Source organism: Schistocerca nitens, chromosome 7 (assembly GCF_023898315.1).
Source record: "Schistocerca nitens isolate TAMUIC-IGC-003100 chromosome 7, iqSchNite1.1, whole genome shotgun sequence".
Taxonomy (NCBI): Eukaryota; Metazoa; Arthropoda; class Insecta; order Orthoptera; family Acrididae; genus Schistocerca; species Schistocerca nitens.
The window spans coordinates 37791543-37935721 of record NC_064620.1 but is presented as its reverse complement, the minus strand read 5'-3'; positions in this window follow the sequence as shown (position 1 = coordinate 37935721).

The following is a 144179-nucleotide window of genomic DNA, read 5'->3' as shown; positions in this document are numbered from 1 at the left end:
TGAAACTCCAGATATGCACTTCGAGGAAAAATGGTAGAAGAATATACGACAACGCAGGAACTTATATTTTGGAATATATAATCGACGTTTCGCCAAATAATATCTTGTTTGTGACTCCCGTGAATCTGCTGGTCGTAAATGTCTGTTACACAGTGTTGTTGCTTCAAGGAGTAGTAGTCATTAGATTTGTTAACCTTCAAATATTAACTGTAAACAAACGCACAGTGTTACAGACAGATGATCTTGATGGGGGAAGAACAGATACATCTTCGGATTTTCAAATCTTTTGTAATCGGTTTTATCTATTAGAATCGGAGTTGTTACTCTTTTTGAAAGAAATAGAAAGGAATAACGACCTATGATGTGACCTAAGGCGGGAAGGAACAGTAGATAATTAACTGTGGCTATGACATACACGTATGATAACAGAAGACAGGCCGAAAGGGGCACTGAATTACCGGAAACACTGGAACTGGAAGACCGAGAAAGAAGTACACTGATGCTGGAACAGGCGACGTGTCTAATCCGTACTGAAGAAGATGAAGAAGAAACAACAATTAACGCGATATTGATATATACGAGGGTCGTTCAGTAAGTAATGCCCCACCTATTTTCAAAAAGCCATAAATATACACAGACAAACGTCCTTTTTGGTGCTTCACATTTGATGTTTGTTTTGGGCGCCGGTGAAGTTCCGAACCGTTCTGCCAGATGGCAGAGCCGTAGTACAGCTTCAAAATGGCGTCTAATACGACTCACTTTACAAGCAGCGTGCTGTTCTTGAATTCTTATCTGCAGAAAAAGAAACCGTGGTGAACATCCATAAACGTTTGTGTGCAGCGTATGGCATTGCTGCAGTTGGTAGGAATACAGTTGGGCGATGCACAAGGAAAGTTACAGCGCCAGGAAATATAGAAACAGAGCTCCATGATCAGTCACGCTCGGGACGTCCTGTCACAGCCACTGCTCGAGTCATGTTGAATCGTGCGGATGCCATTATTCGTGCCGACCGGCACATCGCAACCTGACAACTGGCTCTACAGTTGTCGGCCAGTATTGTAAGTGCGCCTACAATGATCGAGACTCTTGGATATTCAAAGAGGTTCTCACGATGAGTTCCACGAATGGTCACAGCGCACCACAAGATTCAAAGAAAGACCAGTTCATATGAATTGTTGGAGAGTTTAGAGACCGACGGAGAGGCCTTTCTGTCACGGATCGTTTTGGGGACGGAAGCTGGGTGCACCACTGTGCGCCGGAAAGAAAAAGGCAGTCCATGGAGTGGCATTGTCCTCATTCACCACAAAAGCAGAAATTCAAGATAACCCCCTCTGCTGTAAAAGTCATGGTGACAGTCTTCTGGGATTGTGATGGCGTCATTCTCGTAGATGTGACGCCAAGAGGGTCAATCATCAATTCAGAGGCATTTGTGAAGGCTGAATAAACTCAAGAACCGTTTCCGACGTGTTCGATAGGACACGAATCCAGCAGAAATCTTGCTCCAACACGATAATGCGCGCCCACACACACGTCTGAGAAACCGGGAACATATCGCCAAATTGGGTTGGACATCTTTACCCATCCACCTTACAGTCCTGACCTGGCACACTTGGACTTCCATTTCTTTCGGCCGCTTACAGATTCTCTACGGGGAACAAACTTTGAAGATTACGAGAGTGTCAGTCATGCAGTGAAAACATGGCTACGCCTAATGACAAGAGCTTTTACCAGCAGGGAATACATGCTCTTCCACAACGCCGGCGTACGGCCGTAGGACGTGATAGAGACTACGTAGAAAAACAGGACATGGACAAGACATATCGATGTATATTGTCACCAAATTCTGTCTCTTAAAAATAAATATGCTCTGAGAAAAAAATGTGGAGTGTAACTTATTGAACGACCCTCGTACTTGTAAGAACTATGCGGCTATTCAGTCAGCAGTCATGTGACTGTGACGCAGACAAACAACAGCAAAAAAAAAAAAAAAAATTGGCTCTAAGTACTATGGGACTTAACATCTGAGGTCATCAGTCCCCTAGACTTAGAACTACTTAAACCTAACTAACCTAAGAACATCACACACAGCCAGACCCGAGGCAGGACTCGAACCTACGACCGTAGCAGTCGCATGGTTCCGGACTGAAGCGCCTAGAACCGCTCGACCACAGCGGACGGCAAACGAGAGCATGCGGCACGAACGCTATATCGCCGCAGCTCACCGGAAGTTTCGTATTTGAGAAATTCTCGATGTGTTTGAGACGGCAAGGGTTGTCTCCCACGCCTAATGTCAAGCGGTTTTTTGTTGTCAGCCGGCAACGCAAAAATTGTTTCATCTATGTACACTGATTTCACATGTCTTATTTTATAACTTAAAAATAATGTTTCACCAGGTAGGTCATGACATTTCACTCAATAGACGCCTCCTTCTGGCGTCCTAGAAACTAAATTCCTATTAAGTATTCAGCAAAAAGAACTAATTATAATTTTAATGTAAAGCATGTTCATTGTAAGTATCTGAAGTAACACATGACGAATAATGCGGAAGCCATGTGAATACGATCGTTGTAGTGTCTACCAAGTGATTTGTCAGCTATAATTATTCTCTTAATATCGTAAAACTTTAAATAATTATTGCTGTTGCAAGACCTGGTCAATACGTAAACTGGACTTGTCAGTCTCAGTGTGTGTTTTATGTAATTATGTTCATAAAAGATGCTAGTATAGTCAAGAAACCAACACAGACAAAGAATCAAGCATCACGAAGTACATGGCATAGGCTGTGTCTTCGCGTCTGAACTGTCAAGAAAGCAGAATCCTAATGTGAAGTGAAAGCAGTGAATACAAGAGCCTAGCGACAAACACGTATTTTGAAAAGATGTCACGCAGTGCAGCTTGCGAATTCTACCATCGTTTGTGATCTTAAGCTTTTCCAGCGTATTATGATGATTTCGAATTATTCTCGGCTTTTCAGCCGGATTGCGTCGTCCGAATCGTGCGATGTTTGGGTAACCTGGCAACAAGTCAGCTAGCCGAAATATCTGCTTGTGTACCACGCCTTTATGTTTAACATGATATAGATGGTAGGGATGAGGGCGGGGGTTATGAAGTGAATCTTGGGAGCCAAATCACGGCGAGTCTTAAAATAATCACAGCTCTGTGACAAGGGGATGATGTTTCAGCAAATTTGTTCAAGCTGGTCCTTTCAGTAAGAATTTCAGAGGGATCAAGGAGAAGGTGAGGAAGTCGCGCATTTACCGCCAGTGCGGTCACGTTGTCCAGATCTAAGGAAGAAGTGATGCGGATGAGCGACAGCGTGGAGGCGGTAGTGAGCAAGATACGAGGTGCGGCTAGAAAAAAACCGGACTGATGCTGGAAAAAACATTTATTTACAATTATTTACAATTTCATGTTATCTCCTTCAATGTACTCTCCTCCTCGGTCTCTACACCGCTCCATACGAATTTTCCACTGTTCATAGCAGTGCTGCAGATCATTTTCGGTAAGTCCATACATTACTTCCGTCGCTTTTTCTTTTACTGCTTCAGCAGTCTCAAATCTAGTTCCTTTCAAAGCTGACTTGACTTTAGGGAAAAGAAAAAAGTCACAGGGGGCCAAATCAGGTGAGTAGGGTGGATGATCTAAGATGGGAATGTTGTGTTTTGCCAAAAACGTCTTCACTGACAACGCACTGTGAGCTGGGGCATTGTCTTGGTGAAGGATCCAGGACTTTTTTCTCCACAAATCGTTCCGTTTTCTCCGTACTCGCTCACGTAGGGTAGCCAGGACGCTAATGTAGTAATGCTGATTCACTGTTTGTCCCTCTGGTACCCAATCAATGTGCACAATCCCTTTGATGTCAAAAAAAAAAAAAACAATCATCATTGCCTTGAATTTCGATTTTGACATTCGTGCTTTTTTTTGTCGTGGAGAACCAGGAGTTTTCCAATGCATCGATTGGCGTTTAGTTTCGGGATCGTAAGTAAAAAACCACGATTCATCGCAAGTAATAACATTTTGTAAGAAGGTGGGATCACTTTCAATGTTTTCCAGGATGTCAGAACAAATCATTCTTCGGCGTTCCTTCTGTTCAATTGTGAGACACTTTGGAACCATTTTTGAACACACTTTGTTCATGTTGAAACTTTCATGAAGAATCTGCCTAACACTTTCCTTGTCAACTCCTGTTAACTCAGACACTGCTCTGATTGTTAAACGGCGATCTTGTCGAACAAGTTTACCGATTTTTTCAATGTTTGCATCAGTTTTTGCTGACAATGGTCTGCCAGTGCGAGTATCATCACTGGTGTCTTCGCGGCCATCTTTAAATCGTTTAAACCACTCAAACACTTGTGTTCGCGATAAACAATCATCGCCGTACACTTGTTGTAACATTACAAACGTTTCACTTGCAGATTTTCCTAGTTTGAAACAAAATTTGATGTTAACACGCTGTTCTTTCTGTACACTCAACATTTTCCGACGCACAGACAAAACGTCAACTACTTAAAACAGACGGCACGGGCAGACTGAGTGCAGGAGGCAGATGAAACTCGAGCAGTAGGCGGAGCGAGAGTCACGTGACAGGCCACGCGACTTTCAGCCTTATTGCATTCGTTTTATTGTTTCACCAGTACTAGTCCGGTTTTTTTCTAGCCACACCTCGTAAGTCTACTTGTCGATGAATCGAAGAACAAGTATCTAATGATGAGCAGTACTCCCGCCTATTCAAGTGACATTCCAGCAAGTGGTAGTCTGAACCCGAACCTAAAAAGGTTCAAATGGCTCTAAGCACTATGGGACTCAACTGCTGAGGTCATCAGTCCCCTAGAACTTACAACTACTTAAACCTAACTAACCTAAGGACATCACACACATCCATGCCCGAGGCAGGATTCGAACCTGCGACCGTAGCGGTCACGCGGTTCCAGACTGTAGCGCCTAGAACCGCTCGGCCACTCCGGCCCTCCGAACCTAAAAAGGATTTCATACTTTTAAATATGTGTGGGTAATCCTTATAGAGGATGTATCGTGTGAGGCAGGAATGAATGTGAGGATCCTAGCCAGAAAGCTGATCGTATTTCAGTCTGTCAGGTTTTTAAACCATTTAGATTCTCAAGGAATTTCGTACTTCAGCTGTACGAAACGTTGGTCCAACTCGTAGAGCTGCTTGGTCGCGGTACGTGGAGTGTCCAGAAGAAAGAATAAAATTATCTTTTCGTTTTGGAGTGCGAAATCTGATGGGACACCAATGATTCGGTATACGATGAGACTACTCGGGAATGCAGAAACCGGCATAATTATTGGCTGGGCTTGTAATGTTGCTTCGATGGATACACATTGACGATCTCTGAAATTTACGTATTTTGTTTCTTGATGAAGAACACCAGAGAGAGATGGAGAGATGGAATCCATGAGGACTTGCTGCAGATCGGCATAGAGGGTTACTGGCGGCAATAAGCAGGAAATTGTATCTAGTGGAAGAGTTCTTTGTAGCTGCACGCGGCCCTCTAGGACTGATCGCTTAAAGTACAGTAAGTAAGGGGGCACCTAAAGCGATTATCATGAGATAAGTAATAAGTGACTAGAAATGAATATTTCAACGATACGAGATGCCAAACGAACATTGCACGTGAGTCACGTGGTTGTGGAATGATCGTGTGTTTCATTGCAAGCAACTGTCGGCCGAAATGACGTTTGTGGCTCTACCTTGAAAAAATAATACATGGTCTCATGGGAGATGAAGACGGTGGAATTTAGCTCCGTTTACTGTTTATGGCTGGTTGTCAAACATGGGGCAGTACTCATTATAGGAGACAGTGCATATGCGTTAGATGTATGGTGTAGTACACATGCATTCCTTGTACAATGCAGGTCGACAGAGTGCTCCGAAAACGGAATGAGTGTCCAGAGAAAAGTTTTACAGCAGATGTCACCTTAACTGGAAGACACTTATCAGTGTCGCCGAAAGCTTACGAGAACCTGGACAATGTTCCTGGACTCGCATTCGGGAGGACGACGGTTCAATCCCGCGTCCGGCCATCCTGGTTTAGGTTTTCCGTGATTTCCCTAAATCGCTCCAGGCAAATTCCGGGATGGTTCCTTTCAAAGGGCACGGCCGACTTCCTTCCCCGTCCTTTCCTAATCCGATGAGACCGATGACCTCGCTGTCTGGTCTCCTTCCCCAAACCAACCAACTAACCAATGTTCCTGACGAAGTATTATTTGCGAGTGGAATTTGAAGAGCTGGTGTTGGAACGGTGTTGCTTCGGAAAGGAATAATAATAATAATAATAATAATAATAATAATAATAATGGCACATTAGCGTGGACATCGTGGCGACAAAAATTTCCTGAAGTGATTGCCGTATGGACCCCTACTTCTCTGTTGTTGCAGGCCCTGTGAGAAATAACTCTCCACTCGCTAGTACCCTATCAGTTGACAGTTCCAGTATCCGTACCTAAGTTGAAATATACATGTAAATTGTACATTATTATGGCATATAGTTTACAAAGAGGAAAGCAGAATCACCTTTCAGGATTGCAGACTTATATTACAGCCCCATCTTCTGGTACATAGAATGTCCACATGAGTAAACTAAAAGAGGTTAATATAGTAATTCTCTGGAACATGGCATGTATTACCAGGCCAGATGTAAAACCTCTCGAAGAACAGAGTAATAGTGCATGCTTGGGGGATGTCACTAACTTGCTTCCGCATAAAGCGAGATACCCGGAATCTCACACACGGTACTGCATACAAGCTTGTCTAGAACCCTACCAACCACACACCAATGTTAAAAACTTGATATCCTTTTTCTGCAAAATAAAATGTTATTAATCATGAACTTCTATTGAATGTTACACTACACTTCAAAGTGACACAGATACATGACACTACTTTTTAACATAATCACGAAGTCTCTGAAAACGACGGCATGTTGAGCCAATCGTTGATTTCCTCAACGGTAGAAATCTGCTTCTCGGTCACGGAGCCATTCGAGAACCGCTGTATGAACGTCCCGATCTTTGGAAAGTCTGTGACTGCTGCGGATCTGTTTCTCACTGCCTGGACATCACCGGTAGCTGGTGTTGTCGACGGCCTTCCTACCCAATCAGCGTCACCCACGTCTGTGCGGTGTGAGGCAAATTTGTGGCTCCACTTCACTACTGTTGGACGCGGCACTGACCATTCGGTCCATATATCACCTGCATTACTCGTTGACTCTGTGTGCAATTTAGACGTTTCGCTCACAAGAATCATACTGTCTCGCGTTCTTCGGTTTTGGAGTGTATTCCAGTTGCTGCGGCAACTCACTCGGAGAATGGTATACGTCTGTTAACCGCTGCCTGGAAATATTGCGAACTTCCGGTAAACTGCGCTGCCGCATTCTTATCAACACTGAGCAATATGGCCAGGCTCTGACTGTGCTAAGACTAAAAGCTTTGAATATTCACTACAAACACGAAAATCACTTTCAGACATGCTACTGGGAATTTAACGACAGTGTTGAAGTAGCAGTAATGAGACGAATACACTAATATTATTCTCGAATTTATAAAGTAAATGTTAACGAAGTTATTAGAATTAATATGTAAAATTGTTTGTGAAACCATTAACAATTGCTACAGACTCGTGCACAAAATACAGCTGAATAGGTTTTGACGCAAGATATGAAATGGCAAAGTTCATCTTATTGCTGAACAAATACACAAATAGTTGTAAATAAATTATTTAGTATCTTGGAGAAGACCGCGAAAACGGAGAGTTCTCCAGGGACACGTTATCGATTAGTATCAGCATGAATGAATTGTTCTGTTATCACAATGTTGTTGTTGTTGTTGTGGTCTTCAGTCCTGAGACTGGTTTGATGCAGCTCTCCATGCTACTCTATCCTGTGCAAGCTTCTTCATCTCCCAGTGCCTACTGCAACCTACATCCTTCTGAATCTGCTTAGTGTATTCATCTCTTGGTCTCCCTTAACGATTTTTACCCTCCGCGCTGCCCTCCAATACTAAATTGGTGATCCCTTGATGCCTCGGAACATGTCCTACCAACCGATCCCTTCTAGTCAAGTTGTGCCACAAACTCCTCTTCTCCCCAATCCTATTCAAGACCTCCTCATTAGTTATGTGATCTACCCATCTAATCTTCAGCATTCTTCTGTAGCACCACCTTTCGAAAGCTTTTATTCTCTTCTTGTCTAAACTATTTATCGTCCACGTTTCACTTCCATATATGGCTACACTCCATGCAAATACATTCAGAAACGACTTCCTGACACCTAAATCTATAATCGATGTTAACAAATTTCTCTTCTTCAGAAACGATTTCCTTGCCATTGCCAGTCTACATTTTATATCCTCTCTACTTCGACCACCATCAGTTATTTTGATCCCCAAATACTACTTTAAGTGTCTCGTTTCCTAATCTAATTCCCTCAGCATCACCCGACTTAATTCGATTACATTCCATTATCCTCGTTTTGCTTTTGTTGATGTTCATCTTATATCCTCGTTTCAAGACACTATCCATTCCGTTCAACTGCTCTTCTAAGTCCTTTGCTGTCTCTGACAGAATTACAATGTCATCGGCGAACCTCTAAGTTTTTATTTCTTCTCCATGGATTTTAATACCTACTCCGAATTTTTCTTTTGTAGGCTACAACCCTGTCTCACTCCCTTCCCAACAACTGCTTCCCTTTCATGTCCCTCGACTCTTATAACTGCCATCTGGTTTCTGTACAAATTGTAAGTAGCCTTTCGCTCCCTGTATTTTACCCCTGCCACCTTCAGAATTTGAAAGAGAGTATTCCAGTCAACATTGTCAAAAGCTTACTCTTAGTCTACAAATGCTACAGACGTAGGTTTGCCTTTCCTTTATCTATTTTCTAAGATAAGTCGTATGCTGAGTATTGCCTCACGTGTTCCAATATTTCTACGGAATCCAAACTGATCTTCCCCGAGTTCGGCTTCTACCAGTTTTTCCATTCGTCTGTAAAGAATACGCGTTAGTATTTTGCATCCGTGACTTATTAAACTGATAGTTCGGTAATTTTCACATCTGTCAGCACCTGCTTTCTTTGGTATTGGAATTATTATATTCTTCTTGAAGCCTGAGGGTATTTCGCCTGTCTCATACATCTTGCTCAGCAGATGGTAGAGTTTTGTCATGACTGGCTCTCCCAAGGCCGTCAGTTGTTCTAATGGAATGTTGTCTACTCCCGGGGCCTTGTTTCGACTCAGGTCTTTCAATGCGCTGTCGAACTCTTCACGCAGTATCGTATCTCCCATTCCATCTTCATCTACATCCTCTTCCATTTCCATAATATTGTTCTCAAGTACATCGCCCTTGTGTAGACCTTCTATATACTCCTTCCACCTTTCTGCTTTCCCTTCTTTGCTTAGAACTGGGTTTCCATCTGAGCTCTTGATATTCATACAAGTGGTTCTCTTTTCTCCAAAGATCTCTTTAATTTTCCTGTAGGCAGTATCTATCTTACCCCTTGTGAGATAAGCGTCTTCATCCTTACATTTGTTCTCTAGCCATCCCTGCCTAGCCATTTTACACTTCCTGTAGATCTCATTTTTGAGATGTTTGTATTCCATTTTGACTACTCCATTTACTGCATTTTTATTTTTTCTCCTTTCATCAAATAAATTCAATATTTCTTCTGTTACACAATGTGTTTAAGTTTATTTGTCGAGAATTTACTAAGTTAATGTTCGTAATGCAGCAGCAACTCGGTTAGACGTGAACCTGAATGGCTTTCGCCGTACCGTAACGATGTATAAAGTCTGAATAAAAGTTCGTCGTTCTGCGATGTTTAGCAGGTAAAGACATATTATTAGACTGATAATTATCTAAATTTATATGCAAGGTATGTTTGAAATGTAATGGCTGTAAAAATGCAATCATATGATTGTTGGTATAGATGTAAGATGATCACCTGACTTTGGCTGTTGTTCACGTGACAAAGTTTTTAAACATGCGGCAGAGCACGTTTCGGTATCTTTTGATGTTGATGGGTAGGGTTGTTTGATTACGTCTGAGCGACGGCGAGCTGCATGAGTTTAAGTGTTGGGACTTAAAAAAATATATGAATAGTGTGTACTAGTATAATTAGTGACTGAACTTTAGCCCTGATCAACTGGTTAACGTATATAGTCTTGAATGAACTTCTTGAATTTTAGGAATTCAATTCCCTTTAACTGATTTGGTGCACTGCACAGAGTCTTCGGTTTACATTCGTTAGCGCCTGCGAACGCTCTGCCTCACCGTTTAAGTCAATCAGTTGATTTCTTGTCGCTTTACTCTGTTAGAATATCAGCCTGTTCAGGGCCACCATTCGAAGTAGCTTTGTAACTGATCCGAATAAAAGTAAATTGTAGGTGCGAAGGGGAGAAAGGAAAGGGGATTACTGGCGATTATAAGTAAATTGAAGGTGCGAAGGGGAGAGGGTAGAAAGGAAAGGGAAGGGATTACTGGCGTCAACTGCATCGGGACATTACGCGGAATTAGTGTCAGCGAGTGAAAATATGTACCGGACTGGGATTCGAACCCGGGATCTCCTGCTTACTAGGCAGATGCGTTAAGCACTGCATCACACGGGACACAGTGCAACTGCGCGCATTGTCTCCACACGCCTCATGGGCGGCCCACACTCGCACCGAGGGCCACCTACCTGGAGTCCCTGTCCATTTCCTCCAGGGCTGCTATTCTGAGATTCCAGGAGCAGGTTGGGCGTACTTCTACATCCGCACTGAAGAAGGTGGACCCATTGCCCATCTTGGAGAATCAGTTATATGAATGCGTGACACCACACATTTATACGATCTGAGTAAACTGAAAGTGAATTTAAACCAGTGGTTAGGCTCCATCATGAGGGATCATTTTTCGATATTCCGTTTATCTATTAGTCCATTCACCACCTTACGTTCTTATATAAAATCTTCACTGAGTGTCTCTTCTAAATTAATGTATCTCATGAAAGATCTATTTTTCCATAGAGCGATTCAAAAGTCACATCCCATAGGACAAATAGGTTGAGCCAGATTTCCACCGACAAACTTTCAGACGCGACAGTATGGATCAAAAGGAGAAATAATGAGCTCTGAAATTCATACCGTAAGGACAATGAACACTTCATCTTGAGTATTCTGAAACAAATGTCTTCTATTGCGAGCTCTTTGCTTTCCACATTTTGAGAGGTGGTAGTCTAGATCAAAACACAGAAAAAAAGAATCCGGTGCCTATGGCTCTGAAGTGCATACGAACAAGTGCTCATAGCTCTTAAGGTACGTGTTTTAGAGGCCATGCTTACTGCACTCCTTTATCGTTTTGATCCATACTATTCCCTCTGAAAGTTTGTCGGTAGAGTTCTGGTTCACCCTATTTCTTCTATGGGGCATTACTTTTGAATCCCCCTGTATAACGGCTCTAAGGAACAGGGTGTGAGCGTACCCTAATTCACTCATGAACCATATACAAGTTTAAGATAGTGTACTCGGTCTCTGGTGGTCAGGTAGCAACAAATAGATTGATAATTTATCGCCATTTTATTTGTTACTAGCCCAAAAACAGCTGCACGATGAGATGTATGCTTAATTTTGAAAGTCCCCTCGTGCCAATGTGATTATCGTTATTATTTCCTCCCGAAGAATAGCGATTCGTGGTAGCGATACGACCGAGTGGTAGACGCGTAGGAACAGGACACGTACGGAGTACGGCTAAACTTTTAATCTACCGTCTTAGCCGTTTGTGCTGACGCCACCGTTCGACGGATGGCGCTGTCGTATGGTATTCAGCTGGCTCGATTTCTTAAAATCGCTTGATAAGCTCGCTGTACTACAGCAGCATTCGTTATAGGTAAGTATCTAGTGCAGTCGACGAAAGAAGAGATTAATCTGACGGAGTTCCGAGTGCTGCAGTGCGGGCTGTATACTTGTAGCATACTGAAACACTGTACAACTGGTTAGCCAAAACAATATTACCACTGCCCACCATGACACGGTAGCAAAAGTATGAAAGCAAAGCAGACACGGACGGGGTCAGGGAATCATCCTAGCGAAGATACGGGCTGCAAATGAGGGAATCCATTGCGATAAGCGACTCTGACAAAGGGCAGATTATTATTACGCAGAGCCTGTGAACGAGTATCTTAAAAACGGCGAAGCTAGTATAATGTTCACGTGCTACTGCTGTGAGCATCTACGGAAAGAGGTAGGACAGTGAAACTGACACTAGGCGCTGAATGGTTGGGCGTTTACGACTCTACACAGAACGTTGGGTTCGGAAGCTTGTCTGCTCTGTAAAGTAGGATAGATTCTCTGTGGCATCTCTGTCGGAAGAGCACAATGCTGGTGCACACACAAGTACTACGGAGCACACCGGTCATCGTAAATTGTTGAACATGGAGCTCCGCAGCAAAACCACCCCTACCTGTTCAGTTGACTCAACGATATCGCCAATTACGATTGCAGTGGGCACGGGACCATCAGGATTCGACCGTCGAGCAATCGAAACGTGTCGCCTCTTCGAATGAATCACATTGTTGCTACGATAAGTCGATGGTTGTCTCCACAAACGCCGTAATCGAGGTGAACGGCGGCTCGAAACGTACAGCGCGCCACGGACACGGTTGGTGGGAGCAGTACTATGCTGTCGGAGACATTCTACTGAGCTTGCACCCGACCTGTGAAGACACGCTGACAGCTGTGAGCCACCTGTTTCCCTATGCTGTCGGAGACATTCTCCTGAGCTTGCATGCGACCTGTGAAGACACGCGGACAGTTGTGAGCCACCTGTTTCCCTATGCTGTCGGAGTCATTCTCCTGAGCTTGCACCCGACCTGTGAAGACACGCGGACAGCTGTGAGCCACCTGTTTCCCTATGCTGTCGGAGACATTCTCCTGAGCTTGCATGCGACCTGTGAAGACACGCTGACAGCTGTGAGCCACCTGTTTCCCTATGCTGTCGGAGTCATTCTCCTGAGCTTGCACCCGACCTGTGAAGACACGCTGACAGCTGTGAGCCACCTGTTTCCCTATGCTGTCGGAGACATTCTCCTGAGCTTGCACCCGACCTGTGAAGACACGCGGACAGCTGTGAGCCACCTGTTTCCCTATGCTGTCGGAGACATTCTCCTGAGCTTGCATGCGACCTGTGAAGACACGCTGACATCTGTGAGCCACCTGTTTCCCTATGCTGTCGGAGACATTCTCCTGAGCCGGCCCAAGTGGCCGCGCAGTTCTGGCGCTGCAGTCTGGAACCGCGAGACCGCTACGGTCGCAGGTTCGAATCCTGCCTCGGGCATGGATGTATGTGATGTCCTTAGGTTAGTTAGGTTTAACTAGTTCTAAGTTCTAGGGGACTAATGACCTCAGCAGTTGAGTCCCATAGTGCTCAGAGCCATTTGAACCATTTGAACATTCTCCGAGCTTGCACGCGACCTGTGAAGACACGCGGACAGCTGTGAGCCACCTGTTTCCCTATGCTGTCGGAGACATTCTCCTGAGCTTGCATGCGACCTGTGAAGACACGCTGACATCTGTGAGCCACCTGTTTCCCTATGCTGTCGGAGACATTCTCCTGAGCTTGCATGCGACCTGTGAAGACACGCTGACAGCTGTGAGCCACCTGTTTCCCTATGCCGTCGGAGACATTCTCCTGAGCTTGCACCCGACCTCTGAAGACACGCTGACAGCTGTGAGCCACCTGTTTCCCTATGCTGTCGGAGTCATTCTCCTGAGCTTGCACCCGACCTGTGAAGACACACTGACAGCTGTGAGCCACCTGTTTCCCTATGCTGTCGGAGACATTCTCCTGAGCTTGCACCCGACCTGTGAAGACACGCTGACATCTGTGAGCCACCTGTTTCCCTATGCTGTCGGAGTCATTCTCCTGAGCTTGCACCCGACCTGTGAAGACACGCTGACAGCTGTGAGCCACCTGTTTCCCTATGCTGTCGGAGACATTCTCCTGAGCTTGCACCCGACCTGTGAAGACACGCTGACATCTGTGAGCCACCTGTTTCCCTATGCTGTCGGAGACATTCTCCTGAGCTTGCACCCGACCTGTGAAGACACGCTGACAGCTGTGAGCCACCTGTTTCCCTATGCTGTCGGAGTCATTCTCCTGAGCTTGCACCCGACCTGTGAAGACACGCTGGCAGCTGTGAGCTACCTGTTTCCCTTCATGCTTGATGTCTTCCCCGACGGCGTTGTCGTCTTTCACCAGTATAACTGTCCATGTTTCGGAGCCAGAACCGTGCTACAGTGGTTTGAGGAGCATCATAATAAACTCATGCTGATGTCTCGGCGACCAAATTTGCCTGATGTAGATGTCGCTATCGGGGGCCATCTCTACGTGCACAAATCAGCGGCCCGTTATTCAGGCGAATTACACGAACTTCGCGTAGATATCTATGTCACATGCCTCCATAAACCTATTAACAAACTGTCAGATCCATAACACGCAGAATCAGTGACGTATTTCGTTCCAAGGACGGACAAACAAGCTATTGAGCAGGTGGCCCGAATATTGTAGCCCATATACAGGGTGGTCCATTGATCGTGACCAGGCCAAATATCTCACGAAATAAGCGTCAAACGAAAAAACTCCAAAAACCCAAACTTGTCTAGCTTGAAGGGGGAAACCAGATGACGCTATGGTTGGCCCGCTAGATGGCGCTGCCATAGGTCAAACGGATATCAACTGCGTTTTTTTAAAATAGGAATCCCCATTTTTTTATTACATATTCGTGCAGTACGTAAAGAAATATGAATGTTTTAGTTGGACCACTTTTTTCGCTTTGTGATAGATGCCGCCGTAATAGTCACAGACGTATAAGTACGTGGTATCACGTAACATTACGCCAGTGCGGACTGTATTTGCTTCGTGATACATTACCCGTGTTAAAATGGACCGTTTACCAATTACGGAAAATGTCGATATCGTGTTGATGTATGGCTATTGTGATCAAAATGCCCAACGGGCGTGTGCTATGTATGCTGCTCGGTATCCTAGACGACATCATCCAAGTGTCCGGACCGTTCGCCGGATAGTTACGTTATTTAAGGAAACAGGAAGTGTTCAGCCACATGTGAAACGTAATCACGACCTGCAACAAATGATGCCCAAGTAGGTGTTTCAGCTGCTGGCGCGGCTAATCCGCACATCAGTAGCAGTACATCAACATCGATTGCACCCGTACCATATTTCTATGCACCAGGAATTGCATGGCGATAACTTTGAACGTCGTATACAGTTCTGCCACTGGGCACAAGAGAAATTACGGGACGATGACAGATTTTTTGGAAACGTTCTATTTAGCGACGAAGCGTCATTCACGAATAGTGGTAACGTAAACCGGCATAATATGCACTATTGGGCAACGGAAAATCCACGATGGCTGCGACAAGTGGAACATCAGCGACCTTGGAGGGTTAATGTATGGTGCGGCGTTATGGGAGGATGGATAACTGGCCCGCATTTGATCGATGGCAATCTAAATGGTGCAATGTATGCTGATTTACTACGTAATGTTCTATAGATGTTACTACAAGATGTTTCACTGCATGACAGAATGGCGATGTACTTCCAACATGATGGATGTCCGGCACATAGCTCGCGTGTGGTTGAAGCGGTATTGAATAGCATATTTCATGACAGGTGGATTGGTCGTCGAAGCACCATACCATGGCCCGCACGTTCACCGGATCTGACGTCCCCGGATTTCTTTCTGTGGGGAAAGTTGAAGGATATTTGCTATCGTGATCCACAGACAACGCCTGACAACATGCGTGAGCTCATTGTCAAGGCATGTGCGAACATTACGGAAGGCGAACTACTCGCTGTTGAGAGGAATGTCGTTACACCTATTGCCAAATGCATTGAGGTTGACGGACATCATTTTGTGCATTTATTGCATTAATGTGGTATTTACAGGCAATCACGCTGTAACAACATGAGTTCTCAGAAATGATAAGTTCACAAAGGTACATGTATCACATTGGAACAACCGAAATAAAATGTTCAAACGTACCTACGTTGTGTATTTTAATTTTAAAAACCAACCTGTTACCAACTGTTTGTCTAAAACTGCGAGCCATATGTTTGTGACTATTACAGCACCATCTATCACAAATCGGAGAAAGTGGTCCAACTAAAACATTCACATTTCTTTACGTACTACACGAATATGTAATAAAAAATTGGGGTTCCTATTTAAAAAAAAACCCAGTTGATATCCGTTTGACCTATGGCAGTGCCATCTAGCGGGCCAACCATAGCGCCATCTGGTTTCCCCCTTCAGACTAGACAAGTTTCGTTCTTTGAAGTTTTTCCGTTTGACGCTTGTTTCGTGAGATATTTGGCCCGGTCACGTATAATGGACCACCAAGTATTGATTAATCAGTGCGCTCGCGGAGTATTCTGAGAAAATAATAGTTCCACTTTCTGTCAGCAGGTGAAAATATGGCGCTGAAAGTAGTCTGCATGTGGTATGGGAGCAGGAAAAGGGGAGAAACAATCAAACAAATGATAACGGTGGTTCTGGCTCATTTATTAGGACTTGGTCACAAGTTACAACATGTGGGCCCTACTGTCTCCCAACTCAGCAACATGCTGCATGCGTAACACGGCAAGGTCGACAGTTAATCGCAGTATATCCGTTGTAATCAGAGCAGTATGTCGTCGTATACTATCCTTCACATCAGGAAGAGCCCGGATACATACTTGACAGACACGATCTTTCAGATATCCCAACAACCAGAACGGACACTTGGATTTTGGTCGGAGGTTCTGGTACACAACTTGAAACCGCCTAGAGATGAAGCGGTCGTTACCGAATGTTTCTCGAAGCAAATCTTTCACTTGCCAAGCGACATGTGGTGTCGCCCCGTCTTGCATGAAAATAGTGGAGTGGCCACAATTGCGTTCTTGCAGAATCCTTGTAACGTGCAGAGGTCACTGTAAACCTAACATGCGTGCGAGGTTTCATCTCCTTGAGGATAAACGGACTGAAATGAAGCAGCTTGTGAAACCACACCACACAGTCACATAAAGTGCAGTAGATGTTCCTGCTCAACACGTGGTGGAGCGGAGCCCCACATGCGACACTTCTGTGTACCAGCGGCACCCTGTAGAGCAAAATGTGCCTCGTCAGACCAAGGAATATTCCCAGGCTACATCTAATTAGTTTTCATGCAATCCAAAATACGAAGGATAAAAGTCACGGCTGTAAAATACTAATGCGAAATCCTTACAGACGAATGGCATAACTGGTAGAAGCCGCACTCGGGGAAGATGAGTTTGGATTCCGTAGAAATATTGGAACACGTGAGGCAATTCTGACCTAACGACTTATCTTAGAAGCTACATTAAGGAAAGGCAAACCTACGTTTCTAGCAATTGGAGACTTAGGGAAAGCTTTTGACAATGTTCACTGAAACACTCCCTTTCAAATTCTGAAGGTGGGAGGGGTAAAATACAGGGAGCGAAAGGCTATTTACAGTTTGTATAGAAACCAGGTAGCAGTTATAAGAGTCGAGGGGCATGAAAGGGAAGCAGTGGTTGGGAAGGGAGTGAGACAGGGTTGTAGCCCCTCCCCGATGTTATTCAATCTGTATATTGAGCAAGCAGTAAAGGAAACAAAAGAAAAATTTGGTGTAGGTATTAAAATCCATGGAAAAGAAATAAAAACTTTGAGGTTCGCCGATGACATTGTAATTATGTCAGAGACAGCAAAGGACTTGTAAGAGCAGTTGAACGGAATGGACAGTGTCTTGAAAGGAGGATATAAGACGAACATCAACAAAAGCAAAACTAGGATAATGGAATGTAGTCGAATTAAGTCGGGTGATGCTGAGGGAATTAGATGAGGAAATGAGACACTTGAAGCAGTAAAGGAGTTTTGCTATTTGGGGAACAAAATAACTGATGATGGCCGCAGTAGAGAGGATATAAAATGTAGACTGGCAATGGGAAGGAAAGAATTTATGAAGAAGAGAAATTTGTTAACATCGAGTATAGATTTAAGTGTCAGGAAGTCGTTTCTGAAAGTATTTGTATGGAGTGTAGCCATATATGGAAGTGAAACATGGACGATAACCAGTTTGGACAAGAAGAGAATAGAAGCTTTCGAAATGTGGTGCTACAGAAGAATGCTGAAGATTAGATGTGTAGATCACATAACTAATGAGGAGGTCATGAATAGGATTGGGGAGAAGAGGAGTTTGTGGCACAACTTGACTAGAAGGGATCGGTTGGTAGGACATGTTCCGAGGAATCAAGGGATCACCAATTTAGTATTGGAGGGCAGCGTGGAGGGTAAAAATCGTGGAGGGAGACCAAGAGATGAATACACCAAGTAGATTCAGAAGGATGTAGGTTGCAGTAGGTACTGGGAGATGAAGAAGCTTGCACAGGATAGAGTAGCATGGAGAGCTGCATCAAACCAGTCTCAGGACTGAAGACACCAACAAACAACGTCACTGCGTTGTGGCCTATCGTGGGGCTTTGTTTGGTGCACATTCTGTATCGTATAGGGGTACCAGTACAAAATCCGCCTCAAAATTTTGTGAAATGTTGATCGGGGGAGAGGTTATTCCCGTGACAGAACTCGATGACTGGTTGTAGGATTTGAAGCATGTGCTGCACATTCGACTGTAGCTACAGAAACATCATCAACAACTGTCGTGGGAACGGCCACCTGCATCTCCCTGTTGAGTGATGTAATTCACCTGCTTCTTGGAATTTCTTGATTGTATTCTTTAGCCAAGTTATTGACATGGTGGCTCTTCACAGCCCTTTCTGTCTGCGATATTCCGCAACGCAGCACTGCTATTGCTAGTATTCTGATAAAACAACTTTACCAGCAGAGCACGGTCTTTCTTTCCAATAGCCTTTGAGTTTGTTACGGGTAGGGGAAACTTCAACCTTCTTAACCGTTTACATCAGCTGTCATTTCACAAGCAAATCAAGAAGCGTCGCTAAGCACGATACAGCATAGTGACAGTAAAACAGGAAACATTGCATATTCTGACTGCTTACAGCGCCATATTTTCTCCTGGTGGCAGGAAGTAGAACTACTCGTTTTACTTTTTTCAGCGTACCTCAAGAACGTACCGATTAATGAACACACATACAATATTTCAGCGTTCTGCGATGTATGCAGCCCGCTCTACAGCACTCAGAAAACCGTGAGTTTGATTATAGCCACTCGGTACTTACATTCTGAGAGTTCAGTAGCATGAATGGACGATTCTGTAGCTTACGCAGTGAGACTATCAGTCGTCTCTATAAGGTTTAGATTTTGACAAAATTTGTAATCACTTTATGTAAAACAAGAACCTAGATTTTCATTCCCATCCAATAACTCAGTGTATCAAAGTATCAGTGTACATTATTTTCAGCGTAACAGATTTGCAACGTACCTACAAATCCTCAGTCGTGAAGCCCTGCGCTACCCGTTTACGAAAAGCGCTACTAACGGCAGCCAATAGAATCTTCCTATCAGCTGGCAAAGGCTCGCACCCCTCACCACAACACCGGTTGGAGAATCACTCAGACAGAGTGGGTCCCACCGCACAGAAAGCGTTCAGCTTTGGCCGGGCCGCCAATTCGACGGACGGAACTGCCCCGCTTTACTTTAACGTCTCCTTTCAAAGCCCGGGAAGAGGCTGCAGAGACTGCGTTACGCCGTCTACTGCTGTAGCCGACACACTTCAGTTTCAGAGAATTGCGGCAGCACGGACAGTCGTCGATTCGTTAAGGAATAACGGGACGTGTTATCTGTTCACTTGTGATATCTTTTCTGAAGACCGATCAGCTCTATGTCGAACTCAGCGTTGTATCCCCAGATTGCTCAGTTAGTTCATGAGATCCAGAAAGTGCATTTCAGGTTTTGATAACGTGTTGAACTAGTGATTACGCTAGTCTTCGTCCCCAAAAAATAAATTTTCTTTCTTTTTCACTTCTCATCTACATCTACGTGATTACTCTGCTATTCACAATAAATTGCCTGGCAGAGGGTTCAATGAACCACCCTCAAGCTATCTCTCTACCGTTCCACTCTCGAAAGGCACGCGGGAAAAAGGAGCACTGAAATTTTTCTGTGCGGGCTATGATTTCTCTTATTTTATCGTGATGATCATTTCTCCCTATGTGGGTGGGTGCGAACATAATGTTTTCGCAATCGGAGGAGAAAACTGGTGATTGAAATTTAATAAGAAGATCCCGTCGCAACGAAAAACGCCTTTGTTTTAATTATTGCCACTCCAATTCACGTATCATGTCTGTGACACTATCTCCCCTAGTTCGCGATGATACAAAACGAGCTGTTCTTCTTTGTACTTTTTCGATGTCATCCGTCAGTCCCACCTGATGCGGATCCCACACCACACAGCAATACTCCAGAGTAGGGCGGACGAGCGTGGTGTAAGCTGTCTCTTTAGCAGACCTGTTGCACCTTCTAAGTGTTCAGCCAATGAATCGCAGTCTTTGGTTTGCTCTGCCCACAATATTATCTATGTGATCGTTCCAATTTAGGTTATTTGTAAATGTAATCCCTAAGTATTTACCTGAATTTACAGCCCTCAGATTTGTGTGACTTATGGCGTAATCGAAATTTAGCTGATTTCTTTTAGTACTCATGTTGAATAACTTCACACTTTTCTTTATTCAGGGTCAATTGCCACTTCTTGCACCATACAGATATCTTATATAAATCATTTTGCAAGTCGTTTTGATCATCTGGTGACTTTACAAAGCGGTAAATGACAGCATCATCTGCAAACAATCTAAGACGGCTATTCAGATTGTCTCCTTTGTCGTTAATATAGATCAGGAACAATAGAGGGCCTATAACACTTCCTTGGGGAATGCCGGATATTACTTCTGTTTTACTCCATGACTTTCCATCTATTACTAAGAACTGTGACCTTTCTGACAGGAAATCACGAATCCAGTCGCACAACTGAGACAATACTCCGTAGGCATGCAGTTTGGTTAGAAGACGCTTGTGAGGAACGGTGTGGAAAGCCTTCTGGAAATCTAAATATATGGAATCAATTTCACATACCCTGACGATAACACTTACTTCTTCATGAGTATAGCTAGCTAGCTCTGTTTCACAAGAACGAATTTTCTGAATCCCTGCTGACTATGTGTCAATAAATCGTTTTCTTCGACGTAATTCACAATGTTCGAACACAGTTTATGTTCCAAAACCCTACTGCAAATCAACGTTTTTGATATGGGCCTGTAATTCAGCGGATTACTGCTACTTCCCTGATTGGGTATTGGTGTGACTTGATCAATTTTCCAGTCTTTAGGTACGGATCTTTCTGTGAGCGGGTGGTAGTATATAATTGCTAAATATGGAGCTATTTTATCAGCATACTCTGAGAGCAACCTGACTGGTGTACAATCTGGACCGGAGGACTTGGCCTTATTAAGTGATTTAAGCTGCCTTGTTACACTGAGGATATCTACTTCTATGTTTCTCATCTTGGCAGTTATCCTTGATTCAAGAATGCTGGCATATTTATTTATGACCAGACTATTAATTATATTCATTGTAAATGATCTGAATGTGACCAAACGTGTATAAAATTTCTTTTACTTAAATATTGTTGTAGTGTGTTAGTTTAGTGCGGAAAGTTGTCAAGCTCAGTCAAATCATCTATGTAGAACTTAAGAACGATATACTTTTGGTGGACATGTCCTTTATCTAATGGACAGGTAAGCAATGGTAAGGTATACTTTTCCAGTGGTGCACTGAAGGGAGCGATTATGGGCACTTTATGTAGAGTTCTTGAAGAAGAGAGACATGCCGGTGGTACTGTATGGTATTTGAACGTGTAGGTGATCGATTCCGGGAACTTCAATTCTCTAACTTCTTCCAGTTGCGTTATGGAAATGAGAATAGATAGAGTGTATTTCTACTTGTTATCTCACTCGTGTTAATTTGTAAATCATCATATTGAACTCTGAATTATTTTGAGCTGGTGAATATTTCATGTATTTTGATCATGCATTGGACTTAGTTTTCGCGCATGTTGGAAGGATATATAGCTTGAGGATTCTGCAACGTTACGCCTCTGATAAGGATATTTTCTGCCTGCATTTTAAATGGATATCGTAGAACCATTTCCCATTTATTTGATATATTCTTCCATGAATAAACGTTATCCTAAAAAATTCTCTTTTGTCTAAATCAGTTGCAGGCGTTAGAATAGAAAAGTTTTCATTAAATTATTCATTTATCTTCTAATATTCCGGTTTATTTTATTAATTAGCAAGTCTAGGCAATGGATAGACTATTGGACTGCAGTATCACATTTACGGATTATTATTTGCAGCGAGTTAGATGCTGAGGTCCGCAGCTCGTGGTCGTGCGGTAGCGTTCTCGCTTCCCGAGCCCGGGTTCCCGGGTTCGATTCCCGGCGGGGTCAGGGATTTTCTCTGCCTCGTGATGACTGGGCGTTGTGTGATGTCCTTAGGTTAGTTAGGTTCTAGGGGACTGATGACCATAGATGTTAAGTCCCATAGTGCTCAGAGACATTTGAACCATTTAGGTGCTGAGCATGAAACCAGGCGCGTGCACCTCGACGCTATGATCAAATCGTGTTATTCTTTTTATACCGAGCCGTGCATAGCCCAGCTACCAAAGGTGCGAATAACATCAGGTAAAATCGCAACTGGGTTGCTCGTGTGGAATGCTGTTTAGAGAGCAACTACTCAGCAGAATAACCGTTCGGCAACGTCGAAACTACCAGCTCTGCGATTCTTTCTTTCATCTACTCTTTTAACTACATTTCTTAGAAACGTATCGTGTATTATGTGTGCCAAAGTACTGTCTGCCTTCGATTAATTACGTTTTTTGTTGGGTGTATTATCTCTTTGACACGATACAGAACGTCTGGGATTGCTTCCTTCATCAATTCTTTCGATCTTCAAAAGTCATCTAATAGTTTAATTTCTGTTTTCCCCTTAGTCCTTGTTTCACACCCGTAAACAGCTTTGCTCCACACGTTGTTTTTATGAATCTTTTGCTGGTCTCAAGTTTTTACTTTTATCTTATAGCATCGACTGAATGGTGTGGATAGTGCCGTTAAAAGCCCTTGGAAGAATTTAAGCGTGAGAAACAATTCCTTTAAAACATTGTTTGTTGTCTTGTTGGAAGTTAGGCGTGTAACGGTTTCAGATGAGTGTTCGAGAATGCAGTAATGCACAATCCTACACTAGAGTTTTTGAAGAACGTCGAGCTTGACTAAATGTTAACAATAGTTGACATACCAATTCATTAAAAAGGTGAGAATTATACTAAGAAATACAGCAACCAGCCTCTTTTTTATGCATTGTTATTTATGCCAATACGGGTTTCGTGCTTTCATCCATGTTCAGCTGGCGTTATACGTATTTGAATCTTCAGTAAGTACATCGTTAAAACATCGCCAGCACTTTGAATGCTGCAGTTGCCCTGTGCAGAATTAAAAATTCTGTTTAGCTACTACGTTTCACGAGTTATAAATTTACGATATATTGTTGGTTAGGTGTACTTACTTTGTACTCCGGTTGTTGTTATTCCGAGTTTCGCGTAATCGGAATAACAAGCAGAGGAGAAAGTAAGTACACCTAACCAGTAACAAATCGTCTAATATACAACTCACGAATTGTAGTATCTTAACAGAATCGTTAATTTTTCACTGGCCACTGAGTTTCAACTGGGGCTCGTGGTGCAATGTCTGGTGACCAGAAATTTAACACCACAGTCAGAGGCCAAATACTGGCGGTGAAAATTTCTTGCGTCTCCAGATTCGAAATTTCGTGTGTTAGTTTTCTTATTATTAGCTTCATGTGATCGTTCCACATTAAATCGCTCTCTATGTGTAGTCCGAGATATATAACGGATTTGACTGATTCCAGTGATTGTACGGACATCTTGTAGTTATACAGGGTCGTCAGAAACAGTCTGAAAATCGTGTAAGGATGTTGGAGGGAAAGCCTTGCTGAGAAATAAATGTTTACAATACTCGATACGTTGCACCGTTTCCAAATTAATTAGCAGTAAAGTTAGCCAAGCAGGTAACTGGGCGCGCAAATTCAATCTGTCCGCTAGACGATATCGCCAATCGTGTTGTTCATTTGGTTCCCTTAAACCGAAAAAGAGAGCATACAAAAATTGGACGTGTGATAGCAGTAAGGATCGAACCCTAGCCAAAGGATAACCAGTCTCTTGCGCTGTAGTCTACGCTAAGAGAACAACTGACGCTAATTGTATCTGGCGGGGTTGCTTGAATTTGCGTGCGCAACGGCCTGGTTGCCTCATTTCAGTGCTAAATAATTCGTAAACGGTGCAATGTACTGAATTTTTTTCTTAACAATCATTTCTCAGCACAATATACCCTGCAACACCTAAGCATTTCAGACTGTTTCTGAGCACTCCATGTAGGGATGGGTTATTCCGCGTATTTATGAACAACACGCTAAATTTATTTATGTTGAGGGTTAAATGTCAGTTCTTACACTAAGTGTCGATCCTCTGCAAGTCTCCCTGCATTTTTTTTAGAATTTGTCTGATAATGAATATAGCTAATTCCAAATTTCCTGTTTTCACATAGTTCCTGAAGTTCGCAAACAGCATCAGGCTTTACATGAAGCCGACCTGACTCAAGTTTCCCCTGTGGACGTCTACAGTGCAGCTCTTGGGACGCTATTAAAAGAATACTTTATGTTAAAAAATGCAGCATTGCATAGTATGTTACTTTAACTCAGGAGTATGAACGAAGAAGCTTGTGGGCAGCTGTAAAATCCCTAATGTGATGGACTCAAAATTCCAACGATAGCTCGTCCCGACAGGTACTTAATATCCGCTGTTAACTACTTTACCGAGGCGTAACACAATGGTGGGAGCACGCATGCTGAATTCACACGGGGGTCTTTCCGTTGAATTTCTACGACCCGGAGTAGCTGCAAATGTAAGCCAATAAAGTCAGGCAGAAGCGCGAGGCGAATTACCGCAACAATGGCCGCGTAGGGAAGCACCAGGGACGACTTTCCACCAATTGAGGCCGAAATTTAATTTGCCCCCTGGTCCGGGAAACGCCCCTGGCTGGCGGGAGAGATAGGCAACCGTGCGAGGCACGTAGGCGCCTCCGGCCGGCCGGAAATGGGAGATGGAAAAGGCACACAGAGAGAAAGCGGCGCTGCGGACCGGCGATACGACACGTGTCAGCCGGTGCGTGTGAGGTCTCCACTATGAAAGCGAACGTGCTCGCGGCTCAAGCACTGCCCTCCCTGTTTAAAAGCCGACACCGTGGAAAGGTTTTCACAAACATGCTACAGTTAAAAACGGAAGGAAGCTTAGGGATGAACCTCCGCTCGACGACGAGGCTTCTTGTGTTCAAGCTAGGGCTTGGGACAGATCTTCACGTCAAGGAGTAGGCCCATCGCTTGTTTCGATCTCAGTCTATCCAACTCCTCAGTGGGGTTCTGCGATCTGGTTTGTTTTGTAGTTTGTGGTCAATACTTATTTACTAGTAAAAAAGAATAATCTTCCTCATGTTCTGCAAAATGGTCCATAATATTAAAAAGTGCCGCGCGGGGTAGCCGCTCGGTCTCAGGCGCCTTGTCACGGTTCGAGCGGCTGCCCCCCGTTGGAGGTTCGAGTCCTCCCTCGGGCATGGGTGTGTGTGTTGTCCATAGCGTAAGTTAGTTTAAGTCAGAATAAGTAGTGTGTAGGCTTAGGGACCGATGACCTCTGCAGTTTGTTTCCATAAGACCTTACCACAAGTTTCCAAGTTTTTATTAGCAATTGAAACAACTGAAAGAAAGTCAGTCCTCGGTCACTATTTTTAACAAATTAACCTGGTTTCGACACTGCAAGGAGTGTCTTCCTCAGAATTTAAATCAAAGAATGGTCTATATTCTATAACACGGTCACAGAATTATGACTAAAAACGTATGATAGAGTACAAGTACAGAATCGTCGTGAAAGACTGGCAGTACTTATATGTCATTTACAAAATAATAAATATGCCAAAAGGGCATTAGTCACAAAGATATTTAAGATAAAGAAAACTGTGATGGCGAGCCACTAAGGGCTGCTCGTTACTTGCGTGGTGCAGGTTGCAAAACGGAGTGGAGTGGAGTACGTTTTGCAACCTGCACCACAAGATTTTTATTAGCAAGTGATTGCCTTTTAATACCAGGTGGTTATAATTAAACTTTCCGTATTTAACACGTTATAACATGGAAACTAATTACCATACGGGGGCCAAACATGGTAGCATTAATGTTAAGGGCAGAGGAAAGAGGAATAATGCAGAATCAGATCAAATGAAACATTTTTAATGTGCTACTACGATACATTCATACCATTGCATACCGGTATTACTACTGCTACAAAAGAGGGGTGAATATGGCGCCTATCAGCGTCTAGAAGAGTCTGAAAGCGCAGCATAGCATTCTGAACAGCAGAACCAAGCATGCCCCTAGGTATGCTGGCTACCTCTCTTGATATGCTGTTCTTCAGATCAGCACACGTGTGAATATTCCGCTGGTAAACCCTGTCCTTCAGGTAGCCCCACAACCAGACATCACAGTGAGTGAGATCAGGGGATCGTGCTGGCCAAGCATTTGGAAACTATTGGCTGATAATTCGATCGTTTCATGTATTAAGGAGAAGCGTTTGAACTTCAAGAGAGATTTGCGGTGGGGCCCCGTCTTGCATGAAAGCTGTTAAGTGCAGTATGTACAGGGTGTTTCAAATATGACCGGTATATTTGAAACGGCAATAAAAACTAAACGAGCAGCGATAGAATTTCGAAATTACAGTAGTTACAATTTTCAACAACAGATGCCGCTGCAAGTGATGTGAAAGATATAGAAGACAACGCAGTCTGTGGGTGCGCCATTCTGTACGTCATCTTTCTGCTGTAAGCGTGTGCTGTTCACAACGTGCAAGTGTGCTGTAGACAACATGATTTATTCATTAGAACAGAGGATTTTTCTGGTGTTGGAATTCCACCGCCTAGAACACAGTGTTGTTGCAACAAGACGAAGTTTTCAACGGAGGTTTAATGTAACCAAAGGACCGAAAAGCGATACAATAAAGGATCTGTTTGAAAAATTTCAACGGACTGGGAACGTGACGGATGAACGTGCTGGAAAGGTAGGGCGACCGCGTACGGCAACCACAGAGGGCAACGCGCAGCTAGTGCAGCAGGTGATCCGACAGCGGCCTCGGGTTTCCGTTCACCGTGTTGCAGCTGCGGTCCAAATGACGCCAACGTCCACGTATCGTCTCATACGCCAGAGTTTACACCTCTATCCATACAAAATTCAAACGCGGCAACCCCTCAGCGCCGCTACCATTGCTGCACGAGAGACATTCGCTAACGATATAGTGTACAGGATTGATGACGGCGATATGCATGTGGGCAGCATTTGGTTTACTGACGAAGCTTATTTTTACCTGGACGGCTTCGTCAATAAACAGAACTGGCGCATATGGGGAACCGAAAAGTCCCATGTTGCAGTCCCATCGTCCCTGCATCCTCAAAAAGTACTGGTCTGGGCCGCCATTTCTTCCAAAGGAATCATTGGCCCATGTTTCAGATCCGAAACGATTACTGCATCACGCTATCTGGACATTCTTCGTGAATTTGTGGCGGTACAAACTGCCTTAGACGACACTGCGAACACCTCGTGGTTTATGCAAGATGGTGCCCGGCCACATCGCACGGCCGACGTCTTTAATTTCCTGAATGAATATTTCGATGATCGTGTGATTGCTTTGGGCTATCCGAAACATACAGGAGGCGGCGTGGATTGGCCTCCCTATTCGCCAGACATGAACCCCTGTGACTTCTTTCTGTGGGGACACTTGAAAGACCAGGTGTACCGCCAGAATCCAGAAACAATTCAACAGCTGAAGCAGTACATCTCATCTGCATGTGAAGCCATTCCGCCAGACACGTTGTCAAAGGTTTCGGGTAATTTCATTCAGAGACTACGCCATATTATTGCTACGCATGGTGGATATGTGGAAAATATCGTACTATAGAGTTTCCCAGACCGCAGCGCCATCTGTTGTTGAAAATTGTAACTACTGTAATTTCGAAAGTTTGTCTGCCTGAAAATGTACTGTTGTCCCAAGCATATTGCAACAAACGGTGTATTTCTATCGCTGCTCGTTTAGTTTTTATTGCCGTTTCAAATATACCGGTCATTTTTGAAACACCCTGTATCTCTCCTGTAGGGCGGGTATGACATGCTGGCGAAGCATATTGCAGTAACGCTGGCCAGTCAGATTGTTCATCTTTGGTCCTTCATCACCAACCTGTTCGAAAAAGAATGGGCCAATGATGAACGTAGCCCTGAAGCCGCACCATACGGTGACACGTTCACCACACAGACGAACTTCATGCACACTGACTGGTGGTGAAGAGCCCCACAATCGGCAGTTTATCAGAGAAAAATGAGCTTCGTCTGTCCACAGGGTGGTCCAGGGCCAGCCCTCGTAAACTTCAATCCTTGCGAGAAAGTGGAGAGTGAAGTCAATAGATCGTTGTGCCTCCTATGGTGCAAGTTGCTGTACGACATGAATCTTGTACGGATATAATTTGAGAATGATTCGAAGCACCCTCCGTACAGTGGACCACTGGATGTTCAACTGTCGTGAAACAGAACGCGCACTGCCTGACGATCGCGAATTGCGCGCAGCTTTGTCTGCCATAGCAACAGCGATTTCATCAATCACCTGTGGTGCAACCGGTCGTTGGCCTCGTCCCGGAGCGACGCCTAGTTCACCAGTTGATTCGAACTTCTTCGTCATGCTCCACACAGCAGGTGGAGAAAAAGAATCTTCCTGTAATCCTTTCAGCTGACGATATTCTCGAAGTGCAGCTGCTGGTAATAGGGCTCCACGAATAATGCCATGCTCCTTTTATCCAAACTCATGGTGACACGTCAACAAGTGCACTGCGACTAGCAGGTGTGTGAGACTATGGCCACGATGACTGATCACGGCACCTGGTGGCCATAGCTGGAACTGGATGGTGGCGATGTGATGCATGAAAATCATGCACACCATAATCTGCACATTAATGCTACCAAGTTTGGTAATCGTACAGTAGTTAATTTCTGTGTTATAATGTGTTAAATGGGGAAATTTAATTATAACCACCCGGTATTACAATGCCAACATTTATTTTGTTCCTATAACGTCTGTTTCGATGGGCCCATAACATGCGTTACGTCATTGAATTACGTATTAAGTGTTTTCCGTTTTGTGCTGTACACTGTGTTTATTATCTCGTTATTTACATACCACGAATATCCTGCTGGCAGTTTTCAAGTAATTCTGCAACATATAATATACAATGTTTTTTGTAAAAAAATTATAGAAATATGAGTTTGGTGGCTTACGTATGTTTTGATATATACTGAACATTATTATTCGTCACAATATAGTGTCTTGGAACGTATGTTGGCATCGTTCCTTAAATACCATGCTGCTGAAGTGATCTTAATGTATTGTGTGCACTTCCTATTTGGACTCACATTTACGTTCGTTTGACAACTCAGTCCGTTCAAATAACACATATATGTTTACAATGAATTTACAATTCATATTAGTGGAACTTATGTCAGAATAGCTACGTAGGGTAATTCAGCCACACCTACCTATGGGTTTTATGCAACCTGCAGCACCTTCAAATACCACATGCAAGACTTTGATATTCTCTTGCTCGCTGGGAGACGTTTTCGCTGAATGCCACAGTTTTCGATTTATTCGAGAAAAAACGAGCTTGAAGGAAACATTTTTACGTTTTTCTTGAACAGTTAGTAAACTATAGCCTCTAGCGAAAACATAACCCAGTGCAAAATTTGACTATATTAAATTTAGTACTTGGAGATCCAGTTAATTTTTTCTGTAGGACTAATACTTTATACAAAGTGAGCGAGAGAATATGAAAATCTCACTCATGGTTTTTGAAGGTGTTGCGGTTTGCATAAAGCCCATAGGGGCAGTGAAGCCACCTGTTTTATGAAGACTGTGTTATTCTACGGTGCAGAGATATAATTTGTTTTGAGAACTAATCACAAGCAATATGTAGAAAACTTTATAGACTTCCTAAGAGAGAAAGATAGTTTTCAGCGCTTCATGATGCCAAGTAATAAATAAAAAATTATGGGATTCCCAACAAAAATTATACCTTTACACAGTGCATGACACCATAGAATATTGCAATCATTCTATATAGATACGATTACTGAAATTCTGTGAATACAAATCGTAAATTCATTGTTAAAGTATATGTGTCACTGGAATGGATTGTGGTGTCAAACGACGATAAGTGCAAATAAAAATGTGCACAGAATACTTAAAGATATGACAAACTTCAACAACGCGAAAACTGAGAAACAATCTCAGCAGACACTCCAACACATTATATTCTGACACATAAAAGCGTAATTATGTAGCAAAATAGACGTAAGCCATCAAAGTTATATTTTGATAAATTTATGCAAACGAACTCATTATTGTATACTGTAGGATTACTTGAAAATGGGAAACTGCCGAAACGAGACTCACTGTATGTAAATAACGAGCTAATAAAATCAACGCGCGGCAGAAAACGGGAAAATACTTAATATGTCACTCAGCAATTTTGTTAGTCTTATTTCTAGCATCCTATCTGAATAAATTCTCAGCTGAGCTCTTCGTAGGGAGGGCACAGCATGTTATCTTGGCTGGAAAGTCATTTAAGGAATTAGAAGTAGCTTCAGGTGTGACCCATGCAAGTGTTCAGAGACTCTCGTTGCTCATGTTGTATATTAATGCCCTTGCAGACAATATTGATATAATTTTAGACGTTTTGCGGGTGATGCATTTATCTATAATGATAAACTCTCTAATAAAAATGGTTACACAAGTATACAGTAAGGTCATAATAAGATTACACTAACTATAGCACGCACAGGGGTATTTCAGCAATCATTCTTCCCATGACCCATACACAACTGGGAAGTCGACCTACCACGTGGTACCATCTGTCACGATGTGGAAGGTCTTCTTGTGGGAAGATTACTGAAGAAGACCAACCACAGAAAAAAAGGAGGGATTTTAATATGGAAACACATGTTGGTTTTGTGGACTACGAGATAGATTAGGCTGAATCTACCAATTTTTGTAGTGAATTTTAGAAATACGAGCGGCCCCCATGCACTTAATCAAATTATAATATCTGTATTGATGATATTGTTAGACAGTGTAAAACCAAGGTCAATTGAGACATTAAGATAGGAACAAATAATTGGATTAACACAATAATGCTCATTGACGACCAAATAATTTTACAAGAGTGCTAGTACAATCTGGAAATGGCAGTACATTGACCACATCAGATATGAAACGACCACGATTTGTATATTTCTCACATATTAAGGTGATGGGTTTTAAAGGAGAAAATCCTGTACGTTGCAAAATAGTGGTAAAAGATCATGTTTTAGAACAATTTTTTCATTTTAACTTCTTAGCTTGCGACGTAAGCTACCAGTGATGTGTAAGTGAGCGATTTGTGCACAGGGTAGTATTAGTTTTAAAGTTTCTAATTAAACGTAGTAAAATTGTTAAGAAATGATAAAATGTTAGTAGATTTATGATGTCGAGCGAGTTTTCACGAAAAGCATGTTTTCTGGTGGTAACGTGGACACAGTGCTTGAAATGTCGAGCTGATCGTTTTGCCTAGGCGATAAATCAGTTTTTACTTGCTATCCTGTTTGTGAAAGTATCGATTCCACTGGAGAGTGCGTTCAGTGCTTGATCTATGGGGATTGGGAAGTTGTATGATTATTGGTAACTAAACTACAGTCGTGTTTCGACAGCTATTGCCCTTCAGCACTAACGATAACGTGGGACCGACGCATGTTCCGGCGCATTACGTGGCCAAGGGCGTCACAAATTTTCGCAGAGGCGGCTGGACTGTGAATGATCTAAACTTCGACGTCAGAAAACCGATCACGTGCTCTGTTTGTGCTAGTGAAATGCTACAATGTGGCGAAAGCAAAAGGCGCTACCAAATGAGCGCAAAAACGCTAAAACGTTTTGAAAAGATGGGGCTGACGCGGGAGTTTATTTAAATTTATGTATTTATTTGGCAATTAATTAATGTGCTATAATTTCATAATTTGTGTTACATTTTGATAATTGAAGCTGATAATATGACATATTCTAGGAAGTATATGCTGTTTCATACACCATCATGAATTTATTTACACTATTGTGCTGACAAACAAGGAGTATATCCTATCTATTATGTTTAGCACGTGTTTATTATGTTGTGTAAGTATGTCAAGTTTGGTGAGACTTAACGAGCCAAATCAACAAGCCAATGTGCTACATTAAGTGGAGGTGTGTAACGTTAAGCGCATTTAGGTGAGCTAGTCGGCCACCCGACAAGAAGAGAATAGAAGCTTTCGAAATGTGGTGCTACAGAAGAACGCTGAAGATTAGATGGGTAGATCACAAAACTAATGAGGAAGTATTGAATAGGATTGGGGAGAAGAGTAGTTCGTGGCACAACTTGACCAGAAGAAGGGATCGGTTGGTAGGACATGTTCTGAGGCATCATGGGATCACCAATTTAGTATTGGAGGGCAGCGTGGAGGGTAAAAATCGTAGAGGGAGACCAAGAGATGAATACACTAAGCAGATTCAGAAGGATGTAGGTTGCAGTAGTTACTGGGAGATAAAGAAGCTTGCACAGGATAGAGTAGCATGGAGAGCTGCATCAAACCAGTCTCAGGACTGAAGACCACAAGAACAACAACAGTCGGCCACCCAGCACTGCTGCGAGATAAGGCGTATTTGATGTAGGGCTTAACGCTTCTGGGCCCGGGGCTGAGTACGAGCTGCAGCGGTTTGCTCCGTGCCAGCCAGCGATGAGGCAAGGAGCACGTGGCTGGAGACCGGAAAAACCTGTGTTGGGAATCTGGACGATGCGTAGATTGCTTAAGGGGGACGTTTATGCTCCCAGAAATGGAAGGTTTTGAGACAAACTGTAAGACGGCTTCTTACATTTACAATCAAATATTAATGCAAATCGGAATACCTCTGTGATCTCAGAACAATGAGGCATATCCAGTACCACAACAATATTTCAACATCTTTAAAATTAAAGAAGTTAACATTTCATAGTGAATAAACATTTTCATAATGACCCTCTAAATCGACAACTTTTAATCACTTCATGCTCTGGAAACTACATACCTGTATCTATTTTATTTTTTGATATATTACCTTTTTATATGTTTTTATTATCCAAATGTTTGTCAGAATATCGTATTCCCACATTTACACAACAAGTGAACTCAGCACGAAACCTTATATCTTGCCATATATGTGCTTTTATTTAATGAACACTTTACTGTTTTGCCAGTAAATTCAAAAGAGAACCAATAGATGCTTCTGTCACGAAGGTATGAATACTTGCTTAAATCATATATTAATCCAAATCATATATTAATGCAAATCTGAATACCTTTGCGATCTCAGAACAATGAGGCATATTCAGTACCACAACAATATTTCAACATCTTTAAAATTGAAGAAGTTAATATTTCACAGTGAATAAACATTTTCATAATGACCCTCTGAATCAACAACTTTTAGTCACTTCATACTGTGAAAGCTACATACCTGTATCTATTTTATTTTTTGATTTATTACGTTTTTATTATCCAAATGTTTGTCAGAATATCGTACTCTCCACATTTACACAACAAATGAACTCAGCATGAAACCTTATATTTTGCCATACTGGTACTTGGATTTTTATTTAATGAACAGTTTACTGTTTTGCCAGTAAATTCAGAAGAGAACCAAAAGATGCTTCTGTCAATAAGGTATCAATACTTATTTAAATAATAAATAACGTCAATCTTATGTCATTTATCGTGAGCGCTCCTGCACAAGAATACTGGCTTATTTATATACGGACAAACTTTTATTTGTAATTACTGTAAATTATCTGAGTGTGACAGAATGTTTATAACATTTATTTACCTAAATATTGTTGTAATATATTAGTTTAGTGCGGGAAAGTGATCATGATGAATGAAATCACGTCTGTAGAGCTTAAGAGCGACTTATCTTTGATGGGGACGGCCTTCAGCCAATGGAGAAGTGGACGGTAATGGAAGACTACCAGAGTTAACTGGAGACTGGGAAATTTTGAGTGAAGAGTCAAGGGAGCGGTTTGGGAGCCTTCATGTCAGGTTATTGAAGAAGGAAGTCCCGCCTGCAGAAATATTCATGATGCGCTCCTATTGGTGACTGATTCTGGGCAGTAAACCGCTGCCGGCATACTTTAACTTCCGGAGGGACTTTATACTGCGAGAGGTCTGAACGTGCTCCACAGTAGGACTCTAAATTTATCGCTTCAGTTACGGAACTGAGGACAGACGGATTGTTATTCTTCTGTGTATCGCTTGTGTAAATTGTAAATCATCTTGTTGAACTCTGAAAAAAATGTGTGTGAAATCTTATGGGACTTAACTACTAAGGTCATCAGTCCCTAAGGTTACGCACTACTTAACCTAAATTATCCTAAGGACTAACACACACACCCATGCCCGAGGGAGGACTCGAACCTCCGCCGGGACCAGCTGCACAGTCTATGACTGCAGCGTCGTGTATTCGTCATCGCCATACTGGCTTATCACCCGGCGTGACGGTGTGGGGTGCCATTCATTACACGTCTCGGCCACCTCTTGTTCGAATTGATGGAACTTTGAACAGTGGACGAAACATTTGAGATGTGTTGCGATCCGTGGCTCTGCCCCTTATTCGATCCCTGCGAAACCCTACATTTCAGCAGGATAATGCACGACCGCATGTTTCAGGTCCTGTATGGGCCTCTCTGGATACAGAAAATGTTCGACTGCTGCCCTGGCAAGCACATTCTCCAGATCTCTCACCAACTGAAAACGTCTGGTCAATGGTGGCCGAGCAACTGGCTTGTCACAATACGCCAGTCACTACTCTTCATGAACTGTGGTATCGTGATGTAGCTGCATGGGCAGCTGTACCTGTACACGCCATCCAAGCTCTGTTTGACTCAATGCTCAGGCGTATCAAGGCCGTTATTACGGCCAGAGGTGGTTTTTCTGGGTACTGATTTCTCAGGATCTATGCACCCAAATTGCGTGAAAATGTAATCACATGTCAGTTCTAGTATAATATATTTGTCCAATGAATATCTTTTATCATCTGCATTTCTTCTTGGTGTAGCAATTTTAATGGCCAGTAGTGTAAATGGCGTCGGATGTTAGCGTGAATGTGTCACTCGCTGATGAAAAACGCCGTACCATCTGCAAACTGTGCAATTTGTACCCCTGCGACACTTGCCACGTCCGGAGTTAGTTCTACATCTCAAGGTTTCATGCAACTAGTATGTGCAAATATTCACGACACCCCTGAATCGCCTGACGGAGAGTATCGAGTTTCTTCTTCACAGTGCAAGCTGGTTAATGTTGTAGCAGAGCTCAGTTCCAACTCTGCAACTGGAACATTCCTATACCGTGACGTCATGGGAACTCTGACTGTGTGTGATGTGCCTTCCGTGAAGTGCGTGGTTCTTCAAACTGCCACGTGAGTCGCTGCGTACCCGGCCGTGCGCTCGGTCGACAGCGGTCGTAAATGTCAGCCGCCGAGGCTCGATGCGAAGCGCCCATCCGAAACACGGAAACTCGCCGATTTGCTGTCCGTGCTGCCGTTAATCAGCGCGTGGCGAGCTCTGCCCGGGCGGTAGCACGGCCGCAATTAGTAAACAGCCGTCGAAATGACTGCCAGCTGTAATCAGGCACAAATTACACCCAGCAGTCCGCAAATGTGTAGCGGGGGACCGAGTCACAGCAGCGGATAAACAAGCCCGGTGTATGCCGGGTCCCTCTGCCACGTCGTCCAATAAGCACCTAAATACTGCCTCACATTTCTGTGAGAACAGTTTGACGCTCCGCATCTTGCCCTCCACGTCTCACGGATACCGGGAAACCCTCTCTTCTTTTTCCGGTTGGAATTCTAATAATGACCTCTTAGCATAAGCATATGCACTGAGTTTCCGTCATGGAACACATTACAGAGCGACTGTACCTAACAGTTGCTACTTAGTAGCTGCTCGGCCTAACAGCCTCCAATACGAGCAAACCATTTGCGACTTTGCTTGATATTGCTCATACCTTAGGTACTTCGAGTGTCCGTGGCTCTGTTTGGCAAGAATAGCTCGATGTAGTCGTAGAGTAGAGCTGTGCACATCTGCTTCCATGCCCCATAGCTAATTCCCTCCATATAATAACATGTAGCTGTGATCCCGTTATCAAATAGTCTATGCATTGCATAGAACTGCGAATTAATAAATTACACATAAATACAAAGTAAAAGTTGAATGAATAATTTAATAACAAGGGTTCAATTCTAACGTCCGTAAATTCTAACGTCAGGGAATTATGCTGAGTAATGTTCAAAAAACGACATCTCAAATAAAGAAGAAGTGGTACTACGATATTCAGTTAAAATACAGACTGAAAATACGCTTATCAAATGCATTAACGTTACGTTGAGAACGTTATGAGAGTGGCAACAAAATCCCCATACTAAATAGTCATCAAAGATACGAGAAAACGAAGTCCATTTCGTAATCACAGTACACAAAATATTCACCAGCTCAGAGTTCAACTCTAGGGCGCTGCAGTCATGGACTGTGCGGCTGGTCCCGGCGGAGGTTCGAGTCCTCCCTCGGGCATGGGTGTGTGTGTTAGTCCTTAGGATAATTTAGGTTAAGTAGTGCGTAACCTTAGGGACTGATGACCTTAGCAGTTAAGTCCCATAAGATTTCACACACATTTTTTTCAGAGTTCAACAAGATGATTTACAATTTACACAAGCGATACACAGAAGAATAACAATCCGTCTGTCCTCAGTTCCGTAACTGAAGCGATAAATTTAGAGTCCTACTGTGGAGCACGTTCAGACCTCTCGCAGTATAAAGTCCCTCCGGAAGTTAAAGTATGCCGGCAGCGGTTTACTGCCCAGAATCAGTCACCAATAGGAGCGCATCATGAATATTTCTGCAGGCGGGACTTCCTTCTTCAATAACCTGACATGAAGGCTCCCAAACCGCTCCCTTGACTCTTCACTCAAAATTTCCCAGTCTCCAGTTAACTCTGGTAGTCTTCCATTACCGTCCACTTCTCCATTGGCTGAAGGCCGTCCCCATCAAAGATAAGTCGCTCTTAAGCTCTACAGACGTGATTTCATTCATCATGACCACTTTCCCGCACTAAACTAATATATTACAACAATATTTAGGTAAATAAATGTTATAAACATTCTGTCACACTCAGATAATTTACAGTAATTACAAATAAAAGTTTGTCCGTATATAAATAAGCCAGTATTCTTGTGCAGGAGCGCTCACGATAAATGACATAAGATTGACGTTATTTATTATTTAAATAAGTATTGATACCTTATTGGTAATTACCTTAGCACTTAAGCCCCATAAGATTTCACACACATTTGAACATTGACGAATGCACGCTTCCAATGTGCGTTCACCGCGATGTCGTCAAACACGGATGCGACCATCATGATGCTGTAAACAGAACCTGGATTCATCTGAAAAAAATGACGTTTTGCCATTTGCGCACCCAGATTCGTCATTGAGTTAACAATCGCAGGCGCTCCTGTCTGTGATGTAGCGTCAAGGGTAACCGCAGCCATGGTCTCCGAGCTGATAGTCCATGCTGCTGCAAACGTCGTCGAACTGTTCGGGCAGATGGCTGTTGTCTTGCAAACGTCCCCATCTGGTTAGTTAGGGATCGAGACGTGGCTGCACGAACCTTTACAGCCATGCGGATAAGATGCCTGTCATCTCGACTGCCAGTCATACGAGGCCGTTGGGCTGTAGCACGGCGTTCCGTATTACCCTCCTGAACCCACCAATTCCATATTGTGCTAACAGTCATTGGATCTTAACCAACGCGAGCAATAACGTCGCGATACGATAAACTGCAATCGCGATAGGCTACAATACGACCTTTATCAAAGTTGGAAACGTCATGGTACGCATTTCTCCTACTTACACGAGGCATCCCAACAACGTTTCACCAGGCAACGCCGGTCAACTGCTGTTTGTGTATGAGAAATCGGTTGGAAACTTTCCTCATGTCAGCACGTTGTAGGTGTCGCCACCGGCGCCAACCTTGTGTGAATGCTCTGAAAAGCTAATCATTTGCCTATCACAGCATCTTCTTCCTGTTGGTTAAATTTCGCGTCTGTAGCACGTCATCTTCGTGGTGCAGCAATTTTAATGGCCAATAGTGTATATCAACTCATGCTACGGCCGTTAGATGAGAGACCAACAATGTGCAACTAAATCCCCCCAAGACGATTCCCATCTGCTTCAGCGAGAAACGTCCCTCGATGCCTACTAACTTGAGACTGAATGGGCGGCATATCCCCTGGGGGTCACTTCGGACAAACACTTCTTTCTCCATATACATACTGACTTTCTCAGGAACAAATCTTTTGGTATGGCCAAGGAACTGCTCCCTTTTTTCAAGAGTATCGATGTCAGTACCACAGCACAGCTTCAGTTATATAAGGCGACATTTCTCTTTAAGATACTGTATGGCAGTAGTTCGTAAACGGGCGACGACCCTGCACAACAAAATAGACACTTTGGTAACTCGGTGTACTGCATAAGAACTCCGGGCAAGACCATACCGCCCCCCCCCCCCCCCCGTGACATCGTAATGAGGTGAGACGTTACTTGTTACAATGACACCCTCACCCATTCCATCAACTGGCGATATCTTACGAACCGGTAAACAGGCCCTCAGAAGTTGACCTCAAAAGTTTATTTACACTAAAACTAATCCACCTTGATATCTGGATCGTCGTCCACGATGGCACTACGAATTACAGAATGTAAAAAAAGAAAGAAAAGACTAACTTCCATTATCACTTCGCATTCTGTCTCTCCGATATCTTTTCTGTCCTTCATTTTGAGTATTTCCTATTCCGTACAGCCTATTTACATAAAGGTATCTCTGTACCAGCCCCTGCACCGACGTTCGAGTACTTCGAGACATATCAAAGAACGGCCCCTCTTCTTCCCTACCAGCACCTGGAACTCGTTACAGCGATATACTCTGCAGAGGCTACTACCCCGCGCCGTGAAAAACTTCCACAATCCTATCTTCCCTAAACCACCGATAGGAACCTACTCCCACCGCCTCGTCAGCAACACCTCAGGTTTTAGCAGCCTCTTTAAGTGCATCCCGTCTCAACACATCAATAGCCACCTACAGCCCCTGCCTACAAACCAGAGTAGCTTCTGCCACAATTTCTCATCAGATTACTATCTCCTGTACAATCCATCTACTACAACAGTAGCGTCCTCAGTTATTTGCTTGACGTATTCCAATCTCTGTCTTCCTCTACAGTTTTTGCCCTCTACAGCTCCCTCTAGTACCATGGAAGTCATTCCCTCATGGCTTAGCAGATGTCCTATCATCCTGTCCCTTCTCCTTATCAGTGTTTTCCATATATTCCTTTCCTCTCCGATTCTGCGTAGAACCTCCTCATTCCTTACCTTATCTGTCCACCTAATTTTCAACATTCGTCTATAGCACCACATCTCAAATGCTTCGATTCTCTTCTGTTCCGGTTTTCCCACAGTCCATGTTTCACTACCATACAATGCTGTACTCCAGACGTACATCCTCAGAAATTTCTTCCTCAAATTAAGGCCGGTATTTGATATTAGTAGACTTCTCTTGGCCAGAAATGCTTTTTTTGCCATAGCGAGTCTGCTTTTGATGTCCTCCTTGCTCCGTCCGTCATTGGTTATTTTACTGCCTAGGTAGCAGAATTCCTTAACTTCATTGACTTCGTGACCATCAATCCTGATGTTAAGTTTCTCGCTGTTCTCATTTCTACAACTTCTCATTACCTTCGTCTTTCTCCGATTTACTCTCAAACCATACTGTGTACTCATTAGACTGTTCATTCCGTTCAGCAGATCATTTAATTCTTCTTCACTTTCACTCAGAATAGCAATGTCATCAGCGAATCGTATCATTGGTATCCTTTCACCTTGTATTTTAATTCCACTCCTGAACCTTTCTTTTATTTCCATCATTGCTTCCTCGATCTACAGATTGAAGAGTAGGGGCGAAAGGCTACAGCCTTGTCTTACACCCTTCTCAATACGAGCACTTCGTTCTTGATCGTCCACTCTTATTATTCCCTCTTGGTTGTTGTACATATTCTATATGACCCGTCTCTCCCTATAGCTTACCCCTACTTTTTTCAGAATCTCGAACAGCTTGCACCATTTTATATTGTCGAACGCTTTTTACAGGTCGACAAATCCTATGAAAGAGTCTTGATTTTTCTTTAGCCTTGTTTCCATTATTTGCCGTAACGTCAGAATTGCCTCTCTCGTCCCTTTACTTTTCCTAAAGCCAAACTGATCGTCACCTAGCGCATTCTCAATTTTCTTTTCCATTCTTCTGTATATTATTCTTGTAAGCAGCTTCGATGCATGAGCTGTTAAGCTGATTGTGCGATAATTCTCGCACTTGTCAGCTCTTGCCGTCTTCGGAATTGTGTGGATGATGCTTTTCCGAAAGTCAGATGGTATTATCGCCAGACTCATATATTATACACACCAACGTGAATAGTCGTTTTGTTGCCACTTCCCCCAATGATTTTAGAAATTCTGATGGAATGTTATCTATCCCTTCTGCCTTATTTGACCGTAAGTCCTCCAAAGCTCTTTTAAATTCCGATTCTAATACTGGGTCCCCTATCTCTTCTGAATCGACTCCTGTTTCTTCTTCTATCACATCAGACAAATCTTCACCCTCATAGAGGCTTCCAATATATTCTTTCCACCTATCTGCTCTCTCCTCTGCATTTAACAGTGGAATTCCCGTTGCACTCTTAATGTTACCACCGTTGCTTTTAATGTCACCAAAGGTTGTTTTGACTTTCCTGTATGCTGAGTCTGTCCTTCCGACAATCATATCTTTTTCGATGTCTTCACATTTTTCCTGCAGCCATTTCGTCTTAGCTTCCCTGCACTTCCTTTTTTTTTTCATTCCTCAGCGACTTGTATTTCTGTATTCCTGATTTTCCCGGAACATGTTTTTACTTCCTCCTTTCATCAATCAACTGAAGTATTCAAAATATCCTCGGGTGTACTGCCGGTCTACAGTGTCCAACGGGCACAATATTTCGGCGATCATACATGTCGCCATCATCAGGTGAACTGACGGACTGAGCTCCTGTGAACGTGCCGGCACGGAGATCCGTACACTATGGCTGCTCAGGTGGAACTGGGTTCGGTCGCGGCGGCGGCGGATTTAAATACCCTCCGCCCGCGGCGCGCTCACTCCGCCGTCCGCGCCCCGCGCCACGGTCGCGCGGTGGAACAGATTGCGACGGCGTCTGAGATGACGTCGGTGTGATGGCTCCGTCCGCCGTGGTCGTCACAACTATACATTTGCTCGATTTACTCTTGATTAACCCAATCGCTGGTTCCCAAGCCTTGCTAAGATTATAGCCACAGTCACGATTTATGAGGTCGTCATTGGTGCGAATTTCGATGGCCTCTCTAACAACGCTGTCCCAGTATCTCGACGTCTGTACCAGAATCCTCGTGCGTTCATACTCCATAGCGTGATTTTCCGACAAACAATGTTCAGCGACCGCCGACTTGCTCGGATACATCAGTCGAGTGTGCCTCTGGTGTTCACGGCATCGATCCTCGACGGTACGCATCGTGTGACCAATATACGACTTGCCACATTGACACGGAATCTGGTACACGCCGGCCTTCCTCAAACCGAGGTCATCTTTGGCGCTCCCACCAGTGCACGAGTTTTATTCGGAGGACAAAACACCGTTCCGACCCGGTGTTTCTTCAAAATGCGGGCGATCTTTCCCGAGAGTGCGCCTGTATATGGGATAAACGCAGTGCCTACCTCCTCCCTCGTGATTTCATCCATATCCACAGGTTGTGCTGTAGTGGTTGGGCGGAGAGCACGTTGAATCTGCCACTCTGAGTACCCATTTTTTCGAAATACAGTTCTCAGATGTTCCAATTCCTGGGGTAGACTCTCTGCGTCAGAGATAGTGCGCGCCCTATGTACTAGAGTTTTAAGTACCCCATTCCTCTGTGAAGGGTGGTGGCAGCTGTCTGCGTGCAAATACAGATCAGTGTGCGTTGTCTTCCGATACACCCCATGACCTAGGGTGCCGTCAGGCCTTCTCTTGACCAAGACGTCAAGAAAAGGTAGTTTACCCTCCGTTTCAGTCTCCATAGTGAATTTGATGTTGGGGTGTATGGAGTTTAGGTGTGTAAGGAAGTCAAGGAGTTTATCCATACCATGTGGCCAGATGACGAAAGTGTCGTCCACGTAACGGAAAAAGCAAGTAGGTTTCCATTCGGATGACGACAGGGCTTCCTCCTCGAAGTTCTCCATGTACAAATTCGCTACCACCGGTGAGAGTGGGCTACCCATGGCGACTCCCTCCGTCTGTTCGTAGTATTCTCCATTAAAAAGAAAATACGTGGAAGTCAAGACATGCCTAAAAAGTTCAGTGGTCTTCTCGTCAAACTTCTGACTAATCAATTCTAGTGACTCTCGTAGGGGTACCCTCGTGAACAAGGAAACGACGTCAAAACTCACCATGATATCTGACTCACCCAACGTGAAGCTATCAAGGCGTTTAACAAAATCCACGGAATTACGGATGTGATGAGGGCATTTACCCACGTAAGGACTTAATATTCCCGTCAGGTATTTGGCCAACAAATATGTAGGTGCCCTGATGTTGCTGACAATGGGGCGTAATGGTACCCCCTCTTTGTGAACCTTCGGGAGTCCATATAGTATAGGCGGTACCGGACCTTGGGGTAACAATTTCTTAGCGTCACCCTCCGGTAAATCTGCGTCCTTGAGAAGCGACCTCGTCTTGTTGTCCACCTTCTTTGTAGGGTCAACGCTGATCTTCCGGTAGGAATCGTCATTTAGCAGGCTCTGCATCTTATCAGTGTAGTCCTTATGGGAGACAACAACTGTAGCATTGCCTTTGTCGGCCGGTAAGACAACAATTTCAGAGCGCTCCCTCAGATCATGAATGGCCGCCCTCTCTTTACTAGTGATATTTGACTTCATCGGCTTGGATTTCTTCAACGCACGACAAGTTTCACGACGTATTTCCTCAGCTGATTCAGGCGGAAGTCGAGCTGCAACCTGTTCAACAGCACTAACAATTTCTCGGTTTTGCAGAAAGGTCTCAACTTCGCTCCCACCCCCAAGTTCACTCCGGTCGCAGAAATTGTTAGTGCTGTTGAACAGGTTGCAGCTCGACTTCCGCCTGAATCAGCTGAGGAAATTCGTCTTGAATCTTGTCGTGCGTTGACGAAATCCAAGCCGATGAAGTCAAATATCACTAGTAAAGAGAGGGCGGCCATTCGTGATCTGAGGGAGCGCTCTGAAATTGTTGTCTTACCGGCCGACAAAGGCAATGCTACAGTTGTTGTCTCCCATAAGGACTACACTGATAAGATGCAGAGCCTGCTAAATGACGATTCCTACCGGAAGATCAGCGTTGACCCTACAAAGAAGGTGGACAACAAGACGAGGTCGCTTCTCAAGGACGCAGATTTACCGGAGGGTGACGCTAAGAAATTGTTACCCCAAGGTCCGGTACCGCCTAGACTATATGGACTCCCGAAGGTTCACAAAGAGGGGGTACCATTACGCCCCATTGTCAGCAACATCAGGGCACCTACATATTTGTTGGCCAAATACCTGACGGGAATATTAAGTCCTTACGTGGGTAAATGCCCTCATCACATCCGTAATTCCGTGGATTTTGTTAAACGCCTTGATAGCTTCACGTTGGGTGAGTCAGATATCATGGTGAGTTTTGACGTCGTTTCCTTGTTCACGAGGGTACCCCTGCGAGAGTCACTAGAATTGATTAGTCAGAAGTTTGACGAGAAGACCACTGAACTTTTTAGGCATGTCTTGACTTCCACGTATTTTCTTTTTAATGGAGAATACTACGAACAGACGGAGGGAGTCGCCATGGGTAGCCCACTCTCACCGGTGGTAGCGAATTTGTACATGGAGAACTTCGAGGAGGAAGCCCTGTCGTCATCCGAATGGAAACCTACTTGCTTTTTCCGTTACGTGGACGACACTTTCGTCATCTGGCCACATGGTATGGATAAACTCCTTGACTTCCTTACACATCTAAACTCCATACACCCCAACATCAAATTCACTATGGAGACTGAAACGGAGGGTAAACTACCTTTTCTTGACGTCTTGGTCAAGAGAAGGCCTGACGGCACCCTAGGTCATGGGGTGTATCGGAAGACAACGCACACTGATCTGTATTTGCACGCAGACAGCTGCCACCACCCTTCACAGAGGAATGGGGTACTTAAAACTCTAGTACATAGGGCGCGCACTATCTCTGACGCAGAGAGTCTACCCCAGGAATTGGAACATCTGAGAACTGTATTTCGAAAAAATGGGTACTCAGAGTGGCAGATTCAACGTGCTCTCCGCCCAACCACTACAGCACAACCTGTGGATATGGATGAAATCACGAGGGAGGAGGTAGGCACTGCGTTTATCCCATATACAGGCGCACTCTCGGGAAAGATCGCCCGCATTTTGAAGAAACACCGGGTCGGAACGGTGTTTTGTCCTCCGAATAAAACTCGTGCACTGGTGGGAGCGCCAAAGATGACCTCGGTTTGAGGAAGGCCGGCGTGTACCAGATTCCGTGTCAATGTGGCAAGTCGTATATTGGTCACACGATGCGTACCGTCGAGGATCGATGCCGTGAACACCAGAGGCACACTCGACTGATGTATCCGAGCAAGTCGGCGGTCGCTGAACATTGTTTGTCGGAAAATCACGCTATGGAGTATGAACGCACGAGGATTCTGGTACAGACGTCGAGATACTGGGACAGCGTTGTTAGAGAGGCCATCGAAATTCGCACCAATGACGACCTCATAAATCGTGACTGTGGCTATAATCTTAGCAAGGCTTGGGAACCAGCGATTGGGTTAATCAAGAGTAAATCGAGCAAATGTATAGTTGTGACGACCACGGCGGACGGAGCCATCACACCGACGTCATCTCAGACGCCGTCGCAATCTGTTCCACCGCGCGACCGTGGCGCGGGGCGCGGACGGCGGAGTGAGCGCGCCGCGGGCGGAGGGTATTTAAATCCGCCGCCGCCGCGACCGAACCCAGTTCCACCTGAGCAGCCATAGTGTACGGATCTCCGTGCCGGCACGTTCACAGGAGCTCAGTCCGTCAGTTCACCTGATGATGGCGACATGTATGATCGCCGAAATATTGTGCCCGTTGGACACTGTAGACCGGCAGTACACCCGTGGATATTTTGATTATCAAATACGCCGGGAGAAACTCAAGAATCACAACTGAAGTATTTCTTCTGTTACCCATGGTTTCTTCGCAGCTACCTTCTTTGTACCTATGTTTTCCTTCCCAATTTCTGTGATGGCCCTTTTTAGAGATGTCCATTCCTCTTCGACTGTACTGCCTATTGCGCTATTCCTTATTGCTGTATCTATAGCGTTAGACAACTTCAAACGTATCTCGTCATTCCTTAGTACTTCCGTATCCCACTTCTTTGCGTATTGATTCTTCCTGACTACTGTCTTGAACTTCAGCCTACTCTTCATCACTACTATATTGTGATCTGAGTTTATATCTGCTCCTGGGTACGCCTTACAATCCAGTATCTGATTTCGGAATCTCTGTCTGACCATGATGTAATCTAATTGAAATCTTCTCGTATCTCCCGGCCTTTTCCAAGTATACCTCCTCCTCTTGTGATTCTTGAACAGGGTGTTCGCTATTACTAGCTGAAACTTGTTACAGAACTCAATTAGTCTTTCTCTTCTTTCATCCCTTGTCCCAAGCCTATATTCTCCTGTAACCTTTTCTTCTACTCCTTTCCCTACAACTGCGTTCCAGTCGCTCATGACTATTAGATTTTCGTCCCCCTTTACATACTGCATTACCCTTTCAATATCCTCATACACTTTCTCTATCTGTTCATCTTCAGCTTGCGACGTCGGCATGTATACCTGAACTATCGTTGTCGGTGTTGGTCTGCTGTCGATTCTGATTAGAGCAACCCGGTCACTGAAATGTTCACAGTAACACACCCTCTGCCCTACCTTCCTATTCATAACGAATCCTACACCTGTTATACCATTTTCTGCTGCTGTTGATATTACCCGATACTCATCTGACCAGAAATCCTTGTCTTTCTTCCACTTCACTTCACTGACCCCTACTATATCTAGATTGAGCCTTTGAATTTCCCTTTTCAGATTTTCTAGTTTCCCTACCACGTTCAAGCTTCTGACATTCCACACCCCGACTCGTAGAACGTTATTCTTTCGTAGATCATTCAATCTTTTTCTCATGGTAACCTCCCGGAGATCCGAATGGGGGACTATTCCGGAATCTTTTGCCAATGGAGAGATCATCATGACACTTCTTCAATTACAGGCCACATGTCCTGTGGATACACGTTACGTGTCTTTAATGCAGTGGTTTCCATTGCCTTCTGAATCCTCATGTCGTTGATCATTGCTGATTCTTCCGCCTTTAGGGGCAATTTCCCACCTCTAGGACAAGAGAGTGCCCTGAAACTCTATCCGCTCCTCCACCCTCTTTGACAAGGCCGTTGGCAGAATGAGGCTGACTTCTTATGCCGGAAGTCTTCGTGATTAATCCCTCCAAATACAAAAAGGATGAACAACATGCAGTTTGTGAATCCACGACTTCTACCTTACTATTAGAACCACGTACATCCAGTTAACCACCACACTGGAATATGTGAAACTAGTCGTGGATCGTAAAATAACGAGGAAACTCCGTCTATTAAGCACCCAACAGGAAGCTCACAATAGACTAAAACTACTAACCAACCGAACACGGATGCTTCCATCATGTTCCACACCTACAAAGCCATGATACGACTTATCCTCTCCTGCGCAAATGTCTCCTGATTATCTACCCTACCAACATTCCACAAGCCCTCAGAATCTTTAAACGTCGTGCACTTCGCCTTGATTTCTAATTCCACTTACCTTCTCGTACGACAATCCTTCGTCACTTCATCTCTTTTTTCCCCCAACTACATTGAACACCTCAGTTTACCTATATTTCCCAGAAACGCGTCTCCAACAACCCCATGGCAAATTTTGGTGTGCTGCTGTGCACACATAAACTCTACTCTCTGCCCGTCGCAGTCTCCTTACCCTCTGCCAACTCTGTTCTGAGACACTCCCACTAGCTGACAACGAAACCCATCCATCCCTACTATTAGATTCAACCGGCTCCACCCTACCTTTTCCGATTTCACGGCTCCACTCCCTCCTCATCCCCGCACCAATCTCTCGGCCACTGTCGGCTTTGCAGACCTTGGAGTCACTACTTCTCATTCGGTTAGCCCCTCAACCGCCCTCACGAGGCCGAGTGGATCCCGATCCAGTCCTTCCACCAAGGGAAAATCTCTAATAGAACCGCGGTCATCCTCATGGCAGTCATTTTCTCTAACCACTCAGCCAAAGAGCCAGCCACGAACTTTACACAGCTGCACCAGTACTTTATTTAGCAACACCTGGACTTTTTTGGGATAAATTCACTAACAACAGACACACGAGAGAATGAGCATTATTACGAGGGCAGTTCAATAAGTAATGCAACACATTTTTTTTCTGAAACAGGGGTTGTTTTATTCAGCATTGAAATACACCAGGTTATTCCCCAATCTTTTAGCTACACAACAGTATTTTTCAAAGTAATCTCCATTCAATGCTACGGCCTTACGCCACCTTGAAATGAGGGCCTGTATGCCTGCACGGTACCATTCCACTGGTCGATGTCGGAACCAACGTCGTACTGCATCAATAACTTCTTCATCATCCGCGTAGTGCGTCCCACGGATTGTGTCCTTCATTGGGCCAAACATATGGAAATCCGACGGTGCGAGATCGGGGCTGTAGGGTGCATGAGGAAGAACAGTCCACTGAAGTTTTGTGAGCTCCCCTCGGGTGCGAAGACTTGTGTGAGGTCTTGCGTTGTCACGAAGAAGGAGAAGTTCGTTCTGATTTTTGTGCCTACGAACACGCTGAAGTCGTTTCTTCAATTTCTGAAGAGTAGCACAATACACTTCAGAGTTGATCGTTTGACCATGGGGAAGGACATCGAACAGAATAACCCCTTCAGCGTCCCAGAAGACTGTAACCATGACTTTACCGGCTGAGGGTATGGCTTTAAACTTTTTCTTGGTAGGGGAGTGGGTGTGGCGCCACTCCATTGATTGCCGTTTTGTTTCAGGTTCGAAGTGATGAACCCATGTTTCATCGCCTGTAGCAATCTTTGACAAGAAATTGTCACCCTCAGCCACATGACGAGCAAGCAATTCCGCACAGATGGTTCTCCTTTGCTCTTTATGGTGTTCGGTTAGACAACGAGGGACCCAGCGGGAACAAACCTTTGAATATCCCAACTGGTGAACAATTGTGACAGCACTACCAACAGAGATGTCAAGTTGAGCACTGAGTTGTTTGATGGTGATCCGTCGATCATCTCGAACGAGTGTGTTCGCACGCTCCGCCATTGCAGGAGTCACAGCTGTGCACGGTCGGCCCGCACGCGGGAGATCAGACAGTCTTGCTTGACCTTGTGGCGATGGTGACACACGCTTTGCCCAACGACTCACCGTGCTTTTGTCCACTGCCAGATCACCGTAGACATTCTGCAAGCGCCTATGAATATCTGAGATGCCCTGGTTTTCCGCCAAAAGAAACTCGATCACTGCCCGTTGTTTGCAACGAACATCCGTTACAGACGCCATTTTAACAGTTCCGTACAGCGCTGCCACCTGTCGGAAGTCAATGAAACTATACGATACGAAGCGGGAATGTTTGAAAATATTCCACAAGAAATTTCCGGTTTTTTCAACCAAAATTGGCTGAGAAAAAAAATGTGTTGCATTACTTATTGAACTGCCCTCGTATGTACATATAAAAGTTATGTTGCACATACATCCAAGTGCCTATCCCATGGCACTTCAGAACTTCTCTGAAGTTTGCTGATAGCGACATCGTCTTACATACAATATGATGATGGCATAACTTAGGTTAACTCTCCTTAGGCCGAATTTCTTAAATTTATCCATGTGCAACAGCTAAGAAGTCCTTGTGCAATGACCTCGACACAGTAACTGGATCACACCGATGTACACTGTAGCGCGAAAGAAACTGGTGTAGGCATTCGTATTAAGAGATATGCAAACAGGCAAAATACGGCGCTGCAGTCGCCAACGCCTATGTAAGACAGTAAAGTGCCTGACGCAGTTATTAGATCGCTTACTGCTGCTACAATGACAGGTTATCACGATTTAAGTGAGGTTGATCGTGATGTTATAGTCGGTGCATGAGCGATGCGACACAGCATCTCCGAGGTAGCGATGAAGTGGGAATTTTCCGGTACGACCATTTCACGAGTGTATAGTAAACATCAGGATGCCGGTAAAACATCAAATCTGCGAAATCGCTGCAGCCGGAAAAAGATCCTGCAAGAACAGGACCAATGACGACTGAAGAGAATCGTTCAACTTGACGTAAGTGCAACCCTTCCACAAATTTCTGCATATGTTGCGCCATCAGCAAGTGTCAGCGTGCGAACCATTCAACGGAACATCATCGATATGGGCTTTCGGAGCTGAAGGCGCTCTCGTGTACCCTTGATGACTGCACGACACAAAGCTTTACGCCACGCCTGGTATCGTCAGAACCGACACTGGACTGTTGGTGACCGGAAACATGTTGCCTGGTCGGACGAGTCTCGTTTCAGATTGTATCGAGCGGATGGACGTCTACGGGTGTGGAGATAACCCCATGAATCCATGGACCCTGCATGTCAGGAGGCGTCTGTTCAAGCTGAAGGAGGCTCTGTAATGGTGTGGGGTGTGTGCAGTTGGAATGATATGGAACCCCTGATACGTCTAAATGCAACTCTGACAGGTGACACGTACATAAGCATCCTGTCTGATCACCTGCATCCATTCATGTCCGTTGTGCATTCCGACGGACTTGGGTAATTCCAGCAGGACAACGCGACACCCCACATGTCCAGAAGTGCTACAGAGTGACTCCAGGAACACTCTTCTGAGTTTAAACACTTCCACTGCCCACCAAACTCCCCGAATCAGAACATTACTCACCATATTTGGGATGCCTTGCTACGTGCTGTTCAGAAGGGACCTCCACCCTCTCGTGCTCTTACGAATTTAAGGGCAGCCCTGCAGGATCCATAGTGCCAGTTCCCTCCAGCACTACTTCAGACATTAGTTGAGTTCATGCCACGTCGTGTTGCGGCACTTCTTCGTGCTCACGAGGGCCCTACGCGATATCAGGCGGGTGTACCAGTTTCTTTGGCTCTTCAGTGAATGTCCAGGTATAGATAGGTAAAGTAGTGACAGTTTTGCGAAAACAGTATATCCAGGGCGAACATTAATAAAATCGACAAACTGCAGGGACGCATTGACTGGAAATGAAGGAAAAAACGTCTTATGAAATTATATGCGGAAATGGACTGTGTACGAGCAACGACAACAAATCGCCCCAGAACACAATACGGGGTTGCATCACATCCACGTCAAAACAGATGTTCAAAGTGGTATCCATGGGATTGCAGGTGATAGGGATAGTAGCGGATGTCATGCAGGATACACATAATCGTACTTTGACTTATACTCAATATCCTGCAAAACATGGTCCTTGTATGAGGTGGTTGGTGTCTGTGTTTTGGTATAGCCGTGTTGCCTCTCGACCGTACATAAACGCCATCTCGACTTGTTGCGGACATGAATAAGGGACCATTCTGCTGTTTACAGTACACTGCATCAATCACACAACCTGCAACTCACAAGACACACGCGGAACGTACTCAGAGGAACTTTCATTCGTCAACGGCAACGATGCGTTTGAGAACACATGTTCATCGGTCCTGTTTCGCTCTAATTCCAGTCAGGAATGAGGTTTCAATGTTTCGAATGCAAACTTCACACAGACTTAATAAACATCATCTTAAGAGGTCATGCAACGATAGTTTCTGTGGGGGATATGACGAGCGTTAGAGGTGTCTGAATTCGGGTGACCGTAGAAGAATTAAAGACGTTTCTGCTTTGGCGACCGGAAGCGGAGATCGCAGTTCTTCTCTGGAGGAAACAGAGAACATCGCTAGCGACAGAGGGTGCTATCGGCGGGCCACCCGCCCCCCTCCCCCTCCGCCTCCGCATCTGAAGTTGTCGGCCAGTAACGCGTCTGGGGAGTGAGAAGCGCAGATGGCGCCGGCAGACTTTAATGTCGGCGATAAAGCCGAAGCTGAAGCTAAGCAAACTTCGCAGCCGGGCGCCCGGCGATGCGCCCGAGCCATAAATCCCAGGGCCTTCGCAGTTTCGTCAATCGCCGAACAATGCCGCCTTCGGAGTCACAGAAAACTCGAGGGGAGCAGCGGCGACTCTGTGACAGATGGACGGAGCGGGCGTTTCATCTCTTCATTCACTCATCAATCTTTACACACAGTCCATCATCTTGATTACAAACACACGATGTATATATATAGGGTGTCCCAGGAGGAATGGTTTGTATTCAGGGATATGACAGGAACGATCAGTCAAAGTAAAAAATTCCAGTAAACATGGGCTCTGAAATGCATACCTTAAGAGCTAAGTGCTCATGTTCATCTTCGCTACTCTGAAATACATCTCTTCTATTGAACAAGTGCAGCCGGCCGCTGTGGCCAAGCGGTTCTAGGCGCTTCAGTCAGGAACCGCGCTGCTGCTACGGTCGCAGGTTCGAATCCTGTCTCGGGCATGCATGTGTGAGATGTCCTTAGGTTAGTTAGGTTTAAGTAGTTCTAAGTCTAGGGGACTGAGGAGATCAGATTTTGGGTCTCATAGTACTTAGAGCCACTTGAACCACTTGAATTTAAACAAGTGCTCATGCATATGCATTGTACAGCCCATGTTTGCCGAACATTTTTTTCTTGTTTTAGTTATGGCTATCTCCTCCCAAAATGTGGAAAACAAAGAGTTTGCAGTAGAAGAGAGTTGTTTCTCAGTATTGAAGGGGAACAAGCACTCATAACTTTAAAGGTATGTATTTTAGAGCCTGTGTTTACTACACTAATTTATTTCGAATGATTGTTTTTGGAATATCCCTGAATAATTCTCTTTGGACACCGTGTGCACAGGGTGAAGAGAAAATGCCGCACTTCGCGGTCGGCATGGGATTACTCGTCCCATTTCAAGGCAAATGTGTATATAAATGCGTAAAAAACGACGCTCTGGCAACGCTGTAACTGCGTGAAGCGTGGCCAAGAAGAGAATTTTATTTTTATATTTATTAAGTAAAGCCCCGCTGCCTGTTGTTATACAGCAGGTCGTACGTTTTGTGATTTTACGTGTTCAAATGGTTCAAATGGCTCTGAGCACTATGGGACTTAACATCTATGGTCATCAGTCCCCTAGAACTTAGAACTACTTAAACCTAACTAACCTAAGGACAGCACACAACACCCAGCCATCACGAGGCAGAGAAAATCCCTCACACCGCCGGGAATCGAACCCGGGAACCCGGGCGTGGGAAGCGAGAACGCTACCGCACGACCACGAGATATAAAATACGCACACACACACACACACACACACACACACACACACACACACACACATCTGGAAATGGAAAAAAAGAACACATTGACACCGGTGTGTCAGACCCACCATACTTGCTCCGGACATACTTGCTCCGGACACTGCGAGAGGGCTGTACAATAATGCATACCTGCTGTACATAATGAGCACACGCACGGCACAGCGGACACACCAGGAACCGCGGTGTTGGCCGTCGAATGGCGCTAGCTGCGCAGCATTTGTGCACCGCCGCCGTCAGTGTCAGCCAGTTTGCCGTGGCATACGGAGCTCCATCGCAGTCTTTAACACTGGTAGCATGCCGCGACAGCGTGCACGTGAACCGTATGTGCAGTTGACGGACTTTGAGCGAGGGCGTATAGTGGGCATGCGGGAGGCCGGGTGGACGTACCGCCGAATTGCTCAACACGTGGGGCGTGAGGTCTCCACAGTACATCGATGTTGTCGCCAGTGGTCGGCGGAAGGTGCACGTGCCCGTCGACCTGGGACCGGACCGCAGCGACGCACGGATGCACGCCAAGACCGTAGGATCCTACGCAGTGCCGTAGGGGACCGCACCGCCACTTCCCAGCAAATTAGGGACACTGTTGCTCCTGGGGTATCGGCGAGGACCATTCGCAACCGTCTCCATGAAGCTGGGCTACGGTCCCGCACACCGTTAGGCCGTCTTCCGCTCACGCCCCAACATCGTGCAGCCCGCCTCCAGTTGTGTCGCGACAGGCGTGAATGGAGGGACGAATGGAGACGTGTCGTCTTCAGCGATGAGAGTCGCTTCTGCCTTGGTGCCAATGATGGTCGTATGCGTGTTTGGCGCCGTGCAGGTGAGCTCCACAATCAGGACTGCATACGACCGAGGCACACAGGGCCAACACCCGGCATCATGGTGTGGGGAGCGATCTCCTACACTGGCCATACACCACTGGTGATCGTCGAGGGGACACTGAATAGTGCACGGTACATCCAAACCGTCATCGAACCCATCGTTCTACCATTCCTAGACCGGCAAGGGAACGTGCTGTTCCAACAGGACAATGCACGTCCGCATGTATCCCGTGCCACCCAACGTGCTCTAGAAGGTGTAAGTCAACTACCCTGGCCAGCAAGATCTCCGGATCTGTCCCCCATTGAGCATGTTTGGGACTGGATGAAGCGTCGTCTCACGCGGTCTGCACGTCCAGCACGAACGCTGGTCCAACTGAGGCGCCAGGTGGAAATGGCATGGCAAGCCGTTCCACAGGACTACATCCAGCATCTCTACGATCGTCTCCATGGGAGAATAGCAGCCTGCATTGCTGCGAAAGGTGGATATACACTGTACTAGTGCCGACATTGTGCATGCTCTGTTGCCTGTGTCTATGTGCCTGTGGTTCTGTCAGTGTGATCATGTGATGTATCTGACCCCAGGAATGTGTCAATAAAGTTTCCCCTTCCTGGGACAATGAATTCACGGTGTTCTTATTTCAATTTCCAGGAATATATATATATATATATATATATATATATATATATATATATATATATACGTGGATGTATTTTAAGTTAAATTTAAAATTATATTTAGTGGAAGAAATAAGAGATTATAACACTACCGCCTGCTACTGTTACACCATAACCTCAAAGCTGGAGGCAGTTCGTATAAATGAAATTATTTTTATTACAGCAATTGCAGTATAAAGAAGCAGAGCAGTGTTGCCCTCCGAAAGGAATTTTGTTGTGTTGACCGTGATATACCTAATGGAGGTGGCCTATCGGAAGTGAAAGTCAGAATTACGTAAATATTTAAACAGTAACAAACAATAATTTACCTATCCACAGCGTTCAAACGATAATAAAACGGTCGCCAGCCTAATTAGGCATAAGAGTGAGTAACATTCTTCTTCAAGAAACTGAAAATAAGTAACTTCACTGGGCAAACACAGCCTATACTTTGTCACACGAAAGTGCTATGAACTCTGGCACCTGCATATGTTCACGTTAAGTTTGGAGCTGACAGATCACAACAAACTATTTGCATAAAGATAAGAGATAACGAAATACACTGTTACCTTGAGGACTTAGTCAAACTGAATGGTCTCAATAACGTTACTATTAATATTCACTGTAGAATCGTAAATTGGGCATAGGTTCAATGTTACTTTTCAAACATATTCCTATCTGACATGAAATATGGATATGGTTCACAGCAAAATTAGTTAATGTGCATAGATTAAGTCTCTCACTACTAAACACCTATCTACTTAGAACGAAAATTAAATGGAGTTCACTAACAAATTACTTCTCACTGTCTTTTGAATAAAGAAGTTACTGTGGTCTTTCTATTAATCGTTATGTAGCATGAGCACAATAGACAAACTATGGATCCTGTTACACCATTAATATGCACTTTTAATACACAAGAGGAACACAATATTGTACAGAAGTCGACAGAAATACCAAAAATAATTGAAACTTTCTATAATTAAGTAACTTTGAGCATTTGGAATACTTTCAATCGGGGGGGGGGGGGGGGAGGAGTGGGGGCTTAATCTTGACCTCTTTAGTAGAGCAAAATAAACGCACTTTCATTACATTAATGAAACAAGCACTTAGCAAGCATGAACATATAGTTCTCAACAGTTACAGTTCTGAACTTTTACTGCAGTGAAACACAAAAATGAGATATTTGTAAGATCCTTTCAACAAACAATACTAATTTTCAGAATGAGATTTTCATTCTGCAGCGGAGTGTGCGCTGATATGAAGCTTCCTGGCACATTAAAACTGTGTGCCGGACCGAGACTCGAACTCGGGACCTTTGCCTTTCGCGGGCAAGTGCTCTACCAGCTGAGCTACCCATGCACGACTCAAGCCCCGTCCTCACAGCTTTAGTTCTGCCAGTACCTCGTCTCCTACCTTCCAAACTTAACAAGAGCTCTCCTGCGAACCTTGCAGAACTAGCAGTCCTGAAAGAAAGGATATTGCGGAGACATGAAGTTTGGAAGGTAGGAGACGAGGTACTGGCAGAACTAAAGCTGTGAGGACGGGGCGTGAGTCGTGCTTGGGTAGCTCAGCTGGTAGAGCACTTGCCCGCGAAAGGCAAAGGTCCCGTATTCGAGTCTCGGTCCGGCACACAGTTTTAATCTGCCAGGAAGCTTCATATCAGCGCACACTCCGCTGCAGAGTGAAAATCTCATTCTGGAAACATCCCCCAGGCTGTGGCTAAGCCATGTCTCCGCAATATCCTTTCTTTCAGGAGTGCTAGTTCTGCAAGGTTCGCAGGAGAGCTCCTGTTAAGTTTGGAAGATAGTAGACGAGGTACTGGCAGAACTAAAGCTGTGAGGACGGGGCGTGAGTCGTGATTGGGTAGCTCAGCTGGTGGAGCACTTGCCCGCGAAAGGCAAAGGTCCCGAGTTCGAGTCTCGGTCCGGCACACAGTTTTAATCTGCCAGGAAGCTTCATATCAGCGCACACTCCGCTGCAGAGTGAAAATCTCATTCTGGAAACATCCCCCGGGCTGTGGCTAAGCCAAGTCTCCGCAATATCCTTTCCTTCAGGAGTGCTAGTTCTGCAAGGTTCGCAGGAGAGCTCCTGTTAAGTTTGGAAGGTAGGAGACGAGGTACTGGAAGAACTAAAGCTATGAGGACGGGGTGTGAGTCGTGATTGGGTAGCTCAGCTGGTAGAGCACTTGCCCGCGAAAGGCAAAGGTCCCGAGTTCGAGTCTCGATCCGGCACACAGTTTTAATCTGCCAGGAAGCTTAATATTAATTTTATCACACTCTATTGCCATATTAATTTTAATATGCTTTCAATAAAGGGCACTCGATAAGCAATTTAGCGTGGGAGGGATCCTAAGTGGATATGTGACTGAGGATAAATCACGGTAGGTACAAGAGTTCAGTTAAAATTTACCTTACATTTGAGTACGCTATAACATCCTATGAGCTGATCCTTCATTGTACATTACTACATTTCTTCTGTTCCATTACAGTGATTACGCAATGTGGTGGCGAGTGCATGTCGGTAGGTGGATTTGCAAGTAGAATTGCTGGACTCTGTCATTTCTTGGTGGCGATGATAGATATCAATTCCAACATAATTCCAGCTAGTTACTGCATCCACCTGAGGTTTTGGAAGATTGGAAAACGGCATAAAAAGCCCCCCTCGGCACCAGCACAATTCAAAACCTTTTCGTGAATAGTTGGTGGTTCAGCAGCTCATCCCCGACTGACTCTTAATCCCACCTTTCTACCTATGCCAATCACATTTTGCGCGCGCTGCATGCTTCCGTTCCCGAGGGGAACCACAACACCTTTTACATACAAAATAACTAAGAAGCCTAAGTGAAGGTCAGCAGTTTACATAACAGCAACCAAACATATTAAATAAAACAGAACATTTGCACGTATTGACATTTCTACAAAAAAATATTCACCCAAATTCCAAGTAGATACAGAAAGTTTCGTCTCCCTCCAAATGAGAGAAAGAATTTAAATGATAGATACACTACACTGCATAGAATCAAACCATGACATCAAACTATTTACAAAGCAAAAAGGCGAACACTCTTGTGCTATCAATGCAATAAAACAATATTTACAATATCTTAATGATAGAATGTAGAACAGACAAAAAAGAAAAATTTATGTCAGTCGAGCTATGGAAAAATGTGTGTGAAATCTTATGAGACTTAACTGCTAAGGTCATCAGTCCCTAAGCTTACACACTACTTAACCTAAATTATCCTAAGGACAAACACACACACCCATGCCCGAGGGAGGACTCGAACCTCCGCCGGGACCAGCTGTACAGTCCATGACTGCAACGCCTTAGACCGCTCGGCTAATGCTGGGAGGCAGAGCTATGGAGCTTTGGTGTTACAAGATGACAATAAATTTAGCTTAGACATGATGTGGCAATTCTTCCCTTTATAACTTCTATGTGTTTGGTAATAATCTGTAAGAAATGTTGTCTTGACTGGAAATACTCAATTAATAATGTATTGATTAATTAGGTTACAACGTGTTTCCGAACTTAAGGTAACAGTGGAGATTTGGAGTTATTTTGATATGTCGTAGTCAGCTGCATCAGGTGCGAGGTTTCGGTAAAACTTCGAGCCAGTCATATATGATGCAGTGGAAGAGGAAGAAATGTCCCATTTTCAGATAGCGTCACGTATTATGAAATAGTATAACAACCAACTATATAGAAAGTTACATTTTCAGCTTACACTTTTGCTTGCTTTTATTATGTTTGTATGCGTATCTCATCTTCACTTCCTGTGTGTGATGTAGCATCTAAGTCATTGTCTGCGTCATTTCCTATGTTCTGCTGATCTGCTAGATGTAGCGGCTGTGTTACTGTAGCGTGTGGTCTCTCCTGTTTATATGAGCTTCTGTTGCTCGGGATACGTGGTCTGCGATATTGTTAATAGAGTTTGAGTCATTCTGTCTGCGTATTGACCGTCCTATGTCTAGGTTCCCTAACCTCGTTCTTACAAGGTGACAATTAATAAACTGTAAGAAATAAAATCATTATAATTCTAAACGGTTTGCGTTAGGACGTTCAAACTGCACAGATGGCCGCGGGGTATGATGGGAATTAGTATGTGCATGTGCGGTTTGGTTTAGCGACAAAGCCAACTTTAATTTGGATGGGACTGAGAATCCACATTTCCGATTGAGAAGACTCTTCACTCTCAACGGGTGACTGTGTGGTGAACAGTGTCAAGTCAAGAAATAATCGGTGCGATATTACTTGTTGGCACGGTGACTATCAAACGGAAGGTTTTGGAAGATGAGTTCATCCCCATTATTGAAAGTGACCCTGTTTTTTTACAAGATGTGGTTCATGCAAGACGGAGCTCGAACCTATCGGAGCAGGAGAGTGTTTGATGTCCTGGAGGGGCACTTTGGAGACTGCATTCTAGCTCTGGGGTACGGCGAGGTCACTAGCATGTGTGTAGATTAGCCACCGTGTTCTCCGGATCTGAACACGTCCGACTACATTTTGTGGGGCTTTATTGAAGACAAGGTGCGCAGCAATAACCCCAAATCATTTCTGAGCTGAAAACAGCCATTCAGGAGGTCATCGACAGCTTCGATGATCCGACACTTCAGCGGATCATGCAGAATTTTGCCATTCGTCCGTGCACATTATCGCCAATGATGGCAGGCATATCGAACATCTCATAACCTAAATCCGAATATCTGTAGGACCGTTACACGTTGAATAAAGTGTGTGCACGTGGTAGTTTGTAATTAATTTGCGTTCTTTTTTCATATAGTTGAATGATTGTCAGCCTGTACATGTCCAAAGCATCGCACAGACACAAGCGCATGTCTTAGGCCAGTCCTGTGGAGGTGTACAGCAGAAATAGCACGAATCTGTGTTGTGTTGGAGCTGTACATTTAGCTCAATGAGACGAGTAAACGTCGTGTGGAACAACATGCAGAGACGCCGATGTTCGAGTCACGTTCGCAGCAAACGTTTTTTCAATTAAAGCATCAAACTGTATCCAGTTTACGCTCTCACAGTGTGGTATCCTGCGTATTTCTTTCTGTTACTGTTACCTTCATTTAAACTCTGCGACATAACATGAACTTCTTACAGACGTGAAGACCACTTCGTTTAGTCCATGATACAAATAAAACCAACAGGAAAAAATGCTGGATACAGTAACATTGCCTGTATTCAATGAGCTACAAAAAACACAATAGGTCGGCTTACACTAGATTACACATTCTGCTACGCACAATAATCCCTTTCTGTACGTTTGATGTCCAGCCTCATCTTCACAGAGCCGGTACGTACACACACGAGCAACGTTGAGCTTGCATTTGCGAACACTCGCTGGATCATACTTTGATCCTACGCAACACACCTGCACTCACCATTGCCGAAGCAACATGCACACAAACTATTAGGATGTGTACATCCGTGGACGGAGTACAACAAACTTGTTCCATTAAGTGCCCCCACAAATGAAAATCTAGTTAATTATGATCTAGCGAAGGCCAGAACATCAGATGTCCACGAAGAATTTATTTCCATGGGAATGCTTCATTTAAATATGAGCACACTTTCACTCCAAAGTGTGGCGGTGCACAATCACACTGAAACAATTGATGTCGCCGAACACGAAGTGGGACGTTTGCTAATGCGTTAGGGAAAGTATTGCATAGAAACATACGATGCAGGGGCGCATTCAACTTGTCTAGCATATGGGTAAAGGTTCAAAAGCAATCCTCCCACGATACAAGCCCACAAGTTTATGCGAAAGTGTGCCTGAAAGCCAAGTTCACAGGTGAGATGCGGGTTGTGTCCCGACTAATAATGATTGTTGTAGTGGTTGAAAACACTTTCGAGAGTGAAACTAGATTCTTCAGCCCATTCAAGTTGTTTATAAAATGTTATTTATTTTCCGCTTGGTACAAAAACCATTGACAAAACCGTACTCGTCGAATGTTATCTTCTGGCCGCCGATGTTGAGCTAAGGTGCAGTGACGTGTATGCAGTTCTTCACCGTGTGACACTTCAACAACCAGTGCTTGAAATGTCTGGAACTGCCTTGCTTTTACAGGTAACTTCCCCGGAGTGACTGGTGAATATTTTCAAGAACCGCGTTCTCCGTTTGTGGAATATGTCTAGCCCTTGGACGATCTCTGTCCCTTACTTGTGGACAAAATTACCAGTTTCCCGAAGATGTGCTCCACGAAACGAGAAACATTCTTATTGGGATGGGACTTTTGAGTGTACCGTGCCGAATATGCATGAGCAGCTTAATTATCGAATGCACCTAGCACCAAAAGCATATCGACGTATTCATCGCTTGTGTATCGCCGGCCGCTGTGGCCAGGCTGTTCTAGGCGCTTCAGTCCGGAACCGTGCTGCTGCTACGGTCGCAGGTTCGAATCCTGCCTCGGGCATGGATGTGTCTGTAGTCCTTAGGTTAGTTAGGTTTAAGTAGTTCTAAGTCTAGGGGACTAATGTCCTAAGATCTTAAGTCCCATAGTGCTTAGAGCCATTTGAACCATTTGTTTGTGTATTCCGTCGGGAAGCCACCCTACATGAACTTCACACTACTTATTATGATTGTGTACTGTGTGGCTAGTAGATATCTGCATGCAGTTTAATGGATGCCACTGTCATGTGATAGACTAGAGTCACGTGAAAAAGTGAGTTCTGCTTGTAAACGACGAGAACTGAGGAATGGACGTCTAAAAAATAAAAAATAGGCTGGCGAGGATTCGAACCATAACTCCGCAGCTGACGCATGTGTGATGTTCCAGCAGGCAAACCCAGTGAGCTACGACGACTAGTACGGTAGTACGGCCTCATAAAAGTTCCTCTATACATTGTGATTTTTGCACTCCTCGTTTCCATATATGTCTTGAAAAGACATATATGGAAACCGGGATTACCTGACCTGATTGCCAGATAAACTTTTATCCTGCAACTGGATGAAGAGTCGCATACCAACCTCCGAGAGCAGCATTTTTTCTTCTCCCTGTATACGATGAAAATAAAATCTCTATACACTTTTTGGGGAGAGACAAAATTTTTAAATAGACCAAAATACACTGTTCAAAGTAATTGAAGAGAATTCATCGACGGCGTTTCTGCTCCTTTGATTTAGTTGTGCTATGGTGTTAATCTTCACGTGGTACATCTTTTAGTCTCGATAATTGCCCATGTAAAGCAATGTAAGCGGTCAGAGATTGGGCGAGGCTCTAAATGTCGGCTGGTACAGATATACAGAGCGGCAAATTAAGTTTTTATCTACTCCTGTCTTTTCCTCGTAATATACGAGGGTTATATGGAAAGTAAAGAACGATCGGTCACGGAACAGAAACCACAGTGAAAACCCGATGAAGTTTTTCACAGGTGTGTCGGCCAGTGTCTCTAGTATGCCCGTCGACCGCGTTACGTCGTTCTTTTTAGTTCCGAGGACACAGGGAGCGCATAAAGATACCCAGAACAATAGTGTCTCCCGCCAAGTACGAGGGTCTGGTGAGAAATTTCGCCTGAAGCTATGCAGCCAACATTACATAACTGCCGTGCGTTTTCTTCTCCAAGAAAATTCTCAGTCGCATTCTGCAGGGGCATTGAAGATGCTCCTGCATCGTTTCCAATTGGAAATGTTTGATTATCCACAATACAGCCCGCAATTGTTACCCTCTGAGTTTCATCCCTGCTCACACGAATCGCTGGCTATGAAGGCAACATTTTGGCACAGACAACGAGCTGTTGGCCAGCGCAGAGAATTGGCAGAAAGCACTGGCGGCTGCCTTCTATAACGAGTGTATTGGAAATTTGGTGCAACGCTACGACAAACGTCTAAGTCGGATCGGTGTCTATGGAGATAAGTAGCTAGAAGTTGTAGCTAACTGTTGCAAATAAAACAGTTTTGATTTTCACTGCGGCTTCCATTTCGCGATCTGTCGTTTCTTATTTTCCGAATAGCCCTCGTACTTATTAAATTTCTTGCCTGTTTCTCTGTTTAAGAGATTTTTGGAAGTGTAAATTCGATAGTCTTAGGGCAGTAGTTGCTGATTTGCTTTGTTTGAAGAGACGCGTCCGTTCGTTTAGTACGCTAACGAGTCACGCTCCAGCACGCGGCTGATACAGATAGACGGAGCGGCATGTTAAGTGTTTATCTTTTCCTGTCTTTTTCTTGTAGTACATTTATTAAATTTCACCCGTGTTTCCGTCAAAGACGTGTTAACTCGCATTTTGTAAGCATAAATTCGGACAGTCTGTAGCGCAGTTTTCGTTTCTTCGGAACAATCAGCTACATAGCTCAGTGAGGCATCAGCGTCCATCGGTTATACATCAGCAGGTTAAAAAGTTTCACATCTATGGTCACGTCTGCTTCGATAATTTACTTCTTCAGCTAGTCTTGCCAGGATAAGTAGGATGTGCGCATACTGTGTGCAGAGGCAGGAGGAGTGGGCCGCAGTTCACGAATTGCTGAATGCGCTTTTGGCTGCGGTCAGTCACCTTCAGGCCGTTTCCAAGCAAGGGGTGTAAAGGGGGTGGAGACTCCGGCGCGTCGCATGGGTCACCTCAGGTGTCGATCATTTCGTCTACGGGCTCTTCTACCAAGGCACTTCGTAGTATACCCGACACAGTGGATCCCTTCTCACAACAGAGTGAATGGCGAGTGGTAACGCGTTCGCATCGCCCGAAGCGGAGGGCCAGTGTTGAGACTGATCGTACCGGCCTCGCCCGTTCATCCTGTGAGTGACAGGCGGCCGCTCCTTCACAACGTCCGAACAGGTGAACGGGTGGGAGGGGGTTGCTACACTACTGGCCATTAAAATTGTTACACCAAGGAGAAATGCAGATGATAAACGGGTATTCATTGGACAGTTATATTATACTAGAACTGACACGTGATTACTTTTTCATGCAGTTTGGGTGCATAGATCCTGAGAAATCAGTACCCAGAACAACCACCTCTAGCCGTAATAACGGCCCTGATACGCCTGGGCGTTGAGTCAAACAGAGCTTGGATGGCGTGTACAGGTACAGCTACCCATGCAGCTTCAACACGACACCACAGTTCATCAAGAGTAGTGACTGGCGTATTCTGACGAACCAGTAGCTCGGCCACCATTGACCAGACGTTTCCAATTGGTGAGAGATCTGGAGAATGTGCTGGCCAGGGCAGCAGTCGAACATTTTCTGTGTCCAGAAAGGCCCGTACAGGACCTGCAAATGCGGTCGTGCATTATCCTGCTGAATTTTAGGGTTTCGCAGGGATCGAATGAAGGGTAGAGTGACGGGTCGTAACACATCTCAAATGTAACGTCCACTGTTCAAAGTGCCGTCAATGCGAACAAGAGGTGACCGAGACGCGTAACCAATGGCACCCCATACCATCACGCCGGGTGATACGCCAGTATGGCGACGACGAATACACGCTTCCAATGTGCCTTCATCGCGATGTCGCCAAACACGGATGTGACCATCATGATGCTGTAAACAGAACCTGGATTCATTCGAAAAAATGACGTTTTGCCATTCGTGCACCCAGGTTCGTCGTCGAGTAGCAGACGCTCCTGTCTGTGATGCAGCGTCAAGGGTAACCGCAGCCGTGGTCTCCAAGCTGATAGCCCATGCTGTTGCAAACGTCGTCGAACTGTTCGTGCAGATGGTTGTTGTCTTGCAAACGTCCCCATCTGTTGACTCAGGGATCGAGACGTGGCTGCACGATCCGTTACACCCGTGCGGATAAGATGCCTGTCGTCTCGACTCCTAGTGATACGAGGCCGTCGGGATCCAGCACGGTGTTCCGTGTAACGCTCCTGAACCCACCGATTCCATATTATGCTAACAGTCGTTGGATCTCGACCAACGCGGGCAGCAATGTCGCATTACGATAAACCGCAATCGCGATAGGCTACAATCCGACCTTTATCAAAGTCGGAAACGTGATGCTACGCATTTCTCCTCCTTACACGAGTCATCACAACAACGTTTCACCAGGAAACGGCGGGCAACTGCTGTTTGTGTATGAGAAATCGGTTGGAAACTTTCCTCATGTCAGCACGTTGTAGGTGTTGCCACCGGCGCCAGCCTTGTGTGAATGCTCTGAAAAGCTAATCATTTGCCTATCACAGCATCTTCTTCCTGTTGGTTAAATTTCGCGTCTGTAGCACGTCATCTTCGTGGTGTAGCAATTTTAATGGCCAGTAGTGTAGTTATCGGGATCCCCAACGTCTGGTGCGGTATGGAGCCACTTAGGCAGACAGCGTTCAGGGCTGGAAAGAAAGCCAATGTGCACTCGCTACGTCTGTCGAGGGAGTTTCATCTCAGTTGTTGTGGCGGCCTTGCATGCGGCTATCGAGCGTGCAGGGTGCAGTTGTCTCCAAGTTGCGGCTCACGTAGGCACCAATGAAGTCTGTCGCATGGGTTCTGAGGCCATTCTCAGTTCATGCAGCGCCGCTGCCGGAAGCGGTGACGGCTGCTGGCCTCAGTCATGGGGTGCAAGCAGAGCTCGCAATTTGCAACACTGTCCCCAGAGGTGATCGGGGTCCTTCGTATTGGAGGCGAGTGGAGGGTGTCAACAAAAGGATACGTCGATTCTGTGACGCTCTTGGCAGCAGATATCAAGACCTGCGTTATCAGTTGTGGATTTGTAGGGCGGCCCTAGATAGGTCAGGGGTGCCCTACACAAAGGAAGCAGCTACACGGGTAGCAGAGTACTTGTGGAGTGCACATGAGGGAGTTTTAGGCTAGGCGGTAGTTCGAGGTACTCTGATAAATACTAGCCAGTCAACACGCAGAAAGGAAAGTCAGGGAATGTTCAGAATAAAGACACTTCGTCTGTCAAAATTTTATCAGTAAATTGTTGAAGTATTCTTAACCAAATCTGGAGGATCTACAACGAACTGATGCATGGTGCAGGGAATGGCAATTGAATCTCAATGTAGACAAGCTGCGAAAACATAGAAAGAAAGTTCCTTTATCATTTAGCTACAAAGTAGCAGGTCAGCAACTGGAAGCAGTTAATTCCATAAATTACCTGGGAGTAGGCATTAGGAGTGATTTAAAATGGGACGACCATGTAAAATTAATCGTCGGTAAAGCAGATGCCAGACTGGGATTCATTGGAAGAATCCTAAGGAAATGCAATCCGAAAACAAAGGAAGTAGGTTACAAAAAACTGGTTCAAATGGCTCTGAGCACTATGGGACTCAACTGCTGTGGTCATAAGTCCCCTAGAACTTAGAACTACTTAAACCTAACTAACCTAAGGACAGCACACAACACCCAGCCATCACGAGGCAGAGAAAATCCCTGACCCCGCCGGGAATCGAACCCGGGAACCCGGGCGTGGGAAGCGAGAACGCTACCGCACGACCACGGGATGCGGGCAAGTAGGTTACAGCACACTTGTTCGCCCACTGCTCGAATACTGCTCACCAGTGTGGGATCCGTACCAGATAGGGTTGATAGAAGAGATAGAGGAGATCCAACGGAGAGCAGCGCGCTTCGTTACAGGATCATTTAGTAATCGCGAAAGCGTTAAGGAGATGATAGATAAACTCCAGTGGAAGACTGTGCAAGAGAGACGCTCAGTAGCTCGGTACGGGCTTTGTTGCAGTTTTGAGAACATACCTTCACCGAGGAGTCAAGCAGTATATTGCTTCCACGTAAATCTCGCGAAGAGACCATGAGGATAAAGTCAGAGAGATTAGAGCCCACACAGACGCATACCGACAATCTTTCTTTCCACGAACAATACGAGACTGGAATAGAAGGGAGAACCGATAGAGGTACACAAGGTACCCTCCGCCACACACCTTCAGGTGGCTTGCCGAGTATGGATGTAGATGTAGATGTAGATGTGTTCCCCAATTTACTGCCCTCGAGGAAGGTTTTCGCTCTCAAATTACCTCCGGGACCGAGAGCTGGCTGAAATCCGAAGTGGTAAGCTCTGAGATGATTAGCGAGTCATGGAACGTATATCGGGAAACCAAATTAGAGGTCGTAGAAGGGGAAGTGCCCATTGGAGTTCACAAAAATATTGTTTCTATTGAGGTCTAAGTTGAGTGTGACAGTGAAGTTGTCTAGTCGCTCATAACAAGTCTACGTGAAACTAAGTTAATTATTGAATGTTTTTACCGGCCACTCGAGTCTGCTATAATAGCTACAAAGTCATTGAATGTCTAGGTCAGTAGCGCGTAAACACCCAAGTGGCTAATTGGAGGCGATTTTAACCAACCATGTACAGACTGGGATGTCTAAGGGTTTATTGCAGGGGGTACAGATAGATCGTCATTCGAAGTACTTTTGAACACGTTTTCTGAAAACTGTCTTGAGCAGCTAGTTCGGCAGTCCACACGGAACGGAAATGTCTTAGACCCTGTAGCTACAAATAGGCCGGACAGTATCGATTACCTCAGTATAGAAACGGGCATTACCGATCCTGATGGCATTATAGCGGTAGTTAATAAACCACTGAAGAAGGCTAGCAGAATATTTCTGCTAGAAGGAGCAGATAAGCGGTCGTTAGAAGTGAAATGACATCACTTAGTTCCAGTAAGATGGAAGTAGAGGAACTGTGGCCAAAGTTTAAGCAGGTTCTAAATCATGGTCTGGAGAATAATGTGCCTAGTAAGTGGATTAAGGACGGGAAAGACCCACCATGGTTTAATAACGAGATTCGAAAACTACCGAGGAAGTAGAGGGTGTTTGACTCTCTGTTCAAAAGAGAACGTGCAAAAGACGACAAGCAAAGGTTAGTAGAGATTCGTGCGGTTTTAAGAAGACCTATGCGCGAAGCATACAACTACCACCACCGTCATACCTGAGCAAAAGATCTGGCAGAGAACGTGAGAAAATTCTAGTACTATGTAAAATCGTTAATTGGTTCTAAGGCTTCCATCAAGTCAACTGATTACCGGTCTGGTGGGGCAGTTGCATATAGCAAAACGAAAGCCGAACTTTTAAATTTCACGTTCAAGAAATCGTTCATGCCGGAGAATCGTAAAACTCGCCGTCGTTTGATCATCGAACGGACTCCCTTATGGACGATGTAATAATAAGATCCCCTGGCTTAGAGAAACAACTGAAGGAGTTTGAGATGTTATATTTTCACACCACCACATCTCGTCACATAAAACCCTGATCTGAGTAATGAAAGAGGACAAGAGCCATTTATCTGCCAATGTGTAATATCTAACTACGCATTGTAATGATGTATTTTGACGATTTGCAAGGAGAAATGAATCCAGCGCCAAAGAAACTATAGACTAATTCAGCGCGCATGTGAAAACATCGATATTAAAGACAGACTCTGAAGACATTATATAGGCGTCATTATAAGATTTGTAATCTGTTAAAACTTACAGAGATACACTGTCATTTTGTTGAATGTGGGACTAGATGTGTGAAAAACGCAGAGTGGTTAATGAATGGACATTTGTACGTGATTTATAAACTTTTCAAACCACTCAGGCTCTGTCATTGTTATTTACGTAATTGTTAACATGTTATATGTATGTTAAATCCAAGTTCGTGATTATAGTGTCAATTACTCTAAATTTGTCTTTGCCTTGGCAGCTGGACAACCTTAATCCTTTCCTTTCTATGAGTCAAATTTTTTCCACAGAGCCAACAGTATCCGACGTGTCGTTGTGTCGACAGAACAGTCGAGGCCAACGTTAACATACAACTTATATTCCCCCCTTGTAATATTTTCAAACTCAAGTTTTAAACTGTACGTTAGGTACTTTTTCATTGCGAGTGACGTCCGGGAATGTCTTAGCAAACTTTACTTCTCAAATCGCACATCGCTCGCAAATCCTCACTGTTCCAAAATGGTAAACGGCATTTTCTATACGGGAAAGGGAGCCACGCAAGTATATGTTGCTTCCCCTTCTCAATCTGATGCTTAATAATAATAATAATAATAATATTTCCTTACATCAGAAGTGGAAACAAATAAGGCACCAGGTCCAGATAGAATCCCAGTTCAATTTTTTAAACAGTACTCTACGGCATTGGCCGCTTACCTAATTTGCATTTATCGTGAATCTCTAGCCCAGCGCGAAGTCCCAAGCGACTGGAAAAAAGCGCATGAGACTCATGTGTATAAGGAGGGCAAAAGAACAGACCCGCAAAATTCCATACCAATAGCCCTAACATTGGTTTGCTGTAGAATACAAGAACATATCCTCATTTCGAATATAATAAAGTAACCTGAGATTGCGGAACTTATGTCCACGAATTAGCGTGTTTTTGAAAGCATTGCTCGTGCGAAACTCAGCTTGTCCTTTTGGCACGTGATATACTGTGAACTGTGGATGAAGGGCAATAGACATATTTCAAGCTTTCCGAGAAGCATTTGACACGATGTCCCACTGCAGACTCTTAACAAAGGCACGAGCATATGGAATACCTTCACACACATGTGAGTGGTTAGAAGACTTCTTATAGATCGTAGTATGTTGTCCTCAACGACGAGTGTTCATCAGTGAAAAGGGTATCGTTAGGAGTGTGATAGGACTGCTATTATTCCCTATATACACAAATGATTTCGTGGTTAGGGTGGGCAGCAGTCTGCGGCTGTTTGCTGATGATGCCACGGTGTACAGTATGGTGTCGAAGTCAACTGAGTCTAGAAGGATACGAGATGAACCAGTATATGCAGAAAAATGTAAGTTAAATCAGATGAGTTGGAAAAACAAACCCGTTTTGTTAGGATACAGGGTTAGTAGTGTCATGCTTGACACAGTTACGTAGTTTAATTACCTGGGTGTAGCGTTGCAAATCGATACAAAATGGAACGGAGATGTGACGATCATGGTAGGAAAAGCGAATGGTCGACTTCGGTTTATTGGCAGAATTCTAGGAAAGTGTGGTTCATTTGTAAAAGAGACCTCATATCGGACGCTCGTACGATCTATTCTTGAGTACTGCTCGAGTGTTTGGGATCCGTACCAGATCGCATTAAAGGAAGACTTCGAAGCAGTACAGAGGTGGGCTGATAGACTTGTAACTGGTGGGTTCGAACAACACCCAAGTGTCATGGAGAAGCTTCGGGAACTCAAATGGGAATCCCTGTAGGGAAGGGGACGATCTTTTCGAAGAACGCTGCTGACAAAGTTTAGAGAAACAGCTTTTGAAGCTGACTGGAGAACGATTCTGTAGCCTCTAACATACATCGCGCATAAGGACCATGAAGATAAGATACGAGAAATTTTGGCTCATACGGAGGCATACAGGTCGCCGTTTTTGCCTGTTCTATTAGCGAGTGGAACAGGAAAGGAAATGACTAATAGTGGTACAGGGTACCCTCCACCACAAGCCGTAAGGTGGACTGCTAAGTTTCGATGTGGATGTTGGCGTACATATTGGATGTAGAGACCTGTATTAGGTTTGGAGGTGATAAGGCAATTTCTATTACAGAAGTCAGTATTACTTCGAAAAGAACTGTGAACTTTCTGTTTCCAGAAATTACACGTATGATACATTGTATATGTTGGTAACAGTGCTGGTTTCTAGTGCCTGTAAATGATTATCTTTGCTAGTAGTTACTTTTGTTTCACTCAAGCAGTTTGTTCACGTGTTACTGAATGTTTGTTGCCCAAATGACACATATATTTGTGGAAGTACATATCCTTTAGTGTGCAATAAATACGAACTGTGCCACGCATCAAGAAATTCAATAAAAGGAAATTCCGTGCTAACCAGTTCACAAACAAAGCAAGCCACACTGTGGAAAGTAACTTATCTATCAGTTATTCAGAGAAGAAACTCCCACGTGGCACGCCTCCTGGTGATTCACATTTTCGTGTTAACAATGATGCTGCTTGTAGTGGAGTTGTTGTTGTTGATGTGGGCATCTTATATTCTTTGATAAAGGAAGTGGCGAAATATAAACAATATGATGGTGTTTGCTGTCTGGAAATAACTGAACAACAAAGTAGCAGGTAAGGTTTAACGTGAAAATTAGATGTTCTGTGTAGATCCTGCAATAAATCTACCTCGAAAAGAACTTCGAACATTGTGCATAATTCATATGATGTGAATGCGTGCAATAGGAAAAGGAAAAAAAGGCTACTCAAACGTTTTGTGGTTTGCTGGACCTTCCTCCTCCTCCCAGTAGGTTCAGCAAGTACATAAAAATACTATTAAGTGCCATGACGATTGTGTCTAAAGCATCTATGAAACGTGCAGTAGAAGAAACTGTAAATATTAGTGGAACCAAGGACATTTCTGTTGCACTTGATGGGACATGGCAACGTCGAGGACATAGTTCCTTGATTGCTGTTGTAAGTGCTACTTCTCTGGAGAATGGAAAAGTTGTTGATGTTGAGTGCTTATCTATGAACTTTCACACCTGCCATGGTAATACTGAAAGACATATTGAACATCATTGTTCTAAGAATTATGATGGTTACCGTGGTTGCATGGAGTGTGATGGCGCTCTAAAAATATTTCAGATGTCGGTGCCCGTTTATAACGTTAGATATACGAAGTCCCTAGGCGATGGGGACTCTAAAGCTTTCAGTAGAATTAATGAGTTCATAGTTTATGGTGATACCTTGGTAATAAAACTGGGGTATGTGGACATATGCAAAAGAGGATGGGTGCTAGAATGAGGAAGTTACGAAGAGAAATGAAAGGAAAGTTGCTATCTGATGGAAAATCACTGTCTGGCCGAGGCAGATTGACAGAAACTGAAAAAGACTTTCTTCAGAGTTATTATGGACTGGCCATTAGACGAACTGCACCTCTGAATGATGCCACAGCATTGAGAAAAGCTGTAAAGGCCACCTACTTTCATAAGTTGTCCACAGATGACCACCCTGTTCATGGACTTTGCCCTAAAGGAGCAGGTTCTTGGCTTGGTTACCAAAAAGCAAAAGAAAGTTGTCAAATACACCATCACAAGCATTCTTTTCCTGAGCCTGTTATGAATGAAATAAAACCAATTTTTAGCGACCTGAGTGACCCTGTTTTGCGTAGTAAATTTCTTCATGGAGGCACTCAGAATAAAAATGAAGGTTTCGACCATTGCATATGGGAAAGTTTACCCAAGAATGTTTTTTTAGGACTAAATACATTAAAAGTTGGTGTGCTAGATGAAGTGATGTTTCAATGATGCAGTGATAGAAAGGTTGGAAGTCCTGAGAAATTTAGGCATAAAATGTGGCTCTAATATTGAAGATCAGTTGCTTGTTTGTGATGGACAGCGCCTGCATGAAGCTGAAAGATTCGCTCTTCAAGTTACCAAAAAGCAAGAAGTGCTGAACGTAATGCCAAGAGGAAGCCTGAAGATGAAGAAATGCTGCAGGATGAAGTCTATGCTTCAGGAATGTTCTGAGTACAGTTTAATTGGACTCATATCTTCATTCGCAATTTCCTGCAAGTTGTATTTTTCAGAATTCAGATACAAATATTTCATAAAGCTTATAAAGCATTGCTGAGATTTGTTTCTGTAACTTGCAATAGTCCATACTTATGTAGTAGACCTAAGGTTTATTGCAAAATCAACTAAATTACAGAAAAATAAATGCGTGATGTAATGACTGGCAGTTATCTCTCAATATTAGCAAGTGTAACGTACTGCGTGCAACAAGGCGAAAATCCCCATTAATGTATGAGTTCAAAATAAATGATCAGTCTTTGGAAGCGGTAACATCAGTCAAGTATCTGGGTGTGACTATTCGAAATGATCTCAAATGGAATGATCAGATTACACAAGTAACGGGTAAGGCGAACTTTATATTGCGGTTTATTGGTAGAATCCTGAAGCGATGCAGTCCTTCAACAAAGGAAATAGCTTACAATACGTTAGGTCGTCCAGTCTTAGAGTGTTGTTCGTCTGTATGGGACCCTTACCAGTTGGGTCTGATTCAAGAAATTGAGAAGGTCCAAAGAAGAGCGGCAAGATTTGTGACTGGTACATTTAGCCATCGCGAGAGCGTTACAAATCTCATAGAAAGCTTGAACTGGGGCACACTTGCAGATAGACGACGCGCTAAACAGAAGGGGCTGCTCACTAAATTCCGAAATCCAATCTTCACCGAGGATGTAGAGCATATATTATTACCACCAACTTTCAAATCGCGTAATGATCATCATTCAAAGATAAGAGACATACGAGCTCGTACTGAGGCGTTCAGACAGTCGTTTTTCCCTCCTGCGATCCGCGAGTGGAACAGAGGGCGGGGGGGGGGGGGGGGGAAGGGGGGGGTTATATGACTTTGGCGCGAATTGCGCCCTCCGCCACACACCGCTTGGTAGCCAGCGGAGTATATATGTAGAGGTAGATGATAGAAAAAATAACATTTTTATTACGAAAAGAATTGTAAAAATTAAAATGTAAGATGTGATGTTTTTTATCGTTGTAATATACATAATAGGTGGAAGTAAATAGGTCTAGTACCTCAGCCATCATGTGATGCATATCTCGTAAAAATTTAGTTTCCTTCAAATGTGTAACGTTGGATTAAATGGTACCTCAATTTGAGGAAGCATTTTGGAAAAAAATTGCTTCAATGTCTTTTTAATTTTTTTAATAACCCTAAGCAGGTTCAAAAATATTCAAAATACTTCTAATTTGTTTGGAAAGTGTGGGGCATTGCCTGATATCAACAAAAAATCTGTAAAACGTATACATTATAAACATTGCCTGAAAGAAATAGGTGTTGATTTTTACATGATGTTGAGCCGGAAAAGTACCCTGTATCCTTATATATTGACACAAATTTCAATGTGATGCGTCTTGAGTTCCTGAGAAAAAGGGCTTTGCAACGTCGGGCGGACAGACAGACAGGTATCAAAGTTACCGACTGAGGTATGAAACCATGAAAAGGCCCTTCCTTAGTCGTTGGTAGAACTTCAGTGACTCAACTATAAACAACTTTCATTACTTTTCCAATACCATAAAATGTCTATCAGACAGAAAAGAAAAAATTCAAATCTAATCTGAAATAATTTCTTATGCACACCTGCTCTTAGTCGATAGAAGAATATGTATTTAATACTGTTGGCATGTAACGTACAGTACGCTATGGTGTTTCACTAGTAACTTGTGCAGTACAGGACTACTATCATCGTTTTTGTTAAATTTAACAATAGCACTAAGAAAACAGTAAACAAGCACCATGCAACCATACACACACCAAATAATGTTTAAATAATTTGCTAACGGACTCATTCCACAGCAGTTCGATAAAAACATTCTAGAGCATGTAACTAACGGACCAGCTCACTATTGATACAAGCGCTAACTGATGTACCGATGTAACTCATCGTTATCATGAATCTGTTACCACTGCGGCCTGGTCTGTGCCATAATTTCTTATATAAAGGAGACATTTGCTGTTATAGGACTCCGCTCGCCGTGACCACGAGATGCGGCGTCACAGCCAGCAACGCGGTGGGCAGCCAGAGCCGAGCCGTCGTGCCTTTGTTTCGCCAGCACAGGCGTCACCAGCAGACGCGCGCCGCTCCGGACTTCATCCGCACGGCCAGTGTGTGTCCAGTAAACAAACGCGACGACACTGCGGTGACGCGAGGGAATGCCTGAACGCACACACTCGCTTCTGCTCCTGATCGAACGCCGTTGTTTGGCGATCAGAAGCAACACGCTGTTGGACGTGAGCCTTGTTTGCATTATACAGAGCGGGAACAACATTCCCAAAACCTGAAGGGATTCTAAAAACGGCTATCCTGTCAAAATAGTTCGAATTTTGGAGAATGAGTACTGCAAAATAGCTTCAGATATTTCGTAAACTATTTTGGATCGCTGATTTTGAAGATTTTGAAGAGAGCCTGTTGCTTTTTGACAGCGTGGTAGATTTTTTCCTTTGAGTTATTAAAACAGTTACGGCGACTGGCGTTCATATTTATATTTCTATGTGCAAGCTTTTAGTTTTCAAGAAAAATTTGGATCGCAAAAAGAGTAAATTGTCCAATGAGATTTAGTTTCCCAAAGGATTATCAGTTTACAAGAATTTAATTTCCAAAAAAGTTCCGCTCTGTAAAAAATTTTGTTTCCGAGAGACTCTAGTTTTCAAGAATAATCTTATTTTGCTTTCAAATCTGTAGCTGGGAGAAGAGTAGAATGAATAAAATTCGCTGGTGACACGGAGCTTTTGGCTAAAGGTCAACTGACACTGAACGAAATGCTAGAAGGTCTGAGTCCAGCGTGCCAAGAATATGGGATGAGAATTAATGGCAAGATATGGTCACTGATGTAGAGGAAAAGAATGCAGCCCTAAGATACAGATAGGAAATAACTGAACGATTCAATTATTTGGTCCGCAGCCCGTGGTCGTGCGGTAGCGTTCTCGCTTCCCACGCCCGGGTTCCCGGGTTCGATTCCCGGCGGGGTCAGGGATTTTCTCTGCCTGGTGATGACTGGGTGTTGTGTGCTGTCCTTAGGTTAGTTAGGTTTAAGTAGTTCTAAGTTCTAGGGGACTGATGACCATAGATGTTAAGTCCCATAGTGCTCAGAGCCATTTGAACCATTTGAACCATCAAATATTTGAAATACTTAACTGAACGAAATGATAGGTCTGAGTCCAGCGTGCCAAGAATATGGGATGAGAATTAATGGCAAGATATGGTCACTGATGTAGAGGAAAAGAGTGCAGCCGTAAGATACCGATAGGAAGTAACTGAACGATTCAAATATTTGAAATACTTAGGCACCTTAATAAAGGAGGGCAGGACATGCACCCAAGAATTTAAAACCAGAAATGCAATGGATACTCAAGCATTCAACAGGAAGGAGACGCCCCTGCACGGGAAACTGAGCAGCCAAATGCTTTCTGTCCAGCATGGTTATTTATGGGTCAAGAACGTGGAAATTAAGGAACAAAGATGAAAAAAGAAGATGAAATAAGGCAGGAGGCTTTTGAGATTTGGTTATGGAGGAGGTTGTAAAAGATAGGCTGGAAAGGAAGAGATATAAATGAAGAAGAATTAAAAAGGGATAATGAAGAAAGACTAGAAAAGAAGGAATGGTTAGAACACTGTAGAAGAAGACAGTGTTCACTGACAGATGCTTGCGAGAGCATGGTGATTCAGTAAAATAGTTATGTAATGACCGAAAGAATGGCGCAAGACAGAGAATGATGGAGACACAATGTTATCTAAAGACCTGCCTGATGGGCAGAATTAAAAAGAAAATGAAAGCAGGAACCTGAGTTTGACTTGGACTTTTATTTTCAATAGGAGTTGTTTCCAAGAACGAAGAAGGTGATTTTGGCAAAAGGTGGCGTGGAAAGTGTGGATGGGGGCCTGACAAAAAGAACGGAATGTTGTGTATGACTTAGTAGGCACCAGTAAGGAGAGATGAGTTACTGAGAGATGCGACTACTGTGGTCATAGGAAAGCTAGATGGGAGCGGAAATGATGAGCGAAGAAGTTAACACAACAAACAGAAGATTTACTCAGCTTGTCTTTCTCCAACTGTACGAGGACTCATTACAAATATTGTAACAAGAGATACATCCTACTATTAAGACACAAACAACGATGAGGCTCTCGCTAAACTAAGCACGATCGATGGTGTCGTACTGAAGAGGCTGCCACCGGCCGCCCTATACTGCAGTGGCATCGGAGGCGTAGCTCAGTGGATGGTGATATCACAGGAAAAGAAAGAAAATGACAGTCTGGCTAAGTGTCAGACAAGAAATGAAACGCCCAGAGTTCAGTCCACACTCGGTCCAACCGTTACTTCTGTCACTTACGGTTCCGTTCGCCTCTGGCAATGAAGTTAATGCAAAAACTGGCAAGTTACACCTTGTCCACATCAACTGTAGATCCACATATTTGACTACATAAATCGGACGAGATGTATGTTATCACTTCGAAGGGGATTATGCCTACTGACGGGCGGGGTACTGAAATTAACTGCCAAAGACAACTGTACACTTACTTTTCTTTATACCAACACTATAGCAGTAATGAACCAATCATACATATATTTCTGTACTTATCAACAGGAACACACGTGAACAAAAGTATCAGGATATCAATTAATGGACATTAATGTGGGAAGTGTCTGCTCTTCGTCTTTATGACGGCTTGCACACTACTGGGGACACTTCCAATGAGATGCCCTAATGTCTTTGGAGGAATGGCAGCTCATTCTGATTCAAGAGCCAAAAGCTTAGAAAGAAGTTGTAACACCACAACTCTGTGGATGATCATACAATTTCTACTCGTTTTGCGAAGTTTGCTTTATTAGGTTTGCTGAATATAATTCTTGTAAATATGTTGTCCAGTTACAAATGCTATTTGTTATTTAAGAAAGAGAATACGCATGGAATGTTAACATTTTGTAAGTAGACACGCTGGCCTAGTCAGGGAAAAGCTGTTGTCAAAGAGTGTAATAAATTGTAAATGCATTATCGCTGGGCGTACGAGAGTGCCAAAAAACTAGCAGCTGGGAGTCTCTAGGAGACGATTTGTGTCGTTGGTTGTGTGTATTCGCCGGTGTTGCTATGAAAAAGTGACGAGGCAAAAAGTTTGTTTCCGAAGTGCGGAGCAGTGAAAACTGAAGTGGTTGTTTTGGCGGATGTTTAATATAAGCAAGCCATTGAATTTACTGGGCACAGTACAAATTTAGCAAGAGTAATTCATGTAACACCATGAGTACTGTGGGACCTTGTTATTGGCTATGGATTGGCAAGAAGATCATCCTCTGCCCTATTTACCGCTAAATGAAGCCACTCGACAAACCAACGGCATCATGAAGTGAAGTAAGATATATAATTTTTATAACTAGAAGTGTAATAGACTGACGAGCGTAGTTGGAATTTTATTGCTTGAATAACATTGTATTTCGTTTATACTGTCACGTAAATAAGTCCTTAGTAGTATCCATCCTATCCCTCTGTATGAACCGAGATAATCTGAAAATGAACTGAAAACGAAGTGAACATTAATTTATTACATTATCAAAACATATCTTTTACAGCTTTTGGACAATTACATAGTAATAAAATCCTTAGCTTTGCTGTAGTATGAATAATGTCAGAAATAGAATGAGGTAAAAGCCAGTATTAATTCATTTGCTAAAAATAGAGTAACTTTTATAATAAAAAATTGGTAGTAAAACTTTACGTAACTTGGAAACTGAATTTCATTGTCAAAGCACAGTTCTAATTTATAGCTTGTGGCATAATTTGTAACTTTTATTACAAAGAAATATCAAAGTAACTGCAACATTCAAAAAATCTTTCTCCTTGTTACAATTACGACAGTCAGTATTACGCTGAGTAAAGTAACAAAAAGTTTCTGTCCAGAACCAGTAAACAATCTTACTTTAATTGATCTTTGAAAATTAATATGATATGTTGTATATGGTTACTATTTGATTATTATCTGACTACTGTGGCATGTGTGGTGTGAAGTACTTGAGAGTGTGTGCTAGGTACTGTTCCTACGTCATGACGCCAATAACTATTCTTACGTATGATTGCTTAAGAGTATGAAGTTCAGTTCCAGTTCAATTATTCTTGTTCCGGTAAGGAACTGGCGACCCTTGGTTATTTCATTAATGACATACTTCGAAAACCTTTCTTCCAAATTTTCCACTAACTACTGTTAATGAAAAAACTAGTTCACTTATTTAAAAATATATAAACTTAACCGAACTTCCTTTCTAATCGTCATTGCTAAAATACTGAGCAGTGGCGATTCGGTTATAACTTAATTTATTTCTTTCCGTTTTGCATTGTTCTTCAGATGTCTTTTCCAGAGACATGAGGGACTTTACGTAGACGGTCATATAGAAAAGCCTAATTAGCCGGATAGGTAGGAGGGTTACAAAGTGATGTTGCAGGCTGGGATCTACAGCAAAGTCGACGCTCTAATTTTCTCGTGTTAAACGATTTACTATAATAGACTTACGCCTCAGGTTAAGGGTGTAGGTGAAGATATTATGATCATTGGTAAATAATGCAGTATACAGGGTTATTACAAATGATTGAAGCGATTTCACAGCTCTACAATAACTTTATTATTTGAGATATTTTCACAATGCTTTGCACACATATACAAAAACTCAAAAAGTTTTTTTAGGCATTCACAAATGTTCGATATGTGCCCCTTTAGTGATTCGGCAGACATCAAGCCCATAATCAAGTTCCTCCCACATTCGGCGCAGCATGTCCCCATCAATGAGTTCGAAAGATTCGTTGATGCGAGCTCGCAGTTCTGGCACGTTTCTTGGTAGAGGAGGTTTAAACACTGAATCTTTCACATAACTCCACAGAAAGAAATCACATGGGGTTAAGTCGGGACAGCGTGGAGGCCATGACATGAATTGCTGATCATGATCTCCACCACGACCGATCCATCGGTTTTCCAATCTCCTGCTTAAGAAATGCCGAACATCATGATGGAAGTGCGGTGGAGCACCATCCTGTTGAAAGATGAAGTCGGCGCTGTCGGTCTCCAGTCATGGCATGAGCCAATTTTCCAGCATGTCCAGATACACGTGTCCTGTAATGTTTTTTTCACAGAAGAAAAGGGGCCGTAAACTTTAAACCATGAGATTGCACAAAACACGTAAACTTTTGGTGAATTGCGAATTTGGTGCACGAATGCGTGGGGATTCTCTACCGCCCAGATTCGCACATTGTGTCTGTTCACTTCACCATTAAGAAAAAAATGTTGCTTCATCACTGAAAACAAGTTTCGCACTGAACGCATCCTCTTCCATGAGCTGTTGCAACCGCGCCGAAAATTCAAAGCGTTTGACTTTGTCATCGGGTGTCAGGGCTTGTAGCAATTGTAAACGGTAAGGCTTCTCCTTTAGCCTTTTCTGTAAGATTTTCCAAACCGTCGGCTGTGGTACGTTTAGCTCCCTGCTTGCTTTATTCGTCGACTTCCGCGGGCTACGCGTGAAACTTGCCCGCACGCGTTCAACCGTTTGTTCGCTCACTGCAGGCCGACCCGTTGATTTCCCCTTACAGAGGCATCCAGAAGCTTTAAACTGCGCATACCATCGCCGAATGGAGTTATCAGTTGGTGGATCTTTGTTGAACTTCGTCCTGAAGTGTCGTTGCACTGTTATGACTGACTGTTGTGAGTGCATTTGAAGCACGACATACGCTTTCTCGGCTCCTGTCGCCATTTTGTCTCACTGCGCTCTCGAGCGCTCTGGCGGCAGAAACCTGAAGTGCGGCTTCAGCCGAACAAAACTTTATGAGTTTTTCTACGTATCTGTAGTGTGTCGTGACCATATGTCAATGAATGGAGCTACAGTGAATTTATGAAATCGCTTCAATCATTTGTAATAGCCCTGTATATTCACTTCAGTCTGTTGTTTTTTCTCTGCATGTAACAGTCTTGCACAAACATGTCATATAATCTACTACCTGACGTTTGCTGTATTATCGTAGCTGTACCACAACGTGTGTCATTATAAACTAACTGTTTTGCGCCTTCGCGTCCACACTTTAGCAGCTGACCTGCTCCCCAGGGGAAAATAAGCAGTAATGGCTTGCTCCTTCCACGTGTATTTGGAGGTAGTAACCAATTTAAGAAACCGACTACTCGAAACAGCTCTAATTAACAGCCAGCAAATGGAGTAACTACTGATGTAAAGTTGTTCAGTACACTGCCCTCGGTCACGAAAAACAATATCTGCACATACGTCCCTAACGTCCTATATATTACATTTCACTCATATTTTACTATCACATGTTATCATTAGAAGGACATACTGGAAAAATTACGTTCCCGTTTCGTGACTGGAAAATATGGAACGAACAGTATTAAAAATAGCAATTTCTCTGTTGACGACATGCTAATCTTCTGTTGATACATACCGGGCGCTTGGAGCTGTAACATTACTGCAGCTGTCAAAAGATTGCATTTTTTCGTCATATATACACTCCTGGAAATTGAAATAAGAACACCGTGATTTCATTGTCCCAGGAAGGGGAAACTTTATTGACACATTCCTGGGGTCAGATACATCACATGATCACACTGACAGAACCACAGGCACATATACACAGGCAACAGAGCATGCACAATGTCGGCACTAGTACAGTGTATATCCACCTTTCGCAGCAATGCAGGCTGCTATTCTCCCATGGACACGATCGTAGAGATGCTGGATGTAGTCCTGTGGAACGGCTTGCCATGCCATTTCCACCTGGCGCCTCAGTTGGACCAGCGTTCGTGCTGGACGTGCAGACCGCGTGAGACGACGCTTCATCCAGTCCCAAACATGCTCAATGGGGGACAGATCCGGAGATCTTGCTGGCCAGGGTAGTTGACTTACACCTTCTAGAGCACGTTGGGTGGCACGGGATACATGCGGACGTGCATTGTCCAGTTGGAACAGCAAGTTCCCTTGCCGGTCTAGGAATGGTAGAACGATGGGTTCGATGACGGTTTGGATGTACCGTGCACTATTCAGTGTCCCCTCGACGATCACCAGTGGTGTACGGCCAGTGTAGGAGATCGCTCCCCACACCATGATGCCGGGTGTTGGCCCTGTGTGCCTCGGTCGTATGCAGTCCTGATTGTGGCGCTCACCTGCACGGCGCCAAACACGCATACGACCATCATTGGCACCAAGGCAGAAGCGACTCTCATCGCTGAAGACGACACGTCTCCATTCGTCCCTCCATTCACGCCTGTCGCGACACCACTGGAGGCGGGCTGCACGATGTTGGGGCGTGAGCGGAAGACGGCCTAACGGTGTGCGGGACCGTAGCCCAGCTTCATGGAGACGGTTGCGAATGGTCCTCGCCGATACCCCAGGAGCAACAGTGTCCCTAATTTGCTGGGAAGTGGCGGTGCGGTCCCCTACGGCACTGCGTAGGATCCTACGGTCTTGGCGTGCATCCGTGCGTCGCTGTGGTCCGGTCCCAGGTCGACGGGCACGTGCACCTTCCGCCGACCACTGGCGACAACATCGATGTACTGTGGAGACATCACGCCCCACGTGTTGAGCAATTCGGCGGTACGTCCACCCGGCCTCCCGCATGCCCACTATACGCCCTCGCTCAAAGTCCGTCAACTGCACATACGGTTCACGTCCACGCTGTCGCGGCATGCTACCAGTGTTAAAGACTGCGATGGAGCTCCGTATGCCACGGCAAACTGGCTGACACTGACGGCGGCGGTGCACAAATGCTGCGCAGCTAGCGCCATTCGACGGCCAACACCGCGGTTCCTGGTGTGTCCGCTGTGCCGTGCGTGTGATCATTGCTTGTACAGCCCTCTCGCAGTGTCCGGAGCAAGTATGGTGGGTCTGACACACCGGTGTCAATGTGTTCTTTTTCCATTTCCAGGAGTGTAGAAGAACGTACTAAGTGAAGCTACCGAAACTGCAGATAAACACATAATTAAATAAACAAAACAAAAAGTATCATTTAAGACTAAAGTACCTCTCAGTAGTTCTGTTGTCTTACTAGCCCATGTTACTTAAATCTGCAACGTTTTTGTAAGTGCCTGATAATCTATTTTTTGTAATTCTAAATTAAAAATTTATTATGAAGCAAAAGTACGATTTCTGCAGTGTTCAGTTAAGTCCTCTTCTTTATTACCAAAGGGGACCAGCCTGCAAGCTTTCGGAGGATTGGCGGATGGTCTGAGATCGATAATGCTGTGTTATTTACGGCTTTCCAAATAACAAAGAGTTTCGGCCAAATGGGCTGCTAAATATTGCAGCACTGGCCGGGTAAAAGATACGGTTGATGTTAACGCCGTTTTACACGAGGATTTTGGAGGAATCCAGCAGGCAAAATTCAGGCTTTAGGCTTTGTGCAACTACATGTGAAGTGTGCAAATTGGTAATTGTTTCGTACTTTGTTGTAATTCTGCAGATGCTGAAAACTCCTGTTAGACTAATTGCTCGAACTCCTGTTACACTGATGATGATTGTCGTGGTAACGATCCTTATTAAAGTAGTAGGGCGCTCACCATCGCAGTTGTTAATGAAGGTACTAAAATATTGTAAGAAATCATTTTAAACTATCTGGAATTCAAACCGAAAAATAAGAGAAAACCATTTAAAAGCCTAACGACTCTTTACCTGTCTCTTTTCCATTCGCTCACTTATCGAACTAAACTAAATTAAACAAAAATAAGCGTTAGTAAATTCTCAGGCTATCACGCTGCTGGAATTTTAGAGTCATCTGACCTTCAGTAGAACCATCAGTTAACGAAACAAACACTGCTTTTTGCCTTGTTCCACAAATTTTATTATTAATGTTACTGTAAAATCTAGGCTTCTGGTTGTAAGCCCATTTACTTGAAAATGGTCTCATAACCCGAAACCTAGGTTGAACAGTAACATTAATAATAAAATTTGTGAAACAAGACAAAAACAGTGTTTGCTTAATTAATTTAGAAGGTTTCACCAAGAACCCACAGCTGATTCAATTAAAATCATTACGTTGTTAACAGAGATCACAAAGAATTTATCCAAAGTGTAAATACTGGATTAATGAATGTACTGAGGAATTTCTACCCTAACGAGTGCATAAATAATAGTTTTGGTTGTGCTTGAAACTTCGCACGGGGAAATGTTAGGCGATTTGGTACTCCATCATTACGTAAACCATGCTGTATCAGGTTCTGAAGTCCGGCGTGATATTATCACATGCTCGTAATGATTGAGTATCCAATTTATTTCATTTTAGCTGATAAATCAGAGAGATAAATGTATTTATGGCCTCCTTGCAATGGTGTCATCCTCGCCACCTCGCTAAGTTATTTCACTGTGATGAATCATCGGTCTCAGAGCGGGAAAATGCTTTGTCACTCTTACTGACAACTGAGAGGGTAGTCTGTCTGATGACATCTTCGAGAGAATGATAGCTGATGAACGTGTTCACCGTTTTCTTTTCTTGTGCAGGGCAAGGAGAACTTTCTCAAGATTTCGGCAGTCGTCATATCTTCACTAAATTTCTGCTGCACAACAAACATTTAATGGGGGAGACGCTCTTTCATTTTCATTTCAAATCTTGTGATTTACGCAATATAATGTGAAGCATGATGTGTTCATGTGCTTCCACGAACAAAAATTAATTACAAAAGTTGTGTAGTAATACAAATCGCAGCGTTTCGCGTCTTAAAATGAGAAGACGTTCCTGTTGTGATTCATATTACTGCGTCACACACAGTAAAGACGTGAGTCGTAGCTTGCAGAAGCTTGCATCTGGAGGCCTACGTTGAATGACCTGCGAAGGTAAACTCTAGCTATCTGCACTTGATTTTTCCCTAGATAATCCTGTGCAGGCTTCCTTACCGGCCTTACTGAACGTTTTTCTCCGTAGCCCTTGGGGCTCATACTATGAGATAAAACGACACTTCTTGAGTGGCCTTCGGTGATACTACTGCGTTGTCCACTACCGACTGCTCATACACTCCTGGAAATTGAAATAAGAACACCGTGAATTCATTGTCCCAGGAAGGGGAAACTTTATTGACACATTCCTGGGGTCAGATACATCACATGATCACACTGACAGAACCACAGGTAAATAGACACAGGCAACAGAGCATGCACAATGTCGGCACTAGTACAGTGTATATCCACCTTTCGCAGCAATGCAGGCTGCTATTCTCCCATGGAGACGATCGTAGAGATGCTGGATGTAGTCCTGTGGAACGGCTTGCCGTGCCATTTCCACCTGGCGCCTCAGTTGGACCAGCGTTCGTGCTGGACGTGCAGACCGCGTGAGACGACGCTTCATCCAGTCCCAAACATGCTCAATGGGGGACAGATCCGGAGATCTTGCTGGCCAGGGTAGTTGACTTACACCTTCTAGAGCACGTTGGGTGGCACGGGATACATGCGGACGTGCATTGTCCTGTTGGAACAGCAAGTTCCCTTGCCGGTCTAGGAATGGTAGAACGATGGGTTCGATGACGGTTTGGATGTACCGTGCACTATTCAGTGTCCCCTCGACGATCACCAATGGTGTACGGCCAGTGTAGGAGATCGCTCCCCACACCATGATGCCGGGTGTTGGCCCTGTGTGCCTCGGTCGTATGCAGTCCTGATTGTGGCGCTCACCTGCACGGCGCCAAACACGCATACGACCATCATTGGCACCAAGGCAGAAGCGACTCTCATCGCTGAAGACGACACGTCTCCATTCGTCCCTCCATTCACGCCTGTCGCGACACCACTGGAGGCGGGCTGCACGATGTTGGGGCGTGAGCGGAAGACGGCCTAACGGTGTGCGGGACCGTAGCCCAGCTTCATGGAGACGGTTGCGAATGGTCCTCGCCGATACCCCAGGAGCAACAGTGTCCCTCATTTGCTGGGAAGTGGCGGTGCGGTCCCCTACGGCACTGCGTAGGATCCTACGGTCTTGGCGTGCATCCGTGCGTCGCTGCGGTCCGGTGCCAGGTCGACGGGCACGTGCACCTTCCGCCGACCACTGGCGACAACATCGATGTACTGTGGAGACCTCACGCCCCACGTGTTGAGCAATTCGGCGGTACGTCCACCCGGACTCCCGCATGCCCACTATACGCCCTCGCTCAAAGTCCGTCAACTGCACATACGGTTCACGTCCACGCTGTCGCGGCATGCTACCAGTGTTAAAGACTGCGATGGAGCTCCGTATGCCACGGCAAACTGGCTGACACTGACGGCGGCGGTGCACAAATGCTGCGCAGCTAGCGCCATTCGACGGCCAACACCGCGGTTCCTGGTGTGTCCGCTGTGCCGTGCGTGTGATCATTGCTTGTACAGCCCTCTCGCAGTGTCCGGAGCAAGTATGGTGGGTCTGACACACCGGTGTCAATGTGTTCTTTTTTCCATTTCCAGGAGTGTAGTTAGTTCAGTATAGAGTTGTTGGCTTCGTTCGCTAAGCACGCACATTCTAGATGTGCTTCAAACCTTTTTTGAACTCTGAACTACTGGTTCTTTTCGTATTCTATTCACCGTCCATGACCGGTAGTTAAAATGTATTTTATAATTACGTAAATTACATAAAATTACGTAGTACGTAATACATACATCTTTTCTGGTAACAATACGGCATATCAGCTTACTTCACTATTTCGATAAACAGCATAAGACATTCTTGTAAAAAGGCAAGATTTTTTGTTATTACACATGCAAAGGAAGTCGGCACGGCACAAACGGGTGGCCATTTTCCGTCTTTTTTTGATCCAAAGTAAAAGAGCATGTTCATTGTTATGGAAGGCAGACCGACTTACAACCGAATGAAGTTCGCATTCCATAATCGAGCGTCTGATGTCAAATTTTGTAAAGAGAATATGATAACTCCTACAATATTATTTCAGTGGTACAGGGTGGCGCACGAAAAATCGGCCCCGAGTACTAGACTGCTCATTGTCACCTACCAGTCGCCATCTACTGTTTCGAAGTTGTTGTTTGCATTAGCTTATTTGTTATTTCTTCACTGCTTAATTATTACATGTTTATCTATTCTGCTCGTAGCGGTCAACAAATCCTGCGTAATTGGCGAGCAGTCTGTACTCGGGGTCGGTTTTTCGTGCGCCACCTTATATTGTTTTACTGCGATCTGCCACATAACGCTACAGCTGGCTAAACGAGAGGTTTTTCAGACACGAAAATCACAAGTGTGTAAGGATTCAGTTATGAATAAAAACTCTGTACTCCAGGGGGGGAGGCAAGTGCCCCCTCTTGCGCCTTCCATCCTGAGTCACCTATGTTACTAATTTTCAGTTTTTCTTAAGAACCGTATATCAAGCACAAATGAACGGTGAAAGAGTAAAAATGGACGGTTCCCAAAAAAGAGCGATCACAAGCGAACTAGTTCCCAAGGATGAACGAGTTTGCCCATCTCTGGTCACAACGTAAACATGTATGTGAATGCAGGAAGTAATGTGAGTTATCTCTCAGAAGGTTGTAGAAAATTGAATATATTGTTGATAATTTTATTCAGAAAGTATTCTAATCGTTTCCTTAATGAATAATGAAAAATTAAGTCTAGAACCGTTCATCCATTAAAGGATTCCAAATAGTCGATGTTGTTATTGTTTTTGTTGTTGTTGATGATGATGATGTTGATGACGATGCTATGATCGATGAAAGATGTGCGTGCTGTAGCAAAACGATAACGACAAGTTTTGAGACGCCTTCAGAAAAAATTGAGGGTAGGAATTCATACTGGGTAACTTCATTCAACGACGCTTCACAACGTCGAATTTGTAGCGGTCAACGCCTGCCTCTAGGGCACCGCTTCGGCAGCCAACCTGAATGCTGTCGAGCATCTCGCAATGGGCGTGACGATGTTCTGGACGTCAGATGGCGTCGGTCGCATCCGCGCCTGTAGAAACGCCGCTGTAGACAGCAACAACTCATGAAGTGTTTGTTTAGTGACAAGCATTGGTTCCTACAGGTTCTACGCTTTCTAACGTTGTTGGATGATGTTTCCATACACCTGTTTCTATCCTCAACACTTCCCGTATGTCAGCCTCTACGACCTGTCATACTTAGCCAAATTTTTGTACACCCTGTGTATTTTCCATCCTCACTGCCCATAAGGCTGAGCACGGACAAAAACTTGTATTGTATACAGTGGAAAATGATTTGCTGTTGTCTATTTGAAGCAAAAAAGTTATTAGTTAGCGTGTGATAACTAGCGTGCGTATTTGAAAAAGTAGGGTTTCTCGATGCACTGCACTTTCCAGAAAATCAGACGTAAGTTTCGGTGCGACGTTTCGACAAGTTTTTTCGTTGGTTTCTGCGCCAGAAGATTTACACAGAGGTAACACCCCTGACAGCAGTAATGGCTCTGATCCGACTGGACATCGAGTCGTACTCACAAGGGAACCTCCCCATCGCACCCCCCTCAGATTTAGTTACAAGTTGGCACAGTGGACAGGCCTTGAAAAACTGAACACAGATCAATCGACAAAACATGAAGAAGTTGTGTGGAACTATGAAAAAATAAGCAAAATATACAAACTGAGTAGTCCCTGCGCAAGATAGGCAACATCAAGGAATTTCAGAGCTCAGGAGCGTCGTGGTCCCGTGGTCCAGCTGCGAAACGACAGGTCCTTGGTTCAAGTCCTCCCTCGAGTGAAAAGTTTAATTTTTTATTTTCAGGCAATTATTATCTGTCCGTCCTATGCGAGGTAACTGCGCCGTAGTATGGGGACGCTACACCTAAACAAACATCGAAACACACGACGTCAGTCGACTACAGCGCACGGAAGAGAGAGTATTCCTGCTAACGAGGCTCCCTGGCTGGCAGTTCACTGTTCGCTACTTTGGACGAGAGTGCATTAAATACGTGAGATGTATTCCGTGGGCAATATGAATCCAGCAAATATAGTCCGCGAAAATAAAGAAAGTAAACGGACAGATAATAATTGTCTGAAAATAAAAAAGTAAACTTCTCACGCGAGGGAGGACTTGAACCAAGGACCTCTCGTTTCGCAGCTGCTCACGCTAACCACGGGACAACGGCGCTCCTGTGCTCACAATCTCCTTGATGTTGCCTATCTTGCGCATGGACCACTCTGTATATTTTGCTTATTTTTTTCATAGTTCCACACAACTTCTTCCTGTTTTCTCGATTGATCTGTGTTCAGTTTTTCAAGGCCTATCCACTGGCCAACTTGTAACTAAATCTGAGGGGGGTGCGACGGGGAGGTTCCCTTGTGAGCTTCGGTGACAGCAACACTGCAGTTCCCTGCCTCGCTGTTGCTCCACTCCAAACAAATCGTACGTGCAATACGCCGCTGCAGCTCCGCACAGTGTTTACCCTCTCTGGCCTACTGATTGCCGAATATTACCACACAATGCCAGCAGCCCCAGACTTCATCGCCCAACCACGCCTTTACTGAATTTTAACAAAATTACCCTTTCCTACAGCTAAGACTAATACATGGTGTTTCAAAAATGACCGGTATATTTGAAACGGTAATAAAAACTAAACGAGCAGCGATAGAAATACACCGTTTGTTGCAATATGCTTGGGACAACAGTACATTTTCAGGCAGACAAACTTTCGAAATTACAGTAGTTACAATTTTCAACAACAGATGGCGCTGCGGTCTGGGAAACTCTATAGTACGATGTTTTCCACATATCCACCATGCGTAGCAATAATATGGCGTAGTCTCTGAATGAAATTACCCGAAACCTTTGACAACGTGTCTGGCGGAATGGCTTCACATGCAGATGAGATGTACTGCTTCAGCTGTTCAATTGTTTCTGGATTCTGGCGGTACACCTGGTCTTTCAAGTGTCCCCACAGAAAGAAGTCACAGGGGTTCATGTCTGGCGAATAGGGAGGCCAATCCACGCCGCCTCCTGTATGTTTCGGATAGCCCAAAGCAATCACACGATCATCGAAATATTCATTCAGGAAACTAAAGACGTCGGCCGTGCGATGTGGCCGGGCACCATCTTGCATAAACCACGAGGTGTTCGCAGTGTCGTCTAAGGCAGTTTGTACCGCCACAAATTCACGAAGAATGTCCAGATAGCGTGATGCAGTAATCGTTTCGGATCTGAAAAATGGGCCAATGATTCCTTTGGAAGAAATGGCGGCCCAGACCAGTACTTTTTGAGGATGCAGGGACGATGGGACTGCAACATGGGGCTTTTCGGTTCCCCATATGCGCCATTTCTGTTTATTGACGAAGCCGTCCAGGTAAAAATAAGCTTCGTCAGTAAACCAAATGCTGCCCACATGCACATCGCCGTCATCAATCCTGTGCACTATATCGTTAGCGAATGTCTCTCCTGCAGCAATGGTAGCGGCGCTGAGGGGTTGCCGCGTTTGAATTGTGTATGGATAGAGGTGTAAACTCTGGCGCATGAGACGATACGTGGACGTTGGTGTCATTTGGACCGCAGCTGCAACACGGCGAACGGAAACCCGAGGCCGCTGTTGGATCACCTGCTGCACTAGCTGCGCGTTGCCCTCTGTGGTTGCTGTACGCGGTCGCCCTACCTTTCCAGCACGTTCATCCGTCACGTTCCCAGTCCGTTGAAATTTTTCAAACAGATCCTTTATTGTATCGCTTTTCGGTCCTTTGGTTACATTAAACCTCCGTTGAAAACTTCGTCTTGTTGCAACAACACTGTGTTCCAGGCGGTGGAATTCCAACACCAGAAAAATCCTCTGTTCTAAGGAATAAACCATGTTGTCCACAGCACACTTGCACGTTGTGAACAGCACACGCTTACAGCAGAAAGACGACGTACAGAATGGCGCACCCACAGACTGCGTTGTCTTCTGTATCTTTCACATCACTTGCAGCGCCATCTGTTGTTGAAAATTGTAACTACTGTAATTTCGAAAGTTTGTCCGCCTGAAAATGTACTGTTGTCCCAAGCATATTGCAACAAACGGTGTATTTCTATCGCTGCTCGTTTAGTTTTTATTGCCGTTTCAAATATACCGGTCATTTTTGAAACACCCTGTACTAGCGCAGTAGATCTTCAACAGTACTGGCTTCCGAATAATCGTGTGCCAGTGTGTCGGTAATCCCCGGCCAGAAGTTTTATGTGGGTGAGACATCTGCTGAACAAGAAGATTTTGGCTGAGCAGCAGCCCAACTCGCACTGTATCTACAAGGATCATTCAATACATAATGACCCATTTGCTATCACCAGCATTCTTTTCTGTAGTCAGATGTGGCAGAGGTCACCAGCTACTGTGTTTAAAGAGTGGGTACGGCTCCGACTTGCACGTTCTGTGGTGAGACGTCGACTTCCATCAACTTGTAGCTGACTCCTTGTTTCACTATCTGACGACCACTTCCGCTCTCGACAGTTACACGACCATAACAGTATGACTTTTGTCGGCCGCGGTGGTCTAGCGGTTCTAGGCGTTCAGTCCGGAACCGCGCGACTGCTACGGTCGCAGGTTCGAATCCTGCCTCGGGCATGGATGTGTGTGATTTCCTTAGTTTAGTTAGGTTTAAGTAGTTCTGAGTTCTAGGGGACTGATGACCACAGATGTTAAGTCCCATAGTGCTCAGAGACATTTGAACATTTGAACCATTTTTTTTATGTCTGACTTTTGCGAGAATCACTTAAGTGAATGGATTTACCTATTGGCGATTCGTATCGTTGTTAGGTGATTACGCATTCGTCAGGGCTATTCATAAGTACCTTCAGGGCTTCAGAAGACTACAGCATGAAAATCACAACACATACAGAAAATACACACATACCAGTGGATAGAGCATCGCGCCAGGCCTTTAACTCGCATTGCACGCACCCAGTGTAGGCACAGTTTGTGACGTGCCACTGTTTACTGAATTTGATAACACGAACTGAATGAGAAGGTGAGACAGCCGCCCACTTTGGAAACCTGTTCATTGCCTTGCATATCTGCAGGAGCGAACAGTACTGTCCAGTCACATTAATGTGCCACCTGCCAGAAGCACGGACAACCACCTTTTGGAGTGTGGACCGCTGCAAGACGTGCTGGAAGAGAGTCAATGCGGTTCCAGAAGATGCCGACAGGGATATGAAGTCACGCTGACTCCAGTGCCGTGGCTCGCTGCTCCAGATTTCTCGGTTGAGGATCGGTGGACGAACAACACGGTCGAGGTGGTCCAACTGATTCTCTATGGGGTTGGTGGCCAGGGGAGTATGTAAACACATCCTGCTACTCTACGAACTACGCACGTAAGGTCGGGCTGTGTGTCCAGCTGGTAGATGCCATCACGTCGAGGAAAAACAAACTGCGTGTTGGCGTGGAAGGATATATACACTACTGGCCATTAAAATTGCTACACCACGAAGATGACGTGCTACAGACGCGAAATTTAACCGACAGGAAGAAGATGCTGTGATATGCAAATGATTAGCTTTCCAGAGCATTCACACAAGGTTAGCGCCGGTGGCGACACCTATAACGTGCTGACATGAGATAAGTTTCCAACCGATTTCTCATACACAAACAGCAGTTGACCGGCTTGCCTGGTGAAACGTTGTTGTAATGCCTCGCGTAAGGAGGAGAAATGCTTACCATCACGTTTCCGACTTTGATAAAGGTCGGATTGTAGCCTATCGCGATTGCGGTTTATCGTATTGCGACATTGCTGCTCGTGTTCGTCGAGATCCAATGACTGTTAGAAGAATAAGGAAACGGTGGCTCTGAGCACTATGGGACTCAACTACTGTGGTCATCAGTCCCCTAGAACTTAGAACTACTTAAACCTAACTAACCTAAGGACAGCACACACATCCATGCCCGAGGCAGGATTCGAACCTGCGACTGTAGCAGTCGCACGGTTCCGGACTGCGCGCCTAGAACCGCGAGACCACCGCGGCCGGCGGAAACGGTGGGTTCAGGAGGGTAATACGGGACGCCGTGCTGGATCCCAACGGCCTCGTATCACCAGCAGTCGAGATGACAGGCATCTTATCCGCACGGCTGTAACGGATCGTGCAGCCACGTCTCGATCCCCGAGTCAACAGATGGGGACGTTTGAAAGACACCAACCACCTGCACGAACAGTTCGACATCGTTTGCAGCAGCAAGGACTATCAGCTCGGAGACCATAGCTGCGTTTATCCTTGACGCTGCATCACAGACAGGAGCGCCAGCGATGGTATACTCAACGACGAACCTGGGTGCATGGATATCAAAACTTCATTGTTTCGGATGAATCCAGGTTCTGTTTACAGCATCATGATGGTCGCATCCGTGGGTCTACCCCTCATTCGATCCCTGCGAAGCCCTACATTTCAGCAGGATAACGCACGACCGTATGTTGCAGGTCAGGTCCTGTACTGGCCTTTCTGGATACAGAAAATTTTCGACTGCTGCTCTGGCCAGCACATTCTCCAGATCTGTCACCAATTGAAAATGTCTCGTCAATGGTGGCCGAGCAACTGGCTCGTCACAATGCGCCAGTCACTACTCTTGATGAACTGTGGTATCGTGTTGAAGCTGCATGGGCAGCTGTACCTGTACACGCCATCCAAGCTCTGTTTGACTCAATGCCCAGGTGTATCAAGGCCATTATTACGGCCAGAGGTGGTTGTCCCGGGTACTGATTTCTCAGGATCTATGCACCCAAATTGCGTGAAAATGTAATCAGATGTCAGTTCCAGTATAATATATTTGTCCAATGAATACCCATTTATCGTCTGCATTTCTTCTTGGTGTAGAAATTTTAATGGCCAGTAGTGTAGTATGTTAAGTGTGCAAAATTATACCGCCAATTTACAACTTACGTTCGTCATTTTTCTGTATGCCTTGTAGTTTTCACGCAGCCGTCTTCTGATATCTCAGAACGACCCTGTACTTTCCTTACAATGCCGCGGTTGATCTTGCTGTGGGCAGTGGTTTTAACGTGCTGGCTTATCAGCGTGTCAGATGTCGCCTGGGAATAGCTGGAAATCACCGCTGCGCGGGCTGGCTACAGCGTTAACGCGCAGTAATCTCGAGATGCAGGGCATGCAGTGACGGCACGCCTTTGTGGCCCTACGGCTGCGCGACTCAGCGCTGGCTGCCCTTGTACGGGGGCCGCGGTGCTTAGCCAGCTCCGCGCCAAACGACGGAATCCCTCGCCCTTGTGGAGTGATACCGGCCGGCCGTTCATTAGTGAGAGCGCGGCCGTGTGAGGATTACGTAACGACCGGCCTGCGGCGACCGCCCCAGCCTCGGCCATCGCGCGCCGTAATCCTAAGCAACGCCAGCAGGTCCTAACGGTCGGCCGCGGGCCGTCGCGGGGCCATTAACGCAACGGGCTGCCGGGACGACGCGCGCCCGGAGCCGGAACGGCGGGACCCAAAATACTCGGCGCCGTTTACGCTCTCCAAGTGGCACCTTTGCACGTTAACACATCCACTTTCTCTAAACACCTGTATCCGAGCCAAGGAAGACACCGCACGGCTAGAAGTACAGGGTGTCCGAAAAGTCTTTCCCTGATTACATAAATTGATAACTCAGGCTAGAAGTAAGATTGTTGTTGTTGTTGTTGTGGTCTTCAGTCCTGAGACTGGTTTGATGCAGCTCTCCATGCTACTCTATCCTGTGCAAGCTTCTTCATCTCCCATTACCTACTGCAACCTACATCCTTCTGAATCTGTTTAGTGTATTCATCTCTTGGTCTCCCTCTACGATTTTTACCCTCCACGCTGCCCTCCAATGCTAAATTTGTGATCCCTTGATGCCTCAAAACATGTCCTACCAACCGATCCCTTCTTCTAGTCAAGTTGTGCCACAAACTTCTCTTCTCCCCAGTCCTATTCAATACCTCCTCATTAGTTACGTGATCTACTCACCTTAACTTCAGCATTCTTCTGTAGCACCACATTTCGAAAGCTTCTATTCTCTTCTTGTCCAAACTAGTTATCGTTCATGTTTCACTTCCATACATGGCTACACTCCATACAAATACTTTCAGAAATGACTTCCTGAGACTTAAATCTATACTCGACGTTAACAAATTTCTCTTCTTCAGAAACGCTTTCCTTGCCATTGCCAGTCTACATTTTATATCCTCTCTACTTCGACCATCATCAGTTATTTTACTCCCTAAATAGCAAAACTCCTTTACTACTTTAAGTGTCTCATTTCCTAATTTAATTCCCTCGGCATCACCCGATTTAATTTGACTACATTCCATTATCCTCGTTTTGCTTTTGTTGATGTTCATCTTATATCCTCCTTTCAAGACACCATCCATTCCGTTCAACTGCTCTTCCAAGTCCTTTGCTGTCTCTGACAGAATTACAATGTCATCGGCGAACCTCAAAGTTTGTACTTCTTCTCCATGAATTTTAATACCTACTCCGAATTTTTCTTTTGTTTCCTTTACTGCTTGCTCAATATACAGATTGAATAACATCGGGGTGAGGCTACAACCCTGTCTCACTCCTTTCCCAACCACTGCTTCCCTTTCATGTCCCTCAACTCTTATAACTGCCACCTGGTTTCTGTACAAATTGTAAATAGCCTTTCGCTCCCTGTATTTTACCCCTGCCACCTTCAGAATTCGAAAGAGAGTATTCCAGTTAACATTGTCGAAAGCTTTCTTTAAGTCTACAAATGCTAGAAACGTAGGTTTGCCTTTTCTTAATCTTTCTTCTAAGGTAAGTCGTAAGGTTAGTATTGCCTCACGTGTTCCAACATTTCTACGCAATCCAAACTGATCTTCCCCGAGGTCCGCTTCTACCAGTTTTTCAATTCGTCCGTAAAGAATTCGCGTTAGTATTTTGCAGCTGTGACTTATTAAACTGATAGTTCGGTAATTTTCACATCTGTCAACACCTGCTTTCTTTGGGGTTGGAATTATTATATTCTTCTTGAAGTCTTAGTGTTTCGCCTGTCTCATACATCTTGCTCACCAGATGGTAGAGTTTTGTCATGATTGGCTCTCCCAAGGCCATCAGTAGTTCTAATGGAATGTTGTCTACTCCCGGGGCCTTGTTTCGACTCAGGTCTTTCAGTGCTCTGTCAAACTCTTCACGCAGTATCTTATCTCCCATTTCGTCTTCATCTACATCATCTTCCCTTTCCATAATATTGTCCTCAAGTACATCGCCCTTGTATAAACCCTCTATATACTCCTTCCACCTTTCTGCCTTCCCTTCTTTGCTTAGAACTGGGTTGCCATATGAGCTCTTGATATTCATACAAGTGGTTCTCTTCTCTCCAAAGGTCTCTTTAATTTTCCTGTAGGCAGTATCTATCTTACCCCTAGTGAGGCAAGCCTCTACATCCTTACATTTGTCCTCTAGCCATCCCTGCTTAGCCATTTTGCACTTCCTGTCAATCTCATTTTTGAGACGTTTGTATTCCTTTTTGCCTGCTTCATTTACTGCATTTTTATATTTTCTCCTTCCATCAATTAAATTCAATATACAAATCAAGATACAAATATGAAACTGGTGTCTAATTGTTTACAAACTATCAAAGTTTCGTGCATACAAAGTGCAAATCGTTCAGGCCTTGTTGCCCAATGACAGTACAGGTCGATATGACTTTGCGGTCGAAATGCTATCACGTATTGAGGACGGTGATGGTTATCTCAGACGAATTGCCTTTTCCGACGAAGCGACCTTTTTTGTCAGTGGAGTAGTGAATCGCCATAATGTGCGCATTTGGGGTTCACAACCCCCTGGCGAGGTCATGGAGTGCACCAGAGGCAGTCCAAAGGTGAATGTTTGGTACGCGCTATTGCACGAAGGTGAATGTTTGGTGCGCGCTATTGCACGATCGAATTATCGGGCCATTCTACTTCGCTGAGGCTACCATCACATCTGCAGTGTGTCTGGACATGTTGCAACTGTATGCTGTTCCTCAGCTGCCTCAGTTATCACCCCGATGTCTTGTTTCAGCAACACGGTGCACCGCCTCATTGGGGTTTGGACGTCCGTGCCTATCTCGATATGACCTTTCCTGGGCGATGGATTCGTCGTGATGGGCCAACGGTTTGGCTTCCACGCTCTCCTGACATAACCCCATTAGACTTCTTTTTATGGGGTTATGTCAAGGACGAGGTCTACCGAACACGTGTACCAGATCTTGAAACCCTGCGGCAACGGATAACCACAGTCGTCGAATCGATCCCTCCAGTGATGTTGGCTAATGTGTGGACGGAAATTGAATGGCTTCAAATGGCTCTGAGCACTATGGGACTCAACTGCTGAGGTCATTAGTCCCCTAGAACTTAGAACTAGTTAAACCTAACTAACCTAAGGACATCACAAACATCCATGCCCGAGGCAGGATTCGAACCTGCGACCGTATCGGTCTTGCGGTTCCAGACTGCAGCGCCTTTAACCGCACGGCCACTTCGGCCGGCTCGGAAATTGAATATCGCCTAGATGTGCTACGTGCTACCAAGGGTGCTCATGTGGAAGTTTACTGATGCGTGAAAAAAACTTCGATAGTTTGTAAACAATTAGACACCAGTTTCATATTTGTATCTTACTTCTAGCCTGAGTTATCAATTTATGTAATCAGGGAAAGACTTTTCGGACATCCTGTAGAGCCTACAAATTGTGACTTAAGGGGGGTAGGACGTCAAACGGGCCGACTTGGAGCAGGAGAGGCACCACAGGACATTTTAATTTCCACTGTCTATACTTTTACAAATAAACTCATAAAACTTTATCAGCATTACCAGGAAGGATTCAGAATTAACACTCATAGCAATGGAAGTTCGAAAACATAACGAACTAACTTTTTACGTGTGAAATTTCATCATTTTTCACTTACTAATGGCTGAATTTGTTGCTATAGGTACACTTTTCTTCATAAGTAAGAGAGATGGTTCGATGAATTTTGCACACCATACAAACCATACATAAAGGTGTATGAAACTCTAGAATTTTCCAAATCTATTAAAAACTGTGGTAAAAATTCAGGTAATTAACTGCAAAATTTGTGTTTTTTCTAAACATGAAGTTTAAAATGCAACAGATCATTCGTTTTCTCATAAATTAAATATATTCTAGAGTTTCATACACCTGTAAGTATGGTATGTATGCTGTGCAAAATTGATCGAAGAATCTCTCTAACTTATGAAGAAAAGTGTACCTATAGCAACAAATGCAGCCATTAGTAAGTGAAAAAATGGTGAAATTTCACACTTAAAAAAAAAATTAGCTCGTTATGTTTTTGAACTTCCACTGCAATGAGTGTGAATCATGAATCCTTCCTGGTCATGCTGATAAAGTTTTATGAATTTATTTGTAAAAGTACAGACACTGGAAATTAGAATGTACTGTGATGCCTTTCCCGCTCCAAGTCGGACCGTTTGACGTCCTACCCCCCTTAAGCCGTCGGTACAGGAACCGTTCTGTCGAGCGTCAGCATTAAGCGTGCCGTGTTCAGTGTGCTCCTGAACGCTTGGAAACGATGCAGCTCGTGCGTACGGTACGTGTTCTCAACGTGATGTACGCGATCGTAGCACGCTCCAGCGGCACTTGTCCGCTGTATCTGAGTCGCACGTCACACTTTTTACGAAACGGACGGGCGTAAAACACCTACGTTAGTTCTATTCAAACGTACGTTTCCTCCGTTTTCCGTATGCTATTGCTGTTCCTCCGTCTGTAGAAAGCACAAATAGGAACTTCAGCATCTGTGACCATGTTATAAGGCAAAAAGGAAAGTGCAATACCATCCCCAATCAACATGGACAACAGCTTAAAGAAGTTCGATTAAAAATAGTGCGATAGAACTGTACAGTAGTTCTCCACAAAAGGTAAAAATTACGCAGTCCAACGAAAAAGTTTTTTTGAAAAACTTTTTTTACTTTGATAGCTGATCTTTAAAGATTTTTATGAGCTGAATCCAAATCTCGCCTTAGTTTTTTTGTATCTCCCGTAGTTTTCGAGCAATATGCTTTTTATCGTATAGTATGAAAATCCTGAACTTCTCGGTGAAGTGACCAACGGTAGTCCCCCTACCATGTTGGTGTTCCAGCGGCTTTGGTAGCGTTTTTCCATCACAAATCTAAAGGCTTTCTTCTCCTTTTTGGACCATTTTCTCAGATCTTCAACACACACATAACATACCTTTAGCGGCGCCCAAGATTTATCTTGATCACTGTGTTTAGATCCAAAGTATGCCGGCCGAAGTGGCCGTGCGGTTAAAGGCGCTGCAGTCTGGAACCGCAAGACCGCTACGGTCGCAGGTTCGAATCCTGCCTCGGGCATGGATGTTTGTGATGTCCTTAGGTTAGTTAGGTTTAACTAGTTCTAAGTTCTAGGGGACTAATGACCTCAGCAGTTGAGTCCCATAGTGCTCAGAGCCATTTGAACCATTTTTTTTGATCCAAAGTATGATAAATAAGCCTTTTTCACAAAGTCTGTGGTGTTTATTAATCACAAATTCACCACAAATATAATAAAAACTGTGAGAGTTTTTACAACCACGATTAGACATTGTACTGAGCATGTGTACAGGAAATGGGAAAGGGAGGTTAGGTTGACAATAAACAAAACACCATCTGTTAACACAAAAATAGAATCGACCTTTTTTTGCCAGCAAATGTTTTTCAGCAGTGCTACCAACGTCATCTACCATTACGCCTCCTTTTTAAATTGTTTTAACTATATAAAAGCTGTTAAATTCTTTAAAAATCGCTTAATTTAATAAATTTAACTGTAAAATGTGAAGAACTGGTGGGTGATACAGGTTTTTAAGTATTATATTTGGATTTCCCGCTGAAGCAAACCAAGCGCCGTATCATGTGTGAGACACAGAGGGTAGCGAGTGCGCCGGCACTTACCCCAGTTCACTGCTAGTAGCGCCACGTCACCTTAACGCGTCTGCATGTAGCGCACAAGTATTGCATCACAATTTACTATGAAATTAAAAATCAAAATTTAACTTTGTTAAATTATAGTTTAGTGTAATAATGTTCCAAGTACCAAGTTTTGATGTTCTAAACTCAATAGTTTACGGAAAATTGCCGTTTTAAGAGGAAAATCAGAGGCGCTAAATAATGACGCTAGGAAGCCAGAATTTGGTCAGAAGGTGCAGTTAGAAGTTATAAATAAGTGATGCTGGTTTCCAAAACCATAAAACAAAAATTAATGCCAGAATCCACGTTTTTCGGAAAAATCAGAGGCGCTAAGTAATGGACTTGAAAATTTGTTTTATGCTTCAGTACACCCCAAAAATAATAACAGAGAGTCCACGTTAATGTACCTCTTATAATTTTTGAGTAATTAAATAAAAACTAATTTTGTAACTAAAATGTACCTAAGTGTTGTAGATTAAGTACTTGAAATTTTAATGATAGAGGATTTTGCTTACACCAGATGATGAAATATACCGAATAATAGAACAGCACCAAGTTTACGACTTGTAACATAAATAGCAACTGATATAAGTCTTAGCAATGGTATGGTTCAGAGGTAACAATCTTCCGTTAGTTCTACTAAATAAATTCTATTAAGCAAAGTTTTCATTCTAGCGAGCTGAAACTTTCTACGTGCTTTCAAAGTGCTTATCTGCATACCAGCAAAAACTAAGAAGTTTCTGAAGTAATTGGTAACTATATTATTAAAGATTATGTGCCCGAGATAGCGGTCGTTTGTAGACTGCCGCCGTATGCAAATAGACAGAGACAACAGATGTTTTCTCGGCAGTCCGCACCGGCACCTTATAAATACAGCCTCTGAAGCAGTAGCAAGGTCCACTTCGCTCTCATACAGTATGAGGTCCACGCCAGTTAAACGTCTGGTCGCGCTCTGCCTCGGATGACGTCAGAGCCGAGCTGTGACAAGCGCGTATTTGGCAGTGAAAACGGATAGTGAACTCGCGAGGAATGTACACCGTCCTGGATCGTTTAGAATTCCGTAAAATAACTGTTAGTGTGCCCTCCGTGTGAAACTCAATTCCGCGTGGCAAGTGGTGAATTTATTTCCACTTTTATGGCGAGCATTAATTTTTGAACATTTATTGCGAACTTTCAATTGAGTGATGTTAGTCAGGGCGAAAAACAATCTGGTAGGAAGTTACCGTAGAGGTCGCCTCTGAACTGCTAAAGGTGTTGTTAGATTAGAAAGACGTGTTTTCAATTGAACATAAGGCAATTTTAACTGTTGTTTGTGAGAAACATTAATTAAATTAAATCTTGATTGGAACATTAAACTTTTACTGAAGTCATAGTCCTGATCCCGCAAAGAAATTGGAAATAGACACTTTTCTTTCAATGGGGTGGGCCGGAATGTGGCCGTGCAGACTGGAAACTAAGGTCATTATGTTTCCCTTCGCTTTCTGGTTGACCACCAAATTAGTTGCCAGGCTCACGTGATTAAAGACGGCATCAAAACTTTAAACCAGTGAAGTATAAATACTCGCCGCCCCACACCACCCTAAAAAACGTAAGAATAAGGTATATTCAGCAAAAATGTTTTTCCATCGTTGGCCTGTGTTATTTAACCTTTCTCACTGTTTAATAGAACCATAAAATCATTCTTACTTGATAAATGTTCCTATTCAGTAGCAGAATCTTTACGACATGTGAAATACAAAACTTAAAACAAAATGGTTCAAATGGCTCTGAGCACTATGGGACTCAATTACTGAGGTCATTAGTCCCCTAGAACTTAGAATTAGTTAAACCTAACTAACCTAAGGACATCACACACATCCATGCCCGAGGCAGGATTCGAACCTGTGACCGTAGCGGTCTCGCGGTTCCAGACTGCAGCGCCTAGAACCGCACGGCCGCTTCGGCCGGCTAAAACAAGAAAGCGCAAAATATCTTACTGCATGCTCTCTGGTAGATGGAGACAATCAAACGCTATCACTCCTCAGAAACAGCGCGCACTTATATTTACGTAACATCGAATGCTATACAATATATTTTTATTAAACTGGCAATAAAATATCAGAACCTGTTAATAAACTCGAAGGCTAGTTAGAAAAAGTGTGTAACATTATGTGATTTCCCTACCATTTTAAATCATTCACTAACCGAGCAGTCGCTCGGCAACAGCTGCAGTTAGCAAATCACGTTGCGATAATGTAAAAAAAAAAAAAAAAAAAAAAAAAAAAAAAAAAAAAAAAAAAAAAAACACCGAACGTCCTGTGACGTGACGTGTTTATTGTGGAAGCGCCGTCAGAGATGCATTGAGCTATTGACTTTAAAAGCCGCTGCGCGAAAGGCGGACAAAAGAAGAACACTTTTACACATTCCTCTGATGTACGAGATATTCTCAATGAACAGTTGCTCCCTCTTCTGTTCAAATGGCTCTGAGCACTATGGGACTCAACTGCTGTGGTTATCAGTCTCCTAGAACTGAGAACTACTTAAACCTAACTAACCTAAGGACATCACACACATCCATGCCCGAAGCAGGATTCGAACCTGCGACCGTAGCAGTCCCACGGTTCCGGACTGCGCGCCTAGAACCGCGAGACCACCGCGGCCGGCCGCTCCCTCTTCTGTGTCTTGTACTTTGTGTCGGACACGTATTTCTTGCCACCGTATTATTATTGTTTACAAATATTATTTTAGTGTAATGTGAAAGTGCCATACTGCATAGCGGTAGATTTATGTGAGAAGCTATATTGTGCGCCGTGTATCTGCACCGTCAGAGCATTGTAAGTTCGTTATCTATTGATTGCCATAAATTCAAAGTTAAATGGAACTTGTGTATGGACTATTTATTTAGTATAGAAACTATGTCTCACTACTTCATGACCATATGTATGTGATTTGCTTTTATTTTTCTGCAAAGTTTGGTGGTTCACAGTCACGAACTGTTTCGTCGAAATCGGACTGAAGTTGCATACGACGAAATATTTTCTCCGAGCCTTATTCTACTAGTAAATGCATGATAAACTTCGGTCCCTTAGGAAATTCATGTTGAGCTATCCAAAAAAATTATGTTTTCAATAGTCATTTACCCGCTTCTGCAAAGCAACTTCTGAGTGATAAGACGATTCAACAAGATACAGTCGCACACAGTCGACGTAAAATTCCTGACCAGTAAAGGTACTCAAAACCACCACAATAACTAGTTATGTATGTTGGCCTAAAATACAATATATATCATTATGTGCTTTTCTCTGCCAATATATTTCCACCGCCGATTGTAGCTGTATGTTAATGCACAAAAGTAAACCTATTGTTATAAGTGAGACATGAACCATACTCTACAATTCAGCGACTCTACTCATTGCGCTGTACCGATCGTAAGTATTATATACCACTATTTTACAAGTTACAAATTTTTTTTAACCATCAATACGACTTTACCTTGATTTTATTACCAATCATCAGTTTGCTGACGCTTATAAACGGTATATACACTCCTGGAAATGGAAAAAAGAACACATTGACACCGGTGTGTCAGACCCACCATAATTGCTCCGGACACTGCGAGAGGGGTGTACAAGCAATGATCACACGCACGGCACAGCGGACACACCAGGAACCGCGGTGTTGGCCGTCGAATGGCGCTAGCTGCGCAGCATTTGTGCACCGCCGCCGTCAGTGGCAGCCAGTTTGCCGTGGCATACGGAGCTCCATCGCAGTCTTTAACACTGGTAGCATGTGCGACAGCGTGGACGTGAACCGTATGTGCAGTTGACGGACTTTGAGCGAGGGCGTATAGTGGGCATGCGGGAGGCCGGGTGGACGTACCGCCGAATTGCTCAACACGTGGGGCGTGAGGTCTCCACAGTACATCGATGTTGTCGCCAGTGGTCGGCGGAAGGTGCACGTGCCCGTCGACCTGGGACCGGACCGCAGCGACGCACGGATGCACGCCAAGACCGTAGGATCCTACGCAGTGCCGTAGGGGACCGCTCCGCCACTTCCCAGCAAATTAGGGACACTGTTGCTCCTGGGGTATCGGCGAGGACCATTCGCAACCGTCTCCATGAAGCTGGGCTACGGTCCCGCACACCGTTAGGCCGTCTTCCGCTCACGCCCCAACATCGTGCAGCCCGCCTCCAGTGGTGTCGCGACAGGCGTGAATGGAGGGACGAATGGAGACGTGTCGTCTTCAGCGATGAGAGTCGCTTCTGCCTTGGTGCCAATGATGGTCGTATGCGTGTTTGGCGCCGTGCAGGTGAGCGCCACAATCAGGACTGCATACGACCGAGGCACACAGGGCCAACACCCGGCATCATGGTGTGGGGAGCGATCTCCTACACTGGCCGTACACCACTGGTGATCGTCGAGGGGACACTGAATAGTGCACGGTACATCCAAACCGTCATCGAACCCATCGTTCTACCATTCCTAGACCGGCAAGGGAACTTGCTGTTCCAACAGGACAATGCACGTCCGCATGTATCCCGTGCCACCCAACGTGCTCTAGAAGGTGTAAGTCAACTACCCTGGCCAGCAAGATCTCCGGATCTGTCCCCCATTGAGCATGTTTGGGACTGGATGAAGCGTCGTCTCACGCGGTCTGCACGTCCAGCACGAACGCTGGTCCAACTGAGGCGCCAGGTGGAAATGGCATGGCAAGCCGTTCCACAGGACTACATCCAGCATCTCGACGATCGTCTCCATGGGAGAATAGCAGCCTGCATTGCTGCGAAAGGTGGATATACACTGTACTAGTGCCGACATTGTGCATGCTCTGTTGCCTGTGTCTATGTGCCTGTGGTTCTGTCAGTGTGATCATGTGATGTATCTGACCCCAGGAATGTGTCAATAAAGTTTCCCCTTCCTGGGACAATGAATTCACGGTGTTCTTATTTCAATTTCCAGGAGTGTATATGTATGGGCTTCAGCTCAAAGACAATAAGGCGTTTCGCAAATCTACACTGATGTGACATGGCGCATGTGCCGTAGGTGGCCTTCTTTCCTCTCGTTGGTCAACGTTCAAACGAACGTTGAGAATATCCGTCGTGTTAGATACTGCTCTGCACGTTCAGAAAGACTCCGCAACGTGCTCTTTCCACGCTATAACTCAGAAACTCGGCACACTCAACGCTCAACGTTCGAATCCACCATCCGTGTGCTGATGCCCTTAGACCCCAGAGCTACAGTTGTAAAAGTACTGTAGGCTTCCGTAGAGTATCATAAATAAACATAGACCACAGTAGGTTTCCCAGTAGCTTTGGTCAGTTAAGTTTGTACCCACATTACCTGTATGTTAGGTGTGTTTCATAACTATCAGGCGTTACCTCATAACCACCACATTGTTTGCATATGCGATCAGTGTCTTACCAGATTCCCCTAAAACCGGAAAACTGGCGCCATATGAAGGCCCAGGTAACCTACAGAACATTTTTGTCCTGCACAGTTATCCTCCTGTCTGTTACTTAAAAATAAACAGTACTGGTAGCAAAATTGAAATTGTCAATTTTTAATTCAGATTTTATTGTTGATTTGTAATGTGAAACAGAGGAATGTAGTAGTAAAAATAAAGAAAACAGTACAGATTTATCATATAGCTCTAGAAAACGCAATTTCCTCCACAGAAACATAAACAAAAATCATCAAACTTCGCTTCAGTATTCCGTCGAACTTATACAAAACATATTTCTGTTATTCATAAACAACTTCCGTATTTATTAGTAATAACGAGAAATTCTTGCCTTCGATCATGAGAAGAACGTTCTATCTAGTGCAAAAGAACAACATTAATAATACATAGTTTTATGTTTGTGCATGTAAACTGTACTTGTATCAAAAGTGATCTGACTCTGTTTACGCCATTATGTACCCTACGAGGGTTGGTAACAACGCAAAATGTGAACAACACTGAAGCACTCTGCTGGCCGTTCTTCCTGTTACAGAGAATTGTAAGTCTAATCATTTATATGTCTGCCCATGATGTGTACGTGTGCGAAGTTAGCCGGCCGAAGTGGCCGTGCGGTTAAAGGCGCTGCAGTCTGGAACCGCAAGACCGCTACGGTCGCAGGTTCGAATCCTGCCTCGGGCATGGATGTTTGTGGTGTTCTTAGGTTAGTTAGGTTTAACTAGTTCTAAGTTCTAGGGGACTAATGACCTCAGCAGTTGAGTCCCATAGTGCTCAGAGCCATTTGAACCATTTTGTGCGAAGTTAGACTACCTTCCGACCATGTCTTCTGTGTACTATTTGTTAGGCATTGTAACGTTTGTCATAGCACAGTAAAAATAAATAACTTAGATATGTAAACACATAGAACATATACTGATGTTTTACGAGGACATGACAGGTCTTTGGTCTCTGTATACTGTCATCCCACACACTTCGGACGCCCGCTGGCGGCTCCAGCACGGTGAACAGCTGCTATGCTCCATAAAAACACGGGAGAACTGCCGGATACCAGTAACGTCCTGCCACGATATTTCGGCGCAGAGTCTTCTGGCCATCTTCAGGTGAGTGCCACTGTAGTAGTACTGGCGAGATTCATTGATAATCGAGCTACAAAAGTTATCAATGAATCTTTTATCAATGAATCTGTGGAAATAAGATTGTCTGACAACGAGACTCTCATCAATCGAGATAACGGTTATCAGCTAAACTCTGCTTGGAATCCTGTTATAGAGAAACTTCGTAGTCGACGTAGTTACCTTCATAAAGATGGAAATCGACCTGATATCGATACGCCAGGCTTTCACAGTGGAGGGCGCGAGGCGCAGCGCACGGAGCCGTTATGAACGCGCACGCTGAGCAGCGCATGCGCAATGTCACCTCACAAGGGAACCTCCCTATCGCACCCCCCTCAGATTTAGTTATAAGTTGGCACAGTGGACAGGCCTTGAAAAACTGAACACAGATCAATCGAGAAAACAGGAAGAAGTTGTTTGGAACAATGGAAAAAATAACTAAAATATACAAACTGAGTAGTCCATGTGCAAGATAAGCAACATCAAGCATAGCGTAAGTTCAGGAGCGCCGTGGTCCAGTGGTTAGCGTGAACAACTGCGGAACGAGAGGTCCTTGCTTCAAGTCTTCCCTCGGGCGAAAATTTCACTTTATTTATTTTCGCAAAGTTACGATCAGTCAGTTCGTTCATTGACGTCTCTGTTCACTGTAATAAGTTTAGTGTCTGTGTTTTGCGACCGCACCGCAAAACCGTGCGATTAGTACACGAAAGTACGTTCCTCTCCAATGGGAACCGAAAACATTTGATCGCAAGGTCATAGGTCAACCGATTCCTCCACAGGAAAACACGTCTGATATATTCTATACGACACTGGTGACGGCATGTGCGTCACATGACAGGAATATGTTGTCGACCCACCTAACTTGTACACTTGGCGAAAGGGTAAAAAGATTCTTCTACCTTGCCCGATGTAGGTTTTCTTGTGGATGTGATAATAACTCCCAAAAAAGTGATGAAAACATAAGAGTTTGTCACATAAACTGCAACAAATGAATGCAACAGTTTCACAGTCACACAGTTTTCCCTGTGCTCTGTCAAAACATATGTTTTTAACGTTTTCCAATTTTTTCCGTGTGTAGACCGTCAAATCCTGCATATGTCCAAGCAAATCTGAACATGTCCTGGAATTTTCGAGAGCGAAGTTGATTGTGTGAGTGCCTGAACTTTGATAATTGACACACGTCAATTGCTAGAAAATAAAAAAGTTAAAATTTTTACGCGAGGGAAGACTTGAACCGAGATCCTCTGGTACCACGGACGCTTACGCTAACCACGAGACCACGGCGCTCCTCAGATAACGTTGTCCTTATGTTACAGATCGACTACTCAATTTGTATATTTTGCTTATTTTTTTCATAGTTCGACAAAACTTCTTCCTGTTTTCTCGATTGATCTGTGTTCAGTTTTTCAATGCCTATCCACTGTGCCAACTTATAACTAAATCTGAGGGGGGTGCGATGGGGAGGTTCCCTTGTCAGAAGGCTTTAAATAGCGGAGCTCAGCGCGTACTCGCCAGTACTACTACAGTGGCACTCACCTGAAGATGGCCAGAAGACTCTGCGCCGAAATATCGTGGCAGAACGTTACTGATATCCGGCAGTTCTCCCGTGTTTTTATGGAACAATCAGCACACCGGGAAAGCTTTAAACATCACAGCTGCTATGCTCCTTTTACTTTCTTCACTCTGACTACGAAACTGGCTCCAGGACCATAAACATACTACCATGGGCCATGCCATACCCATGCTCACCTTCAGGAATCCGGAAAACTGAGCCATCATCGCCCCTCTCCCCCGCCCCATAAGTGAGAAGTTGAGCTCAGGAGAATGACAAGACAAAAAAAAATGGTTCAAATGGCTCTGAGCACCATGGGACTCAACTGCTGAGGTCATTAGTCCCCTAGAACTTAGAACTAGTTAAACCTAACTAACCTAAGGACATCACAAACATCCATGCCCGAGGCAGGATTCGAACCTGCGACCGTAGCGGTCTTGCGGTGCCAGACTGCAGCGCCTTTAACCGCACGGCCACTTCGGCCGGCAATGACAAGACACTTGTGTTATTTGCTGTTTATCTTAGGCACTCTGCGGCATTGAAAAAGGATTGTATTGTGATCGTGTATTGTACTATTTCAGTATGTTGGAGTTTTCCTCTGTGTTTGTTAACCCAGACTCTGAGTTCAAGTAGTAATCTTTAACTGTATAGTACGCATTACTTATGAAGTGTGTTTAAGACTGGTCATGATCGATATATAAAACTATTCCATTACGTTTCGTCCCCAACTGTTAGAGACGTCTTAAGGTAAAACAGCTCTCTAGAGGTGCACAAATATAAACCTATCGGCATATTTAAGAAAACTTTTTGACACATTTGGCTGCACTACTATCCTTGGATTTCTGAACACGTCAGAGATGAAACAGAGGGAGCGAAAGGTACAGTCGTGGACAAAACGAGCGAGACCCCTCGCCTTTTCGTTATGCTGATCCGCACGGCTTTAAAGTCTGCTACACAGCATAACAGGCAAGGCGACGAAGTGCTACCAACATACTATGCGCAGGCGTGAAATTGACAAACTATCTGAACTTTTTTAGACTGTATTCCATAATTTCTAAGACTATATTAACGCTGATTAGTGTGTTAAATACAACACGTAAACATAGGACAGAACTGAAAGAAGAAACGCTAATTTGTATGAAACGGACGAATAAAAATGAATTTCAGCTTATCCAGATAACAGACAAAGAACCCCAGACCGTTACGAATTAGCAAAATATTATCCGCATTCGCCCGCGAAACGGTCTGTGTCAACGTTCAGACCAGTCATACTGGATTACCATTGCTGCCCTACCATGAAAGTGTGCAAATTTAGCAATGCGTGAAGAGTCATAACGAAATTCACTTAAACATCATTCAGTGCCACACTTAAGTCAATTCCATTATTGACAGAAGCGGAAAAAGGAGGCAGTATCATGTATGACATTCTACAAGAGTGTCATATTGACATCCACAGAGCGCCAGTACAGAATAAAGGTAGCGATAAATCGTATTGGGTGCGCGAGAATTTCTTAAAATTGCTTTACTGATATTCTACCTGCCTCCATAGAGATTAGAACCGAAAACAAACCAGACCTTCCTTTCACTATGCTAGCAGACAACCTAGGCAAACAGCCCTCTATTATTACCCCAGACATGAACAAGCCGGCAATTTCGCAATAAAAATCTGCAGTTTCTGTTGCATAGAGCTTTCTGGACTCAAAAACATGAATTTTCTTCCTTTATGTCACCACTTATGCGACAATCATTCGGGATGATTATCGAAATAACAAATTACTGTTATTAGAGAGTAAATTTTGTAGGATAATTCTGCACCACCCCAGGAAATAAACGGCTACATAGCTGCCAAACGTATTTTGCATTGTTTCGAATTCTCCACTAGACTCGCCACAGCCAGAAAACGTTCATTAGCAGAAGTGTTTCTTAAGCTAGCTAGCAATGAGAATGTTCGTACTTCTAAAACGCGGTGGCATTAATACTGGGATGTGAATTACCACGTGTATAGGCAAATACATTCTATTTGCATTCCTGTAAACGTGATTTGGATCGAAAACGTAGCTACGACTAATATGCTTATGTATCGACAGCAACTAGAACATTTCGAATAAAGAGTAGCGGGTGTTATTTATGCGGCCCTCATCTTCAGTGTTTTCGTTGTTAGGATTTCGTCACCTAAACCGGTAAAAACGGAACCCTACTAGTCTCACTTTCTTGACCGTCTATCGGTCTACCCAACCCTTAAAACCCGTTTACCTCCAGAACGGGTGGACATAATAAGCGGAAATGTATCGCACTTCTTGCTGTAACCGGTCCCATGCTGGTGTAAAAAAGTGAGCTTCTATGTCAACGCAATCAAAAGATACGACGGTTTATGTAAAGAAAATTTACGCGAAAGGTCAAAAAATGGCTTCAAGAACTATGCGACCTAACTGCTTAGGTCATCAGCCCCTAGACCTAGAACTACTTAAACCTAGCTAGCCTAAGGGCATCACAGACATCTATGCCCGAGGTAGAATTCCAACCTGCGACTGAAGCAGCCGTGCGGTTCGTCACTGAAGCGCCTTGAACCGCTCGGCCACCGCAACGCGGCGAAACCCTACTCACCTCATGTATAATGATAATATATACTGTCTAGTGAGGATAAACTGTATTCTCCAGCAACTCAGATCGTTTGATCACGGAACTTTTACGAAGCTACATTCAAACTTTGTCGAAGTCGTCTGCAATATCCATTACAAACACCCTAGGAACTTCGTATGCGATATCCACTTCTGAATACGCTGGCAGATAATGCAGTACTATAACAAGTAGGTGGGAACTTATTGTTATTGGTCCATGCATGACACTTTATTTCAATATCACTTTAACGCGCCTAGGTGTTCGTATATGGCTGAAATTAATGAACAAAAAGTAAATAAACAGTAAACAACTTCGATGTTCAGATCAAGTGAAAGTCACATGTCGTAATTACAACATAATTTCGTTGTTACATCTACATGACTACATCAACAGGATTTCTTTGCAATCCGGACTTACGTGCCTGGCAGAAGGTTCGGATTATTTCTCTACCGTCCCACTCATTAACAGTGTGCGGGAAAAGGGACTACTTAAATCTTTTCTTGCGAGCCTTGAATTACATTATTACTATGGTTTCTTCTTGTGTAAGTACCCTAGGAAATAATGTTTTGGCATTCAGAACATATGGTGGTGATTGAAAATTCGTGAAAAGATCTCGTGGCAACGAAAAACGCATATGTTTTCATGAATGTTACCCCAACTCGATTATCAAATCTGGGATCCTCTCTCCCCTATTTCGTGACATTACAAAGCGTGCTACCGTTCCTTGGACGTTTTTGCGTGCACAGTCAATCACGTCTGTCAAGGATATTATAGCAGTGGACGGACAAACGTAGTGTAGGCAGTGTTTTCAGTTGGCCTGTTGCGTATTCTTAGTGTGCGGCCAATAAAACGCAGTCATTCGTTTGCCTTCCCCACAAAAGTATGTTTTCGATCTTTCCAGTTTAAGTTTTACTGGGTACTGAGATGAACTGACAGTGCTTCGACTTGTGTTTTGTCATGTAACCGAAAGTTAATTATTGTTATTGGACGCAGCTTTCGTGTTTAATGTATTCCTCAGTCAACAACAGTAGACTCCTCGTACACCACACATAACTGTTTCAAAGTATTAAATTGTTACTGATCTTACCATGTTGCAGTGGTCATCTTAACTTGCCGTTTTGAAAAAAAGGAAAATATTTTAGCGAAATGTAGCAACTAAGAAGCGGAGTATCCAAACAAACAAACGTTTCCGGTTTAAGTAGTTGCAGTAGGTCTACTACACAGTAACGTAAATTAGGAGCAAAGTCCATAAGTAGATCCTCATCAGGAAAACCAGCCCTCATAATGCAAAGTGCAACTACAACAAAGAAAGTTTCCAAACATGTCAATGAGTAGTCGAGGAAAGTGGACGCATTCTGTCTACTGAATCCCAACGCACGCAATTTACGAGGGGGCACGCCAAGTGTCAGACCCCGATCTTGCTTTTAACTACGCTCATTGAAAGAGGGGACAAAATAAGCTTAAACTCTATCGCTTCTGAGAAAACGACGGTCAAAGTGTTCAATGCGTTGTTGCTATAGTGTAGATACCGCTTAGCGGTTAAGGATTCAACTGAAGCGGTGGCTCTGCGGCTACCATAGCGACTTCGGAACTTTGCGCTGCGAGTTCGAAACCCGGTTTTTCCTTTTTTCCCCCCTCACTCTCTGAATTATCTACGAATGTTTATTCCAATTTATGATGAAACACTGTTGTCGTTATTCGTCAGTTAATTTACTGTGTAAAGAAATAAGTTAAAAAGGGAACACACAGTGCGTAGTGGGGCGATCACTCTGTTGTAGAAATAATTCAGAAGCCAAGATCGCTTAAATACTGTCTACTGGATAACCGGTTTCAACACACTAAAGGTGCCATTATCGGATCTAAATGTAGATTAACATTGATAAACCATTTGGATATAACGATACATGAGGCAGACGAGATGATTTTATATCAGCTTGTCTCATTCGTTTATTATTTTTTTAATTCATTAATTACACATAAAGTTAATTGTCGAGTAATGACAACATTATTTCAACATAAATTAGAAAAAAAACATTCGAAGATAATTCTGATAGAGAGGCAGGAAAATAAAATAATTAAAAAACCCAATATGGTCTCGAACACGGGAATCAATGCTAAGAAGGAACGACGGTAGCCACTGAGCCACCGCTTCAATTGCGTTCTCGGCTGCAGAAGGTATCTACACTAGAGCAACAGCGCGTTGATAACTTTGGCCGTCGTTTTCTCGGAAACGGTCGAGTGTCTGCAGATAAGCCGAAACACAAGTTCGCTTATTTTGTCCTCTCCTTCACTGACAAGGGGAGGCCGCCAATTGTGAAATTCAGATTCGATTCATACTGCGCATAATAAAAGCTCATGGCCAGAGGTGTAATGTGGCAAAGCACCAAGATGCACTTCTCAGCCGTTGTCGAGAAAATCGACAGTTAGAAGAAACCGCTGCGGTGAAATACTCTCTACGATTCATAATTTTCTACAGCGTCGTGGCGCAGCGGTAAGCGCTCGAGTTCGTAATCCGAAGGTCGGCGGATCGAATCTCGCTCCATGCAACTTTTTTTTTTTTTTAGTATTTGTTTTTTGTAATTCAAATGTGTGTATAAACACACACACACACACACACACATATATATAATTCCCGGCAACAGGTTGCAACAATTATGCATATAATAAGTTGTTGAAAGTCGTTTCTCGTGGAAAAACTGGCGACTTCGAACATCATTATGTTTTCCGCAAACAAATTTGTATTTCACAAATGTTATTAATTGTCTTCATAATGTTAACCACGTATAGTTAGCGGAAGACGTAGAAACGATATTCCGAAACGAATACGTATAGCGTAAGTCAAACGTTCGAATTAGAATAGAAACCCCACGAACACAAATTTGCTGTGGCAGGTATGAAATATAAACTCCGTTAATCGCTCGTTACACTTGAAGGACAGATGTTGAATGGGCCGAAACGAGCCGCCGCATAACAGCGTAGTTGCCTGCTAACTTCGAAAGAAGGTAGATGCGGTCCCTAGCACAACTTATAACACCGTCGAAAATCAGTGCGGACGTGAGAGCTTTGGTACACCCTGTTAAACAAACGGTAAAATGGAGGCGGTACAATTGGAGAGCGATCCGCCTTCACCAACATGCATAAGCAATTCATTAATAGTTTATATATATATATATTTGAATTACAAAAAAATAATAATAATAAAAAAATGTTGCATGGCGTGAGATTCGATCCGGCGACCTTCGGATTACGAACTCGAGCGCTTACCGCTGCGCCACGACGCTGTAGAAAATTACTAATCGTAGAGAGTATTTCACCGCAACGGTTTCTTCTAACTGTCGATTTTCTCGACAACAGCTGAGAAGTGCATCTTGGTGCTTTGCCACATTACACCTCTGGCCATGAGCTTTTATTATGCGCAGTATGAATCGAATCTGAATTTCACATTTGGCGGCCTCCCCTTGTGAGCAAAGTTTCGGGACAATCAGCCTATGACACTTGGCGAGTTCCCCTCGCTCGTCGAGTCGCTTCTTACGCCCGGCGAGAATTATGTATGCCTCCGAGTAAACTGCGCCACCTGGAAACACGGCGAGCGTGGATAAACACGTTTTCCTTCTTATAAGGCAACCCTCTACAGATAAAATTCATGAAGTGTTCTTCAGGTTGCCTCAGATATTTCAGAAATGTTTCTTGCGTCAGGCCTGCCGCATATGCAAAACGTAAACATTTCATTTCATGTAATATTTATCAGGATAAGACATGACAAGAGTGGACCAGTCCCTTCTGAGAAAAATTAGAGATTTTAAGTTGCTCCACTATGTAATGACACGGGTATGGGCTTGCGATCTCTCTTTTATGCCATCGATTTCCGTGTTACACATACTTGGCCACTGCGTTGTGGCTGCCATCGTGGAGGAGGCAGTCTGTTTCCTGCCAGCGCTGTTTCCGCAGCCAATATTAACCGCGACGAATCATTCAGTCAACGCTAAATGGCCCATCTGGCTGAGGCAGACAAGGGCGCTATAATAGAACTCCATGCAGAGGGATCTTCAAATGCCGACATAGCAAGAACTATGGGTCTTCACAAGTCGACGGTAGCCAGGTGGATCAGACGAAAGGAAGAGAGTGGTAACTTGAATGGGAGGCCTCATGGCCGTCGCCGCAAAACAACAGCAGCTCAGGATCAGCAGATACGCCGTTTCAGTGAGAACCACCCATTTGTCAACGCACGACAAATTCAGCAAACTTTGGGTTTCAATGTTAGCAGTAAGACCGTCACTCCTCGTGTAAGGGAAGGTGGACTGAGAGCAAGAAGCGCTGCTGTGAAAGAGACATTGACTGTTTCCCAAAGAGAAGCTTGCCTTGCTTTTGCTACTGAAAATGGCGACAAACCTCTCCAGTTTTGGAGGCGAGTGATTTTCACGCACCAAAAAGTTTTCTCTACGGCATCATCCGGAAAAGTACTAGTTTACCGGCCTAAATGTGCTAGGTATAATCGAAAATATATTTACAGTTGCCGAAGGAGTGGCAGGTTGTCGGTGCCGGCCGGTGTGGCCGTGCGGTTCGAGGCGCTTCAGTCTGGAACCGCGTGACCGCTACGGTCGCAGGTTCGAATCCTGCCTCGCGCATGGATGTGTGTGATGTCCTTAGGTTAGTTAGGTTTAAGTAGTTCTACGTTCTAGGGGACTGATGACCACAGATGTTAAGTCCCACAGTGCTCAGAGCCATTTGTAGTCGGTAACGGTATGGGCGTGGATATCGGCCGAAGGGTGTGGGCTCCTGTGGGAAGTGGAAGGAAGATTCGATGCGCGCAATTACATATCAATTCTGGAGAACGTGATGTTGCCTGCTGTGGCAGCAAGATTTGGCGATGATCAGATCATGTTCCAACAAGATCGCTCGTCTATTCATATGGCACGTGTGGTTAAGAGGCGGGTCGACGACCATAGTAATATTACTGTAACGGAATGGCCACCTAAAGGAGCTGACACGAATCCCATTGAGAATATCTGGGCAGAAATGGTCAGAGTAATACGAGAAAAGGGCAGTCACCGTCGACTCGCCGACAGCTTTCTGATGTGATTCATGACGCTTGTAATGAGTTACTTGAATCTCCTAGTTATGTGGCTCGAGTTGTGGGCTCAATGCCCAACAGACTTCGAGCTGTTGTGGAAGCCAAAGGAGGCTTCACCAATCAGCTGTTTCAAGCTTTGTTTCTTTCTTCTTCGTCTTTTTTTTTTTTTACTTACAGACGTATATTTTATATAATTTCAAGGAAACGCAGTAAATGGAATGTGGACTGATTTTTGAGGCTTCATTTTGTGACGGCTAAACAGTGCTGCATCATGGGACCCGCTATTTGTCCACATGTGGCTGAACATCAGAGGTGTAAAAAATTTTGAGGTGCCGAAGTTCTCTGGAAGAATAACGTCTTTTAGACAAGGAGATGATTTTTAGTTCATTTCATTTTAACCATTCACACTATGATTTGACATTCTAATCTTTTATTTCATTTTATTATTATGTATCTTTTCTCCAGTGAAAGTCAACGGTAGTAAGTTTCAAGATATGAAGAATAACTGGAAGTTTCTAATTTGTGGAAAGCGTATTTAACAGTTAATATTTTCGACAAATCTGTAGTTATAGGACATATTAAGAAGCGAGTCAAAAATGGCATTGTGCAATGATCAGGTTGGTCTCTAAAGGGTAACGACGATAAAATAGCAAATATGAAACTATGGGTAACAACTATTGTTGATGGTGAGGAGCCATAATCGATATGTCACTTTTCCGTAATTGTATTTCTGAAGTTTATCGTCAATCCTAGGACTGACACCGATACTCTGTTTTACGTAAAGAATACAACCTTCAAAATTTATTTAGCAGCGCAGAATATTAAATCACAGTTTATAGATCAGGAACCTAATCCAACTGCCTTTCATTTTATTTTCACGGATGACATTGAGACAGTAAATAACAAGAGAAATAAGAAAACTCTCAGAATCAATATAGAGAATTCAAGTATCATGTGAATTCAAAAGTTTGCTATAATAGCGATTAATTGCTTTTTACAGACCCCTTCATGTCTACTTTTTCCGTCAGACAGACAATGTTTGAAACTAGGACTAACGAGGTAAACAATTTTTCCACAAATTGTCAAATTGGAAGTCGGAGAGCCAGTTACATAAATTACGATGACAACAAACGTTTTTCAAGTAAACTGATCACAGGAGGCATCCAACGCATTTATTGTGAGTTACATGCACAGTATGTAAACTGGCAACGCCACCAACACACAATACCACTAACAAGGGAACATCCCCATCGCACCGCCCTCAGATTTAGTTATAAGTTGATACAGGGGATAGGCCTTGAAAAACTGAACACAGATCAATCGAGAAAACAGGAAGAAGTTGTGTGGAAGTATGAAAAAAATAAGCAAAATATACAAACTGAGTAGTCCATGCGCAAGATAGGCAACATCAAGGATAGGGTGAGCTCAGGAGCGCCGTGATCCCGTGGTTAGCGCACGCAGCTGCGGAACGAGAGGTCCTTCCGTAAAATTTTCCCAGGAGTGAAAAGTTTAATTTTTATTTTCAGACAATTATTATCTGTCCGTCCGTCCGTCCGATGCGAGGTAACCGCGCCGTAGTATGATGACGCTACACCTAAAAAACATCGAAAGACATGACGTCAGTCGACTATAGCGCACGGAAGAGAGAGTATTCCTGCTAATGAGGCTCCCTGGCTGGCAGTTAACTGTTCGCTACTTTGGACGAGAGTGCATTAAATACGTGCGATGCATTGCGTGGGCAATATGAATCCAGCAAATATAGCTCGTGACTCCAATAACAATGTCAATGAATATTTTCCGAACTGTAAGGCATCGGAAAGTTCCTTAAGGGATCGAACGATTGTCGAACATTTGTATGATTATTTCCTACATTTGTTGAATAACAGTACGTGTGGTGATGATTGTCTGAAAATAAAAAAAATCAAACAACTAACCCGAGGGAAGCCTTAAACCAACGACCTCTCGTTCTGCAGCTCCTCACGCTAACCACGCGACCACTGCGCTCCCGTGCTCAAGCTATCCTTGATGTTGCTTATCATGCACACGGACTACTCAGTTTGTTTGGTTTGAATATTTTTTTCGTAGGTCCACACAACTTCTTCCTGTTTTTCGAATGATCTGTGTTCAGTTTTCAAGGCCTATCCACTGTGTCAACTTATAACTAAATCTGAGGAGGGTGCGATGGGGAGGTTCCCTTGTTAGCTATGAAACAACTGTAGCAAAACGGAGCATCCTCGTTATCCATGTGATGGATAAGACGACTAATTCGCAACATAAATGTCAATGTAAGCATCAGTTTCTGTTGGAACGTGCTTCCCGGACCAAATAACATACATTTCCTACGTCTTCAATGCGAATCATGTAGCAAATGTAATTTAAAGGACATAAAAATATCGAGTGAATTTACTAAAATAATTATGAACCACTTGAATTTGCATTCAACAGGCAATGTTCAGAAGTCTGGTGTAGGAGTACTGCATGCTCTAATTCGAAACAACAAAAATCAACAGAGTAACTATTATTGAACGTCATCAGGTCACTCATCGAGCATTCCTATGCAGTACTGTTACTGGTGACGTGTTATGATGCCTTTATCGTTAACTTCCTAAGAAGAAATGAAAGGCTGAGCCCCACCAAAAGACGTAAACTCGAGGAAAGAGTTGCGTGAACATATTATTTTACATCTGATAAATCCAAAAGTGTGTTTTGGGCTACGAATTCTGCCCCCAGGGTGTGTGCAACACAGCTGGAATTTGTTGCCAACAACTGAGACACCTTTCGGTCACAGTGTAAGAAAATCGAGCAACAAAACTACATCACCTGTGCTACTGCATGATAACGCACTATGTTGATTTGAGAAACAAAACTATCCAGGAGATTGATAGGAAAGTCGTCTCTCAGGCACATTTGTATTGATAGGGAAGTCCTCTCTCAAGCACTTGTCCCTCTCGTCATATATTTGCAAAATTTTACCTTTCCCACTCTAGATCGATCAACCGTCAAGGCAATTCATTTCTAGACGAAAATACTTTTAAAACTACTCTGGTTTATTGACATCGTTAGAACAAGTAGGTTTCTACAGGCGTAGAATTTGTAAACAACTTTACCATTGTCATATCGTTTTAGATATCGTGAAAGAAAATTCTGCTGCTAATTAATTTCTCTTTGATAATTACTGTTGCGTTTAGTAAACTAATGGAAAATGCAATTAAAATATTCACTGTACTAATACAAACTAAAGTCAGCTTAATACAGAAACATCACGACGGCAGTCTATCTTAATAAAGCATTAAGTTTCTGTGAGACAATTGGGCTTATTTTAACACGAATTAGTAGGATATTACAGACTTTACACTTAGAAAAGATCTGTATTTATTTCATTTCCTGTACCATTCGTAAGTGTTATGAAAATGGGGCTTTTCATAGATAAAATTATGTATTCACAACAACAAAAAAATGTCGGCAGAAAACAAAAGTGGCATTATGAATCTGGCAGTACCGTAAGGTTTTCACTCTGACACTAAGAGTTACTGAAAGTAGCAAGAAGAATTTTGCTCGAGCGTTGTCTTACGATTCCCTTATTAAGTTTTTATCTGCCTGCTTGTAGCTGTGCTACAAAAGAATTAAAAATCTGGCTTTCAGCAAGTCTCGAAAGGCGAACAAAAGCAGCTTGCACCTGGTTACTAAGCATGTTACCTGGGGACTGGTTTTTTCTTAAAGCGGGAAGACATCCTTTTGTGGTTCAATTGGCAAATGTCAGTCAGACGTGTGACGTTAGTCTAAGCGTTTCGGTGTGTTGAATTTGTACCAATGATTTTTCTACACGTTTTTTCTGTCCCAAATAGAGTTGAAGTCTCCCATTAGTATTTTCACGTCATCTTGGTGAATTTTGCTCATGGTATTTTCGAGTGTGTTCCAGAATTTTTCAACATTGTCGATGTTTTTCTTATTTTCGATGTTGGTGGGTTCAAATGGTTCAAATGGCTCTGAGCACTATGGGACTTAACATCTGAGGTTATCAGTCCCCTGGAACTTAGAACTACTTAAACCTAACTAACCTAAGGACATCGCACACATCCATGCCCGAGGCAGGATGCGAACCTGCGACCGTAGCGGTCGCGCGGTTCCAGACTGTAGCGCCTAGAACCTCACGAACACTCCGGCCGTCGATGTTGGTGGGGACACGTGCATTGATGAGTGTATATGTTTTACTGGGGCTCTGAATGACCATAGTCATAAGTCGCTTGTTGACGGGCCAGCCGCGGTGGCCGAGCGGTTCTTGGCTCTTCAGTCCGGAACCGCGCGACTGCTACGGTCGCAGGTTCGAATCCAGCCTTGGGCATGAATTTGTGTGATGTCCTTAGATTAGCTAGGTATAAGTAGTTCTAAGTTCTAGGAGACTGATGACCTCCACTGTTAAGTTCCATAGTGGTCAGAGCCATTGGAACCTTTTGATTGTCGATCGGTGTGATTTCTTTGACAGAGTTGATAGATCGGTGTTCGAGAAATGCAATGCCGAAGATTGGTACGCCTTTCGTTACCTTTTGTTGTATTCTGCTCTTGAAGATGCAATGGTTTCCCTAATGCACGGTTACATTGTCAGTTAGTCGTGGTTCTTGAAGTGCAAGGATGAGAATTTTTTGTCGGTCCATTTCTTTTGTGAGATTATTTAGTTTTCGTGTTTGGATCAAGGTATCGATGTTTACTTTTAAATGCATGTTTTTTGCTTGTAGGGAAATTTACCAGAGATCTTCGATATTCTCTGTCGTGCTAACCTGGACTCCCCAGAATCCGAAAATCCAACTGCCGCCTGTCGACAGCCGGGTTGTGTACCACCTGGGATAAAGTTGACTTTGCTTGCATAGTTTACGTTTGCTTGTGTTTCATTGGTTGTGCTTGGGTGATACCAGGGCCAGAGGGTGTTGAAGCCTTTGAAAGCAAATATTTTCAGCCAAGCTCATTGAGCTAACACGGTGACCAGAGTAACGGTGATTTTCACTCAGACGTGTCTGGATTTTGCGTTCAACGGATTGAGTAGCCGTTCAGGATTGTGTTAGTATTTGGTTCACCCCTAGTATTTGATTTCCTCGGTACCACCCATATGGGGGAGGGTTTCCACTATCCGCCACACGCGATTATTATTATTATTATTATTATTATTGTCATTATGTCTCAGCAAATCCCATATGGTGTATCTTCCCACCACTGAAATAGATGTGTATTGTTCGATTCAGTATTTCCATCACATAAATGTGGTTTATAATTACGTTACATTGCTACTAGTAGACATATTTCTCACTTTTTCTTAGACAGTTGCTACCTGTTACTCCATCATAGGAATTTATGTGCGAAGCATTGTTGAAATACAGACGTTCAAATTATCCGATTTCTGTAATTTCATTTCGATACCAGATCGTTCTAATCGGATTCAGCCAGGTAGTCTTAATGTGGATATCCGACCACGACTGTCATCATATGATAGACTGTGTAAACCACATTCTTTATCGGACTGTTGAATATAGATCACTTATCTATGACAGGACCTGAATTCTTAAACACTGTGGAAAATAATAATCCGATGTGCTTATTACAAATACGTTATTCCAATATAAATATGTGAACTAACGAGATAACAGTTTATTTACAGGAGCAGAACTAATGTTCAAATGTTCAAATGTGTGTGAAATCGTATGGGACTTAACTGCTAAGGTCATCAGTACCTAAGCTTACACACTACTTAACCTAAATCATCCTAAGGACAAACACACACACCCATGCCCCAGGGAGGACTCGAACCTCCGCCGGGATCAGCCACGCAGCTCATGACTGCAGCGCCCCTGACCGCTCGGCTAATCCCGCGCGGCTACTAAAAGTATACTCGTCCACAAAACCCATGTGGACAATTATCTGATAATCGTCAAGCTTTGCTTTGTCGCAGCTCTTTAGGACAAAAGAATGGACAGCTCCCTGCTTTTTGCGTTTCCGATAGCGCCTACGATAAGAATCTGGTGTCATATTATGTTTCAGAGCCGTAAACTGTTTATTTTTTCACCTCATACTAAAACAAAAGCTATGATATGAGACGAGGAAATGACTTATATGCTTCTCAGGAACTTAAGTTTTTCGCGTTAATTTTCTCACTTCATTCTAAAACAAGGACGTTAATATGAGAAGAGGAAATGAAATATACGCTTCCAAGACATATTATTTCCTTGTGTGCTACTACTGCATACATGAAAGCCCTGCAGTTAATTTTTGTATGTTGGATAAATTTTGATATCACCTCACATTCCTTTGTGAGAAGGTTCCTATTTTCTTAGGATTCAAATAGAGTGGACATTTCATCACTGGTTAATATTCTCATGACTAATGACATGATACCCGTTGCAATTGCTCCATGGCACCTGTGAGTAGAGTCTCACGTTGGTTACTATAAGAACACGCAGGCAGTGATATCCGCTCACTGCAGTCAGAGCCAAGGTGATTTCTTTCTGTTTATGGCGAAGCGTCTGCTGCAGTGTCCACGCTCAGCCAACATAAACAAATCGCGGCGGCATTGGGCAGTGCTGATCGCTGCGCTTGTCGCAGGCCTCGACAACAAGAGCGCACTCTCTGCTAACGATACTATGGAGTTAATACATCTTACTTAACGTAATATGCAGGACGTGGGTTAGGTGAAAATTCAGTTTGTAACTTCCCATCGCATTAACATACTTTACAGTCATATTTGATGCCCGGTTGTCTGTCTGATGTTAATAGTATTGATTCAGATTGTGCATTAACACGAAAACTCACTCACACACACACACACACACACACACACACACACACACACACACGCACACACTCATTGATTCCAGTGAGGGTGACAACTACTGTGTGTTGAACAACACATGCACCAGTCAGTTCCTCAGTTGGCATCGAGTGGATGAGTTTTTTCAATTACCTTGCATTGCAAGAATTGTATGTAAGAGCCTGAAAGTAAATGGACTTGTATCCTAAAGAGCTGCGACAAAGCAAAGCTTGACCGATTATCAGATAATTGTCCACATGGGTTTTGTGGACGAGTATACTTTTAGTAGCCGCGCGGGATTAGCCGAGCGGTCAGGGGCGCTGCAGTCATGAGCTGCGTGGCTGATCCCGGCGGAGGTTCGAGTCCTCCCTGGGGCATGGGTGTGTGTGTTTGTCCTTAGGATGATTTAGGTTAAGTAGTGTGTAAGCTTAGGTACTGATGACCTTAGCAGTTAAGTCCCATACGATTTCACACACATTTGAACATTTGAACATTAGTTCTGCTCCTGTAAATAAACTGTTATCTCGTTAGTTCACATATTTATATTGGAATAACGTATTTGTAATAAGCACATCGGATTATTATTTTCCACAGTGTTTAAGAATTCAGGTCCTGTCATAGATAAGTGATCTATATTCAACAGTCCGATAAAGAATGTGGTTTACACAGTCTATCATATGATGACAGTCGTGGTCGGATATCCACATTAAGACTACCTGGCTGAATCCGATTAGAACGATCTGGTATCGAAATGAAATTACAGAAATCGGATAATTTGAACGTCTGTATTTCAACAATGCTTCGCACATAAATTCCTATGATGGAGTAACAGGTAGCAACTGTCTAAGAAAAAGTGAGAAATATGTCTACTAGTAGCAATGTAACGTAATTATAAACCACATTTATGTGATGGAAATACTGAATCGAACAATACACATCTATTTCAGTGGTGGGAAGATACACCATATGGGATTTGCTGAGACATAATGACAATAATAATAATAATAATAATAATAATCGCGTGTGGCGGATAGTGGAAACCCTCCCCCATATGGGTGGTACCGAGGAAATCAAATACTAGGGGTGAACCAAATACTAACACAATCCTGAACGGCTACTCAATCCGTTGAACGCAAAATCCAGACACGTCTGAGTGAAAATCACCGTTACTCTGGTCACCGTGTTAGCTCAATGAGCTTGGCTGAAAATATTTGCTTTCAAAGGCTTCAACACCCTCTGGCCCTGGTATCACCCAAGCACAACCAATGAAACACAAGCAAACGTAAACTATGCAAGCAAAGTCAACTTTATCCCAGGTGGTACACAACCCGGCTGTCGACAGGCGGCAGTTGGATTTTCGGATTCTGGGGAGTCCAGGTTAGCACGACAGAGAATATCGAAGATCTCTGGTAAATTTCCCTACAAGCAAAAAACATGCATTTAAAAGTAAACATCGATACCTTGATCCAAACACGAAAACTAAATAATCTCACAAAAGAAATGGACCGACAAAAAATTCTCATCCTTGCACTTCAAGAACCACGACTAACTGACAATGAAACCGTGCATTAGGGAAACCATTGCATCTTCAAGAGCAGAATACAACAAAAGGTAACGAAAGGCGTACCAATCTTCGGCATTGCATTTCTCGAACACCGATCTATCAACTCTGTCAAAGAAATCACACCGATCGACAATCAAAAGGTTCCAATGGCTCTGACCACTATGGAACTTAACAGTGGAGGTCATCAGTCTCCTAGAACTTAGAACTACTTATACCTAGCTAATCTAAGGACATCACACAAATTCATGCCCAAGGCTGGATTCGAACCTGCGACCGTAGCAGTCGCGCGGTTCCGGACTGAAGAGCCAAGAACCGCTCGGCCACCGCGGCTGGCCCGTCAACAAGCGACTTATGACTATGGTCATTCAGAGCCCCAGTAAAACATATACACTCATCAATGCACGTGTCCCCACCAACATCGACGGCCGGAGTGTTCGAGAGGTTCTAGGCGCTACAGTCTGGAACCGCGCGACCGCTACGGTCGCAGGTTCGCATCCTGCCTCGGGCATGGATGTGTGCGATGTCCTTAGGTTAGTTAGGTTTAAGTAGTTCTAAGTTCCAGGGGACTGATAACCTCAGATGTTAAGTCCCATAGTGCTCAGAGCCATTTGAACCATTTGAACCCACCAACATCGAAAATAAGAAAAACATCGACAATGTTGAAAAATTCTGGAACACACTCGAAAATACCATGAGCAAAATTCACCAAGATGACGTGAAAATACTAATGGGAGACTTCAACTCTATTTGGGACAGAAAAAACGTGTAGAAAAATCATTGGTACAAATTCAACACACCGAAACGCTTAGACTAACGTCACACGTCTGACTGACATTTGCCAATTGAACCACAAAAGGATGTCTTCCCGCTTTAAGAAAAAACCAGTCCCCAGGTAACATGCTTAGTAACCAGGTGCAAGCTGCTTTTGTTCGCCTTTCGAGACTTGCTGAAAGCCAGATTTTTAATTCTTTTGTAGCACAGCTACAAGCAGGCAGATAAAAACTTAATAAGGGAATCGTAAGACAACGCTCGAGCAAAATTCTTCTTGCTACTTTCAGTAACTCTTAGTGTCAGAGTGAAAACCTTACGGTACTGCCAGATTCATAATGCCACTTTTGTTTTCTGCCGACATTTTTTTGTTGTTGTGAATACATAATTTTATCTATGAAAAGCCCCATTTTCATAACACTTACGAATGGTACAGGAAATGAAATAAATACAGATCTTTTCTAAGTGTAAAGTCTGTAATATCTTACTAATTCGTGTTAAAATAAGCCCAATTGTCTCACAGAAACTTAATGCTTTATTAAGATAGACTGCCGTCGTGATGTTTCTGTATTAAGCTGACTTTAGTTTGTATTAGTACAGTGAATATTTTAATTGCATTTTCCATTAGTTTACTAAACGCAACAGTAATTATCAAAGAGAAATTAATTAGCAGCAGAATTTTCTTTCACGATATCTAAAACGATATGACAATGGTAAAGTTGTTTACAAATTCTACGCCTGTAGAAACCTACTTGTTCTAACGATGTCAATAAACCAGAGTAGTTTTAAAAGTATTTTCGTCTAGAAATGAATTGCCTTGACGGTTGATCGATCTAGAGTGGGAAAGGTAAAATTTTGCAAATATATGACGAGAGGGACAAGTGCTTGAGAGAGGACTTCCCTATCAATACAAATGTGCCTGAGAGACGACTTTCCTATCAATCTCCTGGATAGTTTTGTTTCTCAAATCAACATAGTGCGTTATCATGCAGTAGCACAGGTGATGTAGTTTTGTTGCTCGATTTTCTTACACTGTGACCGAAAGGTGACTCAGTTGTTGGCAACAAATTCCAGCTGTGTTGCACACACCCTGGGGGCAGAATTCGTAGCCCAAAACACACTTTTGGATTTATCAGATGTAAAATAATATGTTCACGCAACTCTCTCCTCGAGTTTACGTCTTCTGGTGGGGCTCAGCCTTTCATTTCTTCTTAGGAAGTTAACGATAAAGGCATCATAACACGTCACCAGTAACAGTACTGCATAGGAATGCTCGATGAGTGACCTGATGACGTTCAATAATAGTTACTCTGTTGATTTTTGTTGTTTCGAATTAGAGCATGCAGTACTCCTACACCAGACTTCTGAACATTGCCTGTTGAATGCAAATTCAAGTGGTTCATAATTATTTTAGTAAATTCACTCGATATTTTTATGTCCTTTAAATTACATTTGCTACATGATTCGCATTGAAGACGTAGGAAATGTATGTTATTTGGTCCGGGAAGCACGTTCCAACAGAAACTGATGCTTACATTGACATTTATGTTGCGAATTAGTCGTCTTATCCATCACATGGATAACGAGGATGCTCCGTTTTGCTACAGTTGTTTCATAGCTAACAAGGGAACCTCCCCATCGCACCCTCCTCAGATTTAGTTATAAGTTGACACAGTGGATAGGCCTTGAAAACTGAACACAGATCATTCGAAAAACAGGAAGAAGTTGTGTGGACCTACGAAAAAAATATTCAAACCAAACAAACTGAGTAGTCCGTGTGCATGATAAGCAACATCAAGGATAGCTTGAGCACGGGAGCGCAGTGGTCGCGTGGTTAGCGTGAGGAGCTGCAGAACGAGAGGTCGTTGGTTTAAGGCTTCCCTCGGGTTAGTTGTTTGATTTTTTTTATTTTCAGACAATCATCACCACACGTACTGTTATTCAACAAATGTAGGAAATAATCATACAAATGTTCGACAATCGTTCGATCCCTTAAGGAACTTTCCGATGCCTTACAGTTCGGAAAATATTCATTGACATTGTTATTGGAGTCACGAGCTATATTTGCTGGATTCATATTGCCCACGCAATGCATCGCACGTATTTAATGCACTCTCGTCCAAAGTAGCGAACAATTAACTGCCAGCCAGGGAGCCTCATTAGCAGGAATACTCTCTCTTCCGTGCGCTATAGTCGACTGACGTCATGTCTTTCGATGTTTTTTAGGTGTAGCGTCATCATACTACGGCGCGGTTACCTCGCATCGGACGGACGGACGGACAGATAATAATTGTCTGAAAATAAAAATTAAACTTTTCACTCCTGGGAAAATTTTACGGAAGGACCTCTCGTTCCGCAGCTGCGTGCGCTAACCACGGGATCACGGCGCTCCTGAGCTCACCCTATCCTTGATGTTGCCTATCTTGCGCATGGACTACTCAGTTTGTATATTTTGCTTATTTTTTTCATACTTCCACACAACTTCTTCCTGTTTTCTCGATTGATCTGTGTTCAGTTTTTCAAGGCCTATCCCCTGTATCAACTTATAACTAAATCTGAGGGCGGTGCGATGGGGATGTTCCCTTGTTAGTGGTATTGTGTGTTGGTGGCGTTGCCAGTTTACATACTGTGCATGTAACTCACAATAAATGCGTTGGATGCCTCCTGTGATCAGTTTACTTGAAAAACGTTTGTTGTCATCGTAATTTGTGTAACTGTCTCTCCGACTTCCAATTTGACAATTTGTGGAAAAATTGTTTACCTTCTTAGTCCTAGTTTCAAACATTGTCTGATAGAAAATGTAGGCATGAAGGAGTCTGTAAAAGCAATTAATCGCTATTATAGCAAACTTTTGAATCCACTGGACACTTGAATTCTATATATTGATTCTGAGAGTTTTGTTATTTCTCTTGTTATTTACTGTCCCAAAGTCATCCGTGAGAATAAAATGAAAGGCAGTTGGATTAGGTTCCTGATCTATAAACTGTGATTTAATATTCTGCGCTGCTAAATAAATTTTGAAGGTTGTATTCTTTACGTAAAACAGAGTATCGATGTCAGTCCTAGGATTGACGATAAACTTCAGAAATACAATTACGGAAAAGTGACATATCGATTACGGCTACTCACCATCAACAATAGTTGTTACCCATTGTTTAGTATTTGCTATTTTACCGTCGTTACCCTTTAGAGGCCAACCTGATCTTTCCACAGTGCCATTTTTACTTGCTTCTTAATATGTCCTATAACTACAGATTTGTTGAAAATATGAACTGTTAAATACGCTATTCCACAAATTAAAAACTTCCAGTTATTCTTCATATCTTGAAACTTACTACCGTTGACTTTCACTGAAGGAAAGATACGTAATAATAAAATGAAATCAAAGATTAGAATGTCGAAGCATAGTGTGAATGGTTAAAATGAAATGAACTAAAAATCATCTTCTTGTCTAAAACACTTTACTCTTCCAGAGAACTTCGGTACCTCTCAAAATTTTTTCAGCTCTGATGTTTAGCCACATGTGGAAAAATAGCGGGTCTCATGATGCAGCACTGTTTAGCCGTCACAAAATAAAGCCTCAAAAATCAGTAAATAAAACTATTCTTGTACAGTTGCTCCGAATCGCATATACCAACCGCCCTTTGCTGCGACAGCGACTCAAAGTCTATTGGGTATTTGATTTTGTTCTGCTTTTTCTGGCCTCCTTACCTCTCCTTCTAGCCCAACCTTTGTTCTGCAATTACGTCTTCATCGGGGAGCTTCTCCTCAACATTTTTATTTTGTGCTGAACTGTTTTGTACCCTTCTTGCATACACACGTGTGTCACGTATTTTATAGAGACTGAATGAATATATAAGGTGAGTATTTCTTCTCTTATCAAATTAAATATTACATATCTTGCTGTGAATTAATTTGTTTGTCCCCATTCCACTTATTGCGTTTCCTTGAAATTATATAAAACATAAGTCTGTAAAAAAAAATCGCGTATAGCCTCCTTTGGCTTCCACAACAGCTGGAAGTCCGTTGGGCATTGAGCCCACAACTCGAGCCACAGAACTAGGATATTCAAGTAACTCATTCCAAGCTTCATGAATTTGCTGATTTGTCGTGCGTTGACAAATGGGTGGTTCTCACTGAAACGGCGTATCTGCTGATCCTGAGCTTGCGTTGTTTTGCGGCGACGGCCATGAGGCCTTCCATTCAAGTTACCACTCTCTTCCTTTCGTCTGATCCACCTGGCTACCGTCGACTTGTGAAGACCCATAGTTCTCGCTATGTCGGCATTTGAAGATCCCTCTGCATGGAGTATTATAGCGCCCTTGTCTGCCTCAGCCAGATGGGCCATTTAGCGTTGACTGAATGATTCGTCGCGGTTAATATTGGCTGCGGAAACAGCGCTGGCAGGAAACAGACTGCCTCCTCCAAGATGGCAGCCGCAACGCAGTGGCCAAGTATGTGTAACACGGAAATCGATGGCATAAAAGACAGATCGCAAGCCCGTGCCCGTGTCATTACATAGTGGAGCAACTTAGAATCTCTAATTTTTCTCAGAAGTGACTGGTCCACTCTTGTCATGTCTTATCCTGATAAATATTACATGAAATGAAATGTTTACGTTTTGCATATGCGGCAGGCCTGAGGCAAGAAACATTTCTGAAATATCTGAGGCAACCTGAAGAACACTTCGTGAATATTATCTGTAGAAGGTTGCCTTATAAGAAGGAAAACGTGTTTATCCCCGCTCGCCGTGTTTCCAGGTGGCGCAGTTTACTCGGAGGCATACATAATTCTCGCCGGGCGTAAGAAGCGACTCGACGAGCGAGGGGAACTCGCCAAATGCCATAGGCTGATTGTCCCGAAACTTTGCTCAGTGAAGGAGAGGACAAAATAAGCGAACATGTGTTTCGGCTTATCTGCAGACACTCGACCGTTTCCGAGAAAACGACGGTCAAAGTTATCAACGCGCTGTTGCTCTAGTGTAGATACCTTCTGCAGCCGAGAACGCAATTGAAGCGGTGGCTACCGTCGTTCCTTCTTAACACTGATTCCCGTGTTCGATACCATATTGGGTTTTTTAATTATTTTATTTTCCTGCCTCTCTATCAGAATTATCTACGAATGTTTTTTTCTAAGTTATGTTGAAATAATGTTGTCATTATTCGCCAATTAACTTTATGTGTAATTAATTAATTAAAAAGTAATAAACGAATGAGACAAGCTGATCTAACATCATCTGGGCTGCCTCATGTATCGTTATAACCAAATATTTTATAAATGTTAATCTACATTCAGATCCGATGATGGCACCTTTAGTGTGTTGAAACCGGTTATCCAGTAAACAATATTTAAGCGATCTTGGCTTCTGAATTATTTCTACAACAGAGTGATCGCCCCACTACGCACTGTGTGTTCCCTTTTTAACTTATTTCTTTACACAGTAAATTAACTGACGAATAACGACAACAGTGTTTCAACATAAATTGGAATAAACATTCGTAGATAATTCAGAGAGTGAGGGGGAAAAAAAGGAAAAACCGGGTTTCGAACTCGCAGCGCAAAGTTCAGAAATCGCTATGGTAGCCGCAGAGCCACCGCTCCAGTTGAATGCTTACCCGCTAAGAGGTGTCTACACTATAGTAACAGCGCATTGAAATCTTTGACCGTCGTTTACTCAGAAGCGGTAGAGTGTAAGCAGATAAGCCGAGACACGTGTTCGCTTATTTTGTCCCCGCTTTCACTGAGGGAAGTTTCAGCAAGATCGGGGTATTTCCTCGGGAACACAGGAAGAAACCATAGTAATAATGTAATTCAAGGCTCGCAAGAAAAGATTTAAGTGGTCCTTTTTCCCGCACACTGTTAATGAGTGGGACGGTAGAGAAATAACCCTAACCTTCTGCCAGGCACGTAAGTCCGGATTGCCAAGAAATCCTGTTGATGTAGTCATGTAGATGTAACGACGAAATTATGTTTTAATTACGACATGTGACTTTCATTTGATTTAAACATCGAAGTTGTTTGCTGTTTCAAAATGGTTCAAATGCCTCTGAGCACTATGGGACTCAACTGCTGTGGTCATAAGTCCCCTAGAACTTAGAACTACTTAAACCTAACTAACCTAAGGACATCACACACATCCATGCCCCAGGCAGGATTCGAACCAGCGACCGTAGCAGTCGCACGGTTCCGGACTGCGCGCCTAGAACCGCGAGACCACCGCGGCCGGCTCGTTTGTTGTTTATTTACTTTTTGTTCAATAGTTTCAGGCATATACAAACACCTAGGCGCGTTAAATTGATATTGAAATAAAGTGTCATGCGTGGACCAATAACAATAAATTCCCACCTACTTGTTATAGTACTGCAGTATCTGCCAGCGTATTCAGAAGTGGATATCGCATACGAAGTTCCTAGGGTGTTTGTAATGGATATTGCAGACGACTTCGACAAAGTTTGAATGTAGCTTCGTAAAAGTTCCGTGATCAAACGATCTGAGTTGCTGGAGAATACAGTTTATCCTCACTAGACAGTATATATTATCATTATACATGAGGTGAGTAGGGTTTCGCCGCGTTGCGGTGGCCGAGCGGTTCCAGGCGCTTCAGTGACGAACCGCACGGCTGCTTCAGTCGCAGGTTGGAATTCTACCTCGGGCATAGATGTCTGTGATGCCCTTAGGCTAGCTAGGTTTAAGTAGTTCTAGGTCTAGGGGCTGATGACCTAAGCAGTTAGGTCGCATAGTTCTTGAAGCCATTTTTTGACCTTTCGCGTAAATTTTCTTTACATAAACCGTCGTATCTTTTGATTGCGTTGACATAGAAGCTCACTTTTTTACACCAGCATGGGACCGGTTACAGCAAGAAGTGCGATACATTTCCGCTTATTATGTCCACCCGTTCTGGAGGTAAACGGGTTTTAAGGGTTGGGTAGACCGATAGACGGTCAAGAAAGTGAGACTAGTAGGGTTCCGTTTTTACCGGTTTAGGTGACGAAATCCTAACAACGAAAACACTGAAGATGAGGGCCGCATAAATAACACCCGCTACTCTTTATTCGAAATGTTCTAGTTGCTGTCGATACATAAGCATATTAGTCGTAGCTACGTTTTCGATCCAAATCACGTTTACAGGAATGCAAATAGAATGTATTTGCCTATACACGTGGTAATTCACATCCCAGTATTAATGCCACCGCGTTTTAGAAGTACGAACATTCTCATTGCTAGCTAGCTTAAGAAACACTTCTGCTAATGAACGTTTTCTGGCTGTGGCGAGTCTAGTGGAGAATTCGAAACAATGCAGAATACGTTTGGCAGCTATGTAGCCGTTTATTTCCTGGGGTGGTGCAGAATTATCCTACAAAATTTACTCTCTAATAACAGTAATTTGTTATTTCGATAAACATCCCGAATGATTGTCACATAAGCGGTGACATAAAGGAAGAAAATTCATGTTTTTGAGTCCAGAAAGCTCTATGCAACAGAAACTGCAGATTTTCATTTCGAAATTGCCTGCTTGTTCATGTCTGGGGTAATAATAGAGGGCTGTTTGCCTAGGTTGTCTGCTAGCATAGTGAAAGGAAGGTCTGGTTTGTTTTCGGTTCTAATCTCTATGGAGGCAGGTAGAATATCAGTAAAGCAATTTTAAGAAATTCTCGCGCACCCAATACGTTTTATCGCTACCTTTATTCTGTACTGGCGCCCTGTGCATGTCAATATGACACTCTTGTAGAATTTCATACATGTTACTGCCTACTTTTTCCGCTTCTGTCAATAATGGAATTGACTTAAGCGTGGCACTGAATGATTTTTAACTGAATTTCGTTATGAATCTTCACGCATTGCTAAATTTGCACACTTTCATGGTAGGTCAGCAACGGTAATCCAGTATGACTGGTCTGAACGTTAACACAGACCGTTTCGCGGCCGAATGCGGATAATATTTTGCTACTTCGTAACGATCTGGGGTTCTTTGTCTTACTGAAACAGTTAAGTCATCTCGATAAGTTGAAATTCATTTTTATTTGTCCAGTTCATACCAATTAGCGTTTGTTCTTTCAGTTCTGTCTTATATTTACGTGTTGTATTTAACACACTAATCAGCATTAATATAGTCTTACAAATTATGGAATACAGTCTAAAAAAGTTCAGATAGTTTGTCAATTTCACGCCTGCGCATAGTATGTTGGTAGCACTTCGTCGCCTTGCCTGTTATGCTGTGTAGCAGACTTTAAAGCCGTGCGGATCAGCATAACGAAAAGGCGAGGGGTCTCGCTCGTTTTGTCCACGACTGTACATAAGCCAGTCTGCAGTCACAAGAGAGATTATAATCGCACCCGACCTCTGTGGCCGAGCGGTTCTAGGCGCTTCAGTCTGGAACCGCGCTGCTCCTACGGTCGCAGGTTCGAATCCTGCCTCGGGCATGGGTGTGTGTCATGTCCTTAGGTTAGTTAGGTTTAAGTAGTTCTAAGTCTAGTCGACTGATGACCTCAGATGTTATGCTCCATAGTCCTTAGAGCGATTTGAAGCATTTTTATAATCGCATGAGAGAGAGTGTTAGCTCAGTTGAACAAGCAATAATTGAAACTTTCAAAAGGAATTAAAGTTTAGGGAGAGGAAATAAAATCTTTGACCTCTGCCGATGACATTGCAGTTTTGTAAGAGACGGAAAATGAGTTGGAATGTCAATTGAATGGAATGATAACGTTATGAAAAGTGGGTTTTAGATGAACGTAACAAAAATAAATCGGCAGTAATGGAGTTTGGACGAATTAAATCACGTGTTCCGAGGGGAGCATGTCCCTGCTAAACCAAGGAGGAAACACAGATAGACCGAAAAGGAAACGGTGCAGTTTACCTTTTACAAGTAAAATTTATAGTAGGATAAGATAAAATTTTAAAGACAAAATATTTTTTATGTCCCACAGACGTTAGACGGATGTCGCTTCAGTTCAAAAGATTAACAACTGGCCGTCATGAAACGTCGGTTTATAAGGTCACCTGCGATGATTGTGAGTCCTGCTATACCCGACAGACTGAGTGGTCAATCCGTACTGGGCTCAAACAACACCATAGAAGTCGGAGGTTAAAGAAGCAGGATTCAACGTTTGCCGGTCATTGTTTAAAGCAAAACCACAAATGCGTTCTAGATGTACAAATTCTATACACAGAGAGAAGGGATGTATAGCTCAATCAATTAGAAATATGTGTGTATCCCCACATTTGCTATCGATTGAGCAGACTCAGTTCATTAAGTTCATTTATTCACTCCTTTTAGACAATGTTACAGCCTCTGCATAGGAGGAAAACACTGGGTGTCTCGATTTATAAGTAGATAAAGACCCAAATTCCTGAGAAGGTAGCTCTACTTCAGGTACAATATTCGTAGGAATTGTAAATACTGTCGCTAATGAATGTTGTAAAAAACAAATGTAACCGTGGAAAAAAATTGTCGACAGAGATAACATTAATAGTCTGAGTCAAGAATCGATAGATTAAGAAGCTGTCATGTTTACCTTTGCTTAATTCCCATATCTGCGATCAATTATGTGGTAGAAAACGGGCTTATAACACAAAGTCTAGGTCGTAATGCAATAATAAAGTTTGTGAAACAAGGCTAAGTAAGTGTTTTGTTTAACTGATATACTGATAGAATTAAATTGTGCAGTAAGACAGTAAAAGTAGTAAACGAGTTTTGGGAAATAAAACGATTGATGTAGAGATGATATAGGATGCACACCGGTACTACCAAGAAAATTCTTTTACAGAGCACTGTGCTACCAAATATCAACTGAAATATTTAATGAAAGTATTTGACTGGAGCGCAGCCGTACGTGAAAGTGAAATGTGTGACGATAAACATTATACAATAAAAGTGAATAGAAGCATTTGAGCCGGCCGGAGTGGCCGTGCGGTTCTAGGCGCTACAGTCTGGAGCCGAGCGATCGCTACGGTGGCAGGTTCGAATCCTGCCTCGGGCATAGATGTGTGTGCTGTCCTTAGGTTAGTTAGGTTTAATTAGTTCTAGGTTCTAGGCGACTGATGACCTCAGAAGTTAAGTCGCATAGTGCTCAGAACCATTTGAACCATTTTTTAGAAGCATTTGAAATGTGATGATAGGGAAGAAATACTGAAGATTAGATGAGCTGTAGCGAATGAAGAGGTACGGAATCGTATTAGGGCGCAAAGGGCTGTAATATCGAAACTTGGCTAAAAGAAGGACTGGCTGCTAGAGATGCGGAGACAGTATGGTATCACAAAATGCTCGTAAATCTGCGAGCCTTTTACCGGTACGTATCATACGGTTTCGATTACATTCACAATCTTCGATCCGAGCGACAACTTCGAAAGGTTTCCCATGTTTCATCTCGAGCGTTATTGGATTCCCGTCAGGCGCACGTTTTGAAACTAATATGCGAGAGTATGAAAAATGTGATACAAGATGAAAGGGGCAACCAGCACCCCAGAGAAATGATAACCTGGGAGCATGTGACGCGCTCACATTTACCTGCTATTTATTCTGGCTTTAAGTTTGAGAGAAATTATGAACTGTTACAGCGTTGTTATTAACTGCTTTAGTTAACCAAAAACATGCAATTTATGTATAAGCAGGTATCACCAGGTCTGCAGGGTTTATATATAGATAATCTATTCAATTTCAGTAGTTTAATGGTCTGTATAATGCTCATCCATTTTACTTTTATTTGTGGCGTTGAAAGGCGTCTGTCTGCTGTCATCTGCTGTCAGATATCTTTCATGCCACACATTCATGCGCGCGGCCATAGGCACTTAACTGCCTCAAAGAATGAGCAGTCACTTCTCTGACTGCTAGGGATATATTTATTTATCGTATGACTTTTTGACACATTGGAAAAACTGTAGATCATAATACTTACAATATAAAATATCGTCAACAAAAATGTAGAGCCTCTATGCAATCTATCGACTTTTGAGTCGCCAGCAGGAAATCTTCTAGTCTTGTGGGAAATTCTTCTGTGATGTGTCACAAAGGCGGGATATTTGTTCATTCCATATGAGTAAAAAAAATAAAAAAATATGTCGTGTTGCGCCCTAATACTGTTTAGCATTGACCATGTCTTGCGTGGCAAGTAACATCCCACTGGTTTCTGGGTGATAAATGGCATATTACTATTTTGTTGTCCAGTACATTCTCGAGTCTATGTATTAGCAATGTTGGATTAATCTTCCATAGCGACGCTTGCTCTTGTTGCAGGTGTTTGTCTAGAGCGGTGTCAGTTATGGCTTACCTCATCGACACCTTGATGGTTTGGTAGACTTTTACTATCCGTGATCTTTCTATATTCATTCGTGAGTGCACTCACGCGACGCATTTGACAGGGTGGAATGTGGATTAGTACCGGCAGGCATTCTTCATTCTGCAGATGTTGATTCTCATGGCTTTATGTAGCTGGAAATCTGTCTTTTGTGCATATGGGCTGTTTAGCCGAACTGGGGCGCAATATTCAGCGATTAAGAAGACAAGACCCAGAACAGAAGAAAATAGCATGGATGCCGATGCTTCCCCGATAGTACCATATAGCTTTTGAAAAATATTGTTTCTTGTTTTCAGTTTTTCGGTTGTTTTTCTTAAATAATCTCTGAAAGATAGAGTTTTATCAAGATTTATCCCTTAGATTCTTTGGTGTTTTATTGTGAATGAGTGTAGTGTTATCAAAATTTATGTTGCGTTTGATTCCGCCAAGTTTTTATTACTACAAAAACCCCAGTTCCCAGAACTCCTGAAGATAGACGTTCAGTGTGGATATTGTGTCACAGAAACAATCTCTTTGACTGTTTTGAGATGTCACTAAACCCGCCCAAAGATGTAAACAACTATGTACGAGCAGCGCCTATTAGACGGAGGGGGTCCGACAGCCGATCAGTTCCAGTCACTCCACCAGGAAGGAGGTACACGCTTCGTGTTGTCTGTAGTTCAACCATGCCAAGACGGTCATACCGCGGTTCGATCGCGTCCGCATTGTTACTTTGCACCAGGAAGGGCTCTCAACAAGGGAAGTGTCCTGGCGTCTCAGAGTGAACCAAAGCGATGTTGTTCAGACGTGGAGGAGATACACAGAGACAGAAACTGCCGATGACATGCCACGCTCAGACCGCCCAAAGGCTACTACTGGAGTGGATGACCGCTACCTGCGGATTATGGCTCGGAGGAACCCTGACAGCAACGCCACCATGTTGAATAATGATTTTCGTGCAGCCACAGGACGTGTTACGACTCAAACTGTGCGCAATAGGCTGCATGATGTGCGACTTCACTCCCGACCTCCACGGCGAGGTCCAACTTTGCGATCACGACACCATGCAGAGCAGTGCAGATGGGCCCAACAACATTCCGAATCGACCGCTCAGGATTGGCATCACGTTCTCTTCACCGAAGAGTGTCGCATATGCCTTTAACCAGGCAATCGTGGAGACGTGTTTGGAGGCAACCTGGTCAGGCTGAACGCCTTAGACACACTGTTCAGCGAGTGCAGCAAGGTGGAGGCTCCCTGCTGTTTTGGGGTGGCATTATGTGGGGCCGACGTACGCCACTGGTGGTCATGGAAGGCGCCGTAACGGCTGTACGATACGTGAATGCCATCCTCCGACCGGTAGTGAAGCCATATCGGCAGCATATTGGCGAGGCATTCGTCTTCATGGACGACAATTCGCGCCCCCATCGTGCAGATCTTGTGAATGACTTCCTTCAGGAGAACGACGTCGCTCGACTAGAGTAGCCAGCATGTTCTCCAGACAATAGCCCTATCGAACATGCCTGGGATAGATTGAAAAGGGCTGTTTATGGACGACGAGACCCACGAACCACTCTGAGAGATCTATGCCGAATCGCTGTTGAGGAGGGGGCCAATCTGGACCAACAGTGCCTTGATGAACTTATGGATAGTATGCCACGACGAATACAGGCATGCATCAATGCAAGAGGACGTGCTACTGAGTATTAGAGGTACGAGTGTGTACAGCAATTTGGACCACCAGCTCTGAAGGTCTCGCTGTATGGTGGTACAATATACAATGTGTGGTTTCCATGAGGAATAAGAATGGGGCAGAAATGATGTTTCTGTTGATCTCTATTCCAATTTTCTGCACAGGTTCCGGAACTCTCGGAACCGAGGTGATGCAAAATTTTTTTTTTATATGTATATCATAAAGACTGAGACGCGAGGATAACTATCGCATCATGTAAGACGTTTTAATTTATTACTTCTTTAATACAACTCTACTTACAACACGTTTTTCAGGCAGTAGGCACCACAGAATGTACCTGCAAAACTATGACATTGTACAGTACATAGTTCATGAGATACGATCCCAAACACTGAACTGCGTGAAAATGAAACTCCTGGGCAAAATTCGCTAGACAAAAAGGTCAGTATATATGCAAATACATCCGCAATTTGTTAAATACGAGGCTTGTTTTTTAAGTAAGTATCGCTTTGAAATTAAAAAAAAGACGTGCTAAGGTATCTCAATAATTTTATTTTTACATGAAAGCCTGTACCTTAATCTACTTTTGTACATAATTTCCGTCAATATTGAGGCCTTGTCATAACGTTTACCAGTTTTGAATACCCTCTTCATACCCTGACTTGTTAACCACTGCATCACCACTGTTTTGACTTTGTCATCGTCTTGAAGACGCTGACCGCCCAGGTGTTTCTTCAAGCGCAGGAACAGATGGTAGTCACTGGGCGCTAGATCGGGGCTGTACGGAGGAGGATCTAGAGTCTCCCATCGAAAATATGTGATGAGCTCTTTGGTATGATTCGCCACTTGCGGACGGGAATTGTCTTGCAGCAAAACGATGCCCCTGCTCAACTTCCATGGACTGTTGCTTTGATTCTGGTGTGACGTAGGCCACCCATCTTTCATCGCTTGGCTTAAGAAATCATCACCGTCGTTGTGGTACCGCTCAAGGAAAGTCAGTGCATTGTCTAAACGTTTGGTTTTGTGCACACCCATCAACATTTTCGGTACCCAATGTGCGCACAATTTTCGGTAATTCAAGTGCTCGGTCACAATGCCATACAAGACACTACGAGAAACATTAGGAAAATCATCCCGCAAGGAGGAAATCGTAAAGGGTCTGTAAGAAATCTTATAACAGCCCGTACTTCACAGTCGGCGGGACTCACCATTATCTAAGGCATCTTAAACACTCAGTACACCACATAAACAAGGAAGAATCAGACTGTAATGGCGTCAGTGCGTAGACTAAGGTACAGGCTTTCATTTAAATTTAAATTATTGAGGTACTTACTTAAAAAACATGCCCAGTATATGTGAAAGATATTTGATACGAGCGTATGTGTGCGAAGTCACGGGTAAAAGGCTCATCCTAAATCCCTGGAACGATTCCAATCAAATCTGGTTCACATATTAGTTACAATCTGGACAGAAATACTGTGGGGGTAAGAATCAGTAGGCTCCTACTGGGTGAGCGTGATAACATGAAGAGGGAAGGCTGGATGTAGAAATGGGCAGACAGCGTTGGTGAAGGAGCAGACAGGTACAAATAGGAGGACGAGAAGATCGAAAGAGATAGGCTAGGGGGAAATGCCCAGAGTCAGGGGAGAGGAGGAGAGGAGTAGATGGACACAGACAGGAAGGGGGAGGAGATGAACAGGGTGAGGGGAGAGGAGGCAGAGACTGACAAAGAGAGGTGAGGTGAAGATACAATTAGGGAGGAAGAAGGAGACGAACAGAGGGTGAAGGAGCAGATTTATAATGGCGAGAGGAACAGATGGACAGAGAGAGAGGAGTGAGGGGGAGATGGGCAGAGAGAAGTGGCAAGTGGAGGTGGAGAGAGGAAGAGGAGTGGAGGTGGACAGAGAGATGGGCAAGGAGGAAACTGACAAATAGTAGATCGGAATAAGCACATGTCTGGGAGCTAAACCTAGGAAGATTTCGTATATTATGCAGCTGTGTATGGATACGTCGCAACTCTACAGGAAAGTAGTGCAATGACCTGAACGCTCGGCTAAGGTCTTGCCAGCTGGTCATCAAGATAAACAAATATAACGTATTGCGCATTAGAAATCGCAAAGATCTGTTATTGTTTTGTCACAGGATTTGTGGAAAATTTCAGGAAGCAGTCATATCCATTCAATGTCTAGGAGTAGGTGTATGGAACTACACTACTGGCCATTAAAACTATTACACTAAGAAGAAATGTAGATGATAAACGGGTATTCATTGGAAAAATATATTATACTAGAACTGACATGTGACTACATTTTCACGAAATTTGGGTGCATAGATCCTGAGAAATCAGTACCCAGAACAACCACCTCTGACCGTAATAACGGCCTTGATACGCCAAGGCATTGAGTCAAAAGAGCTTGGACAGCGTGTACAGGTACAGCTGCCCATGCACCTTCTCCACGATACCACAGTTCATCAATAGTAGTGACAGGTGTATTGTGACGAGCCATTTGCTCGGCCACCATTGAACACACGTTTTCAATTGGTGAGAGATCTGCAGAATGTGCTGGCCAGGGCAGCAGTCGAATATCCACAAAGACCCGTACAGGACTGGCGACATGCGATCGTGCATTATCCTGCTGAAATGTAGGGTTTCGCAGGGATCGAATGAAGGGTAGAGCCACGGGTCGTAACACATGTGAATGCAACGTCCACTGTTCAAAGTGCCGTCAATGTGAACAAGAGGTGACCAAGACGTGTAACCAGTGACACCCCATACAATCACGCCGGGTGAGACGCCAGTATGGCGATTAATTCAAATGGCTCTGAGCACTATGGGACTCAACTGCTGTGGTCATAAGTCCCCTAAAACTTAGAACTACTTAAACCTAATTAACCTAAGGACAGCACACAACACCCAGCCATCACGAGGCAGAGAAAATCCCTGACCCCGCCGGGAATCGAACCCGGGAACCCGGGCGTGGGAAGCGAGAACGCTACCGCACGACCACTAGATGCGGGCCAGTATGGCGATGACGAATACACGCTTCCAATGTGCGTTAACCGCGATGTCGCCAAACACGGATGCGACCATCATGATGCTGTAAAAAGAACCTGGATTCATAAGAAAAAATGACGTTTTCCCATTCGTGCACCCAGGTTCGTCGTTGACACTACCATCGCAGGCGCTCAAGGGTAACCGCGGCCATCGTCTCAGAGCTGGTAGTCCATGGTGCTGCAAACGTCGTCGAACTGTTCGTGCAGATGGTTGTTGTCTTGCAAACGTCCCCATCTGTTGACTCAGGGGTCGAGATGTGGCTGCACGATCCGTTACAGCCATGCGGATAAGATGCCTGTCATCTCGACTGCTAGTGATGCGAGGCCGTTGGGATCCAGCACGGCGTTCCGTATTACCCTCCTGAACCCACCGATTCCGTATTCTGCTAACAGCCATTGGATCTCGACCAACGCGAGCAGCAATGTCGCGATACGATAAGCTGCAATCGCGTTAGGCTACAATCCGACCTTCATAAAAGTCTGAAACGTGACGGTACGTATTTCTCCCCCTTACACGAGGCATCACAACAACGTTTCACCAGGCAACGCCGGTCAACTGCTGTTTGTTTATGAGAAATCGGTTGGAAACTTCCCTCATGTCAGCACGTTGTAGGTGTCGCCACCGGCGCCAACCTTGTGTGAATGCTCTGAAAAGCTAATCATTTGCATATCAGAGCATCTTTCTCCTGTCGGTTAAATTTCACGTCTGTAGCACGTCATCTACGTGGTGTAGCAGTTTTAATGGCCAGTAGTGTATTTCAAGTGGAACGATCATAAAACCTAACTGTAGGAAAAAGAGATTCCGGACTGTGATTGACTGTAAGAATCCTCAGGGAGTTTAGTCCACCTACGGGAGAGATAGCTTAAAAAGGCCTCGTTCAACCGCTACTTGAGTACTGCTCCTGAGCCAGGGATGAGAGGCGCATCTCAGCACACGTTCGATTAGCAAGTGCGGAAGCCTCCCCAAGATGAGATGCACCGTCTGCCAAGCACTTCACGGTGGTTTGCAGAGTGTGTATGTAGATGTAGATGTACATCTGGAAGATGCTCATCCGGCTCCAATGGCAGACAGTAACATTGCAGGTGTTGTGCGACGCAGAGAATTTTGCTGTTGAAATTCCAAGAGCGTACTTTCTGAGAGAATCAATATACTGCTCTCTCCTATATCTAGGGTAAAGACCATGCAAGTAAAGTTATAATGACTCGGCTTCACACGGAGCCTTACCAACAGTCGCTCTTTCTGCGAACTATCAACGATTAGAACAGGAAAGGTGGGCAGTGACAGTGGTACACGAAGAATCCTCCGCCACACACCATAAGCTGACTTGCGGTGTATAGTTGTAGACGTTTATAAGCTTGCGTGAAGGGGCTGTCGATTCAGGGCACTTGCTAACTAGCTATGCACTGGTGCTCGGTGTTATATGGCACTGAGTCTCTAGCAATTGTGATTTCACTAGACTGGTACCGTTTACAGAGTCTGTACACTTACCTGATATGTTAGACAGTGCACGGTATTTTATTCATTCCACTAATTGCGATGTTAGCGATCTACAATAGCATCGAAAATCTTTCTTTACTAACTGGTCAACAGCCACAATGAATTTATTAAGTGAAATCTTTGATCTCCAACAGAAGATACTATGTGGAATTTCAAGAAAAAGAAGTCGCTGGAGGAACCAGAAGAACGGGCTCCCACAAGGTAGTGTTTTGTCCCCCCTACTTTTTAATCTGTATACAAATGACCAACCAGTTGGACCGACGACAAGAAGCTTTATCTATGCTGATGATGTAGCCATTGCATGCCAATCTAGATTAATCAAACGGATTGAGAGAAACCTAACAGATGCCTTAGAAGAACTAACTGAATATTACAACGGGAACCAACTTCGACCTAATCCAGCAAAGACACAGACTTGTTTATTTCATCTAAACAACAAGGAAGCAAACAGGGAATTACAATTGGAATGGAACTCAGTTAAACTTCAACACTGCCCAAACCCAGTTTATCTTGGAGTCACGTTAGATCGAACATTGTCTTACAAGAAACACGTAGAGAAAACTAGAGCGAAAGTCAACACACGGAACGGCATAATCCGTAAACTTACCAACTCACACTGGGGAGCAAACCCTGAAATTCTACGTGCATCATCCCTGGCATTGTGCTTTGCTCCAGCTGAATATGGGTGCCCCGCCTGGGGAAGATCGACACATGCTCAGAAGCTAGACGCAGCACTGAATGCCTCATGTCGATTAATCACGGGATGCCTGAAGCCTACAAACCGTGATCTCCTTTATATGTGTTCTGGAATAGCCCCCCCCCCCCCCCCCACACACACACACACAGATCAGACGGCAAACGTTGGCGATGGCCGAACGAAGCAGGCAGTGCGAAGATAGAAGACATCCCCTGTACGCACATCAGCCAGCGGAGGCAAGACTTAAATCTAGGAAAGACTTCATAAAAGTTGAACGTCCACTAACCGAAAGTCAGTCTACAACTAGAGAATCAATGTGGAAACAGAAATTGGATAAAGGCAGCCTGAAAAGTTGGAACATTAAAGAAAAACTTCCTGCTGGATCACAATTGGAATGGAGAGTCTGGAAGAGCCTAAATAGACTTAGATGTCAAATGGGAAGATCACAGGATAACCTGATCAAGTGGGGATACGCCGAAGAAGAGCCCTGCCAATGTGGAGGAAAACAAACCATGACACACCTGCTGACCTGTCCATCTTTGCTGGCCCCATGTAGTTTCCAAGACCTGTGGTTGGCCAACGACGCTGCAGTGAAGTGTGCCGAACACTGGAGAGAGATATGAGCCTTGCTTTAGACAATAATGACGACTTACAATATGTGAAGATCATGAATGTATATATGAATGAATAACTATCATTTACTTGTATTTGTAATCTAGTATATATAGCGTATTAATTAATTACAGACGTAGCTCAGACACGATTAAATAAATAAATTGTTCGGGTAAACCTGTACTGTAACTGGGAAACTAGGTCTTAAAGTTATATCAGAACTTCCCTCGTCATAAAGAAACTACATGCAAACTGCAGTCATCGACACTTGCGCATGAAGAAGCATTCAAGTGTATTATATTAACATATCGCACATTCTGATTCTCCAAATTCTACCGGTGTACTTCGTCACGAAATTGTTCTCAGGTGAATGGACGGATGTCAGTGTCCAATGGGTATAAAATTTCGACAAGCGACTATGTTGTGATCAATAGATGTGCATCAGGTGAAGGCAAAATGGTCGCTTGTGGAAATATTGTGCCCGTTGAACATCCTGCCATTATACCCGTGAACCACTTCATCATATCGCACATTTTTGTATCTTCCATCATCAGCTTTTACAGTTGTGTGAAGTGTTGTAGAATTGAATTCATTACAACCAGATTCCAAGAAGATTGGAGCGCCACAAAAGGATTCCCAAGTGGAACTACAGTACGTTAACTGTGCATTTTAGGCGCCAGCAAACCTACCGATATGGAGGTACAAACACTCCAAGTTTGGGACCTGTTCTTAAGCTGTTTCACTACGAGACCAACTACTGGCTTTGTGTCGAATAAACGAATACTAACGTCCTGTGACATCTACCAGTTTTTTTCCGGTTGGACAAAGCATTTCAAATTACAAATTCCCGACAGACTTAGAGAGCGAAAAACCAACGAATCTAAACAAATCTCTATGCATTGTCGCTTATTATACATGTCACATCTAACCAGGTCACTTTCGCAAAGCAATGGATTCGTCACTGCAGAAACTAGGAATGCATGCGTGCTGTCCTGTGAACGAAGCTATTCGTTACCTTGGAAGACAGGAGTGTCATGAAGGTCTAGAAGAAAGCCCTACCTGAGAGGAGTCCTTGGGCTGGATAATGATGCAGACGTAGCTTTGGTCTCAAATCTGCAAATACTACATGATTCACACTGAGTGATGTCTAGGCTAAAGACGTTGACGAGGCGGCATGTATATTGGCCAGGTACAGATGACAATGTCGAATGTGTGGTTCAGGCCTGCCTGCTATATGTACAAAACCTAACAGCTCCAGTTAAGTCATTTTTTCCCATCATCCACTGTCAGTCATGTGTGGAAACTGGTAGACGATAAGTTAGAAGTTCCATCCAAGTGGGTTTTGTCGTTACACGTCCATGCTCTCTCGGACTTTTCACGTGTTGTGTGAGTGTCACTGACAATAGACACAGGTACGGTCCGCGCAGTAGAGGGCGAAGCGGCTCGTCCAGATTTTTAAGATTCAAATGAATGAAATCATAACAACGGCCTTCAAGGAAGCTATGATACTCTTTCTCGTTTCTTCCTCTTCCATTCCATGACACAACAATAGCCCAACCCAGAGTTTAAAGAGGCACCCATCGGTTTTCTGCGCCCAATCCAATAACAGTAAGTCCCACGCCAAGAGTTTACAGGTCTGTGTTAGCGCACTCCACTGTACACAGGGTACAGCCAATATCGGTCATCTCTTTGATAAGTGGAGTCAAGTATTGAAGGTGACCCTGATCAAAAACAACTAGTGTCTCACTAATCAGCGCTCACCATATTGTGAGCCTAGTGTTAAATGGGAAGCCAACAGAGATCAAACACTGCAGGGCAAGCTTCAGATCTCCTAGCAGTCATTACTGCCTAAGTCCTAACGTCTGTCATCTATCGCCCTCTCGCACCAGC